General features: G+C 38.9%; 2 protein-coding genes, 1 non-coding gene and 1 pseudogene across 3 annotated transcripts; 1 reads left to right on the forward strand and 3 right to left on the reverse strand.

The window, feature by feature from the left end:
- Positions 1 to 12,792: 12,792 nt before the first annotated feature.
- LOC134368506 (structural maintenance of chromosomes protein 1B-like) lies at positions 12,793 to 87,351 on the reverse strand. Its single transcript, XM_063084951.1, has 25 exons — positions 87,243 to 87,351; positions 80,144 to 80,332; positions 78,714 to 78,826; positions 78,421 to 78,624; positions 75,823 to 76,061; positions 73,539 to 73,797; positions 72,499 to 72,639; positions 70,018 to 70,100; positions 69,112 to 69,319; positions 66,853 to 67,038; positions 64,647 to 64,826; positions 57,367 to 57,513; positions 47,326 to 47,460; positions 46,970 to 47,086; positions 45,399 to 45,505; positions 38,418 to 38,559; positions 37,392 to 37,537; positions 35,835 to 35,988; positions 26,923 to 27,021; positions 24,066 to 24,222; positions 23,422 to 23,576; positions 22,185 to 22,336; positions 20,164 to 20,233; positions 14,044 to 14,154; positions 12,793 to 12,912 (listed from the first exon to the last, which is right to left on the reverse strand). Exons 1-25 carry the CDS (start codon positions 87,349 to 87,351, stop codon positions 12,793 to 12,795), a joined length of 3,723 nt encoding a protein of 1,240 aa, XP_062941021.1.
- On the reverse strand, positions 86,343 to 86,458 carry LOC134368739 (U5 spliceosomal RNA). The gene has a single exon (XR_010022450.1). It is a non-coding gene; the product is annotated as a U5 spliceosomal RNA (small nuclear RNA).
- Positions 87,352 to 99,415: 12,064 nt separating the features above from the next.
- LOC134368507 (protein EOLA2-like) lies at positions 99,416 to 100,724 on the forward strand (annotated as a pseudogene).
- A 1,267-nt stretch (positions 100,725 to 101,991) lies between these two features.
- On the reverse strand, positions 101,992 to 103,488 carry LOC134368508 (heat shock transcription factor, X-linked member 3-like). The gene is made up of 2 exons (XM_063084953.1): positions 103,009 to 103,488; positions 101,992 to 102,582 (listed from the first exon to the last, which is right to left on the reverse strand). Exons 1-2 carry the CDS (start codon positions 103,486 to 103,488, stop codon positions 101,992 to 101,994), a joined length of 1,071 nt encoding a protein of 356 aa, XP_062941023.1.
- Between the last annotated feature and the right edge of the window lie 21,811 nt (positions 103,489 to 125,299).

Here is a 125,299-nt window from a genome sequence, read left to right on the forward strand (position 1 = left end):
ATTTGTCAAAACCCATAGAATCATGCAGTTCAAAGAGTGAGCCTCACTGTAAACCATGGATTTAGTTAAAATTAATGTATCAATATTGACATCAGCTCATTAACTGTAACACATGTACCACACTAATGCAAGATGTTAATAATACAGGAAACTTATGCAGGATAGAGAAGGGATATATACAAACGGCACTGTCTGCTGTTAATCTAAAATTGTTCTAGTAATAAAGTATATTAATTTTAGAAAACCTAAGCATACAATTACCATACAACCCAGCAATCACACTCCTGGGCATTTATCCTGGAGAACTAACCATTTACATTCACACAAAATTGTGTACCAGAATGTTCTGGGCAGCTTTATGTGTAACAGTCAATCCCTGAAACAGGCCAGATGTATTTCAAGGGCTTGTGGTTTAAAAACAAAAACACAGTGGTACATCCATCCCTTGGAATACTATTCAACAATAAAAAGAAATGGAGTGTTCATACACACAATGAACTGGACGAATCTCCAGAAAACTGCCAAATTGTGAAAAAAAAAAATCAAATACAAAAAGCTTACATAACTGTGATTCCCTTTATATAACATTCTGGAAATGATAAAATTATAAAAATGAAGAACAGGTTAGTGGCTGGCAGGAATTGAGGAGGGGCTGGGTGTGGAAGGAAGTGGGTATGTCTCTAAAAGGGCGACATGGGGTACCCTTTGGTGATGGAAATGTTCTGTATCTTGACCGTCTCTTTGTTAACCCTGATTGTGATATTTTACTGTAGTTTTGCGAGTTGTTATCATGAGGGGTGTGAGGCTAAAGGGCACACAGAATCTATCTGTAATAGTTCTTACACCTGCATGTGAACCTACACTTTTCTCAAAATAAAAAGTTGAGTTAAAATAACTGTCTGCTGACACGGCTCCCCTTTATCGCTTACAATTGTGGTGACTCACTCGCATTGCCCCATCTTTGGTAGCCAACTACTTCATTCCAAATTTTCTTAGCAAAAACATGGACAATGCAAAGTTGGACTTGTCATGTCCAAACATCATCACTTTTGTACTTCAGAGTGCTGCAAGTGATTATGAGTGGGAAGGTTCTGGGTTTTTAAGAGGGCCATTGGTTGCTTACGTCATATGGTTGGATGCAGCAAACACCACTATGAGGTAGGTGGCCTGGAGGCAATTACTTTGTGTGCCTTTTTGGGGGTGACGGTGTCACTGCACACATCTCACCTCTCCCCAGCTAAGTCCACGCCCCTGCATGCACACTCAGAAATAACATCCTATTTCTCTTCCCCCATGGGACAACGTGTTAATGGGGAAACTTGTCGTCACTTCTCAGTCCTGACCCAGCCTTTATCCTCTGTGTCTGGCAAACAGTGGACCTGTCTGTCTGACCCCAACCCCGCAGGACCCAGCTCCCTCCCTCCCCTCCCACACCTGCCTCTTCCCTTCCTTCCCCCTCCCACATCACAGAACATGCACACACACAATTTATGTCACAACCTTCACATTTTATTTTACTTGTCACCATTGTGTGCTGTCCGTGTCACATTCACTGGCCATGACCTGGCAGCCAGCCCTCTGGAGACTTGCAGATAGTTTTGAGGTCTCTCGTGTCACTCTTAAGTTAGCAGCTGCCCAGGTTGCCACGAGAGGTGCTGGGGCATCTCCTTGTCACTTGAGGTGCTGCGGACCTCCTCGTCCTTTTTGTCCTGGCTCATTTTGCTGCAGTTCCTGATTCAGCCGGTGATAGTGGCCGAATAGTGTTGGCTTTTTCCCTTTTGGGGGTTGAATTGAGAGGGTGGTCATTTTTGCAGCAGCTTTTTTCCTCAGACTCCCTTGGGGGGGTCTTTTAAGCTTCAAGGTTGTCTTGTGTGCCTGGAAGGACAACAGGGAGATCACAGAAGGGCAACTGTTTGGGGGAAGAGGATGCAGGAGGCATGGGAAAAGGGGCTTCCTGGGAAGGAGTGTGGGCTGAGGGAGGTTGTGCCAGGCGAGGACAGGGGAGGGGTCTTGGGAGAAAGGGGTCAAGGGGAAGATGAGAAGGAGCTTGGGTGCTCATCTCACCTTGCCCTTTCCTCTGGACTTGGGTGGACAGGGGGTCTTCCTCTCCTTCCCCGCTTTGGTGTTTCTGGTGGGCTGTGGTGTCCTGGTCTCCTTCGCCATGTCAGCACTGCCCAGTGGTCAGTCCCAGGGCCCCTGGCCTCCCTCTATATACCCTGCCCAGGACAATGAGCAGCCACACCCTAGGCTTTGTTTGCTCAGCAAGCCCCTCCCCCAGCCCCTCTAGCCCTGTCCAGGGAGGGGTGGCTTAGACATCACAATGGCCCATCCTGACACCTCTGGGAGTGAAGGGAGGCCAAGGTGCCCTGGCTGGAAAAGGGGACATTTCCTTAGCACCCCTTTAGAGCCTTCCAAACAGACCTGCCACACTCCTCATTGTTCAATTCTGGGGTGTCACACGGCAAGGAGAGGGTGTCTCCTCCAAGCCCTTCCCCACGGCCACCTGATTCAGTGGCTCATTCTGTCCTCTCCCTCCCTTCACCATTACCTGGTTTTTGTGTGTCCTACCTACCATCCACCCACAGTCATGCGGCCACACTTAAGTCTATGTGGACATATGAGTCATCCTACATCCTTCCTAAACATTTCTCTTATGTACCCTGAAGCCACTCACTTCCTGGCTGCCACCAGGAAACTTTTCCATCCCCTTGCTTTTCCTAGTGTCCACAGAGGACCCATCGGTTTTGTTTTCCAATCTGAGGTCACTGCCTTCTTACAGTTCTGGAGGCTGGGAAGTCCAAGGTGGAAAGGGCGCATCTGAGGTTGTGCTGGGCATCACGCGGCGAGAGGGAGCAAGGGCGTGTCCACCTCGACTAATAAAGCCACTAGTCTGTTCTCATGACAACCCATTCATTCATGAATGAGTTAATCGATTCGTGATCTGATCACCTTTCGAATGCCATTTGAAAGGTCCCCACGTTTTAAATACCATAGTCAGATTTTCCATCGTCTTAATAACTGTTACAATGGGGATGACGCTTCAATATAGGCTTTGGAGGGAACGATTATTCAAACCAAAGCAGTATATCTGTGTCTTATACAGAAAATGAGTAAATTTTTTTATCCTCTTAAGGACAAATTATGTGCCCTTGGGGGCAATATTACCCCAGTTGAAAATGCATGCTCTGGAGCCAGATTACATGGGTTCAATCCAAACTCTCCACCTACTAACTGTGTGACTCTAGGAAGCTCCTTAACCTCTCTGGGCCTCAGATTACTCCTTCTTACCATGGGTTAAAAGTAGAAGTGACCTCACAGGATTGCCATGAAGACTGAATGAGTTAATATCTGTAAGAGTGCCGAGCACATTAGAGGTGCGATATAACTGTCAGCTATTTAGCATCTTTACGTTGTAGGTAATCACTAAACCATGATAACTAGGGTGAAGGCTCTAGAATTAACTGAGTGGGTTGAAATCCTGATTCAGCCACTACTAGCCTTTGAAACACATTTCCACCTGTGAACAGATATCGATTAAACTCATGAATTATCAAGAAATAAAAATAAAAATATGAGCTCCTTAGGTGAGTCTGGTGCACAGCAAAATTCGGAAACCAGTACAAAAACTGGAGACCAACAGCAGAAGCTGGAAGATGAGTTAAGGAGGCTATTATAGGAATCCAGGCAAGATATGCAGGTGGCTGACACCAAGGTGGTAGCAACGGGGGTGGTGAGAAGCAGTCGTATCTTGGCTGCCTTTCTGACCTTTTTTCTTGTCCCTTCCCTTTAACACATCTCCCATGCTCTTCCTCCTGCTACTCCTGGACTCACCAAGCTCATTTGTGCCTCAAAGACTTTGCAGTTGCTTTGTCATCTGATGGAAACAGTTTCCCTGGGTCTTCACAAAGCTTGCTCCCCTCCCACATATGCTCCTCTGTTCAAATCTATCTGCTCGGAGACACCTTGCTTGATCACTCTGTCTTAAAAGAGCACCTCTGCCCTCAGCCTCACTTACTAGGTCACTCATGGGGCCCTACCTCTGATCCACTTTGCTTCATAGCACTTATCACTGCCTGATATTATATGTTCATGCATTTGTCATCTGTCTCCCCTTCTGCATTGTAAGCTCTGCAAGGGAAAGGTCTTTGTCCAACTTGTTCACTCCAGGATCCTCTGTGCCAGCTCAGGGATGTGCAGGCACATGTCACCCTGATCGCTGATGTGGTGAATTATCATCATTACTGCAGTGTTCTCTGCTGTATACTCAGATGTCATGTAAACCACAGGTTGAGATTACAAATGAGAGTTCCGTGCCTGGGGTTAATCGATGTTCTTGGTATGCTCCCATCCGTCCTCCCATCCTTCATCCCCACACTCAGAGTCCGTACCTCCTCCCTTTGGCCTTGGGGGCCAGCATGTTGATCTCAGGATATTGATGTAGATTAGTGCCACTTCGCTTTAGGAGTCAAATCCATAACTAAGTGTTGACACCCAACCTGATTGAATTCTGAGCCACTGAGCATTTCTAGGCTAGGGTCACTCTTTCTTCTTTGTGCTGGGCCCTTTTCCACAAAGGACAGCAGCAGCCCCTGGCTAAGACCTGCTTTGTGGAATCTGTCATACTCTTCCCGGCCTCTGCTTGAAGAGCGTGGGCAACATTTCACCTCTTGTGACTATCAGGGAACCACATATGATTTCTCATAATGAGGGGACTGAGCAGGTTAGGCAGTCGTTTCTTAAAGGCCATTTCATGAGTTACAAAGCGCATTCACTGAGCAGCTTCTCTGTGTCGGGCTCTGTGTTAGGTGATCACACATATGTTTCTCATCTAATTTTCAAAAGAAACTGGGAGTTAGATGCCCGTTTACAGGTAAAGAAGATGAGCTTTAGGTAGATGAAATAATTTGTTGCAGGTTTCTCAGCTGAGTGGTAGTAGCTCACCTTGAGCCTTGTATAATTAGGTTCTTAACAAATGTTTCTTGAGTGCTTGACAGAGAAGTGTTGCTGGAATGAGAAGCTGGGCCCAGCCAGTCCCTAATATTAGACTCTGTCCATGTAAGAAAATGGCTGGAGAAGCAGCAGGATCACGGGGCAATGGCATTAAAGAGGCCTGCCATTCTTTCTTTGGTACATACAAACAAATTGTAATGCTATCACTTCACATTAGCTGCACTTTTTGACAGCAGTTGATTAGAAAATGCTGAATGATAAATAAGCTAGATTCAGCTATAATTCTATACACATTTATATTTCCTTAAATATAACAGCCTCTAGAGAGGTTTGAAAATTTGTGGCATCCCTGTAATAATGATCAAACATGTATATGTTTCATATATGCTAGCTCTTGGGTAGGTACTATTGTTTATCCCAATAACATACAAGTGGCCTTCAAAAAAGTCACAGAAAATTCTGTATTACCTTTTAATTCTATTTTTCCACCAACTTTTTGAACTATTCTCGTAGATGAAGAAACTGGGTCATGGCAAAGTGAGGAAACCACCCAGGTGTCCAAACTGGGCTTTGAACACAAGCAGTCTGGCTCTGGGGCCCCTGCTCTTGGCCACTGTGCCATGTACCCCTATGAAGCACCTGAACAGTTTATTCAGTCCAGGCACGATGTTTGATTTCACTGCAAAACCCCACAGTTTTTCAGGTGTGGAAGTATTGTTCTAGAGCCCAAGCCCACGGATCTCCTTTTCTGCACCTCTGGCCACCTTTCTCTACTACTCTCTCCGGGCGCAGCACAGTGTCAGACACAGGGAAGATATGCCAACACGTGCGAGATGAATGCTTGAGCAAGTGCATGAGGGAACATAACCATGGATGGCGGATGAACAAGAGCAGTCAAGTACACTGCTCTGGCTCTGAAATGCTGGGCCTCTTCTCAGTGATCATTGGCCATTCCAGCTGGAGGCTGTCCTGAGATCTGCTGGCCCCAGACCCAGCACAGTTGATGACCCGGGAGGCACAAAGGTGAAGCCCAAGGTCTTGTACAGGGACTGCATGTTAGTGTCTCCTCAAAATTCCTGTGTTGAAATCCTGACCCCCAATGTGTTGGTATTAGGAGGTGGGGCCTTTGGAAGGTGGTTAGTTTATGTGAGTGGAGCCCTCATTAATGGGATTAGTGCCCTTATAAAAGAAACCTCTGAGAGCTAGCTAGCTCTCTTTCTGCCACATGAAGATACAGGAAGATAGCATTGTCCAACCCAGAGAGGGCCTTCACCAGAACCCAACCAACCTGGCACCCTGATCTCAGACTGATAGCATCCAGAACTGTGAGAAATACATTTCTGCTGCTTACAATCCGCCCATCTAAGGTACTTTGTTACAGTAGCTTGAGTGAACTAAGACTCCCTGGCACCACACTTAGTTCCAGTCTTCTCACTTGCCAGGGCTGCTCCTCATGGCCTGTGTGGGCCCATGTTGTGCTTGAACCTTGTTTGAAGGCACAGGTGACTCAAGTGGCCTTTCAAGATGCTGCTACACATATAGTCTCATTTTTCTCATTTGAGAGAATGAGTGATATATCTTAGCAATGAATGAAAAGCCGATGAAATTGGAAAGGTAGAAGGACCTGTGCCTAGAGTGCCTCTGGGACCCCTACACACACACACACAGACACACACACAGACACACACACACACACACACACACACACACACAACTGTTCTGGGTTGGGAAGCATCACTGGGCCTATCAGAGGCTCATTGCAGCCAACTTCTTGAAGCTACTGTTGATGCTTCTGCAAATAAATGGTTATCTTTATTTTTTTTCAGTATAGTACAATCTTATAGCATACGATCTACCCTCTTAACAAATTTTCAAGTGTGTGGTACAGTATTGGTAACTACATGCATATTGTTGTACGGCAGTTTTCTAGAGCTTTTGTATCTTGCATAACTGAAATTGTATACCCCTTTGAACAGAAACTTTCCTCTTCCTCCTACTCACAACCCCTGATAACCACCATGGTACTTTTAGATTCTTAGGGTTTGACTATTTTAGATACCTCATATATGTGGATTCATGCTTTATTTGCTCTTCTGTGATGCCCTTATTTCACTTAGCTGAATGTCCTCAAGCTTCATCCGTGTTGTAGCTCGGTCTGCACGGCAGTCCCAGTGTGTGCGCCCTGAGCCTTCACCCGTCTTCCAGCAGGCTCCCAGTGCAGGGGATGGAAGTTCCCCAAACTCAGTCCATAAGAAGAAAAACAGCATCCATGGTCCTGGGTTCAGATTTCCACAGAACTTTCTCAACCTAATGTCGTATTTGGTCCCCTGATAGTATTTATAACTCCACAAGGCCATTTCTAAACAGTGGCTACTGTTTCAATTACGGAAGGGCTTTCAGAGGGGCTTTCTGAAATGGAAATCTTATTGCAAATATTTTTTTAGCTTAATTTAAACGTTTTGGTATTCCTTTTTTGTTTGTTTAAACAGATGATGCTGGAGGGTCTTGAAATCTTTAAGACCAGTAAAACCTGCAACTTGAAAACCAGCCTCTTGGAAGAACAGTGCCATGCCCAAACAATGAAGAATGTAGAGGACTCCACAAGGATCTCAATTCTAAAGCATCACCTACTCCCAGAGAGCAATTTGGGGCTGGGGCCCTCAAGGCTGGGTGAAAGAGCTCCATTGTATGTGTTTAACTACAATGGGGGGTGACGCGTACACACTTCAGGTACACTTTGTAAGGGCTGATCGACAGCTACCTCAGGGACCAAAATCGATGGGAAAGGGTGTATTGGGTATTCCTGACTCCCATTTGACATGCTCTCTTGCATCAAGGTGCTATTTTCCTAATAAAAGGGAGGAGACTGTGAAGACTGTCCAAGCAACAGTAGTTGACAAAGAGAAAATAAGAACTAGGCTTACATGTTATAATTTCTATGTGGAAACATCTGTTACCATTGAAGGTATTTTAAAGGTATGTTTGTTTCATTGTTTAATAGTAAAGAATGAATGGATACTCCAGGCACTGAATCCACTAGTGAGAAGGGTATATTTATAAAACGAATGACTAGCTCAATAGAGCTTCTTTGGAATTATGTAATTTTAGTAACTCCTGTTCCAAAGAAATGGCAGGGTCTACCCGTGTTGCTAAGAAGTGTGAAGTGCAAAGAGACAGAAAGCCTTTTCAAAGAAGTACAGTTTAGTGTTGTACAAGTCCACTGTAAGACTGATAATTGAGAAAGTACAAGTGGGACACAGGACCAAGTTTTAAACTTTTATTTAGATTATAAATTTCAAAGTTTGCAAACATTTACTCTGTGGGGCAAGGTCTGATCTTTCTGTTCTTATCTCTTACAGTTTTCTTCCCATGGCCCATATCAAGAGGATTTGCACAGAGTGAGGTAGGCAAAACTTGTAAAGGTCCTGCAGCACTTAAAACGTTTTCAGGGTTTACCCGCGGAGAAACAGCCATGCTGGGTGCGCTGCTTGTGCCAGGGCATTTCTCTGACTGTGACTGTGGCAGAGGCTCGTGCGGTGGTGCAGTGAGAGGTCTTAAAATGAAGGATTCTCTTTGGAAACTAGCCCTGCTTGGTTTGGTTTGCGGCTGCCTATCTTTGATATGACATTTCTTGTCAAGCCTTGTGACACTCCTTGCTGATGGCGCTGCAGCTCCCACAGGTACAGAGAAAGTCAAGAACAAGAAATGTAAGGTTGAGGCATAAAGGGAATGAGCGAGAAGCCAGAGACCTACTGAAAACCTTTCTTTTTTTTTTCTTTTTGAAGTATGGAAAACAAATCCTATCTGTCACTTTTTTCATAAATAAAATTTTAACTTCAACCCTATGTGACTTAAGCCCTATGTGCTCAAGATTTTTTAGTTATGACATGGTTTGGTATAATGTATTTAAAGAGAACTTTTATCTTGAATTGCCACTCAGGTGTGAAATCAAGTAACTGATTACTTGAATATGTTTAATTTTTTAAATAGAAAACATTAAAAATTGTTTTTTAAGACGCATGTACAAAAAGCAATCAAGGTGGATATCTGAAAGTTGGCCAGGGTATAGCAAAATTACAAGCTTAGATGATGCTCTGGAATAGGATATAAAACTAGAAAAGTGAATTAGAGCCTATTTTAGAAAAGCTTTGAGGCCCATGCTGAGGGATCTGAGGATACCTTGCTGTAATGAATGAATATGGTCAGTTCTGTTGTAATGCTTGTTGTAAAGTACAGGTCTATTCCAACATTGATAGATTAGATACAATTGGAGCATGATGCACTTCCTATGTGTAATTTTCCCACTGAAAAACACTAGGTCAATGGACAAAAATGTATGGTTCTGTTCATTGCCTCAAGCTTGAACAGTTGTTATATATAACATACATATATGTGTACATATATGCTAAGTAGTTATACAAATACTTTCTTAGGAGCCTCCATGCTGCCTCACCAAAGCCTCATGTATCTACTGTGGCCTTTCAAGAAATTTGCTGAAACCTGCACTAAGTGAATGTGGTAAACTCCACCCAGCTGCGGGGAGCTGTGGGAGAATGCACCGAATTCAACCCACCCAGACACAGACCCATAGACAACCCTCCTTCCACCCCTAGTGATGCCCAGTTCCACAAGCAGACTTCTGGTCCTTTTCAAGAAAAAGTGTCACATTAATTGCAGTATTTGCATACTTCTTAACTATTTAATGTGTGCAAAACTGGCTATTATTTTTATTAAGTTCCTATCTTTTTTTAGCATAGTAACCCAACCCTGTATTTCTATACCCCTGTGGTTTTTATCATGTGCATTTGCATAGAACAGTGGTTTTCAGGAATGCAGACACACTGTGTTATAACAGAACTAATGTACTAGGAAGGATCACTGAAACTCTACATGTCAAAGTTACAAAAGAGTACAAACAGCCCAGGCAAGAGATAAAAGGCTACAGTGAGCTCATGCAGCATTTAAAGGGACATTTTAATGTTAAAAGTTGATGTATTTTCACAGTTGGTTCTGGTCAAGGTGGCAGAATAGATGGTCCCCAGCATCACTCTCTACCAAAAATAAACCAATTTACAACTATAAAAATGTAACATAGGCCAAGCTGGGGCCACTGGATCTCAGGGGAAGAGGAGGAGAGACCTGTGGAGTTCATGAATGTGGGAGATGCCACGATGAGAGAAAGAAAAACTTCTCTGAGCGATTTGGTCTGCAGCCACTTTAATGCTGGAGCTGCTGAGCACATGGAACAGGAGCTGCTGGAAGCTGCAGCAGTGCCCTTCAGATGGAGTTACTTGGAGGCGGCAGGGGAGAAGAGGGACTTGGTTGTCCCCAAGACAGCAAGACCACTAATAGGGTTCCTGTGGACCCACGCAGGAGCAAGGAGCCAGAACAGCTGAGAAAGGGGAGCCATTCAGAGGCTGGTGAATCAATGCAAGTGACCAGCACAGGGCCTGTCCCATGGGAAGTGTGTGGGGAACAGGCACTGGGGGAGACAGGCTCACCAGGAGAACACTGGGACACAGCAAGGACAGCCAATCCACCCCCAATCAGCATAGGACCACTCAGGGGAGACTGGTCAGGAATGCAGAATTGCATGGGGTGCAATTTGATAAAAAGACTCAGGCCCAGATAAGAGTTTCTACACAACCCAGGAGCACCGAGTCTCTGGAGAGCCAGAAGTACTTATAGGGTCAACCATTAAACCCTGAGCTGCACAAAAATCCTTCCCTAGGGAAACAGCAGCAAAGCAGCAACTTAGCTCAACAACACAGTTTAAGTACTGGTTCCCCCTGTGTTAAAATTAGGCAAAGGACAAAATATTAGTTCTGGCCCAGGCATACCACCAGCACCTTGGGGCCCACTAGGGGACATGAGGCATGTAGCCAGGGACAGGACCCTCTCCCACAACCACTCACACCGCCAGGGCCTCAGGGCCTGCCCAGGGCCCCGAGGCTTGGAACTGGGTACCAGACCCCCCTTCCACAACCAGGCACACCATGCCAGTGCCCCTGGGCCTGCCCTCAGATCCGAGGCATGGAGAAGAGGACAAGACGCCCCTCCTACAAACAGGCACAGTGCTCCAGTGCTTCAGGGCCCATCTGGGGACCCAAGGCTTAGAGCTGGGGTCTGGACAACCCTCTCACAAGCAGGCATAATGCCCCAGTTCCTCGGGGCCCACCTGGGGACCCAAGGTATGGAGCCTGGGACCAGACACTACCCACAACAAGACACACCGCCAGCACCAAGGATCATGCCAAAAACATCACTTCCATGTGGTTGTCCTACCACAGCCACCACAAAAATCATGGCTGCTGCAAAAGCGACTAGACGCCAAAATCACCACGCAGATGGCCTGCCAGGCACTGGAGTGCATTGACACAAAGTGATTTACCAGCAGGGAGAAACAAAAGAAGAGGATGTTTCTCTCCACAAAGACCTGTTCAGAGTGACAGAAGAAGCATCTGTTCTATGATAATATTGGGAGACCTGATCACACCTCTCAGCATTGGACAGATCATCTAAGCAACAAATCAAAAGAGTAACCATTATTCTTTCAGAAGGAGAGAAGAAATCTTGTGTTCTCATTGGTGGGAGGAGAAGGGAAAGGGGGATGGGGGGAGATTGGACAAGGGGCATAAAGAATAATTACGGTTTGTAACAATATATGTGCTAGTAATATTGATTTGATCAACATATCTCAACGTTGAACCCCAAAAATATGTATAATCGATTTTGATTTAATAAAAATTTTCTAAACAATGGGAAAAAAGTTGATGTATTTCAAGGGAGAAGTAGTAGTAGATGACTTTGATGGTAGTGCCAATACTAAAAAAAAGAAAAAAGGAGAAGGACAAACAATGGCTTCTGCTACCTACAGTTCAGAAATTCACTCTCACTGTACTGGAGGCTCCCTCAGAGCAGGCAGCGAGTCTTTTTGTGACTTAACCTAGTTCTTAGGCACAGAGTGCATTCTAGTTGCATGCAATAGTGCTGTTCAAAAGTGATTCTGTTATCTCAGGAGACTGCTCCTTGGTGAGCACTTGTCCCCAAAGCAGTCTTAAGTAGAAGACCACCTCAGAATCTTCTTGCTCTAGTTTGAAATGGAAATGAATTACTGCTGAAAAGTGTGACTTTCCTTCCTACACATAACAATGTGTGCAAGTGGAAAAGTCAGCTGTTACTTGAGAAAGCCTGTATTCTTCAATTTTTCCTTAACAGAAATTATATTGAGAAACATTTCAATTGCATTGAAGCAGACATAATTCAATTTCACCATTAAAATTTTCTTTGGCTTCTAAAATTGTACATTGGAGACATTTTAAATTAGAATATTTTTTTATTGATTTTTCAATATTGACATATAGTTCCTCTGAAACAGTTTCCCATGAAATCCAGGTTCAACAACTTATTAACTGCCCTATAACTAGTACATTTAAAAATGAAGAATTTCCCTTAAAGATTAGTTACAGGTGCAAAGCCAGACCAGACTGAAGATGATACAGATTCAAAATTCTTTTGACCAGCTCTTTTCCAAAATACAAGTCAAAGTTATGGTACAAAATTCTTCTTTTTTTTTTTTTTTTAAATTTAAACTCATCCCATGTTAACTCTCATAGAAAACTTTCCCTACTACAGTGGGGCCTGAAAACTCCTTAAATGAGGTGAGCTCACAGCCTCTAGCTAGAACAACTAAGATGTTTTCTTAAATGGCATACCAGGTTGGTCCTGCTTGCTCCAGAAGTTTGTTAATCAAGAGCTGTTTGAGTATTACAGTGGGAACTAAACAATGATTAACCTGACCACTATAGGACTGTCCTGTTTGCTCTTACAGCTGGCAGGTGCTCAAGGGCACTCTAGTTTCTCATGGGCGTCTCCATGTCTCTTGCTGGTTTCTTGGTCTTCAGTGTCTGGATACTGAGAAAGATCTAGGGAGAAAACTCGGCTGAACATGCAGTCCTCATACTGGAATGGAGAAAAGACAGTGAAAAGTCAGTTCCCCTAACTGGGGAAAAAGTATTATTAAAGTAACATAAGAGCTATTAGTGAGTCTAGATTTGCATTAAAAAGGAACTTCATTGTACGTAAAAAGTTATCAATTATCTGCATTTACGTCAGTTTTATTTGTTATATTAACTTCTCAATATACATTGTAGTTGATTTTCATGACCCTTTACATGTTCCTCTTCCCCCCCCTCCCCTTACACCCCACTACATGATATCTGTTCACTTGTCTTAACAATTTCAAGGGATTGTGATTTTTGTGTCAGTTGTTTTTTAAAATATTATCTGGTATGAGATTTTCCATTTCTCATGCAGCATATTTCCAGGTGGTCCCCTAACATTCTGTAAATTAATTTTTATCTTACCTAAAAGGAAAACTCAGGAAGTAAACCCACCTGCCCAAAACCAAATGACTTCAATTAGGCACTCTGCTCAGTTAGCTCAGGTAAGCATACTGAATGGCTTAAGAAAGGTGTGTTCAAGATGTGATGTAGTTGGGGGGGGGAGGGGAGAGAGGGAAGGGGAAAGAGGAATGAGAAAAGGGACAGGAAAACCAACTACAGTGTAACTACAATATATATTGAGAAGTTAAATTTTTTTAAAAATGGTGTTTTCAGTTTCTAAAAGTTACCATCAACCTGGAACTTCTAGTGAATTTTTTGTTTTTTCCTCTGATACATTTGGAAGATAAATAGTTCGTTGTTCTACCACAGTGCAATTGTTTTTGCTTAAAACATTCAAACATGACAGAAATATGAAATATAATATTAATAGGTTATTCTGTGTAAGTTAATATGTACTACTACTTTATGAAACAAAACTATTAATGTTCTATAATTTTCAATTTGTTTCTTTCACTTGAGATATATCTTAAATTTCCATTGACTATCATAGGAAAATATCTGGATAGTTATTTTTAAGTCTTATTTGATTAAAAAATGATGTAAACCTGTATTTTTTTTACTACAGAAGTCAAACGGTATCTACAAACATCATTTGGTACTTTTAGTTATAAAAGGAAAGCCCTGTAGCTGTAGGAGTACTAAGTGGGTTTATAGCATTTTCTTCTCTCCCCCTTTAATTTATCTTTACCTCTGGACAGATGCCTATTACTGCGTCAGCTTTGGAAAAGAACTCTTCTTTTATGGAGATGATTATCATCTGAAACTGTTTTTGACTCTGCTCTTTGATGTAACTTGATACCTGGGTGGAAATAAAAGTCATATAATTCATCAGCAAGGAAAAGCCTTGTTTGAACTTTGGGGACAGTGACCCTGCAAGTCTCTGAGTCTGCCCATTTTAGGTTGTAAGGCACTCACTTGCCTTTCTGGTAATTAACTAAATCCACCAGAGTTGCAAAAATGGAAATAGCTTAGATTCTAAAATATAAGATGTAAGTAAAAATATATGTATTAACTTCATTAAACCCGTGATCTAAAACTATAAGAATAGGGCTTTCTATATATAGTATCATGTCACATGCAAATAGAGAAAGTTTGACTTTGTCTTTTCCAATCTGGATTCCCTTTATTTCTCTTTCTTGCCTGATTGCTCTGGCTAGTACCTCCAGTACTAGGTTAAATAGAGGTGGTGAGAGTGGGCATCCTTGTCTTGTTCCTGTTCTTAAGGGAAAGGCCCTCATTCAGAATGATACTGGCAGTGGGCTTGTCATAAATGGCTTTTACTGTGTTGAGATATTTTCCTTCTATATCTAATTTGTTGAGAGTCTTTATCATGAAGGAGTATTGAATTTTGTCAAATGCTTTTTCAGCATCTATTGAGATAATCTTACGTTCTTTGTAATTGACTTTGTTGATGTGAAGTATCACATTTATTGACTTTCATATGTTGAATCATCCTTGCATCCCTGGGATGAATCCCACTTGGTCAGAGTGTATAATTTTTTTTTTTTATATTTGCTGTATTCTGATTGCTAATATTTTGTTGAGGATTTTTGCATCTAGGTTCATCAAGGATATTGGCCGGCAATTTTCTTTTTTTGTTGTGTCTTTATCTGGTTTTAGTATCCGAGTTACGTTGGGCTCATAGAATGAGTTTGGAATAGCTTCTGTTTCAATTGTTTAGAATAGTTTGAGGAGAATTGGTATTAACTCCTCTTTAAAAGACTGACTGATAGAATTCAGCTGTAAAGCCTTCAGGACCTGGACATTTCCTTGATGGAAGACTGTGAATTACCGCTTCAACCTCCTTGCTTTTTTTTGGTCTGTTCAGGTTTTCTATCTCTTCTTGGTTCAATCTTGGTAGTCTGTATGTGTCTAGAAACTTATCCATATCTTTCAGAGTTTCATATTTGCTGTCATACAGTTGTTTATAATAGTCTCTAATGATTCTTTATATTTCTGTGGTATCAGTTGTAATGTCTCCCTTTTCATTTCTGATTTTTGTTATCTGGATCTTCTCTCTTCTTTTTGTTAACCTACCTAATGGTTTGTCTATTTTATTTATCTTCTCGAAACACCAACTTTTTGTATTTTTGATCTTTTCTATTGGTTTTTGGGTCTGTATTTCATTTAGCTCTGCTCTGATCTTAATTATTTCTTTCTGTCTACTACCTTTAGGTTTGGATTGTTTTTGTTTTTCAAGTTCTTTGAGGCATAGTGTTAGGGCATTTACTTGAAGTCTTTCCATTCTTTTGATATAAACATTTATTGTAATAAATTTGTCTTTTAGTACTGTTTTTGCAGTATCCCATAGGTTTTGGTATGATGTATCTTTATATTCATTAGTTTCACGAAATATTTTGATTTCCTGTTTAATTTCTTCTTGGACCCATAGGTCGTTCAGGAGCCCATTGTATAGTTTCCAAGTATTTGTATAGTTTCCAGTGTTTTGAACTCCAAGAGCTAATTAATAACTTCAGTAAAGTTGCAGGATACAAAATAAATGCCCCCAAATCAGGTGCATTTATATACTCAAATAATGGACCAACAGAAAGAGAAATAAGGAATGTAAGTCCATTTACAATTGTCACAAAAAAAATAAAATACCTAGGGATCAATTTAACCAATGAGGTGAAAGACCTCTACAATGAGAACTACAAACCACTTCTGAAAGAAATTAAAGAAGACACAAAAAGTTGGAAAGATATTCCATTCTTTTGGATTTGAAGAATTCACATTATGAAAATGTCTATACTACCCAAAGCAATCTACAGATACAGTGAAAACCCCATCAAAATACGAATGGCATTCTTCACAGAAATGGAAAAAACAATCTTAACTTTCATATGGAACAACAAAAGACCGCTAATAGCCCAAGCAATTCTGAGCAAAAAAAATAAAGCTGGAGGCATAACACTACCTGACTTCAAATTATACTACAAAGCTATTGTAACCAATACAGCATGGTACTGGTATATAAACAGATATTCAGACCCGTGGAGTAGAATTGAGAACCCAGAAATCACCCCTCAGGCTTACAGCAATCTGATATTAGACAAAGGCAACAAAAATCTACATTGGGGAAAAGACTGCTTCTTCAACAATTGGTGCTGTTAAAACTGGATATCCGTATGCAAAAGAATGAAACTAGATATGCATCTCCAACCATACACTAAAATCAACTCAAAATGAGTCAAAGACTTATGTATGAGACCTGAAACTGTAGAATTCCTGAGGGAAAATATAAGGGAAACAATTCAGCAACTAGGTCTGGGCACAGACTTTTGAACTTGAGTCCTAAAGCACAAGCAGCAAAAGAAAAAATAAACAAATGGGACTTTATCAAACTAAAAAGCTTCTGCACAGCAAAAGGAAAAAATCAACAGAGTGAAACGATAACCTACAGAGTGGGAGAAAATTTTTGCTAACTATGCATATGACAAGGGATTAATATCCGTATTATACAAGGAACTCAAGCAATTATACAGTGAAAAAAACAAATAATCCAATTACAAAATGGGCAAAGGAGCTGAATAGACATTTTTCAAAGGAAGACATACAAACAGCCAACGTGTACTTGAAAAAATGCTCAACATCACTAATCATCAGTGAAATGCAAATTCAAACTACATTTAGATACCACCTCACCCCAGTTAGACTGACTATAATCAAAATGATGGTGAATAACAAATGTTGTCGAGAGTGTGGAGAGAAGGGAACACTCCTACACTGTTGCTGGGACTGTAAATTAGTACAACCACTATGGAAAACAGAATGGATGTTTCTCAGACAGCTCCAGATAGACCTTCCATATGATCTAGCAATCCCACTTCTGAGTATATACCCAGAGAAATGGAAATCATCATGTCGAAGGGATCCCTGCACTCCCATGTTCATTGCAGATCTGTTTCCAATAGCCAAGACATGGAACCAACCTAAATGTCCATCAACGGATGCCTGGATAGGGAAGCTGTGGTATATATACACCATGGAATACTACTCTGCCATAAAAAAGAATAAAATACTCCCATTTGCAACAACACTGATGAACCTAGAGAAACTTATTTTGAGTGAAATAAGCAAAGCACAAAGGGTTAAATACCACATGCACTCACTCAAATGTGGGAGCTAAGAGAGAAAGAGGTAAGGAAAGAAAGATCACAGCGGTGTGTTGGACTTGCAGAGGAAGAGAATATTTCTTGGGCTACAAAGTGGAGTGGGGGGGAAGGGGGAGGGGGAGGGAGGTTGGGGATGGTTGGGTGGGTGATACAGGTGCAAATGCAGTTTGTGCTAATGCGTAAGCTGCCAGTGTGAATCTGGCCCTCACATCATGGGCACGAGAGGTGGGGTGACAATCAGCTTTGTATTTCATGAATATTCATAACCAATTAAAAAATAACCCAGAAGTAAATGAAAAACAAAACAAAACAAAAAACAAAACTTTAAAGAATACAGCTCCAACTTGAGATAATATCATCTGAATGTTCAATCAGCCTTTATAACAAGGTAACTGTCACTCTGATATTTTATGAGTGAACAAGGACTGATATTTAAACTTCCAGCTTCCTATTTTGCCAATTCAAGCCCTGAAGATGGGAAATACATGGCAATTAAATATGTATTCGTAATCCATACTCCAGTCATTTGCTTAGAGGTGGTCTCGGGCTCCTTCAGGAAGTTCAGTTCCAAAGGACATGACAATATGAGCAAAATACTCTGGATAGAAATGAGTCTTGGTGAACAAACTAGTCACAGCTTGGAGAATGACAGAGAAGAACTTAGACTAAAAGTAGCAAGAGTCTAACAAGATACTTGCCAACCGCTTAGATCTCTCGGAAGACCTAGATTGGGTCTGTGTGTGTACTGGTAATGACTGTACCCAAGACACTCTGAAAACAAGCTTTGGAAGCAGGAACAGCAGCTTTATTTGAGGAATGAGTCACCAGCTAAGGTGAACGATAAGCGAGAAAGGAAACTGCTCTGCTCTTGGCTAACAGGCTGAATTCATAGAAGGAATTAGAGTCCTGCATCGTAGCTACTATGATGCAGGACTAAAAGTCTTGGGATAGTGATAGGAAAAGAAGAGGAGTTAGGATGCAAAGATGTACGGCATGCATTTTGCTTGGAGAGTTACCTATTATAAATGTTGGGCACCCTGATCACAAGGAGGAGTGGAGGCTGCTTCATAGTTGCTCATAGTACATAAGCGCTCACATTCAATTCAGCAATGGATTGCCAGGACCATAAATTTCAAAGGGATAATGGAAATTAAAGGTTTTTAAAACATAGGATAGGTGCTAATGGGAGTCTTAAGGAAGGCCTAGTCCCTGGAGATGCCACCAATGCGAGCATCTAAATTTTGCTGGAAGATGTGGATACCTTGAATGCAACCAAAGAAACAGCAGTCCACAAAGATTTCCTGCCTCACAGAATATGGGATACAAGGTACCAAAATTATCCTCCTAAGGGGAGATTTCTCCCAAATGGGTCAGGCCATGGAGTTCAGTCAGCTGATGTAGACTGCTGTCATTCAAGAGAGAAAAATCAGGACTTTCTCTCGCTCCTATGTTTTCTTTTTCCCCCAGTTACCATGAAGTTTCTGGCACAGACTTTTTTGTGTGGTATGGAGCTGATGTGATGTTCTTGTGTATCCTGTGCCATATTAAAAAAAGTAGGGTCCCAGAAAGATTTGGGTTAGATGAATACAACTTGGGAAATGCTGAGAGACTACACTAATGCTATAAGAAGGTATCTCATGCTGCAGCTCTGCAACTCCCCCTGACTCGCCCAGGCATCTCAGGAGAGAATCAACAGAGTAAGAAATCAGGGAGGTCAGCTTCAGAGGCACACAACCTACTGGGCAGCAGCCTAAGACTGAAAACATCTCTCAGGGGTAGACTCAGCCAAGCTCACAAAACTAGATTATAAACCAGAATGCCAATTTACGAGTAAGTAATGAGAACTGTATCTGTCAGCATGACCTTAGAACAACCTTCTAGTAAGCAGCTATAAATGCAAAACCCAGGCATTTCTGGAAGGTAGATGGGCCTGGAATCAGAACCAGGAGAGTCTAATTCATTCACCTCCAATGGCAGGAGGACCATGATACCGCAACTCTGCAGGCTGGAGCTGTCCCTGACTCGGGCGGTGATGGGCACTGCCAGGGTTTGCCTGTGTCCTTTGTTCATGTTCCATGGCTGACCCCATTCTCCTATCCCTAATTCAATCTAATTACAGTCAAGCTGTGTGAGCTGTGAGCCTGGGTCTTTAGGTGGCTCTGTACAATCTACACACCGGTCTTCGAATGCTGCCTAAAACTTAACTCCCAAGTTAAACTGTTACCTTAGCTCCCTCATTCTCTCAAATACTGAAAACAGGATCACGCCCATGTGAGTTTTGGTAAAATTGGGGAGGTAGAATTTTATTTAGAGATATTATTCACAGACTTTATTAAACAGCTAATTTGATCCATGAAACCAAATAAACCTGTGGCCTGCTATTAGTTGCTCTCTAATTCCCAATATCTAGATTTGGGAGAAGCAAGTTATGGCGGTAGTAATGCTGTTGATAAAGCACAGTGATCCTCATTTGACCCCGGTGTGGATTTTCTATCTACTCTTGAGGGTCGCCTAAACCTAGAATGAAAACTGAATCATCCTGTTTTGAGATACTTAACTTAGATTTGTAACGTATTGATTTTTATTCAGCAATTACCATTGCTTGCCCCAGAACCCTGTTGGTTCAGGGTAAACTGCCTTCGGACTGCCATTATAGATATTCTGTTGAAAATTAAAAGCAGAAAGAAACTTACTTTGCCTATGTTAGTACTGTCCAGGGCTGCATCCACTTCATTTAAAACAAACAATGGAGCAGGCTGAAAACTAGAAAAACATTACAGTAAAGTAAGTTACAATTTTCTATTTGTTTTACAAAAGACTTGAAGGAAAGCATTAACATTATTCAGAGTAAATAAGATGCATCCTCTTGGATACCTTTGTCTGGGTAATCAATGACCTTTATGCTGCTAAATCCAGTGCTCATCCTGTGTGACCTATGCAAAGAGTGCTCAGTCACCCCCCTCCTTGAAACACTAGGACGACACAGTCTACTGCCCTCACCCACTGCTCCCTCTGCATCCCTTCTGCTAACACGTCATCTCTCTGACCTTGAACATGGCCATGCCCTCAGGGTCAGGGTTTAGCGTTCTCCTGTATCTAATTAACTCCCTCGGTGATTTCATCTGGTCTCAAAGTTTTAAATACCATCCAAATCCTGACAGCTCCCAATACTCCTACCAATCGTTCTGAACTCTTGCCTCACATGTCCAGCTGCTTACTCAACAATTCCACGTAGGGGTCTAACAAGCATCTCACACTCATCCAAAATCAAACTCCTTACCTGCCCTTCTAAAACTACTCCCTCTTGTGGTGAGCTGCCTGTTAATGGCAGCTCTTAGCACCCCAGCTGATTAGGCTAAAATGCATGGCGTCATCTGAGTCTTTCTTCACATTCCACAGCCTGTCTGTTCGCAAACTGTGCCCACTTCAACTTCTGTTCTCATCCTGGTCCAGCCCGACACCATCTTTCACCTTGATTGTCACAATAGTTTTCAATCCCTGTGCCTGCCACTGCTGCATAAAGTCTATTCTTCACACATGCCAGGCTCACTATGGCCTCAGGGCCTTGGCACTTGCTGCTCCTCACGTCTAGAACATTCTTCCCTTATCTACGACTTGTTCCCGCAATTCCTTCAAATCACTGTTCAAATGTCACCTTCTCAAACAGGCCTTCCCTGCGACCGTCTAATACCACAAACCCTTCTCTGCTGCTCATTACCTCCAATCCCTACTGATTATTTTCCTCTACAGATTTGTGATTTTCTAGTATTCTCTACATTAGAGAATTAGTTTAATAATATACGTTATTTATTATATGTCTTCCCCAACTAAAATGAAGATATCCTTGAAGCAGGCATTTGGTTTGGTTCGCAGCTGTCTCCCCCGCTGTCTGCAATAGCACTTGGCGCACAGTAAGGAGTTAGTAAATATTGTCGAATAAATGGATGGGGGCGCCACCTAGTGACGGTCTTATTCTGCTAAGATTCCTTGTTCAGGACCTGCCTCCTGCTCTCCCAGAGTCCCCCTGCCATAGTGGTCTACTCTCCCATTCCTGTGGTGACCTATTCCTTTTCCTTCTTGAGACCCGTGAACAATGGTTGTCACACTCCTGTATGTTTATTTTCCTGGTCGTGGAAAGAGAGAGGCAGCATCATCTGCAACTCAGATCTTCATCTAATGCTGTGAATATTGACAGCTATTATTTGTCTTAATTATAGTTAACTTATTATTTCTTGATTTGTTTCACAAAGAAACAGTGCCACCATCATCAGTGGAAATAAGGAGATTAAATACTCTTTAAAAGAAATGCTTAGCTTACCATTCTTTACTAAATAGCAGATCTCTGAATATGGACTAGGGAAATAATGTACAGGTTGGATTTTTTGTTTGTTGTTGTTTTTATTTCTTGGCAATCCTGACGTACATTTGGCCATTCCAAATATATATTTTTTTCTTACCTGTCTAAAAAGTTGGAATATAACAGCTACTGATAACAGAAACTGAATAAAAATCTGTCAAAGACTGAACTCTCTCATAGATTTGCTGTCTACATTGTTGCAGGCCTAAAGCATAACTTGAATTGTCTGGCTGAAGAAAACAGTTTTGTATCACATTGGTAAATATTAATAAAGACAAATAGTTAATAAGTCTTCTATAGGATGGTCTGCTTGGTTTCTGTCCTGATACAAAACTGAGTAGCTCATTGTGACCTTACCTGTGCACAGCAAACAGGAGAGCCAAAGCTGCCACACACTTTTCTCCCCGTGACAAATCATCCATCAGCATAAACCGTTTCCCTGGGGCCACGCAGCTATAGGTAATTCCCTCCAAGTAAGGTTCTTCAGAGTTCTCCGCAATAAGAAATGCCTGAAACACATTTTAATTATTTAGCAACATTAGCAAAGCAACTAGTAAATTTCGACTTGGGGTTGCCACAGAGTTTAAATGCAAAATATTCTATTGTTTAGGTTTTCCTCAATTTCGATGGAAACATACCAGTGCCTGTAAGTAATGTATTTACTTCCGTATGTAATCACAGGCAACAGTGTTGTCTGAGTAGAGGGAAGAAGGGAAACATCCTAACATGCCCAAGGATCAGGCCTTGCCACCAGATGGCCATTCAAACCTCTGCAGCAATGCCATCGTCTTACAAAAACAGTCTTCATTCAGTTTACTCACTGGTCTATTCATCAAACACTTATTGAATATCTGTTGTGGGCCAGGCACTGTAAATAAAGACATAACTGCTGTTCTCAAGGAGTTAGTGGGTTTATTTTAATCCTGCTTTACTGAAAATTAGTATGTTATTTTCAGTTCACATTCGAAATATCTGATCCAGGACCAGCTCTCAGTCATAAAGAACAACAAACAAACAGACAAAACACATGAGAAAACAAAAGCAGAGCAGGTACGTAAGTCCTGACCTGCTTCTTTATTTCGCACTCAATTCCCTACGTATTTGCTATGGATATTTATAATGCAGTGAGTGGTTACAGCAGAGAGGCTGTCATTAAAAGGGACATATGTGGATTTGAATCCTAACTTTAGTTCTTTCCCTCTCACTTGTTACTCTGTTCGACTTCACAAATCTACTGTTTTCCCAAAGTCTTCTACATGACCCCACCTTTATCAAAGAGACCTACAGTTCTTTAAAATCAAATTAGTACCAGACAACAGCATTTCAGAACTCAAGAGAACCTGGAAACCAAATGATCTAACCAACTCATTTTTTAGATGAAGAAACAGGCCCAGAGAAGTTCTGTCCAGGCTGGCCAGTGTAGAGTGAATGGGATCTAAAAACAGGTCATTAGAGAACCAATCTTCATGAACCGACTATGCCCCATAAGCAAGTCACTCAAATAATGTGGCAGTGTTTATTTCTTTCCCACCAGAAAAAAGCCACTATCGATAACATAAAATTCTCACTAGTATTTGGGGTGAAAAATACATACTTGGGCACTGTTGTTTCCGCAGAGCTTCTTGTAGATTTGATCAATTGAGGTTGACACGTGCTCAAAACACTGGCTGAAAAGATTGTATCTCCTTTTTTTCACCTGTTCAAACTCTTGCCTACGCATTCTGGCTTCCTTTGTGCTGGCCTCAAAAACTAAGAGAGAATCAATGTTCTTTATTTTGGAAACCACTGAGGGGCTTCTCTTATTTAGACTTTAAAGCATAAAATACTTTAAAAATTGGATTTCGAATTTGCTTGTCTCGAGTAAATCTACCTTCAACATACCTCAATTATAATTAATTTCAGGAGCATGGCTTTTACAATCGATGAGCCCTTTTTCTAATAGGGATAATTTCTAAGTAATATGGACAATTTCTAACAAGAATATAAGAAACCTATTTTACTGGTATAAAAAATATTATTATCTGTTCTAAAATAACCAATAATCGTGTTTTAAATTAAGCACTTTTTCAAAAAGAAAGCAATTAGTGATTCGGTATTAAAAGCACACATTAAAACCACAGAGATAAGTATATAGAATAAAAAAGAGAAAGGTACAATCTGTGGGGGACTGTCGTCAAGTGTTAAAGAAATCAAAACACCCATGAATATGATCTTATTAACAACTAAACTCAATTTCACCATCTGTGCATTCCTGAAACTTGTGTCTGAGAGTCTTCAAGTTCTCCTGGGCTCGTTGGTATGGAGCTGCTGTCTTGCACAGAACATCTTCCTGGGATGCTATTTGCTGCAGTAGGAATCTAAGGTGGGCCTTGACTTCTTGATCGGATTGTAGAGCCTATTATTGGCAAAGAACAACACTGATTGTCATGGCTTTTCATCCAGATTGCTAAGGTAAGGCACACATGCAGGGCCCTTCGCCATCTGACCCCACCAGCTCCCTCTGCGCCCCACCCTCCCCGAAGCCCCCTCTGAGCCTGGGGCTGCAGTCGCACCACAGCACCACAGTGTCTGCAGCTTCCTGAGTCGGCTGTGCTCTTTCGTGGCTCTAGTGTTGCCTACGCTGCTCTCTTGGAACACACTTTACCTCCTTATTTTTTAATCTGGTAAAAAGCACCAATTTCTATATCACCTTTATTTACCCTTTGGTTAAAAATATTGATCATCTACTATGGATTAGACACTGAGGATTCAATGATGGACACTAATGTATTTCCCTTTAAAGGGCTCACAGGGAGTCAGAACTAGAAACTGGCATTTACAACAGGGACAAAAGACTTCTAAGAGGCAACATAGGGACCGCAGGGCAGAGAGAGAAGATCCCACCCAGCTAGAGCAGGTAACGGCCTGAATGAAACCCGAGTGATGACAGAACTAACTCTGGTGAGGAGGAAAGAGAAAGTATGTTGCATGCCCTTCCAGGAAAACTTTCCTTACCTCCCAGAAAGTTAATTAATACATGACAAAGGTGACATTTTAATTCCCTGGGAAGAGAATTATTTGAAAAATGCTGGTGACTAAATTAGTTAACTTCAGCACTTTATAAAAAATAGATTCTTAACTCATATCATTACTAAAATAAATTTCAGATGAATTAAAGAGGTAAATCAGAACAAAAGAAAACCATAAACAGGAAGAAAACATTTATAAATATTTACTCAGTAAGGAGGTAGGAAAAGACTTTCTAAATACAAAAGCAAAGGGAGAAAGCACTAAATAGAAGACTACAGAGAAGACAAAAGCTTCTTTCTTATTGCCAAAAGGTGCCACAAATACAAAGCGTCCAGCAAATCTAATAAAATATATTAACAACATATGTAATGAGAAGATGTGGTGGGCGTTGCTGCTCAGCATCCACTCTCCATCTCTTCTTTTCCACCCCAGCCCATGCTTTTGACCAGGCAGGTCCATTGCTCCCTCATAGATCCCAGGTACTAGGTAGCGGCGGGGATGCTTGGTCTAAGGCAGAGACTACCACCCCCTCCCTGACAGTGATGGGCTCAGGAAGGAATACGTGACTCCATTCAGGCCACTGGGATAAGAAGACAACTGCTGGGCCTTGGTAGGAAGAACTGTTCTTCAGTCTTGGAACAGCACCACTACAGAAGGCAGCCTCTCTCTCCTCTGAAGCTTATGGCTGTGTGCCTGGAAAGCCAAGACTGGCTGCAGTCATTTTGGCCTTACAAGAGAAGCAGCCTCTGGATGAAACCACCATGCAAGAAATGTATGGCTACAGGGATGACTGAGAAATGAGCCAGCGCTACTAAATTAAGGGATTGTGTAGCTGGATTCCAGGTCTGTCCTCTGCAGCTGTGGAGCGATTGCCACACTATGGCCTATGGCATTCTAGAGAACCCCCTGTACCTACTGAGGGTACTACATTGGGACACTGACAGGGCCAGTTCAGGATGCTGAATTAGTTGGCTACTTTTGTTGATGCAGGACTTCTCAACCTGACCACAGAAACTTTTCTTGGGCTAGACATGTCATGGTACTAGTGTTCTGCAGAACACACAGTGAGACACACTGATACGAACATTAGAAAAGGAACCAATTTCCTGCCATTTTGTGATACTGTGATATAATAAATATATCTCTGGTCTTTGTCCTGATTCCTGGAACAGAGTTTCTACAACCCTTGGAATTTCCTGAGTGATAGGGGTAAGAGGAGCACTTTTATTATTCATAATAAGCCCCTTTCCAACAAGCCAGAGTTTATGTTGATGAGCTGACTCTTGGAGGATGGGGACTGGTTGCCAGAGGAACCAACCTCAGCCCCTACTGTCTGGGGAGGGCAGAGAGGCTGGAAATTGAGTATAATGACCGATGACCAATGATTTACTCAGTCATGTCCACATAGTGAAGCTTTCACAAAAATCCCCAAATAACGTGCTTTGAGACTCTTCTGCGTTGGTGAACACATGGAGATGCTGGGAGGGTGGTGACCCTGCAGGGGGTATGAGAGAGGACACGGAAGCTCTGCATCCCTCTCCCATACCTGGTCCTGTGCATCTCTTCCATTTGGCTCTTCCTGAGTTGTATCCTTTATGATAAACCAGTAAATGAAGTAAAATATTTCCCGTGAGTTCTTTGAATCATTCTAACAAATGATCAAACCTGAGGAGGAGGTGGTGGGATCCCCCGATTTATAGACAGTTGGTCAGAAGTATGGGAGGCCAGGCCTGTAACTGGTGTCTGAAGTGTGAGCAGTCTTGTGGGACTGAGACCTTTACCTGTGGCATCTGACACTATGTCCCAGGCAGATAGTGTCGGAATTCAGCTGAATCTTAGAATGCTGAGTTGGTCTTCAGAGAATTGGAGAATTGCCCGGTATATAAAAAACCCGCATATTTGGTGTCAGAAGTCTTGTGAGTATAGGAAATCATTTTTCCTTTGTATACTTCTTCCAAAACCATTAGGGAAATCTCCTTTAATAAGAAAAACTTACTCTATCATCTAACTGTCTTTCTGCGATATTTAAATACTATATTCTTTATTACTATGAGTGAGTTAGAAACAATGAAAACCTTTCAATTACCTTCAAATCCTCACTTAGAGAGCTGTAGTCTATTTCAATGGCTTCTTCTTTTTCACAGATACCAGTAGTTGTCTGGGCACTTTCTGCTTCACTTCCCAACTGAAAAACGTGAAACTCTGTTATTTGAAATGGTGATCATTATTCATCTGTCAGCCCCCAGCCCTCCAGTTGATTGTCACCTCATTATGATTAAAAGCTAACAATGAAGGCCTCCAAGGCCACGAAGGCCTGGCCCTCGGTCACCCGCTGATTTTATTGTGCACCAGTGTCCCGTGCTCACTCTGCTCCAACCACACTGGCCTCCTTGAGCACAGCAGGCACATGCCCACCTCGGGGCTGGCACACTGCCCCCTGTCTGGACAACCTCCCCGAGATGTCTGCACCACTTTGGTTCTCACCCCCTGTCCTTGCTGGCTGCCTTCAGACCATCCCTGCCTCTCTACCTAAAACTGCAGTCTCCCCTCCACCGATACCCTATATTCCCTTTCCTGCTTTATATTTTTCTTTAGCATGTATCAACACATCACACACAAATATTTTGCTTGTTTATCATTTCATCTGTACATCTCTCCCTCACTAGAATATGGAAGAGAAATTTTGGCCGTTGTATGCACTGCTGTATTCTCAGTGCCTACTGCAATGACTGACCATATATACTTTGATTTCCATATTTATTACTCTCTAAATGAAGGAAGGAATAGGATAGAAGGAAGAAATAAGTGAGCACTTCTTCAGCTGTAGGCTGACCTCAGGCCAAAACCAAGAATCACAAATTAAGAGGGAAATAAAACAAAACACAATGACTGTCATTTTCTCCTTTGTAGATATTCTCAGCTGAAACAAACTCAATGAAACTACTTTTGGAATTAAGTCTACATTTTGTGTAATTCATGTTTGTTAAAACAGCTCACACAGAAGTTGAACTTGAATACAAAACGTACTGTCAAAGCCCTAAATCTCATGATCATTTTTTATGTGATTCGACATCCTCTTTTGTATTACACTTCTATGTAAGTCATCTGGTGCCTTGCTGCTGAAAGTGCGTCATTGGACTAGCAACAGCAGGCCTCACCTGCGGGCTGTTAGAAATGCAGACTCCTGGGCAGGAAGAATCCCAGGTGCTTCCCCAGCACGTTATGACTTGGGAACCAGTCATCTACTAAAGTCTTCACCAAAATATAAGAATCTTCTATGAGAACCCTGGCAGGTGTAAGTAACTTACTCTCTGTCTGAACACCACCATCAGAAGGTGAATCTCAGGTTCTACCTCACAGGTGTTGAAAGACAATTACTCCTACAATTGTAAGACAACCATTTTTAACCCGTGATCATTGTTCAGCCATCAGGAGAGAGACACCTCCTATCTCAGGCTGTTTGTATCCTGGGCTTTGTAGAATATCTCGTGCAGCATCACTATTACACCTCCACCACTAGATGTGCTTACAAAATTCCAATCAGGGAACTCACCAGGAGAGGCCCTCTATCTTTCTCCTAGGAAGTGGCCTCTGTGGCCTCTACTCTCCAAATCTAGTATTCCCCTTAGCACCGGAAAGAACAAGTGTGACCCACATGAGAGACCTTCACCAATGTGAAGAGAATCAGTGTGTTCCCAAGACGTCACTTCCCAACACCACCTGGTCTAGGATTTCTTCACTATCCCGGACTCTTGACAAGCATCACGAGTGAATGCAATATTCCTGTGTAGCTTCACTAGCGCACAGCCGAGAAGTATCACGTTTTAAAATTAGACTTTATTTTTAGACCAGTTTTAGGTTCACAGCAAAGTTGAGAGGAAGGTTACAGGGATATCCCATATCCCCCCTGAACCACACATGCACAGCCACCCCCACTGTCAACATCTCCTACCACAGTGGTGCATTTGTTACAGCTGATGATCCTACACTGACACATCATAGTCACCTAAAGTCCAAAGTTTACGTTAGCGTTCGCTCCTGCTATTGTACTTTCTATGGGTTTATATCAATGTATAACAACGTGTAGCCACGGTAATGGTATCACACACAGTAGTTTCACTACCCTAAAAATCTTCTGTACTCCATTTATTCATCCCTCACTCCTGGGAACCGGTGATCTTTTTACTGTCTCCCTAGTTATGCTTTTTCTGGAATGTCATACAGTTGGAATCATACAGTATGTAGCCTCTCAGATTGGCTTCTTTCACTCAGAAATATGCATTTAAGTTTCCTTCATGTCTTTTCATGTCCTGATCGCTCATGTCTTTCTAGTGCTGGATAATATTCCATTGTCTGAATGTACCACAGTTTATCCATACACCTACTAAAGGACACATTGCTCGTTTCCAAGTTTTGGCAATTATAAATACAGCTGCTATAAACATCTACGTGCAAGTTTTTGAATGGACATAAGTTTTCAGCTGCTTTGGGTAAATACCAGGGAGTGCAACTGCTGGATCACATGGTAAGAGTATTCTTTAGTTTTGTAAGAAACTGCAAAAATGTCTTCCAAAGACGCTGTACCATTCTATGGGTTTCAGCAATGAAAGACAATTCCTCCTGCTCCACATCCTCGCCAGCATTTACTATTGTCAGTGTTCTGGATTTTGGCCACCCTAATAGGGGTGTCGTGGTGATTTTGGCCATTCTCACAGGTGTGTAGTGGTGTAGGTGTGAAGCCATCTGTATAACTTCTTTGGTGAAGTGTCTGTTAAGGTCATTGACCCAATTTTTAATCAGGTTGTTTTCTTATTTTTGGATTTTAAGAATTCTTTGTATATTTTTTCTTTTCTTTTAAATATTTAATTTTATTTCACTCACTTTTAATTTTTTATCGTGATAAAATACACAAAACATAAAATTTACCATTTTAACCACTTTAAACTCCACAGTTCAGTGGCGTTAGGAGCAATCACATTCTTGTGCAACAATCAGCACCATCCATCTCCAGAAACTTCTCTTCATCCATGCTGAAATTCTGCACCCGTTACACAACATCCCACACCCTCTTCCCCTCAGTCCCTGTTTACCACTACTCTCCTTTCTCTCTCTATGAACTTGACTATCCTACGTACTTCACACAAGTGGAACAATACAATGTTTGTCTTTTTGAGTCTGGCTTATTTCACTTAGCATAAGTTCTTCAAGGTTCATCCATGCCGTGCCATGTATCAGTACTTCATTCTTTTAAACTTTTATTTTTTTTTAATTTTAACATTTATTTCTACATATTTGTGGGGAATAGGGTGTTTTTTCAATACATACACATACTGTCAATTAACCCACTTAGGGTAGGTAGCATAGCTTTGTACCTGTTAGTCAACCAGTCCCTGCCACCACACCCATCCTCATCCTCCCTCCCTTGCTGGGACTTTGGTAACCATTATTCTACTCTCCACTTCTGTGAAATCCTTTATTTTGTTTTAAGCTTCCACATATCATGTGGTATTTGTCTTTATGTTCCTGGCTTACTTCGCTTAAAATGACGGTCTCCAGTTCCACCCATGTTGCTGCAAATGGCATGATTTCATTTTGTTTTATAGCTGAATAGTATTCCATTGTGCATATATACTACAGGGTTTTTTTTTTTTTTTTTTTTTATCCATTCATCAGTTGATGGGCATTCAGGTTGATTCCATCTCTTGGCTAATGTGAATAGTGTTTCAATGAACATGGGAGTGTAGATGTCTCTTTGATATATATGTTTCATTTCATTTCCTTTTTGATATATATGTTTCATTTCAATTTTTAGTTTTCTGAGGAACCTCCATACTGTTTTCCAGTATGGCTGTACTAATTTTTATTCCCACCAAGGCAGTAGTTCCTTTTTTTCCACACCCTTAACAGCATTTGTTATTTCCTGTTTTTGATTAGAGTTATTCTAACTGAAGAAAGATATCGCATTGTTTTGATTTGCATTTCCCTGATGATTAGTGAGGTTGAGAAGTTTTTCGTGTGCCTGTTGGCAATTTGTATGTCTTCTTTTGAAAAAAGTCTGTTCAGGTCAAAGGCCCATTTTTAAAATTTGGTTGTTTTGCTGTCGAGTTACATATGTATTTTGTTAATTAGCCCCTTGTCTGATTTGTAGTTTGCAAATACTTTCTCCCATTCTATACCTTGTCTCTTCACTTTGTTTATAGTGTCCCTTGTTGTGCAGAAGCTTTTCAGTTTGACATAGACCCATTTATCTATTTCTGCTTTAGTTGCCTGTGCCTTTGTAGTCTTGTTCAAAAAAGCACTACCCACTCTCATTTTGTGTAGCATTTTCTCTACGTTTCCTTCTAGTAGTTTCAATTTCTGGTCTTAAGGGCTCAGTGTCTCACAAGCTTATTGTAGCACCTAGGTCTTGGGGTACAGGTTCACACACTGTGCAGGGTTAGATATTGACTTCCCACAGCACCAGGATCAGTGGCTGCAGCCCTCCTGGCAGCTTGGGCTCTGTTAGCTGTGACTCTGGCCCTGGGGTGGGGTGTGAAGGGAGCACAGCACTGGCCCGACTCTGGGGGAAAAAGGGTACTCTGGAGGTTTGGACCTGGGGAGCAGAGTATGGCTGCAATTTGGGAAGCACAGCAAATGGGGCTTAGTTGTCACTCAGTTCCTAGGGGATGAGACACCTTGTAGTGGTGACTTTAGCCCCTGAAACAGTGGGACTTAGCACTATCTGAGTCTTCAGAGGCCAGGTGCAATGGCAGCAAAAACCCAGAATAGAGGGGTGCAGATTTTTAGGCTCTGGGGGGAAGGGAGTAGCAGAGAGCTGACTTCACTCCCCGGGGGAAGGGGTTTCTCAGCAGCTCAGTTTCTAAGATAACAGTCTAGCTCCAGGGATGCAGAGTACCAGAGTTGTCCAGCCCCTCACCTCAGCCACTGCTCTGTTTCCCTGGGATGTGAAGCACTACATCAGCTCAGCCCTGGAATACATAGATGCTTAGCTCAGCCAAGAAGCTTCTCAACTAAGACAACAATTCCCGAGGGGCAATGCACCCCTTCAGCTCAGTCCCTGCAGGTGGACTAGGAGGGGTAAAGATTCCCCCAAAGGGAGTGTGTAGCTTTGCAGCTTTAGTTCTAGCTTGAGGATGAGGGCACAGCTACCCCCCACCCCTCTCCACACCATAAAACACCCTCCAGCAGCACTTCTGGTTCTAAGATTGTGAAGAAGACTTGTGAGCCACAGATAGCGGGGTACGGTGTGATCTCCTTTGGGGGAGCACAACTGTGTGGACTCCAGGCAGCTACTTCAGCTGGGCTTAGTGCCTTTCTATATATTTCAGATAAGTCTTTTATCAGATATGACTTTTGCAAATATTTTCTTCAAGTCTGTAGCTTGTGTTTTCATTCCTTTGACAGTTTCTTCCATGGCAGAAATTTTAATTTAAATAAAGTCCAACTTGTCAATTATTTATTTCATAAGGCATGCCTTTGATGTTGTCTGAAAAGACACCACCAAACACCTGCTTGGTGTTCTCTGAGCTTTCTGGATCTGTGGTTTGATGTCTGACATTAATTTCGGGAAATTCTCAGTCATTGTTTCCAATATGTCTTCTGTTAATTCTTACTTCTCCCTCTGGTATTCCCATTATAGACATGTTATACCTTTTGTAGCTCTTCCATGATTCCTGAATATTCTGTTCTTTTTCCTCCTCAGTCTTTTTTTGTCTTCGCTTTTTAGCTTTGCAGGTTTCTATAGAGATGTCCTCAAGCTCAGAGATATCCTTTTCTCAGCCATGTGCAAACTATTAATAAGCCCACCAAAACCATTCTTCACGTGTTTTTGATCTTTAGCAATTCTTTACTGTTCTCTTAGAATTTCCATCTATTATGGATTGAATGGATTGAATTGTGTCCTCCCAAAGTTTAATGTATTGGAGGCTTGGTCGCCACTGTGAAAGTGTAAAGAGGTGGGAAATCCTATTATGGTAACAGAAAGGTGGGGCCTTGAAGAAATGATTAGATTCTGAAGATCATGTCTAGTGAAGGACTAACAATGGTGGTCATGGGCATGGTTCCGAGAAAGCTTTAAGCGAAGAGCACATGAGAGGTCCTCTCTCTCAGCCATTTTCTGCCATGTGAGACCTCTGCATTGCTGTAAAGCCATCACCAAGGAAGACCCTCACCAGATGTGTTCCCTGGACTTTGGACTTCCCAGCTGAAACTGTAAGCAATTAATTTTCTTTTCTTATAAATCATCCAGTTCCAGGTATTTTGTTATAAGCAACAGAAACGAACACAACATCTCTCTGATTACACTGCCCACCTGATCTTTCTGGTTGTCTGCCTTCTCCATTAGAGTCCTTAGCTTATTAATCACAGTCATTTTACATTCCTAGTCCAGGAATTCCGAGATCCCTGCCATATGTGAGTCTGGTTCTGATGACAGTTCTATTTATTCGAACTGTATTTATTGCCTTTTAGTGTGTCTTGTACTTTTGTTCTTGATAGTCGAACGTGACGTACTGGGTGAAAGGAAGTGCTGTAGACAGGCCTTTAGTAATGTGGTGGTGAGGTGTGTGGGGAGGAGAAGCCTTCTACACTCCTATGATTAGGTCTCAGTCTTTTCAAGCTTGTGTCCACGGACTGTGAACTTCACAAGTGTTTCTGGCTCGAGTTGACTGGGGTTGGGTATTTCCCTTCCCCCAGAGGGGTTAGGTGCTAATATAAACTTCGGAAGGTTGGGCTCTAGTTAAGTCGTTTCACCTGAGGGCAGACCTTAAGAAGAAGGGAATTCTCTAGCTCTCAGAATCTTTCCTCTTCTCCTCCCCCTGCCTTAAGCTCAAGTAGATTTTTTCTGATATTCACAGGGAGAACCTGGTAGAGCTTCAGGAAGTAACACCTACAAAAGTGTGGGAGGCCCCACTCAGTGGGTCCCCTGAAACCAGACTCTTTTTTTTTATTCTCTTAGACTTTTCGACACTGAGCCTCCAGCAATTCAGAAACTACAGTTTAGGTTTTCCTACCGCAGTGGCACCGGTTCCCCATGGAGGTTTCTGCTCATGGGTTTCTCCTCCAGTAAATTGCTACACTGTGTATTCAACTGTCTCCCCAATTTTGGGGGCAGCAGTTTCACCTGTGACCTTACTTCTCTTATGAATCTAATAAATTATTGATTTTTCACTTTGTTCAACTTTTTATTTTTTGTTAGGTCAGAGTGGCAACTTGCAAGCCTCTACATGCTGAACTGCAAAGTGGAAGTCTCACTTTTCTTTTTAGATAACGATTCAAGTTGAATTCACCTTAAAGTCCTAATACTATACCTGCTTTGAAATACCCTTCCATAAATATGGAAGTCTTTCATGCTAATAAATAAGTAATTTCACATTGAAGGTGGGCATGCTGGAAAATTTTCCCAAAGGTTCACTAACGCCAGAGCAGAAACATTGTTTCTGACCAACATTTATGTAGACGTCAGTCATTAAAATTGCTTCCTCCTCTATTCCATTATAGCAAACCTCTTTTAAAGCTACCTTACCTTTTTAAACAGACTTTCCATTTCTTTCAGTAGCACAGTGAGCACTGCTTTTCTGTTCCCACCTCCTTCTGCTGGTAACAGGCCCCTCTTCCCGTCTTTTTACACACACAAGAGTGCGTACATGACCCAGAATAAGCCAATCCAAATTCTCTGACAAGATTTCTCTGAGACAGGGCAGGGGAAAGTTTTCTTTCCCCTCTAGTCAAAGCCAGTGCTTACAGCTCCAGCCCCGTGGAGAGAGTCGATCAGAGAGAACAAAGCCAATACGTACTGAGCAAGAAAGAGTTCCAGCAGCATTCAAGTTCCTGGATTCAGCCATGCGTGAGACCTCCTCCACTCCACCCCAACCCTTTATCCCACTTTCTATCTTTCTATCTTTCTTTTCTTTAATCTTAAAGCTATTTGAGTTGGGTTTGTGTTATTTGTGGCCAGGAAAGGCTTTTCTCCTTTCCTTACCTCCTGTCTAGAATGTGATCTCTGTTAAAATAGAGAAAAAAGACAAAGACTTTTGAGTGTAGTACCACACCAGAATTATGCTATGAGAACTGGTCAATATTAGCTAGAGAAAAGCTTCTTTTATAGACGTTTCATTCTGCGTAACCCAAAGGACCCCAAGGCCTTTTATGGAGCTGAAAACTGGATAGAATTGAGTGAATTTCTGAGTGTCTGAAAGCGCAGTAGGAAGGAGAGGAGGACGGGGAAGGGAGACCAAAGAGAAGAGATCGACTAACACACTCAGTAAAAACTCACAGATGACTTGAGAAGCAAAGCAAATAACTTCTTTCAATATACTGTGGATTAGCTGAACTGTACAGTCCTCTTTCCCTAACATAAGGGAGAAAAAATACGGGCATATACTTGCAACCAACCTAAAATATCCTGTATAAAAGAAATGTGGTGAAAAAGAAGGAAAAAAAGGCCAATAGGGAAATGTCGACCATTGGTGGGCCTTGGCTTTATCTCGTGATTTCTTGGGTGTCCATTCTTGCCTCTCCGTGCACTCTCACCACGTGGAGATACTCAGTGGGATTTGTATCTTCCCAGAACCACCTTGATACAGTTGTGGGTGAAAGTGCAGAGCAAGATCCCTCCACACATTAAGTGCAATGTTAGGAGAGTGCAGGGAACTGCTCCTGCTGGCAGGTGACTTGCATACTGCCTGCACTTCATTGTGCAAAAAGTTCTCAACTCCAATAGCTGTAATTCTGTTTTCTTTTGGGTATCTAATATATAAGTAAGAAACACAGATCCATCCTGTAGAGCTAAAGAGACATGATTAACAAAAGAGAAAAGATAAATATGTAAAATGGCTAATCCTCTGGAATGACAACCATTTTGCCCTTTTTCCTTCCTGGAAGAAGATGTCTTCCCTGCCCCTAAACGAGCTATAGAACAAGAGAAAGAATAAGCAGTCAAAGGGCACTGCAGTAATTTCCATACAACTGCACATATTTTAAAATCATTTGCTTGAATACCTCCAGTTCAGTGATGTCATCCAATGATCCCGACAAAAGAATTATTTCAATATTTTGAACTTTGCAATCAAGGAGCATGTCATGTTTCTCTAATCGTTTCTTTTCCACAGAAGTTTGAATGAGAACAACTTCTTTTTGCAACTTTCCCACTTGCCTGTAAATACACAGATATGAAAGTGATATTATTCATTGTATAAAGTTGCACCAGGGAAGAGAAATGTATGTTATAAACTTCCATGACAAAATACTTTTTCCTATTATTGCTATAAGCTCTAGACTTCACTCATTGATACTTGTAATTTACACATTAACACTCTTGCGAAAGGCCATAAATGTAATGTTAATCCAAGGGAACATTTTTTTAATAATACCCATTACTGCTTTAATCAGGGCTAACAAATGTACAGTGCTTTCCTAGTTACTTTATTTTTAAATCCGTATAATTTTTCAAGCTGCATTGATCCCTCAAATATAAGCTCGACATTTTAGAATCTCAAACCAAGGGAAATAGTCTCTTTGCAAGAAACATGTCTTACCAAGTAAGACAGTTTTGTTATTACACACCTAATAATCTGAAGTTTCTTTACCACCACCACCACTAATGTAAGCCTTCTACCTGGAAATAAGGGTTTGAGTTTTACCAGCTGAAATGGTGTGGGATTTTAAAGGGACCTAGAAAGAGGACAGGATGGAGAAGAGGGAGGAAGGGAAGAAGGAAGGACTGTATGGTTTTGAAGAACAGGAAAACAAATGATTTTGTTTGAGATAAATGCAAGTGTAAAAATTCAAGAGGGAGCAGACTTTAATTCTACTGAAAAATCTTAGACAAAGAGCTTTCTGAAGTGCTGAAGATCTTTGGACAGTGAGGAAAATTGTGAAATGCCGTGAAGCTGATCGAAATCAGAGTCATTTCATCTGGTCACCCATGGTCGTGTCCATCCTACAGGAAAGCAGATGTCATTCTGGTCCAACATGCCAGCCGATTCAAAGTGTTATCACAATCATGGCTAATGTATGTTCATCGTGTTCCAGGCACTATTCTAAGTGTCATATGAATATAAACTCATTTAATCCTCACAGCACTCTATAAGGTAGGCACTATTATTATCCCATTTTACTGATGAGGAAATTAAGGCATACTATGTAAGCAGCAGAGCTGGGACATGACAGCAGGCAGTGTGGCTCTACATTCTACTCTCTGACCCTGTGTGCTAAGCTGCACAGACTACAGGGAATCTCTGTACAGCAGGAAGATACCAGTATCAAGAAGGATTGAAGGTAAGGGACTCTCTATACAGGTTCATGTTTTCACCCACCAGAAAGAATTATTTACTCTAAACAACTAACCGCCTCTCTTGGTTTTCCCCCAAATTAGAACATTTGGGCTGGCTGGTTAGCTCAGTTGGTCAGAGCATGGTGTTATAACACCAAAGTGTTTGGATCCCCATTCCAGCCAGATGCCAAAAAATCCAAACCCAGAATGTTTGAAATTTCATATCGATGGTATACATGTTTAAACTCTGGCTAGGTCTTTGAAATTGATCAATTATTAATTACCTTTCAACAGCCAAAACCTTCTTCCGTTCCTCTTCAATTTGAGTTTGAGCTTTGTCAATGTTGGAATTCTGAGTGATTAATACGTCTTTAAGCTGCTGCCGCTTTGCCATGAGTTCCTCCAGGATTTGCCGACAGTTTTCTTCAGCCTGAATGGGGAAGATCTGAACTGTAGATTTACCATCTTTTATGCGAATAAGGTCAACAGATGACCGTATTACCAATAAAACCAAGCCATTTCATTGTTCTGGGTGCTGCCTGAACCTCTATTATAGATTGTGCCACACTCTCATTCTATGCTTTTTGGAAGTTGGTAACCATTACCTGCCTCCGGCCTTCATTTGGATTCACTCCTCAGCTCACGGCCATTTGACTTCTGTTCCCACTGTCCAGTGAAAGTGGGTCTTGCTACGGCCTCGATTAGGAAATTAAACAGACATTTTCCAGGCTGTACCTTTCTGACACCCTTCCTCACGTCCTTCTTCCTGAAACTCTGGGGCTTCCATGACACCACCTCTTCTGGCTCTCCTCTGAACCTAACTAGCAACCTTCCAGAATCCCATCATTGTTCCACTGCTCTTCACTACCTACCTCCCTGCCTGGGAGTCTCAGCCATTCTCACATGGTTTCAATGGACTCCCATAAACCAGCAACTCCCAAATCTGAATCCCCAGCCTAGATAGATTTCTCCCCTTATCTACATACTCTTTAACTACCTGCTGGAAACTGCCATCTAGATGGTACAAACGCAATTCAAGCTCCACCGGTCCAGAATTTTCTCTCCTTAACCTGATCCTACTGTCACCAATCATCCAAGTTGGAACTTAGCAGTCATCGGGAGCGTCCCCCCTTGCCCACCCTCGAACCTCAACATCCCATAATTCATCAAGCTCTGCTGATCTGAAGTATTTTTCAAATCTGCCCCCAACTCCTTCTATCACTCTTATGAACCTTCAGGAGCTCGACACGTTTATTCAAGGAAGGACATTACAATTTCAATAAAGAGGCACTTCAGCCACCCACTATTACCTTGTTTAGGTTACCGATGTCTTCTCTACATTTCCGGATGTTTTTTTTTAACACGTTGACCTTATGCAGTTTCTTCTTAAGCTGACTGCGACTATATTCCAGGTGACTATTAAGCCGAGCTTTTCGTTTTTCCAATTCTAATCTAGTATAATAAAGTCAACCATTATAATTGGTAAGCAGAGTGCTTTGATTTTTTAAACTTTCCCTTATGGCAGTCTCAAAGCAATACAAAACTAGAAGGAATACTGTAATGAACCCCTATGTAGCTCTCACTCAACTGTAATAATTATCAATTCTTGGTCAATCTTGTTTCGTCTATAACCACACTCACTGCCCCTTCCCACCAGGCCTCATGTAATTTCATCTGTAAATATTTTCGTATGTATCTCTGAAAGGGAAATGAATTTTAATTCTTAATCACAAACTATAACAGATGAGAAATGATAATTCCTTAATATCAATTTGCTATCATTGCCAAATTTCCCAATGGTCTTATTAATTTTTTAAAAATTACCAGTTCTTTGAATCAGGATTGACACATTGCATACAGGTGATATATTTCTTACATCTTTTGTAATGTATGGGGGTACCCTCACTTCTTTTTCTTTAAATTACAGTTTATGTTTTTATTCTTATTATTTAGTCAGTCTTTTTGAATAGCTATTCCGACATAAATCCAAACTTGGGAACTTAAGAACGTGTTCCATCCTGATGTACTTTCCTACTTTCCAAGCTTCACAAACTCCTCATAAGGAATTCTAATGTCAACTGTAGCTCATCCTGCCCTCCCTTCTCCCTCACATACCCTGCTCACAGAATCATGTGCTCAAGAAGCATCTTAAGCACTACGGCAAATATTGTGGTAGATACTGCTGATAAGAACAACAATACAAACAGTAATATTTAATGAGAGGTTACTAGATGCCTGACAGTTGTAAAAGCTTTTACGTCAATGAACTGTCTTAAGTTGTGTGATTGTATGAGGTAAGTAATACTATCAACCCTATTTAACAGATGAGGTGACCAAGGCACAGTGAGTTAAGTAACTTGCCCAGTGACATGCACTTAGGAAGTGGTGGAGCCAGGCAAGACACACTCAGGGAGGCAGCAGAATTCTACCCGTACTCTCTGACCACACTAGTCAACTATAGGAGAAGTTAAGAAAACCTTCAAGGGATTTATTTCTGCTGCAGGAAGCAGACATACAGACTACGTAGAAGTGAAATACCTACTCACTTGGCTCAGGAACATGACACTACTCTGGCTTTCCTGTCCCCTTACTGGCTGCTCCCTTAAAGGCTCTTGCTCATCTCCTCAACTTGTCACCATCTCCTGGGATCACTTCTCTTTTCTATCCATATTCGCTCCCTTGGTGCTATCATCTATATACACAACTTTAAGTACCATCTGTGTACTGACAATGCCAAAATTTATACCTCTAGCCTGAAAGTCTCCCTTGAACTCTTGACTTGTATATTCAACTGCCTATTCTATGCCTCCAATCGGATGTCACAGACATCTCAAACTTAATACCTGGAATATACAATGGATAAGCTAGAATTAATAAGATGGTTTAACAAAGTTATCAGATGTCAGATCAATCTGAAATTTGAGACCATTTCTCTACAACAGTAGAAACCAACTATAAAAATTTATAAAATACCATAAGAATACTACTCACAAGAATAAAACCTATAAACAAACAGATTCTATGGAAAAAATACTTTTAAATTATAATAAGGGATATAGATGATTAGAATAATTGGAGAGACATTCTATTTTCTAAAATGGGATGACTTCATATTTTGAAGATATCATTTCTCCTCAAATAAATCTATATGTCCAATGTAACCTCAATCAGAATTCCAGTTAGACTTTTATGAGAAACTCAGTAAACACTGTGGTAGGCAGAATTCTTTAGAAACTCTACTGTATTTTAAAGTTGACTTCAGAACAAGGAATATGACAGGGGAAATGAGGGGTCATTTTATGATGATAAACAGATTAATTAATCAGAAAGACATCACAATCTCCAGTATGGATGCACCTAATAATATGGCTTGAAAAACATTAAGTAAAAACTGACAAAAGTAGAAGAAGATATTGACAGATCCAGAAGTACAAGGGTACTTCAAATAGTTCATGGAAAGATTAGTATTATCTTTTAATTCTATTTTTCCTTGAATTGTTTGAAGTACCTTTGTATATTTGGAAATTTCAAAGCTCCGCTCTTAGTGACTGCCATAACAACTAGACGGAGAATCAGTTAAGTACACAGAAGACTTGAGCAACACCAACCAACCTGGCCTAACTGCCAAGTACAGAATATTCCGTCCAGCACATTTCATGTGTGCATGGAACACTCACTAAGTTAGACCACATGACAGGCCACGAAACAAGCCTCAGTCACCTTAAAAGGATAGAAATAATGCAGAATATATTCTTTACCAAAATGGGATTAAATTAAAAATCAGTAACAGAAATATATTTGAAATCCCCTCCTCTTGCCAATATTTATTTAAACAACACACTTCTTTCTAAACATCCGGAGTCGTAGAGAAAAAATCACAAGGGGTATTAGAGATTATTTTGAACAGAATGAAAATGAATATACAACATACTAAAATTTGTGGGATTCAGCTTAAACACTACTTACAGGGAAACACATAGCTTGAAATGCTTATATTAGAAGAGAAGTCCAAAATACATAATTTAAATGTAAGCTTTCATCTTAAAAAGCCAAAAAAAGAAGAATAAATTAAAACTAAATAAGTAGAAGGAAGGAAACATTCAACAGCAGAAATCAATATCATAGAAACAGACAATCTATAGAGAAATTGTAAGACCACAACCTGTTCTTATAAAGGATCAATAAAACTGATACACTTCTAGCAAATATTAGTAAGAGAAGACAAATTACAAATATCAGAAATGACAGCACATCAGTATAGACCTTGAAGACTTTAAAAAGGATACAGAATACTATGAATAATTTTGTTAATAAGTCTGACAACTCAGATAAAATGCACAAATTCCTTGAAAAACACAAACTACCACAGTTTGCCAACAGAAAGAAAATAACCAGAGTTTTACTATGTCTATTAAGGAAACTGAAAATTTGTTATTGAAAACCTTTCCAGTATTGCTTGTACTATGCTTTATTTCTTTAAATCACTTACTTTTTAAATTCAATAAATCTTATTTTTAACAGGAGTTTTGCATTTATTCTTATTAATGGAAAATTAATTTTTAAAAGATTTACTGTTCTAAATGATTAATAGTATATTATTTGATATAAATTAGAAATGCTAGTAAAATTAAAAACTGTAAAAAGCAAACCAAACCACAAACCTTCCCACAAAGAAAGGTGAATGGACAAGGTTTCCTCATTGGCCAATTTTACGAAGCATTTATGGAAGAAACAGTACTAATTCTATACAAACCCCTTCAGAAAAAAGAAGAGCAGAGAACAATTTCCAGCTCATTTTATGGGTCTGGCATTAGATTGATACCAAAACATGACAAAGACAATACAAGAAAAGAAAACTACAGATCAGTGCACTTATAAAAATGCATGTAAAAATCCTTAACAATATTGTAACAAGACAAAACCAAAAAGCATACGAAAAAGACCATGATCATTTTGGGTGCACTCTAGGTATGTAAGGTGGATTAACATTCCAAAATCAATCAATATAATTTACTATTATATGTACTTACTATTAAGAAACTAAAAAAACAAAAACAAAAACAAAAAACTGAAACATACAATCATCTCAATAGATACCAGAAAGAGTGTTTGACAAAATTCAACACTCATTTATGACCAAAATGTCCGTCAAGTAGGAATAGAACTTCCTCAACCAGATAAAGGGCATTCTAAAGTTCATACACCCAACCAAGACAGACAATGTTTTTCCGCTCAGAATGAGAATGAGGCAGGATGTCTACTCACACCACTTTCATTCAACATTGTACTGGAGTCCTAGTAAGTACAATTAGGCAAGAAAAAGAAATAAAAGTTATACTAATTGAAAAGGCAGAAATAAAAATTTTCATTCACTGACAATATGACTATCTATGCTGAAAATCTTAAGGATCTACAAAAGAGCTACCAAAAATAATAAATAAATTTAGAAAGCTTTCAGGATACAAAAAACAATTTTATTTTGATATACTACCAACAAACAATTTTAAATTCAAATTTTAAAACAATTCCATTTCAATAGCATAAAGATATGACTTACAAATAAATGTTAACAAAACATGCACAAGACCTGTACACTGAAAACCAAAGACCATTTTTTAAAAAAATTTTTGGTGGCTATTATCAAAAAGACTCTAAAGACCATTAATAAGAGAAATTCAGAAAGACCTGAATAAAGATAGATACTATGCCCATGAATTGGTATTTTTAAGATGTCAATCTTTTCCAGATTGATCTATAGGTTAAACACAATCCCAATCGAAATCCTAGCAGGTATTTTACAACAACCGAAAAGCTGATCCTAAAATGTACATGGAAATGCAAAGGACTTAGAACAGGCATGGGCTTGATCTCTCTGGTCTACTACCCTCAGTGCCCAGAAGGGTGCCTGGCAGATATTTACATAGTTAATATGTGTTAAATAAATGAAGTTTAAAAGAATTATAGAGAAAAAATACAAGGAAGTGGGACAAAATGTCAACAGTTTGTATTTCTGGACAATGGGAAGTTTTCTCTATTTTCTCCAAGAGGCACATGCTACTTTTAGATTTAAATGTTATAGTTGAATAGATAATATATACATATGGTACAAAATTCAAAAGGTATAAGGATATACAAAAAGGAAAATGTCTCTTTTCTATGCTTTCAACCTCCCCAGTGGCAGCCACTCTTACTATTTCTCAACAGATGGCGTGTTTATTTCCACCAGAGTATCATTTATCTTCTCATTTTCTTCATGGTGTTTTTGCCACACAATTTTTTTTTTTTAATTTCTTTGCATTTGCATTTTGTCAATTTTTCTTTTATGGCTTCTGGGATTTATGTCATACTCAAAGGCCTTCCCTAATAAGGCCTTGTTGTTTTAAATTGTCCCATGACTTATTCTAGTATTTTTATGTCTTCATTTTTTTATATTAAAATCTTTGATTCAGCTGGAACTAGTGTGATCCTAAAGAATGAGAAAGGGATCCAAGCAGTTTTTTCCCACGTTCCTGCCACATGTATCCCAACATGAATAATTGAAGAGTGTATCTTTTCTCCATTCACGTAAAGTATCAAATTTCTCCTCATAGATCTATTTCTGGACTCTATTTATGAGCCAGTACCTCAAGGTTTACACTATGTTTTAAAACCTGGGAGTTCTAATCCTTTCTCATTACCGTTTTCAGATTTTTCTTGGCTAGTTCTACATATGAATTTTAGAATCACTTATCAAGTTTAAAAAAAAACCAAACTTGTCCATCCATGTATTAATGTGACATTTAAGTTTTATAGTAATTTAGGGAGAAACAAACTTCTTTATCATATTCACTTTAACTATAAAAGAACTAGTAACCCTTTCCTTTATGTTCATATTTCTGTTCATATCTTGCATTCTTGTTTAAGGCTTTTTTAAAATATATTTTTTCATATTTGGTAAGTTTATTTCTTAGTTAAAAGGTACTTTACGTTTTTCCCTGATATGATTGGGATAGTTTCTCCCAATATTCTGTGTTACAGGTAGTTTGTATATAAAATGACTATAAATTTTTGAATTAATTATTATGTATTTTTAATTTTTAAAAAGTTTCATTTTAATATTTATATCCAGCCACATGACTGAATTATTTTGTTTCTAATAGTTTTTTATTTCTTGTCTGGTGTTTTCCAGATATAAATGATATAACCTGCAAACAGTTATGAGTTTACCTCCTCCTTTCCAAATTTTTATACCCTATTTATTTTTCTTGTCTAGCTCTACTGACTAGTATCTCCAGAAGAATGTTAGATAACAGTGGTAGTACTAAATAGTATCCTTTGTTTCTGACTTTTTACACTTCTAGTGTTACTTCACAAAACCACAATGCTGATTTCGAATGAGATGTATTTTGTCTTATCACAGGAATCTAACTGTTCACACTAAAATATTTTTCAATAAGGCATGGATGTTGAAATTTGTCAAGTACCTTTTTCATCATCCCTGGAGTTGATCATGTGATTTTTCTCCTTTGACCATCAACATGGTGAATTACAGCAATAGATTTCCTGATACTGAGCCATCCTTATATTTCGGATATCCACTGGATAATGGTATATCCATTTTGTTGTTGTACTCCTGGTTTCTATTTAACCGTGTTTTATCTGGATATTTACAGGTAGGATTGATTTTTAGTTTCTTATATATGTGGTCCTTTTTAAATTTTGTCATCAATATTATGTTTATTCCATAAAAAATGCGTTTCTTCCTCTTCTACACTCTGAAACAGTTCAAGTACTGAACATCTGTTTAAACGTTAAACACTGAAGTTACCTCTGCCTTTAAATTTTGCTGGGATGATTCACCTGTGAAAACATGTGAGCTTGGTGCATGTTGGGGATGGGGTGGGAAGGAAGAATTTTTACTTTCTTTGCCTATGGTTGCTTGCATCCTTCGATTTTTCTTATCTTGTTTAGGGTAATTTTTGGTAATACATTATTTATTGAAAATTATCAATTTTATCTGCCTATATGGATATTTACAGACAAACAAGCAAATTAGTGTCACATTATTCTTCTAATTACCAGTGCAAGTGTAATTATGCCCCCATTCTCTGATATTGTATATCTCTGCTTTCTTTTAGAAATTATGGAATGAAAGATTTAGATCTCTGTAGAAGAATATGAATTTTTATTAGCTATTTCTGGAGGAACTGAAATAAAAATTACCTCAGGCATAATTCCTCTTAATTATGAAATAATAGTTATTACTTTTATATACATGTAAGCTGCTTGCAAACATCTTTTAATAAAAATACCTTTTTTGATCCATTTCTTGGTGCTGTTTAACATGTTTGTTCTTAAATTCACGAATATTTTCCACACCAATTTCTTCACAGAAGTGTTGAAAAATATCATCTTCTACCTTTTAAATTATTTTAAAACAGCTGGTTTAATAATTTTACAAAACATATAGACAAATGCTTCAATATAAAATTTTCCCTCATATTTTTGCGGATTAGGTCAAAAACTAATTCTACCAAACGTTACTTTATTCTGAGGAGCCAGTGCTTTCTCTTCCTTTAAGTCCATATGCTACGTCCATCTATTTTCAAATTTCTTATTCAGAAAACCCATAAAGAAATCTTTCAAATTGGCCTTATTAAGTGTTTTGGTTTTATGAAGTGTTTAATATAAAATTGGAATGATTTAGTCATTCACTTTAGTCACACCAAAATATAACATTCTATGTAAACATAGGAAATATTCTTTATCTACGAGTGGTACTACAGCATCTTAGGCAGTATAAAATCGAGAGGAATGGAGCAGAGAATTAAGAATCAAAAAGATGTGGAAAAACTAGAGTGAGCTAAATCCAACAAAATAAAATTTAGCTCAAATATTTTTAAACTCCTGAGTTTATGTACAATTATAGGATGAGAGAAACCTGTCTTAACAACAGGACATGATAAGAAGGTTCAGATTTTAGTTGAATGTACATTAAATATAAATGTAATAAGATTGATGCAGTAGATTGATCCAATTAGAATAAGCAGATAATCCAAATCATGGAAAGTTATGATTATATGCACAGAGTCCCATGATACTCTGTACCGGTGAGAAAATATTTTGACATTGTGCTTCCTTCTAGGCATTGACAAACAAAAGAGTGCATGTGGGGATGGGGTGGGAAGGAAGCATTTTCCAGGGGATGATTACCAAAACTGGCCTTAAATGCATGGTAATGTGAAATGATAAAAGAAATTGGGGATATTTAACCTGAAATAGAGATAATTAAAGAGCAGCATGAGTCCGGTTTCAAATCATGTGATAAAAGCAGAACTAAAAGCAATGGGTTGAAGTTACAGAGTCATTATCTGACAAATAACACTTGGAAGATTAGAGATAACCAACTGGGGAATAAATTAAATTAGAAAGTTCCTGTCACTTTATAAGCAGAGTCTAGATAACCAAATCTTTATTGTCTAAACAGTCAAGCACCATGCCTGGCATTTAATAGATGTTAGAAAAATTAACTACTGAGTAATTGAGGAGCCTTAAAAGATAACCTAAATGATAGTTCTGTCCCTCCTGGTGTCAAGGACAGTGGGAGAAAGGAAGAGACTAATTTTTCCATTGGGCAATGAGAGGTTGAACAGAAGGGAGTGTGCACTGGTCACTGTCTCAAGATGGGCAACAGCGGTTCTCAAAAGATGCAAGGAAACTAATTTGGCAAACCAATAAAACTTAGCTTACGTGTTGTCTCTGATAGGACAGTGTTAACTATATCATCCTTTGCTTTAGCACACACTCAAGAAGTCCTAAATCTGGTATCTGGTCTAGAACTATATTCTGTATGTCATTCAATAATAAATATAACATTTACGACCTTATCGATCTTTTCTTGAAATTCTTTAATTCTTTGTTGTCTTTCTTTGATTCCTTTGCTCAACTTAGTACATTGAGACTCAATATTTAGTAGTTCACTTTGTAGCTGAGATTGTTCCTAATAACAAAGGAGAAAAAAAATTTCAACATGCATGATAGGTGCCTTTTAGAATAAAAAAGGTATACATGAGTTAAGAGGAATTCAAGTATAGTTTGATAACAAGATTAAGTACCATAAAAATAATTAAAGGACAATAATATAACCTCAATCATAAGGTAAAGTATCTAAAAAGTACATGAATTCCTGAAACTCTGCTCGTTCTAATTTCCATCACATTTTGTGTAAGTCTGTAGTACCTGGTAAAAAGTAGCAAGGTGCTTTTTTATCATCTCTAGTTCACTCTGCGAATATTTGAGTCGTGCATGAGTTCCTTGGACTAGAGTCTGTATTTGTTTCAAATATGTTTCCTTGCGGAGTGTCTTCATTAAATCCTAAAAAAGAAGAGAAATATAAGAACATTTTACAGTAGAAAAGCACTTTCTCTTTTCAAAGTGCTTTCATGTGTAATAATTCACTGGTTTCTACATACAACAATACCCTACCTCCCCTCCTTATAAGAGACCAGGCGTTTAAGTACATTAGCCATCTGGAATAACCAAGATGCCATAAAACTCCTCAAAAAATGAATATACTTTCCAACAGGAAAGGACTAGGTATGAAAAATGAAGAACGGGGAGTGGACGTGTTCCCCTCAACACAGAGAAACGGCATCAGCAGGATGGCGTGACTCAGTGCCTCACTTTCCAGGCATCCTTGTCTTTCTGCTTGCCGCCCCCATTCCCTTCTCCCTTCCCTCACCTTGTTACTCAAACAAATTAACTCCCTCGTACATGTTCTGTATTTTTACTCCAAGTACTTATGACGTACAAGTACGCGAGGTATATATATATATTCACCTATCTGTGTTGGTTTTTCAGGCTTGTTTTGCAAATTTAGAATCATATGGATAGTGCGTTTCTGCATTTTACTTTTCTCATTCAATTACTCACAAAACTCAACTGATGAAGCTCTAAATTCATTCTTTCAATGGGTGCATATTATTCCGGAGAGGGACTGTACCAAAATTATTCAACTACTCTCTTAATGATGGGCATTTACTTTGTTTCCAGGTTTTTGCCACCACGAACAACAGTACAGCATACCTGCACGTATGCCCTCAAGTACTGGTGTTTTTATTTCCATGCAATAAATTCCCTGGGTGAGATTCATGGGTCAAAAGTATTCACGTTTTTATTTTAATAGCTGATACTGGATTGCTTTCCCAAAAGGTGTAATAATTCACATTTCTATAACTAATGTGAGTACTCTTTTCCTTACATCTCTGCCTGCAATAAGCATTTTACATATATATTTATTTTCCATGTCTTATTGATAGGCATAAAGTAATCTTAATTTGTATTCCCAAGTACTATATTCTATATAAAACATTTCTTTATGTTTACTGACCACATGGATTTCTTCATTCGTTGAATTATCTAATCCTATCCCTCGCCCAGGTGTTTCTATCATAATGTCTTCTTCATGTCAATTTGCAAAGAGTTCTTCCATAGGATACAGCCTATGCTCTTCATTGAAAACTTGTTTAAAAATGTACACAATAGGGGCCAGCCCATGGCTCACTCAGGAGAGTGTGGTGCTGATAACACCAAGGCTATGGGTTCGGATCCCATATAGGGATGGCTGGTTAGCTCACTTGGGAGAGCATGGGGCTGATAACACCAAGTCAAGGGTTAAGATCTCCTTACCGGTCATCTTTAAAAAAAGAAATGCACACAATGGCTTTTATCCTCATTTAAAAATTATTTTGCATTCATCTTTTAATCCATCGCGAATTTATATATGTCATAAGATGGGGCACAAAATTACTTTCTCTAGATGTGCTAATACCATTTATTAAATAACCTATCCTTTTGCCTCTGAACTGAAATGTCATCTTTGTTATATACAGAATTGTCAAATATACTGGGCTCTACTTCTGGAATTCCTAGTGTTGCTATCTATCCATTTCTATGCCAATACTACATCAACTAGATTCCGATGGTTTCTCAGAGTATTCTGTGTGCCAGCAGAGGAAGTCCTACCTCACTCTCTTTTATTATATATTTTTTGACTAGTCTCAAGAAAATTCACTTGTAAGAACCAGAATATCATTTTATCAATTAAAAACTCCTTGGTAGTATTTTAATTAAAATTGTATCCAAGTTATATATTAATGGAAGGTCTTCTAACCTATGAATATAGCATGTCTTTCCTTTATGTTATTTTATGTCGTCCAATAAGACATACTTTTCTTTTCAAATTAAATTTTTTTTTATTCATTGTGCTGTTTATGGGACACAGCTTGTTGTTACAACACATGCACATATTGTACAATGTTCTAATCAGAATAATTGGCATTATCTCTCACCTAGACATTCATTCCTCTGTGGTTATAACATTCAGGATACTCTTTTGTGGCTGTCTTGAAATATACTATACAATATTATTAGGTACTGTCACCCTAGGGCACCAGGACTTATTCCTCCTCTCTAACTGTAGCTTTGTACTGGGCCACCACCCTGTCCCCAGGCCCCTCCCCCTCCCTGCCTCTGGTAACCACTATTCTACTCTCTATTTCTCTCCTTTTGTCTTTTTTTCTTAATTGACTCATGACAATTGCATATATTTATGGAGTTACTGTGCCTTCATATTTACATTTATTCCTATTGTGAGAATATGTTTTTCCCTTTTGAGGTGCACAAATATAAACTATACATTTATATTCATAAGGGAAGTCAGTCTTTAGTTTTAGTGTTTTACTATCTTTATAGTATTTAATATTAAGGTTATACTATCTTTATCAAATGAACTGGGAAGCTTCCATATTTTGCATGATCTAGAATGGTTTACACAACATTAGAATGATTTCACATAGACCTCACCTAGCTATAAACCCAGAGTCTTCTTTTTTTAAATTGTGGTAAAATACACGTAACATAAAATTTACTATCTTTACTATTTTTAAGTGTATAGTTCAGTAGTGTTTAAATATTTACAATGTCATGCAGTAATCTTCTGAACTCTTCATTTTGTAAACCTGAAACTCTAAGTCCATTAAACTACTCATTCTCCATTCCCCCAGCCCACTGTACTCACATGTATATACCACATTTTTATCCATTCGTCCATCGATGGACACTTGACTTGCTCCTACCTTTTAGCTATTGTGAATAATGCTGCTATGAACATGGGTGTACAAATATCCCTGAGACCCTGCTTCCAATTCTTTTGGGTAGGTACCCCAAAGTAGAATTGCTGGATCATTCTATTTTTGAGGAAACACCATCCTATTTTCCACAGCAGCTGTACCATTTTATATTCCTTAAGCCTTTTTCAAATGGTAGATCAGCCAACTAACAGTGGCTTTAAATATATTGGTTTTTTATTTCCCCCAAACCAAAGCAGTCTAGGGTGATGCAGTTGCTCAACAATGGCACCCACTCTCACTTTCTTAGTTCAACGGCTTTTATATCGTGCTTGCTTTTCTCTTGCTGCAAGATTGCTGCTACAGCTCCAGGCCTCTTGACTGTGTTCTAGTCAAGTACAAGAAAATGCAAAAAGTAACAGTAACACTTACATTTATATCTCATTGGCCAAAACTGTCACATGGCCACCCCTAGCCACAAGGAAACTTGGGAAATCAAGTCCTCTTAGTGTTTTATGATTCTACAATAGAGGCAGGTAAGGAAGGAGGAAGATGTGCATGGGGACTGGGCCAGCCAATTACATAATGCCTGCTACTGCCTGTCTTTTCAAATGTCCCACATTTTTCTGTTCAATTTTGGTAATTAATATTTTCTGAAAATAATTTCTTCCAGGTTTTCCATTTTTAAAACTATATAGTTATTTGCATCTCATATTCTTTAAAGGTTTTTAATTTTCTCATTCCTGATCTGAAAATAATTTCTTCCAGGTTTTCCATTTTCTGAAAATAATTTCTTCCAGGTTTTCCGTTTTTTAAACTATATAGTTATTTGCATCTAAGATTCTTTAAAGGTTTTTAATTTTCTCATTCCGGATCACGTATGTTTGCTTCTGGCTTTTCTTTCCTACATTAGGGTTGCAAAGAGTTTATTGTATTAGTCATTCAAAGGAACCAGGTTTTAGATTCATTTGTCCCTTTTCTAAGATGTAATTAATTTCAGCTTTGAAAAGTAATTCCCTTTTATGTTTTTGGTATTTTGTGGTTGTTCTAATCTCCTAAGTTGAGTAATAACTTCCCTTGTATTTCATCTTTCTTCTTTAATAATTAAAACATTTCACTCTTGATGCAGCTTTTACTGTGTCTCAAAAATAATGGTAGGAGGCATATTCATCATTTTCTAGGAATTTTGTAATTTGCCTCTTGATTCCTTGTTGATCCCTAAACTATCTCCAAGTACACTGAATTTCTATGTAGGCAAAGACTTTTTTTGGTCACTATTTCTAACTTCATGGAGTATGATCAAGGTGACCTAACGTGTACGTTTAAGAAACTGTTGAGGTTTCTATTGCGTTCAGCATGTGATCAGTTCCTCTAAGTGTTTCATGGGTATTGTTCATTATACTTCACATTTATTGAGCCCTTATGTTCTTTGCAGCTTCTATCTATTAACCTACTTAATCCCCTTAACAAGGTTATGGAATCGGTGCTATTATTATTCCCATTCTACTGATGAGGAAACTAAAGCATAAAAGCCTGTGAATAACTTCGAGTCATACCACTAAAATGTTTCACTATAAGTTTCATCTTTATTAAGAAGTATTCTCACTTTAAATACCTAGGTGCTGTGTGCTGCAAACAGGTTTATAATGGAGAGCTTTGTTTCTTACTACATAACATCTTTGTTCAAGACATTTAATAAATCTTTATTAAAAGTGTACTATACAACCCAAGGATTTTTAACTTTAAATTTCACATTGTCTGATATTGTCACTACTTTTTTTGTTTGCATTTGTCAGGTGCTCATGCCATTATTTTCAACATTCAATTTTAAGATGACTTCTTGTAAACGACACATTTAGCTTTTTAACCTATGACAACCTTGGTCTTTTAATGGGAAAATTAAATCCACTCATTTACCGTAATGTCTATTATACAAAAATTTTATTCCTTCCATTTTTTGTTCTTTTCATTCATTTTTGTTGGTTTGCTATCTGTTCTTTTGTTTAAACTTTGGTTCCACCTCTTACCCTCCTACCCCTCAAGATTCAATCTTTAGAATATTCTAATTTCCTCTCTTCACAGATGAGAACTTTGGAACTTATTTACATCTCTCTCCATTACTATTATGTTGGTTTTGCTGTTAGTTTAGCACTGTTAATTTATTATAATTAGGTCCAATTTAATTCCTGTGGTGCTTAGAGTACTTTCTCTAGTATCTTTGTCACATGGAGTATATGAATGACATAGTCTCTGAATCTGCTTGTCTGCAGATTCCTAAAAGGTAAATGGTATCCTGGGCTACAATCCTTTTTCCTGTGGCTATTATTCCACAGTACTAACAAGTTCTGTAGTCTATAAGCTTCATTTTTTATGTATAAAATTTTTTTTGAAAAGTGTGAGGGAGGGTTGTTTAGCACTGATTCTATAACTTAAGCAATCACAAATTACACCAAGATCTTCATTATAGTGGGCCTTTTCTCACCAAACCTTCATGGGACTGACTATATCCTTTCAATGGTATATTAAGATTCATTCTCAAATTAGAGAATTATTTTTAAAATGTTTCCTCTCCTCTGTGTTCCTTTTCATCCTTCTGAGATTTTATTATTCTCAAGTCAAGTTCCCCACGTCTATCTGGTATGTCTCTATTAGCAGATATCTTTACTTCATGATTTCATTATCTTTGCAATTTTGTTCCCTTCATTGAGATGCTTCTTCTATTTGGTCTCTCAGGTTGCTAATTTGGTTGTCAACAACAGGAATCCTCTCCTTCAATTCATCTACTTCATTCTGTAGCTAAGAAATATTTTTAGTTCCAGAAGGTCTTTCTGGTCTTTCTTTTTCTTCATTTTTTTTTTTTTTTTTTTTTTTTAGGCAACAGCGGTTGGGGTGAGGGTCAAAACTATACTGAATCTCCTTAGAACTCCTTTATTTTGTTTTTGTTTGTTTTGTTTTTTTATTCAAGTTGTTGCCTGGCTCCTGGAACACCTCAAATCCTTTTAGGTATTTTTTGCCCACTGAGGATCAAGTTTGGGTATTAAAGCACCCTAAAGAGCAGCAGCCCCACAACTTACCTGTTCAGCAAATAATTAGCTTTCTGGGATTCAAGACCAGCCATACCCCAATGGGACAAATTTAACTTACCCTTAGGATCCCCATGTCCTGATACTTCCCCTGGTGCTCTTTACAGATGAAGAGGATGAAGCCCTGCATCAGCTTTTCCGAGCAGCCTCCCCCAGAACCCAAGATATCATGTCCACCCAGCTGTCACTTGGTTCAGATGAGACACAAATCTGGCATTCATATGGAACAACAAAAGACCCCAAATAGCCAAAGCAATCATGAGCAAAAAAAGTAAAGCTGGGGTCATTAAGTTTTCTGACTTCAAACTATATTACAAATCTGTAACATAGCACGGTACTGGCATAGAAACAGACATGTGGACCAATGGAACAGTAGAGAGAACTCAGAAATCAACCCACATATTTACAGCCAACTGATCTTTGACAGAGGCCCCAAGGATATACACTGGGGAAAAGACTATCTCTTCAATAAATGCTGGTGGGAAAACTGAATATCCATTTGTAGAAGAATGAAACAATCTGTACCTTTCACCATATACCAAAATTGACTCAAAATGGATTAGAGACCTAAATATAAGGCCTGGAACTTTAAACTCCTCTAAGAAAACGTAGGAGAAATGCTCCAGGATATAGGACTGGGCAATGACTTTATGAATAGCACACCAAAAGCACAGGCAACAGAAGAAAAAATAAACTAATAGGATTATATCAAACTAAACAGATTCTGCATAGCAAAGGAAGCAATCAATAGAGTGAAAAGACATCCGACACAATGGTAAAAAATATTTGCCAACTAAGCAACTGACAAGGGACTAATATACAGAATATATAAAGAGCTCAGACAACTATAGCAAACAACGATCCATTTAAAAAATGTGCCAAGGAGCTGAATAGACATTTTTCAAAGGAAGACATAAAATTGGCCAAAAGGTATATGAAAAAATGCTGAACATCACTAATCATCAGGGAAACACAAATCAAAACCAAACTGAGATATCATCTCACCCCAGTTAGACTGGCTATTATCAAAAAGACAGAGAAGAACAATCCCTGGCAAGGATGTGGAGAAATGGGAACCATCCTACACTGTTGCTGGGACTGTAAATTAGTACATCCATTATGGAGAACAGTATGGAGGTTCCTCAAACAACTGCAGAGAGAACTGCCATGTTATCCAGCAATCCCATTCCTGGGGATATATCCAGAGATTTGGAAAACATCAGGTCAAAGGGATACCTGTACTCCCATTTTTTCTGCAGCTCTATTTGCAATAGCTAGGCAATGAAACCAACCTATATGTCCATAGATGGATGCCTGGATAAGGAAATTGTGGTATATATAAACATTGGAATACTACTCAGCCATAAAAAGAATGAACTTCTGCCATTAGCAACAACATGGATGAGCCTGGAGAAAATTATCCTAAGTGAAACAAGCTAGGTACAGAAAGAGAAATACCACTCTCATAGCTGGGAGCTGAATCCATAAATAAACAAATGAACAATAAATAGAGGCAGAGAGAAAGAAAAAAGAAACAACAATCATGGTAATATGTTGAACTTTTAGAAAACTGTAAGTGGAAAAGGGGAGGGGAGGGGAAAAAGAAGGGGGCTAATGAGGAATTGTTCAATGGACACAAGGGATGACTGCATATTGTAATGATGAATAAGCTAAATATATTGATCCAACTACCACACATTCTACACAATTATTGAAAATCAACGTTGTACCCCAAATGAATGTATAATGAAAAAGTAAATTAAAACAAACAAACAAACAAACAAAAACCAGGTAGGAACTTAATATGGACATGGATAGGGTGCAAGATTCATTTCAAGTTGCCATCTTCCAAGAAATTTCTTTGTGCCTAGACCTAAGTTTGTAAAATTTTTCAAAGCTGTATACTTTGTATACCTTAGACTAAAATATAAAATGTGGTCTCATGCTTACAGAAAAAGATTAAAAGATGTTAAGTAACCTTGCCAAAAATCAAGTTTTTGATTCAGTCCTTGAATCAGTAACTGGTAATTTGTATACACAAAAGAAGAAAGCTAGATAGGAAAAATAAATAATCTGGAAGCATTCTATCAATGTAGTATCTAAAGTTGACATTTCAAGTGTGTGCGGGGAATACAATATTCAACAAATGATACTTTTATAAAATGACAAGTCAATTGATAAAAATAAGCTGGATTCCCAGTCATCAAAATAAATTGAAAAGGAATAAAAAAATGTAAATATTAAATACACAAAAGCACTAGAAAGAAGCACTATTGAATTTCTTTTGTGAGCTTAAGAAAGAATTATATCTCTCTAAGCATGATACATCACAACATCCAGAAGTAATAACAGATTAATAAATTTGGCTACATAAAGATGAAAAACACATGTATGACAAAAAAGAATAAAGTCAAGGGTCAAAAAGATACTTGGCAATAAATAGGAATAAACTGTTGACACGCACACAACATGAGTATCAATATCACTAGGCTAAGTAAAGAAAGCATGGCTAAAAACTTCTTACTGTATGATTCCATTCAAGTGAAAGCCTAGAAGAGGAAAAACTGTAATGACAGAAAGATTGGGTTGCCCGGGCCTAAGGGGTCTAGGGGAGGGGACTGAGTGTAAAGGAGCACAAAAATGGTATTGTGTGTGGGCGTGGGGTATTGGAAATGATCTATATCATGATTGTGGTGGTGGTTACATAATGACATACATTTGTCAATATGTATTCAATCCCACACTTAAAATAGGTGACTGTTAAGGTTTGCTCCTTATACCCTAATAAAGCTAATACAAAAGTCAAACATAGAAGATTTACGACATAAGAGTATATGACTAAGGAGTCATTTACTCATTATACAAATAACTTAAAATAGGTAATAAAATAACAAACAACCTAATAGAAAAATGTGCACAGAAAAGAAACACATAGTTCACAGAAGAAAAACTTACAAGGAACCAATAGATACATGAAGAAATGTTCAACTTGTTATAATTTAAGAAATGAATATCAAACTAGACTACAGTTTTCTATCAATCAGATTGACAAAAATTAAAATATTTGCTAGTACCCAGTGCTGCAATGTAGGGACATGCACACTCTACTACAGGTTTTCTTTTGATGAGAATTTAGCAATATCTATCAACAATTTATTTATTTATACATTTTTTGTTGGCTGGCTCGTACAGGGATAGAACCCTTGACATTGGGGTTATAACACTGCACTCTAACCAGCTGAGCTAATCGGCCTACTGTCTATCAACATTTTAAATACACATATATTTAGACCCAAGTATTCCACTTATAGAAATTCATCTCAGAGATAGATTTATGCAAATAAAGATATAATAACAACATACATTAATAGAGTGCTTCATATGCCAGGAATTGTGTTCAGTATTTTATCTAAATTGTTTGATGTATTCCTTATAATAACAGTAAATGTTAGGTACTTTTATTGTCCCCACTTTACAGATGGGACAAATAAGGTACAAAGAGGACCTTCCTCAAGGTCATACCACTAGTGAGTGGCAGAGTCAGGATTCAAACCCAGGCAGCTTGGCTATAGGATTTATACTCTTAGATACTATGTTATTCTCCATCTCTAAAGAATGTTTAATGTCGCACAGTTTGGAACAGCAAAATACAAATCAATAGGAGACTGGTTAAATAAATAACATCTATAAAATAAAATACCAGGCAGAATTCATTAAAAAATAAAGTAACTTTCTATATATGAAAATTAAAACACGTCATTTTATGGCAATAAATGAAAAAGCTTGTTGCAAACACTACTTACAGCAAAAATATATTTTAAAGCAGTGAAAATAGGAAAATACTTATACTTGCATATACAGAGAACACTTCAGGAGGCTAAGCATCAAACTGCGTTTAGCAAATATCACTGATCTATAATTATTATTTTTTACTGTATTCCATTCTGCATCATTTGAATATTTTAAAATGAGAGGCATGCTAATTTTATTACCAAAAAAACCCCAACCTGGTTTAAAAACACACTCCCTTATTCCACCAGTATTTTGGAACTTTTATGACATGGATTTACCTTCAGCTCTTGGATTAGCTGGCTTCTTCTGACTCTTAGATTCGTTAACTCTTTCTCATCCCAGCATCTAGCCTTGTCTTTTAAATCACTTGACAATCCAGAGATCACCCCAGATTTTAAAAATAATGTTCCATCAAGAGCCACTGTCTGTAAAATCAGAAATATTTTACCGTGAAAAAACATACATAAAGAAGACAAAAGTAAGGACATTATGTGGCAATTTGTACAGCTGAAAATTTGAAGATGAGAAAAACCACTTACTGTACTTTACTGACAAAGTATATAGTTTACAAAGGGACACCAGCCAAGAAACAAGACACAAATACAAAACCCCTTTTACAAAGGCCCAAAGCAATTCTAGACAACAAATTAGCAGCAATTACTAAGGTTTGAAATAAGCTGAATATTAGTTCCAAACATATTCAACACTGGCAAGCAAAAACTAAGAATACTTATATGCAGTATCAAATAGTTCGCATTACATAATCCTGTATCCTGAGGTATCTTGTCATATATGTCAATGGCATATTTTGAAAATAGCCTTCATAATTTTAGGATACCAAAAGCTCTCTCCAAGATGGATGTGAAACTGGAACCAACAAAAAAATTTAAATGGATAATAATACAGCCTGAAGTTTATAGTCCTGTTAGTAAGCAAGTGTTTTATGGAGTAAGTGAAAGGCTCCACTGCTTCCCTGCTTCAAATTGTTGTCAATAAAGCGCATTTTACCTCTACACTGTGTGTACTAGTAATATGTGTATATGTGTATGTCAGTGTCTCTTATATGACAACCTTCGAAGTCCTTGTGCGGTCCAAGATAACTCGTAGAGTTTCAGCCATAATGTCTGTGCTTCAAGAAAGAAGACAGGAAGGGAGATTAAGGGTAAAAGGGTCCTATAAGGAAGCTTTCGTGGCAGCCCAGCAATGACTACCGTTTACATCCAGTGGCTACACCTAGATTGCTACACAATGAAATCAAGGTCCGTGAGTAAGGGAGAAGCAGAGAGGAATATTGAGCAGGCAGTTGTCTCTGACACAGACAGGAGGTAGCCAGGGAAAGGTGCAGTGGTGGCATGCTGGGGGAAAGGCATGAAGGCATAAAATGGATTGTGTATGAGTGTGCACGTGTCACAGGGATGGGAAGGGCAAAGAAGGGATATAAAAGGGCTTTGAATTCCTCAAGAGTTACGGAACAACTTCGAGATGAGGCTAGTAGACAGGCCAGATCTTTGGCAGCCATCAGAGGAAGAACGTGGATGGAATTCCATTGAGGACTAGTGGAGCTTGTAGAGGGAGCTGAGGAGGACTGGCTCTGAACCCATTGAAACCCAACAGAAAGAGAAATGTCAGAGAGGAGCTTTAGATAGACCATTCTGGCAACTATTTGGAAAATGCATTGGTCCAGCAAGGAGAGAGATGATGGTATAAATTCAGCCAATAGTACTGAGGGTTAAGAAAAGGAAAACGATTTCAGAAATATTTAGGATATATTATAAGAAGAGCCTGGGGATTGTTTGGATGTAGAGGTTGGGAAAGAATCCCTGGAGAAACAACAGGATTTTCTTTGTCTGGAATAGTATCATCAAGGATTGAGTTTAAGAACAGAAGAGAGATCAAGATTTAGTAAAAAGAACATGAACTTCATTTTAAACATGCTGGTTACATAGTGCTTGTGAGTTAGCATTTTCTTTATTTATAATGTGTACCTTGATTATTTTGTTAAAGAATTAATTCTCATAGATTACAATAAATTATAATGTATGTTAATATACAGTAAGAAAGCTACAAATATTAATTAAAATAAAGATAAGAAATTAAACCAGGTGGAAAAAGAACAAAGTATAATTAATAATTTAGACTACTCTAATGGTTCAATTATAATATTATAATCACTAAATTTAACGAAATAAGAAAAAGAAAAAAAATCAATATATGATCTTATGGCAAGTAATTAACCATTTAGGGGAAAAAGCTAATACCCACATCTAACAATGAACATCAGAATAAATTCCTGACAGATAAACATTAAAATATAAATGTGAGACCATTCAAGAAAAGTAAACTAAAAAAACAATGGTAAACTTGGGTAAATATATACTTAATCTTCTTATAAAGCCCCAGTTGTATATATAAAAATAACTTACAAATATAGTTGTATATAAAATAACATAAGATATAACATATATGCTATAATACTCACTAGCAGTTCTTGTTGGAGTGTGGTTACTACATATGGCAAATTAAAATACCAGATGCCCATCTAAATTTGAATTTCAGATAAACAAATAATTTTTTTGTATATGTATGTCCAAATATTCTACTTGGCAACTATCTTAGGGAATGAGTTTTTTTTTTTTTTTCTCCTTTTGACTTCCTGTTTTCCAAAGTTTTCTAAACTGAACATTTATTAACTTATATTTCTGATGTATGTAAACCAAATTATAACAGGAAAAAGAAATCTATGGGGGCCTGCTTAGAGAGAAGCGAGAGAAGTATATCAAGAATCTGCCAAAATAAACTTAATTTCTCGTGCCAACTCTCTCTTCCCAACCGTGATACGTGGGCAAGTCAATTTTGCCTCTTTAAACAGTGTTTACAGTGATTTTCTGGAGTTGTTTTTACTTTATTGCTGCAGTGGCTGATGCTGTTGTTATTGCAACTACACTGCTGAACACAATGTGCATTGATTGACACAATGCCTATACATTATTTGACTTGATGTAGATGTTATTTCCATTTTACAAAATGGGCTTTGCTTAAAGATTTTAAGTAACTTGCCTAAAAGCCATAGGCAATACAGCACAGGGGCTACAGTCCAATTTAGTCAAATACCTAAATCCATATTCTTAACTACTATGTCATACATCTCTTTCAAATCCAAAAATGTAGTAGGGAACAATACAATGAATTATGAATCTTAGGAGTATTCAGTAGTTTTTAGGTACACAACAAGTTATTTCTTCTAAATATTAATGTACTCTCATGTAATCTTCTTTCATTTGACTTACAGTCAAACTGCTATTCCAGAAAAACATTTTTCCCCCAGACTGCAGTTTCCTTCACGTATAGCTCATAAGAGTTGCTCAGTGCCGTAATCCCTGCCTACCTTGGGGGTTACATTCTGAAAAACACCTTGGCTGGCACAACTGGATCTCACATAAAATAAGGAGTTGAGGAAATTTTTAAATAGCATCACATAAAAGGTCAGAGGGCATGGGCCTGCAAAAAGAATGAATTCTTTGGAATTAAAAACTTGTTCTGTAGGATAACACACTATTCCCTGAACCAACATCAATTGTTTCAAGAAATCTTATTCCAGTGTTATAGGATGGTAAAGTAGATTCTCCTACAATTTTTGTGTTATGCAAAGTATAGTGTATTTTAAATCCTCTTTTATTGGTATGAAAAATAATATCCTTTAACATTTTATTTCGGAATGGGTAAGATATTCACATAGTTCAAAATTTAAAAGATATGTAAGAGTAGAGTGAAAAATGTCCCTGGCATTCCTGGCACCAAACACCACTACCATCCCTAGACGTAATGAATGCTTTCAATTTCTTGAGAATTCTCCCAGAAATATTTTTGCATATAGAAACAATTACATGCACATATTTCTTCCCCATTTTTACACAAATAGTCTACTTATTGTTTTTTTTAACTGAACCTATCTTGGAGATTGTCTCACACTTGGACATACATCAAGAGCTTCATGCTTTTTTAAGGCTGCAAAGTATTGCATTCTATGAACGTATTCTAATTTTACTGAACTAGTCTTGTATAGGTATCTGGGTTGGTCCCAACTTTTCCTATTACACACAATGGATCAATGGATACACCTTGTGCACACATCAATTCATACAGTGAAAATGATCTATATGTGAAGTTGCTAGAAGGTACAACTTTTAGGAATTCCCCTTCACAGAGCAGGTAGAAATTTACACTCTCAGCGTGAAGGAAAGGCCTCCTGCCCCACAGAATGTCGTCACACTTTCTGATGCTGGTCGGTCTGACGGGTGAAAACAGAACCTCCGTGTAGTTTTAGGGGGCCTTTCCCGTCTAAGGTGAGGTTAAGTTTTCATGATTAAGAGCAATTATACTTTCTTTTATGAAAAAAAGTTTGTTCATATCCTTTGTCCATTTTCCCACTGCATTACTGTTCTTTGCCCTTGATTTGCAGGAAAATTTGTTCTTTTCCATGAGTTGAAATATTTCCCCCAGCTCGCCGTTTTCTTTTTTATTTTGCTCATGGTGGTTTTTGCCATGTAGGAATTCTTTATGTTAAGTGAATTTATCCATCTTTCATAGCTTTTGGGTTTTCTGTCATATTGTAAGGGCATTGCTGCCTCTGGGATTAAGAAAAAATTTCCATGGTTCCTCTTAAAACTTTCACGGTTTTATTTTTCACATTTACGTTTCTAATCCATCCAGAACTTATCCTGATAAAAAGTATGAGGATTAAGTTCAACTACATTTTATTCCCGATGGTACTCGTTCAAGCGGTACCGGTACTTTTAGTCACTCTTGTACAACGTGAGCAATTTTCAAAAAATGATCCTTTCACAAATCATTCAGTTACGTAATGACATATTTTTGCTCCATCATATTAAAAGGGCAAAATATAAATAGATCTTTCTATATATATTTTAAAATAACAACCAGTCTATGGCAGAAGGAAGCAAATAACTGTTGTGTCTCTGTTTAAGGGGAGTGAATAGAATAATTCAATATATGTAAAGAGATTTTTGTTTTTGAAATTTAAGTACATAAGTTTTTAAATGATTATAAAATTGAGTTACCACAAAAATATGGTAACAAAATTATAGCTAGCAGAATTACTGTTAACTTATGTAGTTTGTAATTATGTATATAGATTATATATACTATAGTTTACATATAAACCCTATATTTTGTGATATCACTTGCAATGTTTAAATAAAGAAAATTCTAAAATATAATGTCAAACTTATGGAAAACCAAGAGCACAAATGTCAGACATCAGATGATTTCTGTGCAAATGTGACATCTATCCAATTGTTGTACCCAACCTAAAACACAGAAAATTCTCTAAAAGTTCCTGGAATATAGTGAAGATACAAATAAGACAAATAATGTACCACATTTTCCGTATCCACTCATCTGATGATGGATATTTGGGCTGGTTCCAACTCTTGGCTATTGTAAAGAGTGCTGCGATGAACATTGGGGAACAGGTATACCTTCGACTTGATGATTTCCATTCCTCTGGGTATATTCCCAACAGTGGGATAGCTGGGTCGTATGGTAGATCTATCTGCAATTGTTTGAGGAACCTCCATACCATTTTCCATAGAGGCTGCACCATTTTGCAGTCCCACCAACAATGTATGAGAGTTCCTTTTTCTCCGCAACCTCACCAGCATTTATCGTTCAGAGTCTTTTGGATTTTAGCCATCCTAACTGGGGTTAGATGGTATCTCAATGTTGTTTTGATTTGCATTTCCCGGATGCTGAGTGATGTTGAGCATTTTTTCATATGTCTGTTGGCCATTTGTATATCTTCCTTAGAGAAATGCCTACTTAGCTCTTTTGCCCATTTTTTAATTGGGTTGCTTGTTTTCTTCTTGTGGGCATCTACACAATGGAATACTACTCAGCTATAAAAACGAATGAAATACTGCCATTTGCAACAACATGGATGGACCTTGAGAGAATTATATTAAGTGAAACAAGTCAGGCACAGAAAGAGAAATACCACATGTTCTCACTGATTGGTGGGAGCTAAAAATTAATATATAAATTCACACACACACACACACACACACACACACACCAAAAAAAAAAAAAACCGGGGGGGGGGAGAAGATATAACAACCACAACTACTTGAAGTTGATACGACAAGAAAACAGAAAGGACATTGTTGGGGGGAGAGGGGGGAAGGGAGAAGGGAGGGAGGTTTTGGTGATGGGGAGCAATAATCAGCCACAATGTATATCGACAAAATAAAACTTAAAAAAAAAAAAAAAAGACAAATAAACGTTAAAATTTTGAAATACTGATGAGAGCAAGACACAACGTACAGGGTAAAGCTTGTTATTGTGAACAAGTTACAAATCATAAATATCTGCTAGGTAAAGGAATAAAAAGTCTTTTTCTTATGCGACTTCTATAAATTTACCACACAAATCTTCAAAAGTCAATTTTACAAATATACATTTCAATTTTAGCTAATGAGGTAGCAAAATAAGAAAGACACCTTAATAGCTCGCTTATTGCACTTGCTCCAATTTAACATGTAGAAATCAATGACAGTAATTACTGAAAGACAGTAATCTCATCCTTATTAACATTATTATAGACGGCAGCACCGAATGTATGAGAAGTTAATCATGTTAGATAAGTCACTAAATTTAATCCTGGAAATTCTTACATCTCATAAGAATAGCCTGTTTGCAATTCTGGACATTCTAGATTAAATGTGTTAACTGACTAGTAAACAATAAACGACTATCACTGGAGTGTTATTTTCCAGGCACTATAACAGCATTTTGCATGTTATTACCTAACTTAATCCTCATAACCACAGGAAACAGGCAATATCATTTCACAAATTTAGACAAGAAAATGAAAATTAGAGGTTTAGAAACTTGCCTAAGTCACATAATTAATTGCCAAGTTGAATCACTGGTCTTACTCAGAGCTTATGTCCTTAACGCTATGTTATAGTTCATCACAAATGTAGTTTTAAAAAAAAAAAAGGAGGGGGGGGGGAATTTAACATCACTCAACTAAATACAAACTCTATTCAATTGAGAGTGAAACAATATTTATTTTTAAAACCAAAATTATTCCCTTGAGATACTAGTATTCAGTAATCTCATTTCAATTGTGCTTTCATTAACTGAGAATGAAAATACGCACCTAAAAGCTTTCCTGGTATACAAAAATACATGTACCATATAGGTAAAGGCAGGGAAAATCTGAGGATCATAAGGACATTTATTCCATATAAAGTAAAAACAAACAAACCAAAAACTTCTTTAGGATATAAGTACAATAAATCTATTTTCCCAAGTATAATTTATGATGTTGGGGACTGCTACAGAGGTGAAATTTTTAAAAACTCAACTGAACATTATAGAAACTAATGAAGCCATAACCATCTTGGGTCCCATGTTAGTTTTCCTTATAAAAGAGAACATATGGAAGCACATATAAATATTGTTTGTGTAATATATGAGTCTTATAAATACAGCTTCAATGTATCCAAAAGTGCAACTAGTACAAATCTTTTCTTACTTTCCGTCTTTCAGGTCCATCGAATGCAATACTCCTGGCTTCTTCCACAGTCTCACAGACAAGGCCATTTCCACACACAAATTCAATCACTTTCTTGAGCTGTGGGAACTGGGTCTTTATGACATCAATCGCCATTTTACAGCATTTAATCTCCCTTAATTTTTCATTGATTGGCTTGATCTAAAAGGTTTAAAAAATACTTCATGTATTAGATATACAAAAATATAAAGCAAATGCTCATTATGTTCTTTCTCACCAAACACATACAGGCGTGACAGGAAATGATGAATAGCGTGCACTTACAGATAACAAAAGTTTGACATGAACATGATGAGCTATATCCCACTAATGGCTCATGTAACATTAAAAATAAACTTCATCAAAAGCCAGAGGATTTAATTTCCAGATTCAGCCCTGTCACTAATTATGTGGGAGAAAACAATGCAGGAGAAGTGCTCCATGCTCTCAAGACCATGAAATGTAGTGGAAAATAATAACCTTTTACATACGTGTCAAAAGAGCGGTACGACACTAGGGCACTTAAAAAACACTTTAGGAATAAATGATCAGGAAAGGCTTCAGACCTTCTTAGTCGTGACTCTTAGGTTGGATCTACAAACAGATCAGAAAAGTGCCTGCAATGTATTAGTGAAAACCTGCAAGTAAGATCTCACTTCTGCGTAACAAAGCAAAACAAAGCAAAAACGCTACATATAACCAAACTGTGTATATGTCTGCCTGTGTTATATATATACACACGTAGACACGAGTATATACACCTGCTAATATGTATTTATAAAAATGGAAGCGTATGGGAGCAATCAAAAGTAGTTACTTTTAAGGAACTGGACACTGAAAAGGGATGAGTATTCCCTTTATATTTGATATACTTCTTTAAGAGACGTTTTTAAAAATGAGTTTGCCTTGAAAAACTTCTCAAGTGGGGAATAAGTAGAACAGGATTTTAACAGGCAGATGAATTAGGGCTAAGAAGTTTTAGGAGGCAGAAGGTCTAAGCAAAAGTGTATTAGTACAACGGGCAGCTGGCACTTGCTGAGCCCCTCCTCTGTGCAGGCCCTGTGCCAGGTGGTTTACCTGTAATGATTCCTTGCAATAATCCAATAAGGTAAGAATTAATTCTCCTACTTCATAGATGAAGAAACTGAATCCCAGAAAAGTTATGAAGAACTTAGTGAGAGCAAATTAGAAGTAGGGCTGAGATGTAAACTCAGGGCACTCCAACTCTAAGGCATGTGCTGTTAACCACTATGCACACTGCCTGCAGTTCAGGGTCTTGACTACTGAATCAAATAGAACATTATCTTTGGTAGGCAATAAAAAAATCACAAAGGATGTCAATTATAATATGACAGAGTTCCTGCTGCAGGAATTTAGATTCTGGACATGGGAACATATATCAACACATAACTCAAGGCTCAAAATTGAGCCTGCCCCACCAAGAGTTGACACACTGGACCAAATATTCACAATAGAGACTGAGTTGACATTTCGCCCACAGACCATACATCCTATTCGTCTCCTATCTAGATAGTCCCTAACTTACGATGGTTCAAGTTATGACCGTTTGACTTTATGATGGTGTGTAAAAGATATACATTCAATAGAAACCGTACTTCAAATTCTGAATTTCAGTCTTTCCCTGGCCTAGTGGTGTGCGGTATGGTGCTCTCTTGTGATGCTGGCAGGGGCAGCAAACCGCAGCTCTCAGCCAGCCACGTGATCAAGAGTAAACTGCTGACACCCTGCAGCGCACCGTGTTGCTAAGCTATGCGGTTCGGTAGGTTAGGTGTATTAAATGCATTTCAACGGATGATATTCTCAACTTACGATGGGTTTACCGTGACATAAACCAATGGTCAAGTTGAGGAGCGTTTGTATTTTGCTACAGAACAAAATACATTGCTGGCTGGTATGCCGAGTGGTGCACTTCTAGAGCAATGGCATCAGAGTCACCAAGACAGAATTATGCAAAACTACATTAGGATAAAAATAACATGATATCAAGAAAGATAGCAGCTACTTGATATTATTCTTTGCCTGCCAATACATCAATGCTAGCCATGCAAATGACGGGCTAATTGGCAAGGATTTTTTTCACTCACTACCATAGTTTTAGGCAATAAAGACATACTATAACAGACAAGTTTTTATCACTACTAAATACCAAACATTACAAATTTCTTACCTCCAGGTAATCTAGAGCAAGGAATGTCTCAGGTTCAGCTCTTTCCTCCTTCAGAAATCGAATACAATCTTTTGCTACTTTTTCAGAGGCTACAACAATGGCAAACATGTACTGGTCAAGAAGCTTAGTAACAGCCACCTGGTATTTCTTATGAATAGGATGACACAGGTCAAGCAGTCTTCCAAACTTAGCAGGTTTCAAGAAAGGAAAGAAAAACAAACATATTAGTGAGGAACGTATAATTCACTGTTTTCTCATGTAACAAAGCAACATAGAAAAAAGTAATTCATAAAATTATATCATAATTTAATAGTCTCATTCAAATGGACCTAAGTTTTATTATGAAATGTCCATTTAGGCATGTCACTACATTTAAGAAAAGAGTAATGCAGAGGGACTAACCTTATCAAAGTACTAAAATATTTTCTAAAACTGTAGTAATTAAATAATATTCATTCATTCTCTATTTATTAAACGAGAATCTTTGAGGCACCTACTACGTGCAGGACCGAGCTAGACACTGGGTAAACATTACTTAATAAAACAGATACTCTCTGATCTCACACTGTTTTCAGTCTAGTAAGGAAGAAAGACAATCAATAACCACATGCATGTAACAAAACAGAGCTAGTCACTGTGACCAAAAAAAAAAAAAAAAAACAGTGCTCTGAGAGTATATAAAAGAGATCAGGTTGGCCTAAAAAGTCAGGGAAGGCTTCCTATGAAGAAGTGTTATTTGAGCTAAGATCTGATGAATGGTCAAGAATTAGACGAGTTCAAAAACTTTACTAGAATATGTCTGAATGTCGAACATCCTGTATCAATAGTCTCTAGAATATCTGAAGATTTAATTGTCTATCTTTGGACTCTCTTCCATTTATTAGGTTCTACTTCAAGAACACAATTTCCTTATGATAGCTCATGATAGTATTTCATATTTATTATCTTTGCTTTAAACATTTAAATCTCTTTGTTTTTTTTTGTTTTTTTTTCCATTTACCTGTGATTATCTCAAGCTTTGCTTCTGGGTCAAGAATATAGTTTTCAACTGTGCAGCTCACTCCTTGCTACTTCTAATTTATTTATTAGTATTCCTTGCTACTTCTTATTAACTTATTTTATTTATTAGTCTATTTTATTTATTAAGTGAATGTTAACTAATTATTGTTCAGTAATAATGTTTCTTCTTAATTTGTTTTCTTAGCTCCATGTTTTCATTTTCATTTTGTTTATCCTCATATTTGAACCTAGTTTTATGAATTCAAGCTCTTATTAAATTATGCAAAGCAGAATACACTTATGGGGGATTATGTTCTGTAACTTTCTAGGCAGGACTTTTAGGCATCTAAATATTTTTAAATATTTTCTTTCTCTTTATTTTTATGTATACTTATAGCTGTAGCTGCCATAGTGATTCTTTTCATCTTGCTTAGGTTTAATGTGGGCATCTCTGTTTATTTTCATTTGCTCTAATAATCTTTTCATTTTCTTTTTGTAAAAAAAAAAAAAAGCCTACACTACCACATTTAAGAGTCAGAAGGTCAAAAAGGATACTGTAAAGGAGATGAAGATGGGTGGCCAGAGAGGTACAAGGAAAACCAGGACAGTGTGGTACCATGGAGGCCAGTGGCAGATGTTTCAAAATAGGTCAAGTGGTTAACAGTGTCAAATGCTGAAAACAGGCCATCATAACATGACTGCACAGTGTACAATGATGTAAGTGACAAGCAAGTCAGATACCCACCCCCTGATCCCAAAGGAAATAATCCCATGAGGGTGACACCCCAAGTGACAGGTGATATTGTATTTTCTTGATGACATACATAAGCAATACTAGATGCATAGTTAGAGAATAAAAATATGCCAATGATGTCGCTGAAAAAGTATTTTTTTAAAAAATTAAAACCATGAAGAAAATGAGGTATGAGTCTACGTGTCTGGGGGCTCAGACTACTTCATGGCACCCGTTTCCTTTGGGGATACTGACAATAACTCAGACTTTTTGGGTACTGTGTTCATGTCAATGCTTCTCCCCACTAATTACTTACTTACCTGTCAACACTACCGAAAGTAATTTACATTTTACTCCAATTATTAACTGTTATCCTTTAAATATAAATTGCCAAACACAAAACATAAAGATTTCTGAATTGTTTTGCTTCCTAATAATGGTATATTTATAGTTCCAAATAAGAATATACTGTTTTCACCACACAGGAAAGCTTAGCCTTGTTTTAATTAATTGTTCATTCTAATTACCACAGAATCTGGGTAAAGTCTTTTAAGGCGATCCAGAATCTCTGCTCTCTTTTGCTGACGTCTTCCCTCTTGGTTATCAATTCCAGCATTCTGCAATTCACTTCCAATGCGATCCAATTCTTCATTAACCTCAGACATCCTTGATTTTGTTTTTCCAATTTTATCCACTAGGGTTTCCTCTTGCTCTTTCTTCTCTTTCAAGCAATCCCTTGGTAATAACAACAACAAATTATATAGCAAAAAGCAAAACCAAAATTTAGGAATTACCAGATACACCGTACTCTTATCTTGCATTGCGATTGAATGGAGTAGAGCTCTATTAATATTGAAAAGATAAAAAAATATAATACAATAAACCTAATACCAAATGAGGGCAAAAACAATTTTGATCGTTCGCTGTTGATTCAAAAGATATGTATTTCTGTGCACTGAAATAGTAACGATAGATTACTATCACCAGAACAATCCTCATGAGATTAATAAGCAAATGCCAACTAAAAAGAAACCCTTAGTTACAGAATACTTAGGTTGTATGAGGGTTCTTCAAAAAGTTCATGGAAAGATTCATATTATCGTTTAATTCCATTTTTCCATGAACTTTCTGAAGTAACCTTGCATTAGCTTTCATGATATAACTCACTACTTTCATTAAAAATATTAGTACAAATGAGACTTAAAGTTTCACTACTGTTACACATATGTATTTCCAAAATTTAAATATTTTATTTTTATGTAGTCAAGGATAATCTTTAACAATCTACAATGAAATGAAAAGCAATGGAGGAAACAAAGAAAAGAGTCGAGGAGTGAGAACTTTATAACAGTGGGAGCATTCATTTGATAGACAGAAATAACCAGACACTTGAGAGGTAAGAAAGCTGAGTGGTTTTTTCTTACTCTACCTACATGCATGTCTTTGTATCCTTCTCCAACTTCTCTATTCGTTTTTTATGATCTTCTATTTGTTCTTTTATTTGTTTTAGATTTCCCTGAAATAGGAAAGGAAACCTAAAATCAATTACAGGAATTCCACCCCAGTTAAATTACATGCCTAACACTTACTATAACATTGTAAGCTGTTATAAATTTGAAATACATCAAATATAAATATATGAAAATATCTATGAGAGCAAATTTTAATTTTGAAAAGGCAGTGTGGTATAGAGCTTTGAAGTTGCACAGATCAGGGTTCAAATCTTGACTCCACCATTTGCTGGATATTTGATCTCCAGCTAATTAAGTCTCGTAGCTTCAAAGTCCAAGAGGATTATTTTCAAATACCTACACAGTTCTTTTCTATCCCTCAAACTAATTCACTCAATAAATATTTATTCACTGGCTACCATGGGGTAGGAACTAGACATACAATAATGAACAAGACAGAGTCCTTGCCTTCAAGGAGTAATGTCTTGTGGGAGAGAGACAAGTAATGACAGTAGTGTGGTTTAATGTTAAACCACTTATAGGACAACTAATAGACTTATGGGGAAAGGACTTCACAGAAGTCTTGCTCTATTCATTTTATCTTTAAATCCAGTAATGTAGTAATCTCCGATTTGTTTCATGTCTTTAAGCCTTCCCACATCTAATTCATCCTGTGTACTATAGCAAGATTGATCTGTTTTACTCCATTACTGAATGATCTAAAAACCAGGAGTGTATGAAAGTAAAACCACAATTCTTTTCAGTGCACCACCGGGAAAGAAAATACCACACTTTTGAAGTGGAAAAGGACAAGCATATTCCAAGATAATTACCCTGTTTTACTCACTTATTACACAAATTCACTGAACAAACCTCCACTATGCAAGGAGCCAGAGTTATAAAAATGAGCAAGACAGTTCTTTTGCTGTAGGAGCTCACACATGTTGAAATTAGAGTCCCCATACTGAAGTTCTATTATGTCACGTAAGAATTCCATCCAGAGAGGGAAGAGCAAGAGTCGTCAATGAGGAGAGTACCAAGCTCAGCCCGCTGGGAACAGGCGCTTCTGCTCCTTTACTCTGGCCAGTCCCAGAGCCTGTGTCATGCTAGACGGTCATTAGTTTAACATGCCAGGTGGGTCTCTTAGGTGGTGACCTAAGGGCCTGGGACAAATTTAGGACTTGGCGTAGGTGGAAGAGTAGGATTTAGTGGAGAAAAATCTAAAAGACCAGGGTCAACAAGAGAAGAGAAGGCATGGGTCCCATTTGCTCTCATCATCCCACAGGAGGTGTGTCAGGACCCGGGTGCTCTGCTGGACGCATAATGTGGGATAATCAGACTACCCTGGTACTAGGCATTCTGGACTTGAGATGCTGGCTGATCATGCTGGTTGTCTGAGAAAACCAACTATTGCTCAGCGCCAGAGATCTTGGGACCTGTGGAAAGTGACAGAGCCTCCTATCTGTGAAGGGAGTCATCGGTCCTGTGGAAACTCAGTTTGGGCACAGCTCTTCCCCATCTCTCTCCACCTGAGCATGTTATTTCTTTTTTATATTCACAAGGCAACAGCCGTTCAACCAACACTCATTGACATGTACTAAGTGCAAGGTTTACAATGGACATCATTATGAATCCTGCCTTGAAAAAGCTTCCAGTCTAGCAGAGCTGTGTCAATTAATTGTAAATTCTGTGCAATCTTACAAAAGCCCTTAGACAGATACAGATTAAGAACAATGGGTACTTATATAAGGACGAAATTATTTTTGACTCTTCTTTGGAGTGGAGTGGGGAGAAAATGAGGGCAAGGGAAGGCTTTGTGCTATAGATAACTATACAACTTATAATGTGATACAAATGATACAATTATACAAATGTTTTAAAAATATTTCCTGCTATGTGACTATCTTTGTTTTTCTTCTGACACAAAATGCCACCTCTTCTACTCACAGGACTATCATACACTGCACCTTCCATATTTGTAGTTCCATCTGCCAAATCCCAAAGACTAAATGAGACAGTATACTATAAGGTGAAGGAGAAGCACTCTGAAGACAAAGCGTTTGGAAGTAAATCCCAATTCCTCCACTTATTACCTTAGTCAAGTTAGCTCAGTCATTTGTGTTTTGATCCCCTCAGCTGTAAAATACAATAATCCAACACATATTTATTGACTATCAGCTGTGGAAAAGGAACTATTCTAGGTGCTTGAGATGGATCACTGAATAAAACAGACAAACATCCCTGCTCTCATAGAATGTACACTGTAGTGGGGGAAGGCAGACAAATGTATCTGAACCATAAAAGATCTCCTAAATAATACTAAGCAGCATAACAGGTAATCCAGAAATTATTTAATTGCTTATGTTTGATGTAAATCCATTTACATATTGAAACGTTACTACCAAAAGGGAATAAAATGTCACTGAGGATAATCCCAAATCATCACGGCACAAACTGAGGTACCTGAACTTCACCATGCCTCCTCTTTTCAAATGCCAGGCTGTCTTCCCCCGCCTTCTGTTCCCATTGCAGTTTTTCCAGTTGTTGGATCGTTATAGCTGCTTTCCTTTTTACTTCTTCCTTAAGTTCGTCATAACGATCCAGCTGTATAAACAGCATTGAAACATTGCTAACTCACTTATAGAAACACGACAGGAAACTCTTCGTATTATACTAGCAGATAATTAATCTTATCAAAAGCTAATTTTATATACATTGGATCATAATTGGCCATCTTCCCGAGGTAATCTAATGTGAACATCATAGAAAACCCTCTTTATTTAAAACTGCTTCTATAGAGCAACAAGGTTTTCAAAAGAAACACTATAATAACGTTTCTGTCAAAATCTTAAGAGAAAGGGGAATCCAGAGACAATGATATATCTTTTTCCTATTTATACAGTCACTATTATTTTGGTATATATAGTATGATGTAGGATAATCATAAAATTACTGAATGAGATAAATGATAAAAATTTAGCTAAGAAAATATTTGGAACTCTCAATTATGATATTTGGATATTTACTATTGATTTATTATAATTAAATACCATATACTAAGTTGGATATTAATTTATCACTGAACATTTTAAATCACCTTAAGTAATTGATTTCCCTTCTGTCAATTAAATGATGTCTCTTCAGAGCCACATATATTGGACCTTTAAGTTTTTATAATATCGCAAGAGAAAAAAATTCTTACCTTAAATAACTTAATTATCTAACTTTTATATAACAAAATGACATCACGTAACCTTGTTGAAGTATTTTCTAGGATTTTAACTCATAAATGTTATAATGCCATCTAATCTTATAAAAAATACTTTAGTCTGAAGGATAAATTCAGATTCTGTGTATAGGCTAAAAAATCTAAATCCCCGTAACTTACATTCTGAGGAAAATCTCTTAAAGTATCAGAAATAGAGAAAATCGTTTACATTTTTTCTAATAAAAGAAGTTGAAACAATAGGTACAAAAGATTTCCCATTTATTGACTTTTTCACCTTACTGTTTTCTAGTTTTATGTCTCGTAATTTACTTACGATTTCTTCCTCAATCGGCTTTTCAAAACTTCTCCATGCACCATCTAAATCAACCAGTTCGGTCTCCAGGGCTCTTATGTCATCTTCCTGTTTAGAACATTGTTCTTTACTGTCCTTTACTGATTTCTTAGCCACATCTAATTTTTCCAGGTGATGAGAAGTGCTTTCTTTGGCTTTAATGTATTGAAGCTGCTTCTGATTTAAAAGTGCTTCAAGAGATCTAAAAAGAAAAAAGTTCGTTTTAAAGGAAATTATATTTTTTAAATATATAAAGGGAAGAAGTCCTTTTGATCAAATCACATTAAAAAATAAATTCTAAAAATCAACTTTCAGACTCTAAGCAGATCAGCGGTTGCCAGAGGCTGTGCAAGGTCAGGGGGAGGGTTAGACAGATGAAGCACAGGGGCACTTTTCAAGAGTGGTTAAACTACTCTGCATGATATTGTAGTGGAAGACACATGACATTATGAATTTGTTAAAACCTATAGAATTTTAGAGCACCAAGAGTTAACCTTAACGTAAGCAAATTTCTTTAAAAAATCACTTGAAAGTCTGAGGGATCCTAAACGGAATAGAATGTGACAGAAGAATTACAAATGTATAAACAACCTTACCCAATAGGTTGGAGGAAAAAGGGCTCAACTAAGTAATTTTGGAAATGAGCAGAGTCGTTAAGACTAAAATCAAAAGGAATTGTTCATAAGCACTGTACTCCAGTTATAAAGTTGCTTCCCTTAGAGGTATGGGTGAACAATTCTGATACTGCTATACGTGATTACTGGAATCGAACAATTAAGCTAATGGATGGCTGATGGTGGACGCCAGGTTTCTCACTGTTGAAATGGGGGGTTATAGATAAGCAAGAGAAGGCTAGAGTGATCCACGTGTTAATGGATTAAAAAGGAGAGACAGTATGAACTCATGTTTAGTTCAATGAAGATACAGATGACTATATATGGAAATACTTAGGTATGTGCATTTACAAGAGTTACTATACACACATACATTTCCCAGTTCTGTCAGCTGAGAAAGCCTAGAAACAAAGACATCCAGAAGGAAAGAGCACACCTAGCACCCAGATGTTTAGTTCCTAATACCAATAAAAGGACCGGAACTCCTTGAAGAAATTACTGACTCCTGGGCAAGCTCACACAGGCTAGAGCAGGCTGATTCTAGGACTGGCCCCTACGAAATGAGCCTGGAACATCTTGTAGTGCCAAAAACGTAAGGAATTGCCCCCAAACCAAAATCACAATGATGGGGATATGTCGAAGGGACACAGGAGTCAATTCAGAGTTCTCCATAATCTAAACTGCCATAATCTAAGCAACAAAATAAACAATGCAGTATTAGATTATAACCTCAAATATAAAATATCCTCATACCCATACTGATGGAAATAAATAATTGAATAAATAAATAAATAAGAGACAAACCTCCCGTGTAGAAGAATTCTAAATAAATTATGTAGATCCTCTGCCCTGGATGCAGAACATAACGCCCCATTGCTCAGGTTTGGGCTCTGCCTCGTGACTCCCTTCCAAAGAATATAGTATGAAAAGGGGGAAGATAAAAGAAGACCTTTCCAATGGAGAATCCTGACAAAGTCAGGTGCTCAGGGTCAACGTCAACCGTGATATCATGTTGATATTATGATATGTGGTACAGGATGTGATATGTCCTATGACACATATCACATGTTATCTTCCTGATGCCTTATGATGAGAATGGCATTTTATTTCTGTCGTCTTCCTCCCCGAATCCCACAACCCCTGTCTAATTATAAGAAAAGTTTTCAGACAAATCCCAACTGAGGAACATTCTGCAAAAAACCTGACCAATCCTTAAAACTGTCAAGGGCATCAAAAACAAGAAAAGCCTGAAAAACTGTCATAGCTGAGAGAATCCTAAGGAGACAGACAACTCAATGTAATATGGTATTCTGGGTCAGAAAATGGACATTAGGCAAAAACTAAGAAAATATGAATAAAGTATGAACTTAAAGTAATAATAATGGGCCAATACTCGTTTATTAATTCTGACAAATATATCACACTAAGATGTTAATAACATGAGAGACAGGGTGGGGAATTCTGTACTATCTTTATAAATTTTCTGTATATTTAAAAGTATTCCGAAGTAAAAAGATTATTTTAAAAAGTTAACTTTCAAAGTGTCATTTATTTTTTATTTTCTATCAATCTACATAAAACCCAGCTATTACTACCTATTTTTAAAAACTCACTTTGCTTCTTTTTCTGTCTGATGTAGTTGTCTGGTTAGCATTCTACGTTCCTTTTTCTTGGCTTTAACTCTGTTTGCATGATGAGAAAGAGACTCTTTTGTGACACTCAAATCCCTATTCACACGCTCTAACTCAGATTTCAGAAAACGAATTTTCTTCTCATTGTGATATAGTTGGAAAAGGTGTAGTTGTATCTTGTTGACTTTCAGTTCTTCAAGGAGACTCTGGTAACGCTCTGCCTATAAAACAGTACAATTCAACAGCAGTAAAAAGTGAATATACTTAAGCTGACCTTTCATAAACCCAACTACTGTACCAACAAATTATGTCTAATGAATTTTCATTTGTGTCACTAAGAAACAGTATTCTTGCCAAAAGTAGCATTATTTAGGGAAGGTTGAATACACTTCTAAATTAAACCAGGAAACCATTAATTTTGTATCCACAAGCTCAGTGTTGTGGTGGGAAGAACAATGGAGTGACACCCCTAACCCGGCTCCTAATCCCATTTCTGTCTTGAGGAGTTTGGCAAGTCCATTAACATTTCTAGCATCAGCCTCCTCATTTGTAAACTGAAGGAAGAGCATCATGTAACTTGTATGGTCCCTAGCAACTTTAAATTCAAGGATTCCAGGCAAAATTCCTGCAAAGGAAGTGATTTTCCTACTGATAGAACTAATAAGACTATAGTTCTTAATTATAGGTGAAAAGGAAGAATTTCCTTAACATTGATGCTATTAATAAAAAAATAAAGGAATGGACTCCCTCAAGAGGAGAGCTCCTAATCAATGAAGAATTTCAAGTAACAACTAAATGGTCATCCTCCAGGATGTTGTAAAAAATTAGGAAGTTGGACTATTCTAATTGTCCTTATCATGTTTCAAGTTCTGTAATTATATAAGTTATTTCACTACACTGTGACTATTGCATTCTGATTTTCATTGCTGACACTCCTTTTTGCTGACAAACGGACACATATACACTTTAAAAAAATATGAAGAAACAGAGAAACACCACGAATAAGAAACATATCCACTTCTCCTTTATTTCCTTAACTATTTATTGAGTATCTACTATGTGCTAGGCCCTGTTCTATGTGCTCCTGGGAATATAGTGAAGAACTAGACAGACTGTACGTGCTCTTGTAAAGCTTATATTCCAGTTATTTGTATGGGGCGGGGTAGAGGAAGAGGAATCAGAGAACAAACAAACAAACAAATTATAAACAAGATCATTTCGTACAGCAATACATGTTTCAAAAGAAACAATACAGGTTGATGTGACAGTACAAGAGAGGTGATGCTAATTGAGATTGGTGCAGGAGCTGGGGGTGGTGGACAGCAAATGCGTGCTTGAGAAAAGAAAATGGCATTTTTATAAAGACTTGAACGAGAGAACCAGCCATGAAAAAATCAGGCATACAGCTCTCTAGGCAGAGGAAATAGCAAAAGCACCAGGATAAAACGGAGCTTGATGTATTCACCAAATAAGAAAGGTCAATAGGGTGGCAAAATAGAGGAAGTTAAGGTTTGAGAGGTGAATAGAGACCAGATCAGTAGGCAGGAAAGGAGACTAGATTCTCAGTGCAGTGGGAAGCACTGCCCTGGAAGCTTTTATGCAAGGGAAAGACAAGATCTGATTTGCGTTTGAAGAGAATTATATTAAGTGAAACAATTACCAATCATAGAGAAGGCACTATAGAGTACTTCACAAAGTTCGTGAGAAAATGGAGCTAAAAGATAATACAAATCTTTCAATGAATTTCATGAAGACCCTTCGTACTAGGCATTGTAAAGGGCACCAAGAAATACCACAGCATTTGAAAAGTGCAGCCATGATTTCTTGGGAGTCCCCAATATCCTTTTAGAGAACCCCATAGGACAAAACTATTTTCATAATAATACTAAGACAACATTTGCCTTTTGCAGGGTGTTGACATTTGCACTGATGATGTAAAAACCAATGGTGGCTAAAACCGCAAGTCCTTAGCACAAAAAAAGATTTAATGCTAAGTATTTAGGAGAAGTTAGCTGTCTTCTATTAAGCCAGATGTTAAGGAGACCATAAAAATGTAAAACTGTGTGGCTCTTCTAATTAATTTGTTTGGAAAATGTAGTTATTTTTCATAACAATCTTATTTATGTTAACATGTAATAAGTTTATTATTGCTGCTTTTTACATGGACAATTAAATCTATTTTTAAAATTTCCAGTTTGGATTTCAAATACAATAAGGATAGGTAGATAAGATCCACATGCACAAAAACTCTTTGTAGTCCTCAGTGGTTATTAAGTGTGTAAGGGGGTCACGATCCAGAAGTTTCAGAGCCTCTGCTACATAAGATATAACCTATCAAGCGTGTTTTGGTTGAGAAAATCAGATATTTTCGTAGTTCAGGTTGTCCTGACTATTTGGGATTAAGAACCCAAATAGTGAAAGACATATCCAAAAGTTTATCTTTACTGAACATTGGGCTTTATTTTTCTTATATTATTAAAGAAATTTTCTTGGTAATCCCAAGCCAATACCTAGGAGCTCTAACAAACAAAAAGTTTTGGTATCTAACACTTACTTGGTTACATCTTCATGACATCTTACCTCTACTTTCTCTAATTGTGCTTGTTTGTACTCTGCAGCTACAGTTTTTTTCTTATTAAAATTAAAATGTGCATCCTCTTCAGCTTTTTGTAACTTTCTCTTCTTTTCCTTATATTCTCCTTTTAGTTCTCCCGAGCTGCTGATTTCCTCAAAAAACTGGGTCCTTTCTTTGGGTTTTTTCATTGAAATCGACTCTACATTTTCCTTTTAAAAAGAGTAAAGCACACCAACACATAAAATATAGTGATGTCTTTTCCCAACTATGAATCCAATCAACTACTACAGCTACTTACCTGAAAAACTAGGCAGTGTCGCGCTTTGACTGTTATGCCTATCTTCTCCAACTCTGCTGTGTAAGCAGAACGACTCACAGGATTATCATCACAATGAAATTCTGAGCATCCGCCTAATATAAAAGGATAAAGACTATTACAGGAAACATAAATATCAGACATCTCTCCACAACCAAAGAAGTTCAATAAAATAATTTTTGTTATTGAAATGGCCAGTGATGCAATAATAGAATCATATACATATTAATAAGTGCATTTAATCAGCCAACAAATACTGATTGTCTATTAGGAGGGTACCTTAGAAAGGTCATGGAAAAATAGAATTGAAAGATAATACAAATCTTTCCATGAACATTTTGCAGGACCCTCTTATATGCCAAGGACTATTCTATAGCCGTGAACAAAACAGAATAAAATTTCTGATCTCAAGAAGCTTATATCCTCGTCAGGAAGACAAACAAAAATACAATATGCCATAAAAATAAATAGAATGTGAGAAAGTGGTAAATGCTGAGGAGTAAAAATGAGCTGGGAATGTGGAATGGAAGTTTCTGTGTTGGGGGGATAGGCTTTGCAATTTTAAAAAGGGTGGGCAAAGGAATCCTTACTGATATGGAAACTATTGATTTAAAAATCTAAAGAAAGTGAGGAAACTAGTCACTGAATATATCAAGGTGACAAAGTGGTGAAATACTTAAATTACTCATGAAGGCACAAGTATAAAATAATCAGTATTTCTAAAACCATCTGTGATAGCATTTGGGGAGGTTAATAAGACAGCGTTTATACATTACAAATGTTCTGGTGGATACTGAACAGGAACAACAAACCAAAAACAAAAACACGTATTTATAGAGGCTCTGTGAAATCCAAGCATAAGATAAAAAATAAATAAATAAACAACTCTCAATGTTGTTTATTCAGACAACACAGGGAATTCATGAATAAGTCACAACATACAAATTCAAACATTTCACTCGAGTTGCTTTTCATGGTAAGAAAATCTGTCTATACAACCAAAAGTACGCATGTAATTAGTTCATCATAAGAAAAGCAGATAAACATAACCTCAGGAAGAACTTTTGTAACTTCTCTCTCTTTGAGGTAGACTCCTTGTATCTGATATATCCAGATATAAAAATGCTATTTGACAGTAGGGGCATTTGTACAAATACAAGGGTACTTGAAAAGTTTTGTAGAAAGATTTTGAAGCACCCTTGTTATGTCTGCTTAAGGAAGAGTCTTAGTGGAGCATCAAATAGATTCTGTTCCTTGCCTCTGAGATTTTCTATTGAACAGGGGGAAATAAACCCTCTCCTTCACTTTGCCAGTGGAACAACAATGATCACCCTTCAAAGAAAGAAAAGAACAGGCAATCTGATTTAATCCTAAACAATCAAATGACATAAGCAAAAATCTACAGAAACTACCTTGGATAATCCTTGTAAATGTTTTCTCTTCCCCACTTTCCTCCACATACACAATTTTTACACTTGCAGAAGAAGAAATAGGTTTTCCAATATGTGCTCCATGAATAAGTTCTTGAATATTTTTCACTCTCAAATTAGCTGTATTCTCTCCCATTACAAAACGAAGGGCATCCATTACATTAGATTTTCCTGGGGAAGGAAAGAGAAAAATTCATTCAATCTTAATGATAAAAAGCCTTGACCAGAGCTGAAGAAATCAGGACATGACTGGGAGTGAAATATAGCCAATATACATGCCTAAATACTTCTGTCTTGTCAATGTTCAAAATACATGTGACTGACAAGTTTTACTTTGATTACTTGTTTCTCCTATGAAGCTATGGTGGATTATAAGATATCTACATTTAAGGATCTAAATCCCAGCTTTCTCCCATTATTAGGCATTTCGCCCCAGATAATCATTTAACGTCTATGAATTTCAGTTATTCTTAATTTATAAATAAGCATCGTCAGTGCAGCACTAAGCACTCACATACTGAAAAAAACAAAGGATAACTAAATCCATGGTCTTCCCAACGGACAAACCTAGGTTGCTAGACTATTTATGACTGGTATGAGATGGTGGTACAAAAAATTATATAGCAGGCCTGAGACTGCTATCCTGTGAAAGTCCTGCTTACGAGGTTGGCTAGCATCTGGGGATTGGGTTTGGGATTTGGCGAGGGTATCTACCATTCCCTGATCAGAATACCTCATTTTGCCTAAAATGTTTGTGCAAACAGTATGACTTATGCTAACACATTATTTCTAAGAGTCTAGAATTTTGGTATGTGTCAGGCAGAGAGGACCTGTGTGACCATCTCCCTGTAAAAACTGAGTCTTCAGTGGGGTTCCTGAGTAGGCACCAATTCACACCTGCGAACTTGTTACTGGATGTGTGACTACAGTGGTTGAAGACTCACAATCTTGCACCTGGTTTCCTCAGACTTTGCCACACGTGCCTTTTCCGTTTGCTGTGTTTGCTTTATATCTCATCACTATAATAAATAGTCTTGAGTACAACTATGTGCTAAATCCTGTTAGTCCTCCCTGAAAATCACTGAACCTGGGGATAGCCTTGGGGATTCCCCACCCCAATGGTAAATTTGTTATCCAACCGTGGGCCAGTAATTTCCTCTAAGACAATTTCAAAGGTGCAATATCGATGCAGCTACTACCATCTGCATTTATTTATTTTTTTCCTTTCTCACATTCCTTCCCCCATATCCACAAACGGTTTAAATTTTCACTGCAAGAAGAAGGAAAGTAACATGAACAAAGTCACTAGAAATATGGCTTAGTTTTAGAGATTTAGGATCTTTCTAAAAAAAATCATAAGTGGTTAACTTTCAAAAAAAAAAAACCAGAAGTGGTTAACATGCTGCAAATTCATTTAGCTACGTCTCAGTTAACCAAAGTTAACCAATAGCTATAAAATGTGGCTTTTGGGCTAGCTATTGTAAGACAGTGCATGTAGGACAAAATGAGCATTCGTGGAATTGAATTATTAAGTCTGACAGTAACAGAGCTAAACAGAAACTCTCTTTGATCAATCCTTATTTAAAATATGCCTAAAATAAATACTATTCCACCCAAATTCACTCATTCAATTAATATTGTCCCTGACTAATAAACGTTATATTCTGTCAATAGAGTCAGACAGTAAACAAAAAAAGACAATTACATGTTGTAATAAGTATAAAGAGATAAACTGGGTGATGAAATAGAGAGTAACAGAGAGGCAAGTTCAGATAGGATGTACAGAAAACATTTATTAAGTGCCTACCTGCAGCTAAGTAGTGGGCTGAAAATACAAATCTGTAGAATTTCACTGTTAAAATTTAAGGGAGGTCATTGTTTGGACTAGCCTCCAGCACTATTCCCCAGTAGAACAGACCAAACCGAAATGGAGTCACTCTCATGGAAGTGCTACATAATCAAACTGAAACTTTAACGAACCAGATAAATCCCCAAACAGATCAGTTTTTCCTGAAAATAGGAGATTCACAGCAACCATTAAGAAAGAGCCTAGCTAACCTGAGTCGGCATAATAAGGAAGTCTCTACTTTAATGCTCACAAAAAAGTACCCACCCTGTAGGGACCTGATGATAACCAATCCACTTCCTTTTAATTGTTCTGTTTCCTTGGTCCCACCTAGGAAAAACGAACTGTTCTGTCATGCTCAGCAGATCCTCATTCTACAAAATAGAATGAGGTGCTGACTGATTATATAATCACAAATAAAAGCCAATTAGATATTTCAACTAATTTTCTTTGTAATTTTATTCTTTTACTCCTCCAAGGTGCTTACAGTGGGGATTGTCAATTTTCATTGAACCCTATTTTTTGCCAGACATGCCACATCTGTTATTTTGTCTGTGCAACCTTCTTAGGAGACAGGGATTCAATTTGCATTTTACAAATAAAGAAGCAGAGCCTCAAAGTCAAACAAATCATGTTTCAGAGTGATGTGTCTCATACCAAAACCTATGCTCTTTCCACTAAATCCAGGAAACTCTAATAGACTAAGTTCTACGATAAAATTAACACAAAATACTCTCTATTGGTGCTTAGGAAATGCACTAATAATTGGAGGCTCTGAGTAGGCTTTGCAGGAGATAATTGTGAGCTAAGATTTAAAGGGTAATTAAAAGTTTAGAGAAGGGGGTGCAGAAGGTAAAATACCATCCCAGAAAAGAGAATAGCTTCATCATAGGTACAAAGAAGTGAGAAAGCACTGCACCGTTCCAGTGAGAAACCAAGTAATTCTATGTAGGTAGAGCAGAGCTTACAAGGTTGGGAATCCTAAGAGAGAAAGGTGAGGAAGTTAAGTAAGAATTACAATAGGCTACATTAAAGGAATTAAACTTTATGTTGAACATTATGTGAAGCCACCAAAAGATTTCTTTTTTTTTTTTCCCAAATATATTTTATAAAGATTTCTCAGACAATAACCCAACAGGAAAATGGGCAAAGGACACAAACAACAATTCAGAAAGAAATACAAAGCCGCTTAAACTCACTCATAAAAAGAAAACTGTGCAGAAGAGGTAAATCTATAATGACAGAAAGTAGGTGTCGAGGGCTGGGTGGAGAGTAGATAACAGGAAGCGAATGCTAATGGGTACAACGTTTCTTTTGGGGTTATGAAAATGTTATGGAATTAGTACACAGTGATTTGATGATGGTTGCACAACTCTGCGAATAAGCTAAAAACCATTGAAAGTGCACTTTTAAGGAATATATTTTATGATATGTAAATTACATCTCAATAAAGCTGTTGTAAATAAAAATTCTAAAAGTGTACTTCATGTATTTTCTAGCCCTGTACACTGAAATGGTTCAGAACCAATATTTTCTGAATGCACTGAGTACGTCTAGTTCCTAGATGGTCTCAAATATCTTTCCTACTAAAACGAACTAGAAGTCATTAGAGAACTAGCTAATTCCAAGTCTGTGACAATGAAAACTGAAGATGAGCCTGGGAACTAGGACACCATATTTCAGAAAGCAAAGAGCACAGGAAGCATCTTGAAGAAATTCCAACTGAATGAAATTATAATAATATGAGCATCAAAAATGATTTTGATGGATTAAAACACACTGCGTCAATGAAAATCCATGAGTCCATAATGATACTGACAAAACAAAAAAGGGGGAAGCATTTATCCTGTTTTTCCAGTGTGAATTCTATTTTACGTTAATCAGAAAACTGCATTTATTAAAGGGAAGCTTCTTTCTTTTTTTTTCTTTTACAGGGAAATACCATCCACTGAATGTACAAAGCATGACAGAATTAGAAAATCTAATTTCGTAAACCTTAATGAAATGCTGATTCAAAGATTATTCACTGGCATTAAAACCATAAATAAATGTCAATAGAGAACATTTTAATATCACCAAAGCAATAGTGGACTTTCTAGTTAGAAAGAAGGAGAAAAACTATGCAATCCAGAGATCACTGTCACCATCCTAATCCAGGGGTCAATTTTTAGCATTACTAAGAGTACAACAAGCAGATATCATGTCACATAATGCAATGTGAAGTACACAATATCAGCTATGATGGAGTCTAGCCAAAAATGTTTAATTTGAATCTGTCAGCTCTTTAGATATATCTTCCACTTCACAGAAACAGAGAGATAGAGGAACAAACTAAATAACACCTTAAGGAAGCAGTCAGACAAACCTAAATATTTCGTAGGAAAACTTTTCTAATCTTTTCAACAATTCAGTATTATAAATAAAAAGACTGTGCCGAATAAAGAGAGAGTTAAGGGCTGCAACAACCAGATGCAATATGTGGTTCTAGTTTGGAAAATGGTTTGGTCAAAGAACATTTTGGAGTCAGCTGGGAAATCTTAATTTGAGCTGTGCAGCAGATGAAATGGTCGTTTACTAAAAAAGGCAAAGATAACTGCCTGAAAACAATAAGTCAGAAAACAGTATGTACTGGATAATCTCATTTTCATTTTTTAAAAGTTTGCATTAAAAGTGTCTTTATGGCTATGGCCCTAAGTATTAGAATAGTAATCTCTGAATTGTGAGAATATGATCTTTTTACTTTTTAAAATTTTGTTTATTTTTTATTAGCATATTCATTGTTACAAATCATACTTAATCTTTATGCACGTATCCAATCTTCCCTCTCCCACTTCCCCTCCCAGTTTTACTTATTTATTCTTGTTTGTTTTCTAATTCTTTACAGAGATATATTCTGCTTTTGTAATAATAAAAGATTTTTTTTTACGAATTCTGCAGCCATTATGAATTATCAAAAAACTTTTTTAAAGAAACACATTCCTGGTTAGAAATGTAAAACATTCAACATAGGGAATTGGGAAAATGAAAATCCCAGCATTCAGAGAAAACCTTGTTGATGGAAATGGATATGGAATGTTGTCAAATGCCTTTTCCTCATCTATCACAAAAAGAAAATAGATCTTCTTTCTTGCAGGAACAAATAAAGATTACTCTGATAGCACCATGCCACGTGGATTTAAAGTACGAAATGACTGAAGGTTGGGAACTCAGCAAACAGGTTCTTGCATTAATCCAAAAAAAGAGATGATAAGAGCCTGAAGGGAAGTGATAGTAGTGGGAATAGAGGGAAGAGGACAGGGCTATTAAGGAGGTAGAACTGGCATGATTGGTAATATACTGGCTGTAATAGGGAGCATTTATCAAAGATGAAGGAAAATTCATCAAGTCGGTAGTCATATGAAACCCTTGGAGAAAAGCCTTCTAAGCCCCAGGACCAGCAAATGCTAACACTCTGAAATGGCAATGTGTTGGGCCTATGCAAGGAAGGCAATATAAGAAGCAATTCTGACCCAAGTATACTAAATGTGGGGATTCCAAACTTATAATCTTTTTTTTTTTTTTTGACCGGTAAGGAGATTGCAACCCTCAGCATAGTGTGGTCTGTACCACGCTCAGCCACTGAGCACAACGGCCAGCCCTATATAGGTTCCCAACCTGCAGCCTTGGCGCTACCAGCGCCACACTCTCTGGAGTAAGCCACGGGGCCGGCCCCAACGTTATACTCTTGCTTTCCCAGATATGCACTACATGCTGGCCAGTTTGGAATATGAGCTGTTGCACAAACAGACTTTCAGAAAACCCTGGAAAAACACTTTACTCTTTTGAGTACAGCTCACATGCCATCTTCTGTGGAAAATCTTTCCTGAACTACACCTTTTCCTATCTGTAACTCACCAAATTGAATGTTTTATTTTCCTTGTTTAAATTTTCATAACCACTATTATCTGGCATTCTATATCAATTAGTGTGTTACTTTCTCTTTCTGTTAAGTAAAACATTTCATTAATAACCTTTTATACTGTTTACACATTAAAATATTATTTTGTATCTGTTGGATTCAATATATTAAAATCAACTTCACCACATGGTTTCAGGAGGTGACCTAATAAAGGTGGAAATGATGACTGTAAGAGAGGCCGGTGATCTGAAAGCTGGCAAATAGAATGGAAGGAACGATTGCTTCCAGAACACTTCCCCCCAAGTTTAAGCTCATGAAATAAATTCACAAACTGACCAGACGGTTTTCATGTTAACTAATTTTAATATAGGTTAAACTATCAGTCAATTAACTTTAAGTTATTTAGTGTAAGAAGACAATAAGAAAGTCAAGTAACTAGCCTTGTCAAAACAAGGCTTCAAAAAATTCGTTTAAGACTCAGAGTTGTTTCTCTCCATGGAAATCTTTAGTAAAAGGCAAAAGATTTACACAATCTGAATAGAAACCAGAGCATCTAGTGTTACTTTCTTACACTCCCTGTAGGTTAGGAACAGAAGCTGTCTTAGTCTGCATATCTTCTTCTGCTCCTAGCACTAGATTTAGGTCAACAACTATTTGCTGAATCTAACTGAATGGAAAACATAAAGGTTAAGATTAAAACCGAAATTTTTCCTTTACTCCTCCCCCAAATTAGGAACATATCGAGTTTTGGCAGGTGGTGGCAATAGGAAATTATTATAAAAAGAATGACCACTTAAATTAAAATAAAACAGTAAAAGTTCAATTGCCTTAATGAAATCTACATGAATGTGCCAGTAATTCTGGGAGATTAAAAATATCTAACAGGAGTTCAAATGAAAATAAATGAAATATCACCCATTAAATTAGTCATGGAGGAGGAGTATATTGAGTTTTGGCCTTCATATAGCAAAAAGAATGTGAACAGCCAAGACCAAATCCAGTATTACCTAAACTAGCCCGAGGGGGCGTGGAGGGGGAGGACCCGGCCCAAGGCGGGTGGCGGTTGGGCCTGGGGACAAGGGGTGGAGCCGTCCGGGCCGGGTCGGGGCCTCCCCGCAGTCAAGTTTGCATGGCCGCCCTCACGTCCCCTCACGTTCCCTCAGTGGGGTGGTCGGTGAGGGCCAGGGACTCAGGTTGGAGCCGTCCGGGCCGGGTCAGAGCTTCCCGCAGCCCTGCTTGCATGGCCGCCCTCAAGTTCCCTCAGTCCCCTCAGGCAAAGTGCTGCCGACTGGGCTGGGTGAAGGAATTCAGGTCCCGCCCCCGAGGTGCCCAGTTACCAGAGCCGTTGGGGCCGATGATGCAGGTGAACCTCTTGAAGGGGCCAATGACCTGGCGGCCCCGCCACGACTTGAAGTTCTCCACAACCAGCACCTGTAGGAAGCCCATGGCGGCAGCCTCCTCGCCTCAGCCGCGTCCTCGTGCCTGGCGGGAAAAATGCGAGAAGAGCCTCTCCAAGTCTCGCGAGCCTACACGAGACCACAGCACGGACAGCGCCGTTCCTTAGCAACCGGAGTTATTGAAAGTCCCTTGCTAATGTAATGTTGCTAAAAGTTTTTACCATGAACTCGTGTTGAATTTCTTTCACACGCTTTTTCTATACACATTGATGTGATCAAATGTTGTTTTTCTTTCCCTCTGCTTCATTGTTAAAGTAGGAAATTACAATTAAAAATATTTTCTTACATTAAATCACATTTTTATTCCTTAGGCACAGCCTATTAATTCACTGCTGTATTGAATATGCCATTAATTTAATTAAGATATTGGTCTCTCCGTGTGAGCTTGGCTCAAGTGTCCTTTTCAAGTTGGTGTCCTCTTCTGATACTTGAATGGAAGACAGCTAGCCTGAGAAAATGAGTTGAATAATTGCCCAACATTTTGGATGTTTTAGAAATGTTTACTTAAGGTGGTTATGAGTTTTCCCTGATAACTTTGCAATACTGACCTGCAAAACTGCCTTGTTCAGGAACTTTTGAATATGGCTTGAGCTTAGAATGGTTTTATTTTGCATTGTTTGCTTAAAGGATTTTCTTCCTTTATGAACAAATTTATTGCTGAACTACATTTTTTTTTTCTAAAACATGATCTATTTTACTTAGGATTTGAAATTTAATATAATATTTGTAAGAAAAATGTTTTATTACAAAAAGTCTCAAGCATATGTCACATTACGGCAAATAGTATAGAGAACCCAATATACCAGAAATTCGGCATCAACAATCTTCAGTGAAGGGCCAGTCTGGTGTCAACTATCCCCCTACCTCCTCTGCATCTGAGAAGCTGGAATAAGGTGAAGCAAATCCAAGACACCATAGGATTTCATCTCTAATTACATCTTCCCGTATTTCTAAAGATATCTACTCTTTATAAAACTTAAAGTCAGCGTGGTTTTCATTTCAAAACATTTAAGTAAGTCATTAATATAACCAACTGTCCAGTTATGTGTCACACGTAATTACTGCTCATATACTTCTTTTCAGTGGAGGTTCTTTGAACCTATTTGCAAACAGGATCTACACACTGTGATTGTTTCTGTCCCTTAAGTCTTTTAAAATCTATAGATTTCCCCCACAACACTTCTTTTTTTGGAGTTTATTTGTTGAAAATAAAAGCATGCCTTGTGTTCTGTCCAGTTTCCCATACTCTGGACCTTTCCGAACATAATATTTCTTTCCTTGCATTACCCATCTGTTTTTCCATGTTATCTATATTGTCCAGTAAAGTTTTTTAACAATTAATTTATTTTATTTTTATTTTACTAAGTTTATTTTTTGGCCGCTGTCCAATGGGTATCCAAACCTTTGACCTTAGCTTTATAACACCGTGCTCTAACTGACTGAGCTAACTGGCCAGCCCCCTTTTTTTAACATTTTTAAACATAGTTATTTTAAATCCCCTGGCTGATTCCAGAATCTGTGGTATATTTGAATCTAGTTCTGATGCTTTCCTTGTCTCTTTAGACGATATATTTTCTTTCCTTTTGGTGTCACTGGTAAGTTTTTTGTTGAGAACCACACGTGTTCTGCAGAGTGAGAGAAGCGAAGGTAATTAGATATCTACTGGGAGGGTTTATGTTAATCAAGATAGAAGTTGGGCTTTATTTCTTCTGGCTATAGGTACCAGAGCCTTCAAGTTCCTCTAGTGTCCTTGTTTCTGTCTTCTCTTTTATTAATTGTGACAAAAGTAAAATACTAACATAAGATGACAGTAACTGGGGAAACAGGGTGTGGAATAAATTAGATTTCTCTGGACTGTCTTTGCAATAATTCCGTAAACCTAAACTTTTTTAAAAAAAATATGTTTTTTTTTAAATTTTGGAGGTCTTTTTCAATGTGCATGTTTATAGGGTACAATTTCTTGTTTCAATATGTATATATAAATAGTCTAAAGATCTTATCAGAATAATTAGCACATCTGTCACCTCTTCAAATATCATTTCTTTGTGGTTATAACATTCAAGATCCTCGTTTCTGGCTATCTTGAAATATCCTATACAATATTATTAGCTATTGTCACCCTAGGGCACCAGAACTTATTCTTCCTATCTACCCGTAACTTTGTAACTTTGCACCAGTCACCAACATTTCCCTGGCGCTCCCCTACCCACTTTCTTTCTCTGCCTATGGGAATCATTGTTCTACTCTATGTCTCTTTTTTAAAATTTATTTTCCTTAATTAACCCATGATCATTGTATAGATTTATGGAGTACATTATGATAATTGGGTACATTTATACTGTGTGCAATGATCATATCAGGGTGCTTAGTACATCCCTCACCTCAAGCATTTGTCACTTCTTTGTGTCAGAAACATTCAATATCAGGCTGGCCCGTGGCTCACTTGGGAGAGTGTCGTGCTGATAACACCAAGGCCACGGGTTCAGATCCCTGTATAGGGATGGCCACTTGGCTCACTTGGGAGGGCGTGGTGCTGACAACACCAAGTCAAAGGTTGAGATCCCCTAAACGGTCATCTTTTTTAAAAAAGTGGGAAAAGAAAAAGAAACATTCAATATCGTCTTGACTAGTTATTCAAAGATACACTGTGCTTTGCGTCACCTTCCTCTTGCCCCCGCCACTCTCTAGTAACCACTAGTCTACTCTCTGCTTCTGTGAGGTCAACGATTTTAGCTTCTGCATATGCAAGAGAACCTGTGGTCTTTCTCACTGTGCTTGGCTTATTTCACTTAACATATTTCCTCCAAGTTCATCTATGTGGCTGCAAATGACAGAATTTCATTCTTTTTTATGGCTGAGCAGTAATCTGTTGTGTATATATACCACAATTTCTTTATCCAATCATCTGTGGAAGGACATATAGGTTCGTTCTAGCTCTTGGCTATTGTGAAGAGAGTCGTGATTAACGTGGGAGTGCAGGTGACCCTTCTCCCTGTTGATTTCCATTCTTTTGGATATACAGCCTCAGTCCACCCACTTGGGTCTTGGCTCTTTCTGGCTCCCTACTAAGTCCTGCTCAGGACCTGGGGCTGATGCTCACATGCAGTTATCTTTCATTGAAATTTCCCAGTTAGGGATCCCCTTCCATGGTACTGCATTTCAGGGAGAACTAGCAGAAGACGTAGTCTTTTGGTGCATCTCCCAGTGTTTGGTATACAATAGCCATTGCCATGTGAATGAGTGACAAATCTCTATGATTATGATCCCCCAGGTAATGTCCAACCTTAGACTAACTGATCACCTTAACTGGGTGACAATGAGGTTTTGCTTTCTGAGGTTGATCAAGAGAGGTGGGGGAGGGGTGTCCTGTCAGCCATGGACAGAACCAGCTGGGGCCATGGTGTCCCCACGCAGGAAGTCTGAGCAGACGTAAGGCTGTAGCAGATGGTGGATGCATTGTACAGAAGGACACTTCCCCGTTCCCAGCATACTCCAAGACCCACATTAAGATTTGGAAAGGAGCCGGGCAGGAGAGAGCATTGGTGTCCCTGCGGGATGTAGGCCGTGGTGAGCATCTGCTGCCCTAGGGGAGGCATGAGGAGGAGTGCTCACTGGATCCATCGGAACTGCCCTGGCAGGCCAGGGAGGGATGTGGGAGCAGAAAGGGGCTGAGGTGGGCTGGAGCCCTGGACCGTGTCATGAATCAGGCAGGCCCAGGAAAATGCCAGGGGCAGTCCCCTGTGTGCCACTCCAGGATTGAGACAAGCCCAGTGCTGGAAACAGGGACACTGTTGGACAGTCATTGGAGGGACATGACTGGTGTGGAGAACGCTTGCCCAGTGCAGCTAGAATGGCCAGTGCACCCCAACGGCCTTTCCTGGAGGCATTTCTGTTGCCCAGCATCCTCCACAGCAACCTTTTGTGCCTACACACAATTGCTATGGCCCAGGCCTGTTATGTGTATTGAAGCCCAAATAATGTTGATTCAATAAAATTATTGGATCTTTGAGTAAAACTTTATTTAAGAAAGTCATGATTTCCTCCTGGGTGCCAGTGCTTATGGTGGGCACCAGGAGTTGAGAACATGGCATTCAACCCTTGCTCTGAGGAGCTCATTATCAAAGAGGGCTGTATGGGCACTTAGGAACTTCTTTCCATATGGTTCCAAAGAGCAAATTTGTGTGTACAACAAAAATTTATAATTAACAATGTGCTTGTTTCAAAGTGAGATTCGTTTAGCCAGACTTATGCATAAAGGACACAGCTGACAGCAGGGGCTCTACGGCCAGCCAGCCTGGACATAAACCTCGGCTCTGCCACTTCATAGCTGTGCGATATTGGGCAAGCTTCCAATCTCCGTGTACTCCATTTTACTTGTCTGCAAAACATGGACAGCAATAGTACCTAACTCCTGGGGCATTTACAAGGACTAGGCCAGGTAGTATCTGTAGAGCATCTAAACAATCTGTGGTCCATACTGTCATGGGTGTGTTTATTAAACTGGCAACTCCTGACCTCACTAAGCCACTTGTGTTTGTCTTCAGGATTGAATGGAACAGCTCATGGATGGTTCAGAAAATAGGGCTAAGACTTCTACTACACAGAACTGTGATGAACTTGAAGCACCTAACCCACTCCCTGGCATGGGAAATGATCAGTAACTGTGCAGGTTTGTCGTCATCCTTGAGGATGGCCCTGATCCTCCAATGCTCCAGAGGGCACTACTGCAGGTGTCAAATATTCTTTTTGTCTCTTCCACCAACCAGTGGCCAGTGCTGGTGAAGGCCCTCAATGTCCTGAATGGCTTCTGCCATCCTCAGGTAGTGCTGTAGAGCCATGGGCAGTCCCAGGTATTTTCTCAGTGGAGCCTTAAAATAAGCCAGGAGTTTTGACCACAGAGGCTAGTGCTTGTCCATGAATACACTGGCTTACTGAGGGGTGCATAAATATTGCTAACATAACAATGAAAGCATCCCCTTACTACTAAGTTACAGTTTACACAGTGGGTCATGGAGATTATCTCATCTTCTAAAACAAGTATCAGGACACAGGAGACTTGAGATTCTGGCTTTTGACTGAGCCCAATTCAAGTACTCAGGAATCTCTATTTCTAGAGTTTCTGGCCAAGCACACAGATTCCCCCGCCCACGGCTTAAGCCTCTCCTAGTGAAATCTCGGGGTCTAAGTTGCATTTCATTCTGCCATTCATGTCTGCTGCCATTTCAGATCACAATGGCCACAGTAATTTTTGAAAACAGAAAGCAGCTGTGAAGGCCGTGCAGATAACCCTAACTGAAGCGAGGGGATCATGCCCTTGTGCTCCCTCCCAATGCCCCCTTGACTAGTCACTGGAAGGGACTTGATTCCAGAGAGGCAGTTCCCATCAACTGAGGGCAATTCCTGGAGAGGACCTTGGCTGGGAGTCATCAAAAACTGATGCCCTTGCCCTTGGCAGCTTGGGTAATGAGTGCCTCAGTTGTAAAGGGGGGATCTGGCTGACATCACACCACCCACTGTAGTCCATCTCTTGGAACACTTAAACCTATTATCTTCATATAGAAAGTTCACCTGATCTGAGACTAACTCCTCAAGGATTCCTGCTGTTCTCTTCCTAAAGAAGCTCACTCGAGAAGGAATAGTGGATAATTTTGGGCCCTTTGTTACAGCTGTCCTCTGAGCCATAGTGATGATCATTTTCTCTCTTGTCTACTATGCAGTCAATTGTCCCCTCTGTCTCAGCCAGCACCTCTACTGTTCTCAGTGACTTACCTGGTGGAGGAATATGGACCTTAATCCCTGAGGGTTAGGAGCCCCTGCTCCCCGTGCCCTTCTCAGGATGTGGCACTTACAGTTGTCCAGATACCATAGAAGTTAGGCAGGGGATTATTAAGACACATTCAGGCAGAAAACCTGAGTGTCAAACATATCCCTCACTGTTCCCACAGTGTGAGAGCAGCCCTGCTTCCTCCTGACGATCAGGACCAATTATCCCTGCAAGGATCGTAACACCTTTCTGTGCCTGCTGGTCCTACAGCATGAGGAGCTCAAAGTGCCCAGGTGGGAGCCACAGCTTAAAGTTCAATAGGACCCTTATTGTTTCTTCTGTTGGGAATATTGTCACCTTGGGAACCAATACGTCTAGCCATCACTGTCCAATATGGTAACCGGCAGCCACATGTGGCTATTGACTACTGAAATGGGGTTAGTGTGACTGAGGATCAGAACTTTTAATACAATTTTAAATAATTTACATTTAAGTACAAATAGCTAAATGTAGCTGAAGGCTACCTTCTTGGATAGCACAAGTGTATAACTACAGAACCTAATCTTGTGGGCTGATGGTATAAATTCCCATGTAGGTCACTGCGAGTGATAGTCAGTGAGTCATTCCACACTTAGGTTCATGGATCACGTATTGTCCCTACTGACAGCAGACAACAATAATAGATTTTGAGTGTGTACATTCGCTGGAGGACACCCCATCCTTACAGGGTGTCATCTCCTAATTCGCACCTCATTTGCACTGTGTAGAAGCCATTTCGTTGCTCCAGAAGACCAGCAGCTTCTGGGTGGTGTAATGTGAACAGTAAGAAGGTAGTCCCACTTGGACGGGAGGAAAGTAAGGACAGACAGGTTTGAAGACTTTGATGACACTAACAACCAGTTGTAAGAGAAAGAGGGAAAAAAGAGAGGGAGACACAGAGAGAGATGCCACAAATAACTTCTTATAGTATGTTTCCTGTGTTTTTAACATACTATTCTAAGATTAAACATTTTGTTTGGTCATATTTTTATTTTATTATTTTCAAATAACCTATTTTTCATTTTGGCTCCTGAAACTTCAGCTTCCTGGTTTCTCAACTTATGTTCTGTAAACAAGACTTGCATTCTGACACTTTTGCTCCCAAGCTATTTAAATTAATTGTATGAAGCACATACTTTTATGCAATCTCAGAGCTATTGATGCAGCACTTCACTTTCACTGTCTCATTATATTTCAATCCCCTAAAAAACCAGAAGCCTTGGGTTCCTGGGAAGGTAAAGAACTAAAGCAAACCTTTATTTTTGACTGTTACAGTTGCATTATCATAAATCATGGTTGAGAATTTACTGGGTATTCACACTAGTACAGACAAGGAGCCAGAATTATCTTGGCCATTTCTTCGAGATTATATAATATATACACACCCTGGATTCTGACAGGGGCACATAGATATTTTGTATTCTGTCAACTGCACTGCAGGGGAAATGATTTGGGGAAATGGTACTTCCGTGAGGTCGAGGTCACATAGGGTTGCTGAAAGTACAAAATATACTGACCGATATGCTAAAGGCATTTAAGGAATATCTCTCCATTTTGTCATCCTACGTATTAGGGATGACATATGTAAATACTGTGAAAAAGGCAAAGTTGTCCTTTGGTTTTGTCTATAATTCACATTTCCCTTCCACTGCTGTGTCCCTTCTGCTAACAGTACTCTTACTGGACGTGATTATACTTATTAAAGAGTACAGTAAGTAACAATTTACTTCTCTGGGTCTAACTTTAGACATTAAACTCCCAGATAGGTCTCTGCCTTAATGATGCTGGGGTCAGTCATTTCTAACAATGTGCCTGAATTATAATAGCACCTCAACATTCACCTCTTAAGTTTATGTTCGATGTGTACACGTACCCTAAATTTTATGAAATCATGAGGTACATTTTCCAATTTCTCCCAGATTTAGAACAAAACTTCCCATCATGGGAATTCAAACAGCAGTTGTTTCATGCACAGATGGTGACCCTCAGCATTCCACGATTGTGAAAACTTGAAGACAAAGATCTGGAACATCGTGAAGCTGTGACATCAGGTACAGGAGGGCACCTGTAATTCCAGAAGAAGAAATCAAGTCCGGGATCCCCTCTCCACCAAGTGCTCATCTCAGTAATATTTTTTTTCCTTGTGTCTTCACTCAAGGATCATCCTGGGCCACTATTTATGCACCTGTCAATTAACAAGAATAAAGACCAGTGTAATAGTGTAAATGCACCTATGAAAACTTTAAATAAACCCACTCATAAATTATCTTATTTTGAATATATTATTGCAGATTAGTAACCGAGGCGGGATTAGTTTCCAGACTTCATAAATAGCTCCTACAAGGCCCTACGTCCGGATAAGTCACTCAATAGAAAAATGGGCCAGAGGCCTCTCGTAGAAGAAAAAACCAAACCGACCAAGCAGTATTTGAAGGGAAACCAAGGATTTGGGTCAAGGTCCTCCCAGACTGGCGGTGCCCCGCACACGTGGCAGGAGCCAAGGGGAACCGTCCCTGGAGGAGAGCACCCTCACCCAGGGCCTCAGAGGCAAAGAAACAAAGGGAGGAAGGTGGCCACCTTCTCAAAGGCGAAGGAGGGAGGCAGCAGAAGAGAAAGTGGTGACAGGCACAGAGAAGGAACAGAGTCACGTAGAAATGACCCTGAGCATGAAGAATCAGCTCGGGAGGAGAGCATCTGCACTAGAGAGGGACTGCTGAGGCAGGGATGCTGAGGAAAGAGAGGAGCAGTGGCATTCCTGGGGACAGGCCTGGCCAGGGAGGCTGGCCTCCCACGGCCGTACCAAGGAAGGGGACCAGAAATGCAGTGGGAAGGCTCAGAAGGCCACTGGGGTGGACAGTGAGTTCTGTACGTGCTCCCAGGGGACATGGCAAGTGCTGTGGTGTCAGGAACGGAAGCCACGTTCTGGTGGGACAGTTGGCTGTAAAGAGTGATCCTTGGAAAGGACAAGGACTTCCTGAAAGGAGGACATGTGGCAGGGTGGGGAGGGAATCCTGGTGTGGAGAAGAAAGCAGAGCCTGAGGAGGGGACTCACTCATGACCGCAGGAGTCCGGGGAAGGCGAGTCTGTGCTAGCACGGTGACCCGAGGCACAGTGGCCGAGCTGGAGCAGAGGAAGAAGACAGGGAAGGCCCCAGCTGTCTGCAGTTCTCTAGCCTCTGCCTGGGGGCTCCAGAGTGCCATGGAAGGGTCACAGAGCGAAAGGTGGGAGCAGGGTTCCTGTGAGGGTGTGAACGCTGACCTGCCAAGACACGGCCAGTGTGGGAGGGAGGGAAGACCTGTCCCCGCCAGGACTGTGGGAATGAGGGGATGGGAAGCTGCAGGTGAAGACAGTGTGATACGGAGGTCAGAAGACAGGTCGTTGCCACGTCTGCAGCTCACTTGTTACCTGTCATGAAAATCAAGACTGAGATGCATTTCGCAGGTGTGGCCAAAGACCACCCTCCCCATCGGTACCTGCAACCCAGCGAAGTGGTTCTTCCCAGGGTCACCCACCACCATGTCGGGGAACAAGCCTTGCGGCTGCTGCCCTGAGTCCCCGCTCCTTGTCACAGATTAGACTTCTGCTGTTGTCCCCACTCTAGTGACACTGCACGTGACATGTAAAAGGCACCTGCTCCTCAGCACGACCATGAAAGTGAGGAGCAGCTGGCAGAGTCCGAAGAGGACGTGCTGTGACAGCACAGCCATGGCTGTCCCCACTAGAAGCCATCTATTGTATTCGGCTCATTAGGGAAGTTCCAGCTCTTCCACCAACAGGACACGGGAGAAAGGGCAGCAGCCCACCAGTAAGGGGACGCTCACTCATGATTTGACACTGCTCCACGGAGGAGCTGGGCGTTCGGCATAAGCTGGCAACCATGGGTGGGGAAAGGATTCCAGGAGGGGACACTGGCGTGGATGACAATTGGAGCTGCTGATATTTCGGGTCCCTCGCAACCCTGAGACCTTTGTCCCATGCTGAAGGTACCTTGTCGCCCTCACCTCATGTCCTCGAGCTTCCCCAGGGACAGAGCAGGTGCATCTCACAATAGAAGAGCAAGCCGTCCTCTGTTGATCCAACATTTACTAACCAGCTACCGTGTCCTGGGCACCCGGCTTACTGCAATGAGTGACCCACAGGACTTACCCTCAAGGAACTTGGAGACTCTAGATGGCCCGACTCTTGCAGTGATTACAACCCTGGGTTACAAGAGCCTGATGGAGGGAGGGTGGGGGCAAGGCAGAAAGTGCCACCCGAACTCAGAGACAAAAATACCTAACATTTGGGGAGGTGGGAGGGGCAGTGAATGTGACTTTAAACTTGGGCCCTGAAGGAGAACAGGGGTCTGTCACGTGGAGAGAAGGCGGGTCTTCCAGGCTGTGGGAATGGCCTGAGAGCAAGCAAGGAATCCTGGCAGGGCAGGCTGGGTTGGGGACCGGCGACCAGGCAGCACAATGTGACCCAGCAAAGAGTGTTACGTAATAATGGTGGAGTGAGCTGGGGCCTACTGCAAGAGGAGAAGGCTTGGCAGGGTTCTCAATAGGGGGCTGATGGCAGTCTGATGACGACTGAGATTTACATAGAGGCTAGGAGCAAGCAGAGCCAGCATGGGGTGTTCAGCCCTGCAGTGCTGCAGTGCAAGCCTCAGTCTATGGCCCCGTTGACCCCAGGCAAGTGCTACTGCTCCTCTCGCAGCTTCCATACCCTCTGGAGTGCCCTCTGGGGTACACACAGGGGGTCGGGATAGGTCGCTGAGGACTTGGGTTGCAATTCAGACCCTTCCCTAAGGGTGCAGCACTCAAGTGCCTAAACTCCCTCCAGCAGCTCCACCCCAGCTCCTCCTTCTACAGCTCTTGTAGGGTCAGCTCCTCCTATAAATCTCTCCACAGGGGGACGCTGTTCCACCTGCAGCCCAGCCCCAAGCTCCTCCTCCTGAAGCCCCATCCCCTGATCCTTCTCCTGATCCCCACCCCCTTCACCTCCCCCTGCAGCCTCGCCCCCAGTTCCTCCTCCCGAGGCCCCGCCCCCCGGTTCCTCCACGCAGCCCCGCCCCCAGCCCCTCCTCCTGCAGCCACACCCCCAGCTCATCCTCCTGTAGCCTCGCCCCAAGTTCCTCTTCCTGGGGCCCCGCCCCCAGTTCCACCTCCTGCCGCCCCGCCCCAAGTTCCTCCTCCCGCGGCCCCGCCCACAGTCCCTCCTCCTGCGGCCCCGCCCCCAGCCCATCCTCCTGCGGCTCCGCCCCCACTTCCTTCTCCCGAGGCCCCGCCCCCAGTCCCTCCTCCCGCGGCCCCGCCCCCAGTTCCTCCTCCTGCGGCCCCGCCCCCAGTTCCTCCTCCCCCGACCCCGCCCCCAGTCCCTCCTCCCGCGGCCCCGCCCCCAGCTCATCCTCCCCCAGCTCTTTCTCACAGCCCAGCTTACCCAGCAGCTCTGCACCAGCTCCTCCTTGTCCTCAGCAGTTGAGTGGGCCTGGCAGTGAGGGTTCAACCCGATGATGCATGGATCGTGCCCACCCCAGGGCCTGTCACATAGAAGGTGTGTGTGCACTGAGGCTAGTTGTTCTCGTTCTCATTATTTCTTTCTCAGGGCACAGGTCTGGGACAGGGGAAGGGGCTTGAACAGGGTGGCACCTGAAGGAGTAGGGAGGAGACACCTGACGGGGCCACCTGAAGTCACAGGTCATTTCTAGGGCTGAGCTGAGGTTGGATACCAAGCACTTGTGCTCAGCAGCACTGGGGTAGGAGCCAGGAAGCTCAGGGCCTGAGGTGCCTGGGGCTGGCACAGCCAGGGAGCTGAGAGTATAGGGGATGTCTGGGTGTGGGGAGGGCAGCAGGAGAAGAAGCAGAGCCCAGGACTGTCCCTGTGTGCTGCCAGAGGGCCGAGGCCAGCCCCGACTCTCACTACCCCACACTCCTCCATGTTCCCCTCGGACTTGATGACCTCTGTCGTAGCACTGACCACACGCTGTCCTGCCTGTGCCTTTCTCTAGCTGTCCCTACCATAGTCCGTGAGCTCTCCGAGCATTCCATCAGGTAGATCTGAGTCACCCAAATCCCAACCTTCCCAGTCCCAGTGTTCCCTTGGGCCTGCTGTGCTGACAGATGGAAGAAGTGAACCATCAATGTCAGTGGGGATTAAGGGCACCTGGGAAACGGGGTGAAGATCGGGCCCACTGGCCGTGAGCTTGGAGGACTGGTGTGTGATGAGCTTCTGTGTTCCCACAGGCCACCGAGGCCCAGAGAGCTTGCGGAAGATGAAGATCTGTTGCCTCTCCTTCCGGCAGCCTTATGCTGGCTTTGTCTTAAACAGGGTCAAGACCTTGGAGACACGTTGGTATCCCCTGCTGGGCAGCCACCAGAACCATAGCATCGCCATCCACATTGCTAACAGGGACTGGGAAGACGACGCCTGTCGGGAGCTGCTGCAGGGGAGGCTCGGGATGACGCCCGCTCAGATTCAGGCCTTGCTTCAGGAAGGGGAAAAGTTTGGCTGAGGAGAGGTAGCTGGTAAGTGACGATGTGCCGTTCGTTGTACAGATGAGTCCAAGAGCTGCCAACCTGGATCTGGGTGGGGAGTTTGGAGGCTTCTCTTGTGTTTTGAACTGGTTTGTGTGTTTGCTGCAGTTTTCCTAAGCAACGCACCTTCAAGGGGGCAGCAAGGGGCCCTGAGCTGGGGTCTGCAGGCCCAGCTTGCATCACCTCCGGTAAATCATTTCTCTGCTCTGGGCCTCGGTTTCCTCTTTTAATCTGTGAGCCTGGGTCAGGTCTGTGATGTCATGTGGTGCTGGGCTGTGCATGTGCGTGTGTGTGGGTGAGCGTGTGTGTGGGGCAGAGACCACCAGAGGCAGCACAGCACATTGTGCGGGTCGGCTGCCTGCCTGACTTCACGTGCTTGCCCTGTCCCCACCACCAGTGGCACCCTGGGCTGATCCCTTCACCTCCGTGTGTGGTAGAGGGTCCACATCCGCACCTGTCCCTGGTGAACTGCCTCAGCACCCGGTTGTCTCCATGTTCCCGGGCAGTGGCTGGTGCCCTTCCATTCTCAAACTCCTACCCTCAGCAGTCTTGCTGGCACCTGCACGTTACTTGTGTGGCTTCACAGGGGAGCAGGCCCTGTCCTCTTCATTTCTGGAGCCCTCCCTCTGCCTCACCCAGGATTCCTGAAACATGTTTGGCTCATCATCTGTGCTCCGTGAGAAGGCCCTGCTGCCCTTCCTGTCCTTTTGGTGATGTCATCTAAGTCTGTAGCGGCAATAATTTTGAATAACCAAGTTGTCACACTGGCAGGCCTTGGTTTATGGAAGGGAAAACCACCTGTGTGTTTCTCTCTTTGTGCACAGGGCTCATTGACGTTGGGGAATCTTTGGAGTGTCCTGAAAACTTAGCTTCTGAGGAGGTTGTGGAACTGGAAAACCAAGCTGTCCTGACCAACCTGCAGCAGAAGTACCTGGCTGTGATTTCCACCCCAGGTGGTTACTGGAGCCCTTACCTAGCAAAGGGGGAAAGGATATATTCCAGGTGGACATCCCAGAGCGCCTGATCCCTTTGTGGCAGAAGTTGTGACGTGTGTGGGTTTCTGAGAGGAACGTGGCTGAGAAACCAGCTAAATCATGGCACTGTTGATTCTCCATCTTGGTGCACGTGCATGTAGATCAGGTTAAGTGTGAATTACCCCTGCATTGTAGCGTGCTTCCCACTACATGGCACTCACAGAAACAGGTTTCTGCGCTCACATGAAGGGAATAGGGGGTGTTGCTGGTCATTTTGGTCTGCTAATGTCTGGATTGCACAAATAAATGTGTCGAAAGTAACTGTGAAGTGTTTGAGGCTCCCTCATGTTTCCCCAGTCTTTGTTCTGGTCAAAACTCATCAACTCTTTGAGCAGAATCCCAGTGACCTTGTGAAAAGCGTGGGCCCAAGCAGTGAATGGTTGCTCAACAGTGACCAGCCATCAATAGCCTGACTCAGCCAGGAGGAAGAGGACATCAGATGTAGAAACGTGCAGCTGTCCGTTCTTCCAGATTCCTCTAGGTCTCTTGTTCACGCATCTCCCACTCATGAAGGCTAATTGTTCATGAAGCCGGTGTGTAGCCCGCAGCTTCTTCAGATCCAAACAAAGGACCTGAGATACAGCTCTCATTGAGTGAGGCTGATTTTGCAAAGTGATCAGTAGTGTTATAATTTAGTAGCAAAACTTTCTGTTTTGCTTCTGTGATTTCCCAGCAAAGTTTCTAGTGGTGTTTAGCTATGAGGATCATGGGCTTTCCCGCCAGGCATGGACTGCAGTGGCTGGTCTCTTCTGAGCCAGAACATAGTGGTTGTACGTCCCTTAGCAGACGGGGCAGCCTCTTTGGAGGGACCCTGGGTGCTGGGTTGGGAAACTCACCTGTGGAACAGAAACTTCCTGAGAACAGTGTGGGGACAGCGATGAGGAAGGAATCTCCTGTTTTAAGGTACGGGAATAATGTAAGGTGATACTCCCAAGGTCAGAACTGAGGCTGTTCTGACTCCTGAACAGCAGGCAAGGCTCAGGGGACTGGATCTTGCTGGGCGAGCCCTCACAGTTTCTAGAAAGTCATTTGCTGAGTGTGTGGAAATGCTGCTGCCTCAAATGACAGACGACAACGGGGACCACGTCTGTCTTGGCCAGGGTCTTTAGCCTCATGTCAGTGAGACAGGTGTGGTATAGACGGTTAGAAGTGACACGGAGTCCTGATTCTCGTTTAGATGGTTTATTTGCTACCATGGGGTTTTGTTGTGTTTATTAAGACCCAAAATTGTTCAACATTAGAAAATGTCCCTTTTTATCACTCCTCGGTGGCCTGTGAGTTTAGAGACCTGGATTGTCCTTAAACTGTTCACAGAATGCACACGTACACTCGGAGGAGCCCTCCTCCTCCTCCTCATTGGGCAGCTCACTGGGAGACGTTACTAAGAGGGAAGCCATCCAAATGGGATAATAGATGCAATACATGGACATTCGGAGACCATTGCCTGGGTAAAGTGGGAGGTTGGGTACCGGGTCCCCTGCACCTTCCATCCCAGTGTCGGCCCTGGGTTCAAAGCGAACATTCTCAGAGGTGACTTCCCTCCTGTTGGGATCATTTGGCTCTTGAGGGGGACGATTTCCTATGGGATGTCTAGCAAATCTGCTCCTAGACCATGTACCCCCACGGAACATGGAGAACTGAGGGTTACTGAGTCCCTGGACATTTGGGGCTTCCCCCTGGGACTTGCTGTTGGCTTCTTTCTTGGCGTTAATGTGTTGGATTCGTAGGGATTGTCTCGTAGGTACCAGCTTCTTTCTCTTTGCGGTTGGTGCACAGGTTACTGTCAGAGCAGTGTTTCTGAGGTCACCTTTTCTATGAATGTTCTCAAGGAGCCCAGGCTGGTCTCTCTGAAAATTTTGGTTCCTGTAAAGCTGAAACAAAAAGAAACATTTTAGTCACTCTGAGGTTAGATGTCCATTCCTTTTCTCTCCCAGAATCACAAGGGTCATATTTGATGATGGAGAAAAGAAATGTTTAAGGGGCTGGCAAGTGTCACTGTGCCCTATAGCAGGACCTCACTAGAGAGAAACAATTCATAAGTGAGGGTGGCAGTCTGTACATTTGACATTCCCTGGCTCTGAGTCTCTACTCCTACCCACACAGTATCTCTAAGGGGGCGGTAGTTTCATATCAAAATCTGTGCTTTCAACGTGTAGATTTTGATCTTTCAGTGAATAATAGGTCATGTTAAAGTTGTCTTCTCAAATGAAACTCTTGTAGTATATCACTCATCTTGGCATCCTGTAAAGATGTTGAGTAACAGAGAAAAGGGGTAAGAGAAATATTTTCTACTTTACCATAAGTTTATTGTTCCCCTGAGAATCAGCTGAAGAGGCGTTTGGGCGTATTTTGCTGAATCCATAGCGGTTCATTTGGCGAATGAAGGTTTTCATGCTGTCTGTTTCAAAAATCCTGTCCACGCCTCTCTGGCGAAGAATTTCCCTCTGGAAAAGGTCTTGCTCTATGATCACAGTGTGTCCGTCGTCATCCCAGTGCACAGACTTGAAAGCATCATCCTCAACGATCTTCCAGAGCCTCCTCGGGAAGGAGAGTGTTCTGGGGTCACTGTCTTCTTCTACACTGGACGCACGTTTGTTTTGATCTGCTGGTTGTTCATCATTTTGGGAGTCTGCATCTTGTCCCACGGCTTGGTCACCTTGAACGTCTGATACCTCCCTTGGATCCAGGTTTGGATCAGTTGGGACCCCGCTTGCTGGCTCTCCACCAGAAGATGAGGCGAGCTCGTTTTCATTGTCGTCAGTATCCTGACTATCCATGGGCTACACTGTCATCAGGAGCACTTTGTACCCCACACCATTAACCACTGTCCCAGTAAGTACAAACTGCCTTCACTCTGAGTGGCGATGCCCAATAAATACTGTCCACAGGATTCTAGAATCTCGGTAGTGGGGCAACCGGCTGCTGAAGTCATCGTCCTCTTTATTTGTCATGTGATGTCACATAGGTGGCTCACGGCCAGTCTGGAGATTGAGTACTGGCCAAGTGTGGGGGAGCGGGTGGCTGGGCCCCCCAGCTTCTCTCTTCTCTAAAAGTGTAGAAAGGGTGGTTCAGATTCCCAGAAAAGTCTCCCATGTGCTGACAGACACATGGTTTCACAGGGCCAGACCCTGGATGAGTTGAGCAGCCTTGATCCCATGGCCACTCCCACCCCTGAAGACAGGGGTGGCCTGTTGCTGGCCTCTCTGGTTTGCTCAAGGGCCAGTCCCCAGTTAGTACTTACTTGGGTATCGCCAGGACTTTCTGGGTCAGCTGGGCCCCTGGGTGACTGTACCTCCCAGGAGATGGTGGTCCCTACCAGGCTGTGAAATCTAGTCTCGGTTGGTGTCCCTCTTCTCCCCCCATTTCTTTCCTGCTTTGGTCTCTTCCATCCACTCCTGCTGGTGGGTTCCATCTGCTCGAATGGGCCCAGACCAAGTGTGTCTTATTACCACCTGCTCCAGTTGTCCCCAGAGTGTGTCTGCGCCTGAGCACGGTGGAAGTGCTCCTCTTGCTCCTTGACCAGAGCGGTACTCAGAGCACGGATGTGTGATTGGATGGGCACATGCTCGCCTGGGCTTTGCACTGTCATGTGGAGCTCTGCTTGGTCCCAATGCATCCCTCCACCGATCACAACAGGGTTGTCTTTACTTTCCATTTCTTCCTCATAGATCCTGTTCTTATTGTCGGAGACCCTCTCATTTCTGAGGCTTCCTTTACAGAGACTCTATTCTGAGGAAAGTTCCTAGTTGTTTAACTAGACATGAGTAAAGGAGTCCAACACAAAAATACCCATCAACGTGTATTTGAAAACAGATGTGAGTCCAGGGCGGTGGGGGTGTGGTCGGGGAAAAAACCCAAACGATTGTCATTTTCAATCACAGATGAGAGGACATAACCGTCTTTTTGGTGATTCGTGCTCTCTAGCCATTGCCGAAAACTTTGTTCTTAATATTCACTCTGCACAGGAGATGGATTACTACAGTGGAACTGCTCCAGGCTGAGAGGATTCTGGGTCCTCTTCCCACTAAGTAGTTTCATTGTTTCTCCTGAAAGAACAATGTAGCGCATCATTTCTTGAAAGCAATCTAAGAGTACTGCCGGCTCTAACGGAGTCACGTCACTCCGTTTGTTGGCCAGTGTTTTGACTGTGATTCCATTCAACTTCTCCATGAGTATCCTGCAGTATGTAAGTTGATGGTGTCCTCCTACAAAAAGGCTTTATTGTTGTTGCTGTTGACAGGCATTTCAGTGATCTGCCAATCTAAAACCCAATTAAGTAGTTAGTTCCTTAGTTTGTTTAGCTCGTGCTTTTCTGTACCAAGTATGTCGTGTAAATTTCACCGCCCACACTGCATGAGAGCAGTACTGGGGATAAACGTGCTCAAGGAAAGTATATTCTTTTCACAACCCAATGCTAGCTTAGGGCCAAGACTCAAATTTCTTATCGATATACTTTGCTGCCAATTGGTTTCCAATCCACCCTTTTGCTAACTTTTAAAAAATTATTATTACTTATATTGTATGTAGGAAAGAACTTGGCAGAAAAATATCATAAGAAAGTGACAAAAAAAAAAAAAAATGCAAATGAGGGTGGAGCTAATTGATGTTCCAAGGACCTGGAAGAGTCATGACGTACTAGGATGCAGATATAAGCTAGAAGGAGGATGATAAAGAAGACAGAACAATTGTTCTGGATTTTAAAAAGGATCGTGAAAGTCTATGGAGTCTGGTTCTTCTCACTCTTAAGAGTAACAAAATAATCTTCCATTTGAGGAAAACATGGCTTTGGGGAGAGTTATCCTCTTGACTACACACTGCAATCATCTGGAGAGTTCTATAAACTTCTGACAACTGCCGCTCATTCTCACAGATGCAAATTTAGTTGGTCTGTGTTGTGTCCTGAGCATCGAGATCTTTAAAAGCTTCTGGTGTGATTCTAAGGTGAAGTCAAAGTTGGGAACCACTGACATGGGACACTAAAAAAGTTCTGAAAATAGATTCAGGCAAAAAGAGACAGGAGGCCATGTGCGGAAGATACAAGAACTGCTGAACACAGGAAGGGCCTAATGGAGGTGGGATGTATGTGTAATTTATGGTACTGCTAACTAGCGTATGGCTTAGCATTCTAAATAATATTGACATACTTAGTAACACAAATAGAATAAGAAAATTATGAGGAGAATATATCTTTTGGAACCTGGAAATAAGCTACAATCTACGACTTCAAATATCCCTATGACCAAGGTAAAAGTAGGCACCTAAATTATTCCATAATTTCTCTTTAATAATATACACCTAGCTTTTTTACCTAGCCCATGTGTATTTTACAACGAAGTCTTCATGTGAACCAAAATCTTTATTCATACCCTGGCCAGTTCAGAATAAAATCAATGCATGTGACCAAATTGAAGTTACTGAGCAACAGTTTAATTCACATTTGATAGCTTTGATTTCCTAATGAAGTAGCATTTTTCTTTATAGTTTGAAAATAAAACTAAAAATAAGGTTTTAATCACTAAACTATTGACCTGATGGTTTTGTTTGTTTGTTTGCTTCCTTTTTTTTTTCAGTCAACAACAAAAGCAATTTTTTTGATGTGCTATAAAAAGTATGTGCTAGAAACTGCTGCTTCTTTAACTACTGCTCTCATAGAATGTAACTGTGTGGTTATGGCAGAATCATACAATTGAATCCCTCAAATTTCCTAAATAGAATTGTTTACTCAAATCTCAATCATAGGCAAAAAATTAGGTATAGGTTCCTTATGATAGTAATCCTTTGGTAATGTTAAACCCAAACTATTTGACGAATGAAATACAAGCAAACAAAATAATAAAATCTCAACTTAATAATATTAAAAAAAAACATAATTAACAGTGTTTTACTAATAACATGCCATTTTCATCAGAAAAATTAATGCCTTCAAGTGAAGAGGGGTTTTTTTGTTTGTTTTTGTTTTTCCCTCCCTCTGGCATTTCTTTATTACCTTGTTGAACTTCCATTCTACCACCAAATTTAACTATTGGAATTACTGCAAAATTCTCTGTTTAATGCATTATTTACACACAAAATAAGCCTGAATTTTTAATCTCTTTAGCCCATCATAACTAAGCAATAGGGCTTGGAACCAATGCAACAGTCTACACAAATGAGATGGGCCTTGAAAGCATATTATAGTCCTCAAACAGCAAAGTAGCTACTAGGGTGTGCAGAATTTAATAATGATTAATTTTTGTTAGGTTATAATTGAAGAGAAAAATATTATTTCCATAAAAAATTCACAGAAGTCTAAAATACATTCCTTGGTCCTGTTTTAGAAATAATGATCTAATTAGTCACTAATAAGAGGTGCTAAATTGACTTATTGCTCCAAAAACCATGGTACTCAAAGACAGCAGTGTGTTATCGGCAGAGGTTATCAATGTAAATCTTGAACAGCTGGCTATTCTACATCTCAGTTTCTTCGAACACAAAATACAGATAATATGATTATCAATCCTGGCTTAAGGGTCAACACGTGTAATAAAACACAACTTTGTATTCTAACATACATTTTTATTACAAGAACATATTTGAGTTTTGATTTCATGAAGAACTTCCTCATTGTTAACTTTAGAAAAGTTGAAAAATATATTTCTAAACATAATTGGTGTCAGAAACGCACAGAATCTTTAGAGAAAAGGAGGTGCAGAAGAGCATCCCAAAATGAAAATATAATTACACAGCAGCTAAATAAAATGTTAAATGCAGTAACTAAAAATGAATTTTATAAAAGATCATTATTATTATTATATTCTTATTTTGGCTGCCCATGTAGTGTTAAAATCACTCACGGTAAGGAATGGTTATATTAGCTACTTATTTCTGTACTATTATCAATTTATACGTAGTGCAGTGCTCATCACTTAACAGGAATATCATTCAACTTTTTTGATCAAGAAAGGCTTATGCATCTGAAATTAAATATTCATTCAAAAAGCAATTTTTTTAAAAAAACATAAAATATTTAAATATAAAAATAAAAACCTATGTAACTACTTCATATTGGACGTAGATGGGTTTCCCCATGACAATGGCTTCTGCCCAGACTCCAAAGTATAAGTATCTGCCTACCCAACTACTATATTGTGAGTAGTTTTTTAAAATTTTCAGTATTATCCACGCATGTTTCCATCTAATAAAATCCACAATCACCCTGTGAAACTGGTTACAAGTTTCTCAGTGTATAGCAAATTATCCAGTAGGGAGAGAACTAACAACAAATCAACAAAGAAAATTAAATCTGCTAAAAGTTGTCAGTAATTCTTACTGCCTCTTATCATAAAATGAATTAAGCTAACAAGTAACAATTCCAGAGATGGGTATCACCATTCTCTTTGAAATTAGACCTGTGTTGCATAACACTTCTTCTCTTCTGATACGGGTTTTTAACTTTGTAGTTATTGAATCATTGTAATGTTAACTGAAATGCCCAGTGTGACTATCAGAAAAGAAAGTTTTTTCTGAAGTGCATTTATCTATTGGTATCTTTAAACAAGCATAATCACTTTTGAAACACCAGTGATATCATTTTAAAAAGCATGAATATTCACCCTCTGTGTCTATTTGTTTCATGTTACTGTTTTCTGCTCACTCTTCTATTCTTTGTTTCAATTATCTTGACTTTTCAAGAATTCTTGTCCCCCATATCAACACTCATGTCACCTGATATATATGCATTTACTTTCAAAAAGTCTACTGGGATTCAAATACCTTCTCATCTTTATTGTTTCTCACATTTTCCGGATATGATATTAGTATTTTTACCCTTTCATTTTATGCACCACAAGTATAGAAAAGATGAAATTTAGCTCTACGCCTGCATCAAACTCCTCTGAAACTCATTTTATGAATTGTTTCCAATTGCCTATCAGTCAGTTAGACAGAGAAGAAGGATCTAAGATCAGTGTTATGCACAAAATAACTGAAATGTACAATTAAGGATACATTTCTTACATTAATATTCTAACTGGAGGAATTCACTAGTCAGTAGATGGAGTGAAGAGCTTTAAAAGCACAGCTATGGAGTTAGATAATTCGGGGTTTGAACTCTTAATGCTCCTTACTAATTGTATGTCATTGAGAAACACATTGAACATTTCTGTGCCTCGTTTTCTTACATGTAATCTAAGACTAAATTTGTGCCAACTTCCCGAGTTAATGGAAAATTAAATGAGATAGCATATGTAAAGTACTGAGCACAATGACTAACACATAATAAGTGCTCAAAAATACTTAACCCTTGTCTTTATAGTTTTCTAAACCCAGGTATCAAAAAAGTTTCATTTATAATGATATACACAACATTCTCTCTCTCCACTTTCTCTCCCCTGTCTCTCTCTAAGTCCACCCCTTCCTCCCTCTCTCTGTCTCTGAGATTATACCAATTAGACAAATATTGAAAACATTTACATACCCAAAGAGTAACCTTAGAAGACTGAAAAGAAAAAAAAAAACATATTGCTACAAAGCCACAACGATTGGAACAGAAAATAAATAATGCACTTTTAGCTTCAATATGTAAAGAGTTTGGAAACTGAACACTCCATGTTTACCATAGATAAAAGCTAGACAAATTGAAAATCAGCAACTTACTTGGATCCCTGAGAAAATCAAAGTTGCAGAGCAAATCCACACCCCAAAGCCTAGACAGACAGACAGATACGTCCCTGGATCTGCTTACCTAGAGCAGAAGCCCGTGGACACAATACGTGATAAGACTACTTACTTCACTAGTAAATTTCTTGAATGCCTATGGACGGACAAGTTTGATAGCTTGAAACTCCTAGGGTCACAATCATAGGAGTGGTCCAAACAATTTCTTAGCTTTTCTTTTAAGGAACCCACCAGGTTCTCACAGTGAAAATCTGAGAAAAATCTCCTGCCGGACCTGGCAGGGACAGGGGAAGAAAAACCACTGTGAAACTCTCCAAGATCTTTCTCCAAAGCAAAGGCCTACTCTGCAGGGGAAAATACTTAGAGCATAACAGGGAAAACTTATCTGATCTGGGATCCTGAGTGAACAGTTTCTCTCATGCCCTCTCCAGCTTACTTGTGTCACCTAAGAAAAACAACAAAAACAACAACAACAACAACAAAATCCTAGACAACAGGGGACAAAATGTGAAGGATATATATTGGGACTACTGTAGCTTCAGGAAACAGCAGAGAACAGAGAACAGAGAGAGAATGAAAAACATTATATCCCTGGAGTAGGAAGAGGAATACTGGTAAAGCACACACCCCAAGACAGAGGCCCTGTAATAGACTGAGACTAAGTCAGAAGATACAGGAATATTTCCTCTCCTACACTCTACCACCATACCACAGAACCTCCAGTGGATTTCAGCTGCAAGATTCAGACTTTATCTGAATAACAGTACAAACAGAAGACCTCCACTGTACAAAAAGAAAAAAAAGAGAGAGAGAGAAACAAGGACATAAGAATAATTGTAATCTGATCTCCTAGCAAGATCAACATAAATTCTTAAGTAAAGGATTATTTACCTCAACACCCATAACCCATATAATTATGACTTTCAATAAAAAATTATGACATACCAAAAGGCAAGAAAAAACAGTTTGAAGACACAAAGCTATTATTAGAACAGGACTCAGACTTGACACAGTACTATCTGACAATAAATTTTAAAATAATTTTGATTAATAGATAGGAGCTCTAATACAAAATGTAGGCAATATGCAAGATCAAAAATGACAGCAGAGAGTTGGAAACTGTAAGTAACTAAATGAAGAATGTCTTTGGTGGATTTGTCAGTTGGCTCAACACAGCCAAAAAAAAAAAAAAAAGAAAGAAAAGAAAAGAAAAATTGAATAAATGAAAGGAAAGGAAAGAACGAAACTGAATTTGAAGATAAATCAATAGAATCTTCCCAGACTGAAATGTAAACAGAAAAAAGAATGAAACAACCAAAACGGAACATCTGAGAACTGAGGTGTAAAAGAAACAAACTTGGATTAACAGGAGACAAAAGAGAGGATAAGACAGAAATATTTGGAATAATAGACTGAGAATTTTCCCAAAGTGGTGATAGACAACAAACCACAGATTCAGGAAGTTTAGAGAACTGCGCAGGATAAATACCAAAACAAACCACATCTAGGTATATCATATTCAAACTTTAAAAAAGCCTAGCAAAAGAGTAAATTTTGAAAGAAGCCAGAGGGTAGAAAAATATTTCACTCATAGAATCAAAGTGCTGTGGCCTGAATGTTTATGTTCTCCCAAAATTCATACACTGAAATCCTAACCCTCAAGATTATGGTTTTAGGATGTGGGGCATTTGGGAGGCCATTAGGTCATATGGCAAGAGCCCTCATGAATGTGATTAGTGCCCTTACAGAAGAGACGCCAGGGAGCTCCCTCCTTCCTTCCACCAGGTGAGGACACAGCAAAAAGATGTCTGTCTAGCAAGTGGGTCCTCATGAGACTTTGAAATTGCTGGCACCGTGATCTTGGACTTCACAGCCTTCAGAACTATAAGCAATGAATTTGTGTTGTTTAAAAGCCACCCAGTTTATGGTATTTTGTTAAAGCAGCTGCCTGAAGAGACTCAGACAGTAAGAAACCATATAACCAAGACGAGAGCGGAATGGGATATTTCAAAGAAAAAAATAACCCTGCAAACTTAGAATTATCCTTAAAAGGTGAAGGATAAATAAAACTTTCCCAGGTGAAAAATAAAATAAAATAACTGAGGGAATTCGTTACTGCCTCACTTGCACAGTGAGGAATGTTAACAGAAGCTCTTTGGGCTTCAGAAAGTAGAATCTACCTAAAGAAAAGAAGAGCATCAGAGAAGAAACAAGTGAAGGTAAAATAAGGAATTTAATCTTTCTTATTCTTAATTGATTTAAAACAGCTGTTTAAAGTAATATTATTCACAATGTGTTGGTTATTTTAAATGGATAAGTGAATCAAAAGTCAGCAATGTCACAAAGGATGAGAGAAAGGAATTTGGTCTACTCTGTAATGAGGTACCTGCAGTACACATGAGGGGGGATAGCTTTATTGTACACTTAGCTTAATTTTAATGTATATTGTAAACTAAGGCAATCACTATTTTTTTAAAAAAGAAAATATAATTGATGTGCTAAGAGAGGAGACAAAATGAAATTGTATAAAGTGATCAATTGAAATCTAGAAAATCAGAATGGGGGGGAATTAAACCAAGGGCAAATGCAGTGATAGAAAACAATTTTTAAGATGGTAGATTTAAATCCAGCTGTATCAATTATCAATTTAAATGTGCATGGTCTAAACACCCAATTGGAAAACATTATTTGATTGGATTAAAAAACTATGTTTTCTACAAGAAATCCACATTAAACATAAAGGCATTTATAAAATATCTTTATATTTAAATTTAAATTAACCCTTTGGTTAAAAGTAAAGGGATAAAAAAAGATGTAATATTATAACACCAATCAAAATAGCCCTACGGTAGCTATATTAATTTGAAGAAGACTTCAAAACAAGAAAGTTTATCAGAAATAAAGAGAGGCACATAATGATAAAAGGATTATTTCTTCAAAAAGTCATAACAATCCTGAATGTATGAGCACTTAACAACAGAGCATCAAAATAAATGAGGCAAAAAATAATAGAACTAAAAGAAGAAATAGACAAATCACCTAATATAGTTGAAGACTTCAACACCTCCCTGTCAAAAACTGATAGATTAAGTAGGCAGAAAATCAATAAGGATATAGATGACCTAAATAGCACTATCAATCAGCTTAATCTACGTGATAATCCAATAAAAGCAGAATTCACATTCTTCTTAAGCACACACGTAACACTCACGAGGAGATTGCATTGAGCCAATAAAAACACTTTGTTACATTTACAAGAATAGAAATTGCACAAAGTATGTTCTCAGATTATTGTGTTCCATCATATTAACAGGTTGAAAATGGAAAAATATGATTATATGAAAAGATGCATAAAAACACTCAATAAAGTTTATTATGTATTTATGATAAAAAGTGGCACAAATCTACAAATAGAAGTGAATTCCTTTAAACTAATAAAGGGTATATATAAAAACATCTGTAGATAACATCATAATTCATAGAGAGAGACTAAATGTGTTCCTCTGAAATTCAAGAATTAAGCAGTTTATCCCCTCTCAGCAATCCTATCTAACATCAACTGAAAGTCCCATCTAGTACAATAGATAAGAAAAAAAAAGGCAAACAGATTCAAAGGAAAAAATAAACTTGTCTTTATTTGCAGGTGACGTGATCTGTACACAGAAAACTACAAACACTTATGGAAGAAATCGAAGAAGATTTCAATAAATGGAGAGATGTTCTGTATTCACAGATTGAGCAGCTCAATATTTTTAAGGTATCAAATGTTCTTAACATGTTTTACAGTTTAAATACAATTTCAGTCAAAATCCCAGCAAGCTTCTTTTGTAGATATCAACAAACTGATTCAAAACATTATACAGAAAGGCAAAGAATGCAGAATAGCCAACTCAACATTTTAAAAGAAGACGAAAGTTGGAGGACTAACACTACGTGATTGCGAGACTCAATAGCTAGATAATCAAGACAAAGTGCTGCTGGTGCAATAATAGACTTATAGATCTAAGGAACAGAACAGTGAGGCCAGAAGTAGATCCATGCAAATACAGTAAAGTGATAATTGACAAAAGCACAAAGGTTCAACAGAGAAAGGTGAATCTTTAAAACAGAAGGTGCTAGAACAATTGAATATTTGCATGCAAACATTGAACCTAGACATAGACCTCACAACTTTGACAAAAAAAATCAATTCAAAAATGGGCCATAGGCTTAAAAATATTCTAGAAGAAAACACAGAAGAAAATTTAAGTGGCCTTGGGTATTTGGATCACTTTTTAGATAACAACAGTTAGAGTACGATCTAAGAAAGAGAAATTTGAGAAGTTATATTTTATTATAAACTTTGCTCTGTGAAAGGCCTTTGGAGAAAATATCTGCAAGTTACATGTCTGATAATGGACTTGTATCCATAATATACAAAGATCTTACAAAACTTAACCTTATGAAAATGAAAAAGAATTTTAAACCTGGGAAAAAGATCGCAGCAAATATTTCACCATAGAAGATAAACGGGTGACGAATCAGCATATAAAAGGACGCCCGACATCACTTGTCAGGAGGGAAATGCAAAATAAAACAATTACATAACGTATACCTACTAGAATGGCAGGAATTAAAACATTTAAAAGTGCCAATTACTGGCAAAGATGTAGAGCATCAGGATCCTCATTCATTGCTGGTGGGAATGCAAATGGTATAGTCACTTTGGAAGACAGTTTGACAGTTTTCTTATAAAGCAAAACATAGTCTTACAATACAATCCACCAATCATGCTACTCGGTATTTACCAACTGGTTTAAAGTGCACATTCCTTGACTTATATTGGGGTTACATCCTGGTAAACCCATCATAAGTTGAAAATATCGTAATTTGAAAGTGCATTTTTTAATTAATGAATTTATTTATTTTCCATTACTCAGTCTCTCCCCAATCCCCTTTTCCCTTCCCAACTCCCACCTCTAGTAACCATGCATTTGTTGTCTCCTTCTGAAAGGTCAATATATTATTGTAGTCTTTTCTTTCTTTCTTTGTCTGTTCATTCTTCCTTTCCTTTCTTAGCACCCACTTATGAGTGAGGACATCTCTTTCTGTGTCTGGCTTGTTTCATTTAAAATAATATTCTCCAGGCTCATACACGCTTGTTGCAAATGACAGAATTCCATTCTTTTTTTATGGCTCGATAGTATTCCACTGTGTATCTATACCATATTTTCCTAATTCAGTTGTCCATCGTTTAACATTTAGGTTGGTTCCATATTTGTCTACTGTCAATAGAGCTGCAATGAACATGAGTATGCATGTATCTTGAAGACATGATGATTTCCATTCCTTTGGGTATGTACCCAGCAGTGGAATTGCTAGATCATATGGCAGTTCTATCCATAGTTGTTTGAGAAAACTCCATACTGTTTTCCATAATGGCTGTACTGTTTTACAGTCTCACCCACAGCATTTTATTTTAAAAATAATAGTTTCCCTTTCTCCACATCTTCACCAGCATTTGTTATTCTCGGTCTTTTTAATGATGGCCAATCTAACTGGAGTGAGATGATATCTCAGTGCAGTTTCAATTTGCTTTTCCCTGATGATTAGTAATGTTGAGCATTTTTTCACATACCTGTTGGCCATTTGTTTGTCTTCTTTTGAAAACTGTCTGTTTGGCTGCTTTGCCCATTTTATAATTGGATTTTTCGTTTTTTTACTATTAAGTTGTTTGAGTTCCTTATATATTCTGGATAATAATCCCTTGTAAGATGTAGAGTTTGTAAATATTTTCTCCCATTCCATAGGTTGTCTTTCACTCTGTTGATTGTTTTCCTTGCTGTGCAGGTATTTTTACTTTGATATAGTCCCATTTGTTCATTTTTTTCCTTTTTTGCTTGTGCTTTAGGGTTTTTATCTATAATGTCTTACAGGAATTCTTCTACAATTTTTAAGGTATTAATGTCTTTGTAAATTTTCTCCTTCATATCCTTGATAATTTTTTTCATTTCATTATGTTCTCTAATTGAGTCTTCTCTTATCTCTTTGAGATTTCTTAAGAGATTTCAAGTGTTTCCTGTTCTATGGAGTCTGATTACTTGATAAATACTGTATTCCTTTGGTGGTGTCATGTTTCTTGTTTATTTGTATTTCTAGTATCTCTCCATTGATCTCTGGTCACCTGGTAGAGTAGTTGTTTCTTCTATTACTCTGGGGTGGGCTTTGAGGAGAAAGACTTCCTCCTCCATTTGCAGGCTCTGCTGGTGACTCTCCTTGTGTCAATGCAGTTGAGTGTGTGATGGGCTGCGTGGAGGTTGGTACTGGCTGCTTTGTGTCAGTGAGTTGTCCTTTTAGCAGTAGTAGCTGCATTAGTGGCTGTGGTGGAACACCTGCATTGACATGTTGTTTGTGGTGCTCTTTGGGGCTTCCAGGTGGGCCGATGGTCACAGGATGCTCCCTTTCCTGCTGGCTGGGTGGTGGGACAGACTGACCAAGACTTCTGGCTAGGCCCCAGTCATGCAGGTCACTTCCTTGCCTGCTACTCAGACGTTTGGATGGGTTGCTTGGGGCTTCCAGCTGGGCCCCTGTCATGCAGATCATTGCATTGCCTACTGCTCAGGCAGTGGGATGGGCTGCCCTGGGCTTCTGGCTGGGTCCTCAGTGGCGTGGGACACACCCTTGCCTCCTGCCAAGGTGGTGTGACATACTGCTGGGTGCTTCCAGCTGGACCCCTAGTTGCATGAGATGCTGGCTTGCCTGCTGCTCAGCCGGTGGGATGCTGCTTGGCCCAGGGCTTCCAAAAGTGCATTTTTGATTTACGTTACTTTCAACTTACAGTCTATGTCTAGGTTAAATTTTTTTGCATGTAAATGTTCAATTGTTCTAGAAACTTTTGTTGAAAATATTCACTTTTCTCCATTGAACATTTGTGCTTTTGTCAATAATCCGTTTACTGTATTTGTATGGATCTATTTCTGTCCTTTTCATCTGGACATAGCCATATCATAAGTCGGGCCGAGCCCGTGGCGCACTCGGGAGAGTGCGGCACTGGGAGCGCGGCAACGCTCCCGCTGCGGGTTCGGATCCTATATGGGAATGGCCGGTGCACGCACTGGCTGAGTGCCGGTCACGAAAAAGACAAAAAAATAAATAAATAAATAAATAAAAAATAAATAAATAAAAGCCATATCATAAGTCGAAAAGACTAATAAATGCTTGTCTCTTTCACACCATCATAATGTCGAAAAATTTTAAGTCAAACAATCATAAATTGGCGTATGTGTGGATTATATCCACTCAGAAAACACAAATGTTAATAGTAGCTTTGTTCAGACTCATCAAAAAAATTGAAGCAATCAGGATATGCTTCAACAGGTGGATGGATAAACAAAGTGTGGTACATACATACAAGTAAATACTGTTCGGCGGGTAAAGGAAATGAACTGTCAATTCACACAATGACATGGATGAATACTAAACACACATTGCTAAGTGAAAGAAGCCATAAGATTCCATTTATATGACATTCGAGGAGAAGCAGAACTATGTAGATGGAAAAGAAATTAGTAGCTGCTAAGAATTTGTAGATGTGTAGTTTTTAATAATTTAAGCAGTATGTTTTTTTGTCATTTTATTTTTTGTTTTGATTTTGGGGATTGTTTTTAGAGTTGTGAAACGATAGTGGCAGATACATGGTGTTATGCATTTGTCAAAACCCATAAAACTTTACAGCACAGAGAGTAAGCCTTAATGTAGGCAATAAAAAAATAAATGATGACATTGGGGGAATCCCATGTTGAAATGCAGACTGGCATAAAATAATCTAGCTGTATGATGAATGTTTGATGTACCTCATTAAAAATGGTAGGGTGAAAATGGTGCTAACCTAAGTAAGTTTGGAAATCCATGTAAACTTTAAAACTAAAGACAACAAGAACAGTTCATAAGCGTAGTCCTCCAGTCGGCAAAATTGTTTTTTAACTGGTGTATGGGTTAACAACTCTGGAAACGCTATAATTGTATTCTGTGATCAAGTAAATTGGTAAATGGATTGAAGATGGTGAGAGCCAGATTGTTTACTGTTGGAGTGCATGTTGAGTGTAAGGAAAAGGTGAAGACTAGAATGAGCCATGTGACACTATATTAGAGCTGGAGATATTAGTATGAATCTACATTTAGCCTAATATACATACAAATGGATAAATGTAGGAATATTTATAGACATATTTGTATACACAGGTTAGTATACACAAATATAATTCCAAAGTCTGTTGCTAAGAGATCCTAGAAGCAACAAGACATAGGCAGCAATGAGTACACCCAGGGCCTGGATCATGGTTTCTAATACCATTCTCCAATTAAAAGAAATCAGTGCTCCTTGGAGAAATGGTTGATTCCAGTACTGTAACAGGAAATATACAAGGTGATCCTGGATGTAGTGTCAAAATATAAATAAGTATTCAAAAAAAGAAAAAGAAAAATATGGTATTGAAGTATGCCAAATGAACATAGTAGCTGATTGAAAGAACTCCAATACCAAAGTTGGAAAATATGAGCAGCAAAATAAATAATGTAGTATTGGATTATAACCCAAAATATAAAATAAACACTCACAAGTTCATATTGATAAAAATAAATGACTAAATAATGAAAATAATAAATGAGTACAATAGATAGATTTCTCATTCAGTATACTAATTCCAAAAAGTTTATGTTGGTATTGCCCCCTCAAGGATGCGCAATATAACTTTTCACCCTTAAATACGGATTGTGCATAGTGACTTCCTTCCAAAGAATACAGTATGAAAAGTTGTGGGAGAACTTTACAATGGACAAACTTAACACCACCTGAGCCACCTGAAGATGGTTAGCGTCAAATGTGATAACTCCTGTTGTTAGGATTTATCCATTATATAATGTGATGAGAGCACCACTACCTCTGTGGTCTTCCTTCTCCAAAAACCTATAAATCCAGACTAATCTTGATAAAATATTAGACAATTGCCAGGTGAAGAATATTCTACAAACACCCAACCAGTACTCATTAAAAATATCAAGGTAATTGAAAACAGGGAAAGTCAGAAAAGCATTGCAACTGAGAGGAGCCTGAGACAAGACGAAAAAGTGTAATATGGTATCTTGGATGGGATTCCAAAACAGAAGAAAACATTAGGCAAAAACTAAGGAAGTCTGAGCAAAGTATGTACTTTAGTTAACAATATTGTATCACTATCAGTTTATTTATTTTGTCATACATATCACACGAAAAGCTCTTGATAAAAGTCTAGCTGTGCAAAAGGTACATGTGTAATCTACGAACTACTTGTGTAATTTCCCTCTAAATCTAAAACGTTCCTAAAATGAAAAGCTTTTTTCATATACCTGCTGGCCATTTGGGTGTCTTTCTTTGAGAAATGTCTATTCAGCTCCTTTGCCCATTTTTAAATTGGGTTGTTTGGTTTTTTGCTGTAAGGTTGTCTGAGCTCTTTGTATATTCTGGATATTAATGCCTTGTCAGATGCATATTTTGCAAATATTTTCCCCCATTCTGTAGGATGTCTTTTCACTCTATTAATTGTTTCCTTTGCTGTGCAGAAGCTTTTTAGTTTGATATAATCCCATTTGTTTATTTTTTCTTTTGTTGCCTGTGTTTTTGGAGTGTTATTCATAAAGTCATTGCCCAGTCCTAAATCCTGGAGTCTTTCCCCTACATTTTCTTCTAGGAGTTTTAATGTTTCAGTCCTAATATTAGGTCTCCAATCCATTTTGAATTGACTTTGGTATATGGTGAATGATACAGATCAAGTTTCATTCTTCTACAAATGTATAACCAATTTTCCCAGCACCACTTATTGAAGACATAGTCTTTTCCACAATGTATGTTCTTGGTCCCTTTGTCAAAGATCAGTTGGCTGTAAATACGTAGGCTGATTTCTGAGTTCTCTATTCTGTTCCATTGGTCCATGTGTCTGATTTTTATGCCAGTACCATGCTGTTTTTGTTACTACAGATTTGTAATATAGTTTGAAGTCAGAAAGTGTAATGCCTCTAGCTTAACTTTTTTTGCTCAGGATTGCTTCGAATATTCAGTGTCTTTTGTTCCATATAAATGCTAGGACTGCTTTTTCTTTTCTCTGAAGAATGTCATTCATGTTTTGATGGGAATCATATTGAATCTGTAGATGGCTTTGGGTAGGATGGACATTTTTACATTGATTCTTCCAATCCTCAAAGAAGGAATGATTTTCTATCTCTTAGTGTCTTCTTTAATTTCTTTCAGAAGTGATTTGTAGTTGTCATCATAGAGATCTTTCACCTCTTTTGTTAGATTTACTCCTCGGTATTTTATTTTTTTGGAGGCTATTGTAAATGAGCTTACTTTCTTGATCTCTCTCTTAGAGCTGATAAATGAATTCAGTAAGGTTGCAGGATACAGAATCAACATACAAAAATCAGTAACATTTTTATACACCAATAACAAACTAGAAGATAAAGAGATCAAGAATGCATAAGCTTTTTAGTTTGATGTGATCCCATTTGTGTATTTTTTGTTTTTGTTGCCTGTGCTTTAGAAGTCTTCTCCATAAAATGTTTGCCCAGACAAATGTCTTATAGTGTTTCTCTTATGTTTTATTCTAATAGTTCTATAGTCTCAGGTCTTACACTTAAGTCCTTAATCCATTTGATTTGATTTTTGTGTATAGTGAGAGACAGGGGTCTAATTTCTGTCTTCTCCATATAGATATCCAGTTTTCCCAACACCATTTATTGAAGAGGCTGTCTTTTTCCCTACATATGTTCTTGGTGACATTGTCAAAAATTGTTTGTGGATAGGGGGATTTATTTCTTTGTACTCTGTTCTGTACCATTGGTGTATATTTCTGTTTTTATGCCAGCACCGTGCTGTTTTGATTACTATAGCATTGTAGTGTAATTTGAAGTCAGGTAGCATAATGCCTCCAGATTCATTCTTTTTGCTTGGGATTGCTTTAGCTATTTGGTGTCTTTTGTGGTTCCATATGCATTTTAGGATTTGTTTTTTTTCTATTTCTCTCAAGAATGTTGTTGGTATTTTGATGGGAATTTCATTGAATCTGTAGATCACTTTTGGTAGTACACTTATTTGAGTATATTAATTCTTCCCATCCAGGAACATGGAATGTCCTTCCATTTTTTGTGTGTTATCTTTAATTTCGTTCATCAGAGTTTTGTAGTTTTCATTGTAGAAATCTTTCACCTGCTTGGTTAAATTTATTCCTATGTACTTTACTATTTATTTATCTTCCTATCTATCCATCCATCTATCTATCTATCTATCTATCTATCTATCTATCTATCTATCTATCTATCTATCTATCTATTTATTTATTCTTGGTGGCTAACTCTAAATGAAATTAATTTTCTGAGTTTGTTTTCAGCTAAGTCATTCTTGGTATGTAGAAACACTACAGATTTTTGTATGCTGATTTGGTATCCTAAAACTTTACTGAATTCATTTATCAGTTCTCAGAGATTTTGGTAGAATCTTTAGGTTTTTATGTAAGATCGTGATATCTACAAACAGAGACAATTTGACTTCCTCTTTTCCAATTTGGATGCCATCTGTTTTTTCTCTTGCCTAACTACTGTAGCTTGAAGTTCCAGTTCTATGTTAAATAAGATTGGTTGGCCATCCTTGTCAAAAGTGAATGATGCATGTACTGATATTTTTTATGTTATTTTATACTTCCTTGTAGACGTAAAATCCTTTTTAGAAATAAAATTCTATGATTTGTTTCTAAATGTACTTGATAAGTCTATACTTCCTTATACTCTAGCCACATACCTGAAAAATGTATTAACTAGTATTGTGTAAGTGGAATAGTTTTTAAAACCCCTAGGCAACTTGCTATGTAGGGAATCCAACAGGAAATCATTTTTAAAAAATCATAACATTTATCATACATGGAATCTACTTCAAATAAGGCATACATATAGACTGATGAGCTCTAGAGTGGACACGTGAGGGCAATTATGTGATTTCTATAATTCTATCTCATGGATTATTATCTCATGATTTAAGCTGTATATGTTCCCCTTTTCATGAAGAAAGGCTTCCTTATCATGAAGTAAAGAATAACCTCGGAGAAAGATATTTTTTGAAAATGAGGATATCTTTCTTATAAAGAATCACATGATTTAATGAATATTGCAGTGTTTCTATTATCAATTAAATGAGAATTAGAATATTGCATTCTTTTCAAGTTCATTGTTTTAGAATTTTTTCTGTTTGGAATCAACTGTTGCATAAGGAAAAAATGTTCAAAGATTGTAGTAACATAAATTATATTTCATTTGACCCTTGACTTTTGACAAGTTAATATTAAGATGAGTTAAAATTGCTGTAAAGTTTGTGCTTAACAGGTGTGCTTACACTATGTGTAGGAGTTAGAACTAAGGGTGAACTCCATCGCTCAGGATTGCCTCTGAAGAAGCGGTCGGGGGTAAAAAAGAGTTTAAGTAATTAAATCAAATCCCATTGTTTGCATTGTAATTATAGCTATCTGCTAATCTTTAAAAAGTATAGTTTTTCCATACTTTGCCAAATAAGTCAAATCCCTACTTTCTGTAGTTAGCCGTGCTAAAGAGAGGGCAACAGCACAATCTGAAATAAACTTAGGATGTGAGTACATAGATCCAAACAAAAGACAAAAGAGAAGATGGTTCACAATGTCCGACTATTATATTAATAGATGCAGAAAATTATTTGACAAAATTCAACATCCCTCCATGACAAATACTCGCAGCAAATTAGGGAAAGAAGGAAAATATCTCAAAACAATAAAAGCCATATATTACAAACCTACCACAAAATCATCTTGAAGGGGGAAAAGCTAAAAGCTTTTCCTTAAGAACAAGACCAAGGTAAGGGTGCCCACTGCCACCACTGCTATTTAACGTAGTATTAGAAGTACTAGCGAGAGCAATCAGGCAAAAGAAAGAAATAAAGGGCATCCAGACTGGAAAAGATGAAGTCAAACTTCCTGTTTGCAGATGACATGTTCCTTTATGCGAAAAAACCTAAGGACTCCACTATAAAACTCTTCGAGCTGATAAACAATTTTGGTAAAGTTGTAGGATACCACACACAAAAAAAGTTAAAAAAAAATTCAAGTTATGTCATTCTTTAAAACTCTCCTGTGGCTTTTCTCTTTGTAGACAGAAAATCTTGCAAAAGCCTGCAGGACTTTACATAATCTGTCCCTCTCCTAGTCCCACCACATCCCCACTGTCTTAGACTTCACCCCTTACCACTTTCCCCTTCTGTCTCTTCAGCCTCCAAAGGTAGCCTGCTGACTTCCAGCATTTGTATTTCCTGTTCTGTGCGCCTAGAGCACTGCTCCTCCCTAGATTTCCACAGGGTAAGCTAATCATTTTCTTCAGGTTTCTTCACTGACAACCTATGTCTAAAATGGAACCTCCTTCCCCTGCCCTGTCACTCTGTCCCTCTTATTTTGCTTTATAATTCCATAGCTCTCCATGTCACTCATCGCTCTCGGTGCTATGTATTTATATACAAGGGTACTTCAAAAAGTTCATGGAAAGATAAGTGTATCATGTATCTTTTTTTTGTGGTGCCTGGCTGCTACTGTATTATCTTTCAATTCAGTGTTCCCATGAACTTTTTGAAGTACCCTTGTATTTGATGGATTTTTGTTTAATGTCTATCCCTTTATTAGAATATAAGTTCTCATGAAACAAAATAGAATATAAGTTCCCATTATATCTTTACCACTTAGTAAAACACTTGGCATGGTGCTTAATAAACATTTTTTGTATAAATTAATAATGAATGATGTCCCCTGACCCAGTAATACTGTTTTAAAAAACACATAAGCAAAGAATAATTTATCATTTAGTAAATATATGTGCCAACAACTCTAAGCTTTCTGGAGTTATTCAATAATAAATGTTACTATAGTTTTTATTTTGACCAGACTTGTTTTCAATTCATTTTTTATTTGAAAAGTTCAATAATTGATTTACTCATTATACTTATTTGGCATCTTTTGTGAAAATAGCCCTGCACTCTGCAATTGAATAAATAATAAGGAAGAAATAAGGGACATGTTACTTGCATATTAGACCCTCTAAAATTAATATCCAGAGCTTTTCCTTTGAACATAAAAAAAAAACATTTTTGAAATAATATGAATTTTTATTACCAAAGCTGGACTAAAGATTCAAATTTATAAAATTTTGGCAGTAGAAATTCACATTATCTCAAATATGTTTTAATGTATTATGTTGTAATGGCATGTCTTGCACTTGGCAATCTTGATAACACAGGAATATTTCTTTGACTATATTCATAATCACATACATTGCCAAAGAAATATCCCCGTATTATCAGTATTGCCAAGTGCAAGACATGCTATGATGATTTTTTATATAGTCAAGTACTATGATAGATTGTATAACAGTAATCATACCCTTTGGGAAGCAGTAAAATGATAGTTCATAGGACTATTCTAACAAATTAAATACTTTAAGTGGCTAATTGCTTTCCAAACGTGTGTCATTTCACCACTATAAGAATAGAAAACCTGGGGGCAGGCCCCGTGGCGCACTCGGGAGAGTGCAGCGCTTGGGAGCACAGCGGTGCTCGCTCGGCGGGTTGGGATCCTATATACGGATGGCCGGTACGCTCACTGGCTGAGCGCATTGCGGGCGACACCAAGCCGAGGGTTGTGATCCCCTTACCAGTCACAAAAAAGACGAAAAAAAAAAAAAAAAAGAAAAAGAAAAAAAGAAAAGAAAACCTGGGCCGGCCTATGGAGCCGTTTTTCTATGTAACGTGATATTTAAATACTCTTTTAGTTTGCCTGAGTACCAGACTAAAATGTTCATTTTGTAGGGCCGGCCCGTGGCTCACTCAGGAGACTGCGGTGCTGATAACACCAAGGCCACGGGTTTGGATCCTGTATACGGAGAGCCGGTTGAGATCCCCTTACCAGTCATCTTTTTTAAAAAATAAAAATAAAGTAAAATAAAATAAATAAATAAAATAAAATAAAATAAAGTAAAATAAAATAATAAAATAAAATAAAGTATTTTTTAAAAATGTTAATTTTGTAACTGAATAAAGTCCATATGTCATCTCATAAAACTGTTATAAAATCACACATGTCGCAAATTCAGTTATATTGCAATTTAAATCATCCTTTGCATAAATAGTAATATCAGATGAATATTTCATCTGACAATTTTGAAGAGAAGTTTTTAAAGTGTAAAGTTAAATTATGGTCTCTGTATTTTTTTTTACTTAATATCCTGTGAAATTACTATTATGTGCCCTAATTTGCATTTTACCCCCCCAATTTAAATATAGCATTTAAATGTGGTTAAGAGGTATAGTGAACATAAATATAAAGTTATTATTTTACTAGAAATGGAAAGTATATTTTTCCCTTTTCTGAAAGCATCACACAGGTTACTGAACTTTTAGATGGAATCCGCATCTGTGGAATAAGCATCTGTGAACTCTCATGTGAAAAGATAAGTGAGGTCATTGTCAGACATTGGTTGGTTTGCCTTGCAAAACAAAATATGGAATTTTATCTCAAAAAGTAAAACCTAAAATCAACACAAATTCACAATTACATTCTCAAAAGAAAATTGGAGTTGAAGGTGAGATGTTTCAAGAGGATGATTTTATTTTATTCATGTGTTTGCAGTAATAAATGGAGAATGGGTTCCTGAGTGTACTGACCAATAGATTATAAAAATATTCCTCAGCGATTTTTTCCCCAATAAAATTGAAATGTGGTGTTTATTCTGTTAAAGGAAAATGTCTAAGGGATAGAACAATGACTTTTCCTGCCTTTTTTGTAAAAATCTGGTACCTTTGAGGAATTGAGCTTTTTATTATATTCATATTTTATTTGTCACAAGGATCCTGGCTTGTGAAAT

Source organism: Cynocephalus volans, chromosome X (assembly GCF_027409185.1).
Source record: "Cynocephalus volans isolate mCynVol1 chromosome X, mCynVol1.pri, whole genome shotgun sequence".
Taxonomy (NCBI): domain Eukaryota; kingdom Metazoa; phylum Chordata; class Mammalia; order Dermoptera; family Cynocephalidae; genus Cynocephalus; species Cynocephalus volans.

Coding starts and splice junctions, on each gene's coding strand:
- LOC134368506 (XM_063084951.1), bottom strand. CDS start 87,351: ATGGGCTTCCTACAGGTGCTGGTTGTGGAGAACTTCAAGTCGTGGCGG. Junction 27,022..35,834: donor ATGACATCACTGAACTGGAG/GTATTCAAGCAA, acceptor CACGTTTTTCAG/TTGGGAAGTGAAGCAGAAAG. Junction 23,577..24,065: donor GTTTCAGGAATGCACAGATG/GTGAAATTGAGT, acceptor ATTCTCTCTTAG/TTTTTGAGGCCAGCACAAAG.
- LOC134368508 (XM_063084953.1), bottom strand. CDS start 103,488: ATGGATAGTCAGGATACTGACGACAATGAAAACGAGCTCGCCTCATCT. Junction 102,583..103,008: donor AGGGGAACAATAAACTTATG/GTAAAGTAGAAA, acceptor TTTTTGTTTCAG/CTTTACAGGAACCAAAATTT.